This window comes from Ammodytes marinus (genome assembly GCF_949987685.1).
Source record: "Ammodytes marinus genome assembly, chromosome: 10".
NCBI classification, from domain to species: domain Eukaryota; kingdom Metazoa; phylum Chordata; class Actinopteri; order Uranoscopiformes; family Ammodytidae; genus Ammodytes; species Ammodytes marinus.
The window spans coordinates 12,144,408-12,269,060 of record NC_137214.1 but is presented as its reverse complement, the minus strand read 5'-3'; the positions used below and the strand labels follow the sequence as shown (position 1 = coordinate 12,269,060).

Below are 124,653 nucleotides of genomic sequence, written 5' to 3'. Positions count from 1 at the left end.
CCAAGATGTGTGAATCAGCAAACATTCATTTTCTCTAAAGGAAAGAGAGCAGATTTTCTGAATGGCTAGCAGACAAAAGGCCATGAGGAAATAGCCGGGGGGATGAAGAAGAAGAGGCAGAAAAGGAGAGGAAGATGGGATGAGGCGTGAGTCAGGGCCATGAGCACTGGAGATAACGGGCAGAGGGGTTTCGCTGAGTAACCAGAGGTCAACTGGTCAGTTACAGTAACACTACAACAGCACTACACATAGAGGGGAAAAAACGTGCGCGTACACACACACACGGACACATGGACACACACACACACATGGACACACACATGGACACGCACACACACATTGGTATTGGTTTCCTTAACATATCATCCACCTCTATGCTCACTTGTACCACTTTTAAAGATTCCACTCCATAGCAAGAGATATTTAACACAATCTTGGCATGAATTAGAATAGAATAATTTCCCCTTAAAAAAACAACAACGTGTTCAACATTTTGGGAAATAAGCTTATTTTTCTTTTTTTGCTGAGTGTAAGATGAGAACATCAAAACCTCAGTGGTGTGCACCTAATATGTAGCTGGAGCCAGAGGATGATTAGCTTTGGTTAGCAAAGACTGGAAACAGTGGCACACTCCAAGCTAATTGATTAACACGTAGAATCTTGTTTGTTCAAACCAGACAGGTCTAGAAATGTCAACATTTAGTTTTTACAACTTCAACCCAAGGTAGCTATGAGAATACTGTACACCAATTGGAAACCAAAAATAAGTGCACCAACTATATTCATTTTATATTCACTGATGGTTAGTCAAACTAAATATATTTTTTAAAAATACAATACAATAAGATACAATCCTGTCCCATTACATATAGTACATCCATCTGGTGTAGCCACGATGCTAATGACAGGAGAAATCCAACACCGAACTACAAAGCAAAACCTGCGTTTGAAGTTAAATGATTAGTTAGTGCTAGGGCTTTGATTACCAATAAGCCTTCTGGCCATACCAGCTACAAACAGGCGTCAGCAAACACTGAATGTGTTGATTGCCAACAACAAGAAACGGATGTTAGCTTTACATGAACCAAAACTAAACCAAAATACTTCAGTGACACAGATTGTCTTTTATTACCCTTCATGGTCTGAATGAAAAGTCCACCACACGCCACTCTTATGCCTGCAAATATGTTCTCTGAAATGCTGTCTTGAAGTTAAACTATCACAAATGACAACCTTAGGAACTAAGATGGGTCATTTTGAACCCTTTGACAATCAATCCAGCTTTATTCTTTATGTTAAACTAACTTAACTTTCTACAAAAGTGCTGCAGATCTTCTCATGTGCCTCTCAGAAATAATAACAAATAAGTCTATTTCCCAAAATGTCAAACCTTTCCTTCAAGTAACTTCACAATCTTAAACAAACACATTTTAACACATTGAGGGGGATTTTTCATAACTTGTGAAAACATGAAATCAGAAACGTTTTCCCTTTGCAACTTAACAGACGGCTTACTTTTCTTTTCCAAAACAAATCTATTGTTATGTCTTCGTAATGTGCCTTGAATGACATGTGGCGAAAGGGTTACGGATCGTATCTCTATGATATTTATTGAACAAGATGTTTATTTATTTTTTTCTCCAGTGTGAAAATACTGTATTGTAACTCAAGAGAGAATAAATATGAGCTTTTGTACAGAGCAGCGGCGGTGTTACTGGTCATTTGGGAACCCGTCGGGTGGAGGGGAGCAAAAAAAAAACAGAAATGCTTAAGTATTTTTTGTTTGCAATGGTTTGTGTTTTATAGGGATGGTTTCGAATGATTGGCACAAGGGGAGAGGAGTTTGGGGTCGGGGCGTTTTCTGGAAAACAAAGGCCGGCTCACATTCATGACAAAAAAAAATAGAGAGAGAGAGAGAGAGAGAGAGACGAGGTATGAGAGTTTTTATTTGTCTGTCCGGGTGAAAATTTACGATCTCTCTTTTTTCTACCCCTTTCATCTCTCTCTTTCCACCTCCCACGGCATCATCCCTCCTCCCACTTTGCTTTCTTTTCACATCACACCATCTCACGAAGATGTGAAGGGAAAAAAACAAAAAACATCCCTGTGACCTGTGACAGTGAGGGATTTACATGAGCAGCAAAAGGCACAGGTACAAACACACCTGGCTCTCTTGTTGTGTCTGCGTTTCAATGTCGTCGTTCTCCCTGTCTCTCCCACCGCCTCTGCCTCTTATCATCTTTTTTATTTTGCACGTCCTTCTTGCCTTTTTCACACCCACTCTTTTATCACTTCCTCACCTGTTATCTCCCTCTTTTCTCCTTCCATTCTCATTCATCTTTATTAGAACACCCACATGCTCTGTTGCAGTATAAAGGCCTACTCCTGCTCCCTTGCCCCCAGGCCAGACATTAAAGGATCAATAAGAATCCCCCTTCCATCACCCTCCGAGGTACACACCTGTGAACGACTGCGCACACCCGCCCTGTTAAACACACACACACACACACACACACACACTCACACCCCCCCCCCCCCCACACACACACACACACTCACACACACACACACACACACACACACACAACATATAGTTGCTGCCACACACTCAAGTGGGCCTTGTGCTGACAAACAAGTGCACACATGAACTTTGAAACAGCAGCATTAGTGGAGCAGGAAGTGACTTCTATGGGAGGTTGCTGCGTCATCGCTGACACATTATCAAACACAGCCACGGTTTTAGTAGGGGAAAGGGTTAATGTTGACTGAGACATTACAGATATGTATACACACACACATAAACACACACACGCACGAGAAACTGTGTTATTACATTCAGTAAGCAATGACTGAGGGGCCGCCAGTAGGCAACAAAAGCAGCTTTGTATGGGTTGTGTGTGTGTGTGTTTGTGTGTATGTGTGTGTGTTTATCTCTGTGTGAGTGTGTGTGTGTGTATTGTTTGCTGTGTGTGGGCTTGCAAGTGCAGCACGTGTGTGAATCATTATCTCTATGTGTCAGATCTCTGCCGGAATGAGGCATGTCATGCATAGCTATCTAACAGCCATCACTCACCGTCGTCCTTCTCTTTCTCTTGCTGTGTGTGTCTGTGTCTGTCAGCGAAGCATAGACAAATTACTGTAACTAATACGTAACAGGATAGCTGAGCCCCCGTTCATATGACTCAGCTGCCAAAGTGCTTTTGGATAAGAGCAGAAACTGTGAGCAACAAGGCGTTGACGCTATTGTGTCTCCCTGTCCGTCTGACCAGCAGGCCACTGATCTACGTAGAACTCATGACCTAATGAGGAGTTAATGTGCCGACCGTGTCATTGAAGAACTTTGATTTGCTCAAAATCTCTTCTCTTTCTTTTTCCTGGTTCTTTCACTCCTCACCGAGCAAACACACACGAGATTTGGAAATTCCTCTGTGTCCTTCTATGGAGGTCAAGTGCATCAAGTGGTCTCGTACATACTGTACATTAAATAAATGCAAGCTACTGACATTATCTCAAAATGTATTAAAAAAAATGTAAGCATTACTTTTTTTGTATTACAATTTCTCAGAAATGTTTCAATCAATTTGCAAATGTGGTATTATTTAATTAATTATGCGTATATTTGCACTATGTATGTAGGCTACAAGCCACATAACGTTGCATTGACAAGGCAACCATCTGGATATTGGATAAAGAGTTTAAAAAAAGAACAAATAACCAAAAATCGGAAAAAGGTTACCAGTGCTTGAAAATGTTTTTGCCTGCCGTGTCTAGCCACAAAAGACTGATGAAGAGTACTGCACCAATTTAGCATTGCAGTCCTTTAATATTGTCAGATTCACAATGGACAGTCTAAACAAAAAAGTGTGATCAGCATAACCAGAGAAAACCATTCTTCTCCCACCTACGGCACCTTCAACGCAACTCGACCAGCAACATTACATGAGGCAATTTATGAGTTTTCACACTGCTTCCCCCGGGGCAACAAAAAGCTTTATATGACTGTTGTTATGAATACATATGTAGCTACTCCCCAAGACCTGTTAGCAGACTTTGATGTGTACAATTGGTGATGCTCCCCTGAGTCCAAATGAGTGCATAGAATCCTCAAAGCTCTAAGGCTGGCATTTTCAATTCTGGATGAACTTGGATGAATGTTTCCATCCAGATGCTATGGAAAAAAAAGAATGAAAAGAAAAAGATTTTTTTTTTTGCATTTGTGACACCTCGGATTCATGCCACTGAACGGCTTTTTCTTCCAAAGTGTAATATCACAGTATGTATAGCAATCCCCCATAAAAAAAACTAAGTGTTTTCTTCCAAAGTTAAAATAATTAATAATTGATTAATCATGGCTATGATGTAAGCCTTTATTATAATAATCATTGATCTAAACAGGAGACTCACTTACCTCACCTTTTTTTTAAAGGTGGGGGAACACTCTCAGATATCATTAAGAGAAAACTTTAGAATGGGAATTAACGGTGGGAAAAAACACTATCATTTTAGAAAATGAGAACATATTAAAATGGTCAGAGAGCATTATCACGGTTTGAGTGAAAGATGAGTGAACTACTGAGGTGATGATAGTTCGGTCAATAGGCCGTGCAAAGAAGACTCCGTCGTCTATTAAATCTCATCTTTTATCCAGATAGCTTTCAACATGATTTATGTGTCACGTGGGGATTTTGGTGAGTGTGATCTCATGCTTGGAGTTGACCAATAAGAACAATCTCCTAAAATAAAAAAATAAAACTGTTTGTCTTTAAGATCCACAGATGAGCTCTTCGGGCCTTTCTCGGACCTCCTCTTCCTCCCTGTCTGTCTGTCTTTCTCTCTCTCTTTCCTCTGTTTGCTCTTTATCCTGTCACACTCTGTCTCCCAATCTTTTTTCCATATGTCTCTCTGCCTTTCCTTCACGGTGTCCTCCTCCGTATAATGCCATCCATCTCTTACCCCATTAGTAGACCCCTTTTCTTGTCATTTTGTGTCATTTTCTGCTTCATTTTCACCCCATGTGCGCCCTTTATTTTCTTTTGCTACAATCAAACCCTTTCACGCTTCTCCTAAAATTCCCTGGGCCACCCCCGCTCTTCCTCTCTCTCTTTCTTTCCCATCTGTCTATCTCCTTCTCTCGTCTTCCCCTCCGTCTCCTCTCTCTCCCTCCCTCTCTTGTTCTGCTCACCTGCAGCACATAAAAATTCCTCTTTTCTTTCTCCAGAGGATAGCTCCAGTCGCTCAGGGATTTACTGCATTCCTCTATGTTTTCTCTCTCTCTCTTTCTCTCTCTCTCCGTATCTTTCTCCCCCCCTTGTTTCACTCAGTTTTGGCAGCACTACACAGTCCTTTGGCTCGGGCCTCATCTTCTCCTTTTGTCTTTTTAACACATTTCTATCCCTCTGTGTTTTTGTCTCTCCATCTCTCCCCGTCTCTACAATGACACACACTAATCCTATACCTATCGTTTCCATGACCACACCCTAACAGCACCCACCCTGCCTGCCCCACCTGGCCTCTCCCTCCTGCTGGGTTTCTGCCATCAACGTCCCGCCCCCACTTACTTACCTACTTAGCTGGAGGGCTCAGGGCTGGGCTTTATGGTGCTTGGTGGAGGTGTGGAGCGGGGGAGCGCACCATGGGCCCCCAGGGGACTAGGATGAGATTGATTTATGAGTTAATCAATTGGTAGTCCGTGTGAGAGAGCAGCCAACCACAAAGGTGTGTGAGCTCTTTTCACGTCGCATGTCTTTGCTTGTTGACTTAGTCCCTATAAGGAAAACACCAGGAGCTGTCTGTCGATCCCCCCGTGTTGCTGCTCGGCTCCTCGACATGTTTTCAAAAAAGCAATTAGGGAGAAATACAATTTCATGAATAAAGACAAAATACAATGTAGAGAAAAAACAGGTCAGATAAAGACTACGGTAAAATTGGAAAGTGATCAAGTAAGTATAGGCCTAAGTACTTAAGACTTTATTAACACGCAAATAATGCATCTTTGCTATCGTTGCAAGGCAGATGGGCTACAACCAAATTTTTACCAAAATGTGACTTCCCCTAAGACCTTCTAATAGCCTAATATATATTGATCTCTATCTGTGCAGACATGAGAACATTGACTTATGTCTAACAAGTGCAACATTGAAGCGAAATTTTTTGATAAAATTCACAAATACAGTGCAGTGCAGTTATTCAAGCTTTTTGGACGTCTATTTTGGGGGAAAATTAGGTTGTAGCAAAAATCCATTGTTTGTGTCTTAATATCGTTTATTGATCTCTGAAGTCACTATTTCCAACATTATGGCAGTCTTGAACTGTCGAGTTTAGTTTCAACATGGTATTTCGTCGTTAGTCTCTACATTGTGTTTCTTCATTATTCTCGAAATTTCCACTTTGTTCTCGACATTTGGTCATTATGCTTAAAGTAGCCTCATTTTTTTTTCCCCAAAGCCCTAATTGTCTTCTGTACAATGGCATCAAACATATAGGCTACACAAGGTAAGTTTGGGCCTTTAAAACAAACTGACAGAAACAGTGCTGTGGCCGAAATCGCGCACTTCTATTACACTTACTTCTTTGAGTGCACTTGCGCGATACCGGAGTGTGTCAAAACGCAATGCACTGTAAGTACGTCGGTGGTGCACTCAAAACGGTCTAAAACTTGAGTGTGGAACGATGGACACTTTTCACCCTCAACGGTCGCCATCTTGCCTACGTAGTGGAAAAGGCGGGACATTCAAATCGAAATGGCGGAGGTTGAAGCAACTGTGGAGACCGAAGCGCTTTGCAAATGTAAGTAAAATCACTCATATTTGTTTTGTTTTTCCGTACAACCACAAAAATGTTTGGAAATGATGAAGCAGAAAAAAATACCACCGAAGAAGAACCTTCAAAATGCAAAGTAATTTCCGGTGGGTGCACGACGGCAGTATTGACAGTTCACTGTAGAAATGAGAACACTGAGCCTATAAGTAAGTGTACTGTAGGGATAATAAAGTGCACTCAATGTAGATTTCGGACACAACCCACGTCTTGATAACTGTCTTACTAACTGATATGGGTATTATTAAGTACGGGTCCCCAGTGTAACTGGGGATCCGTAATTATTACTCTCCACCATACTTATTCTTCTGACTTCTTCTGACTTCTGACTTCTGACTTCTTCTTATTCTGCCTCACATTTTCTAGCTGCTTCTCCTCCCACACCGTTACACGCAGACACGCCAAAATTTCACACAACGTGCGTCCCCACCCCCCGGGGTGTGCTATTATACAGTTTTTCCGAATTCCGCTAGGGGGCGCTGTAATGAAGTCCCGACTGAAAGAACTTTGAGAGGCCACGCCCCGCACGCCGTAACTCCGATTGACTTGAAATTTCTCACACAGGTGTATGTTAGGGTGCTCTACGAAAAAGCCTCTGGGACCATAAAAATTCTTCAGGGAATATTTCCCGCTAATTAGCATAAAGTGAAAAACAGCGTGTTATCCACAACTTTCTGCAATTTCACTGTATCAACACCAAATTTCTCGTGAAGCCCCGGGGGACTACAATAAACATACCCGTAAAAGATTAGTTGGACAACTTGAAAAACATGAACGCCATTGACCAAAAAGTTTACGCAGGGGCGGGGCTTAATAACACGTTGGCCATAACTCCTTAACCGTAGGTCCTATCATCATCAAACTTGCTGGGTATGTGCAGAAGTCATGTGGTAGCATGCCCCTTCGAAGCTTATCGCCATTAACCCATAGGGGGCGCCACAAATGGGCGGGGCATAATAACACGTTGGCCATAACTCCTTAACCATAGGTCCTATCATCATCAAACTTGCTGGGTATGTGCAGAAGTCATGTGGTAGCATGCCCCTTCGAAGCTTATCGCCATTAACCCATAGGGGGCGCCACAGGGCCGGGGCCTATCCACAAATTGGCCATAACTCCCTAACCGTAGGTCCTATCATCATCTGGGTATGTGAAGAAGTCATGTGGTAGCATGTCCCTCGAAGCTTATCGCGATTAACCCATAGGGGGCGCCACAGACTTTACGCAGGGGCGGGGCTTAATAACACGTTGGCCATAACTCCTTAACCATAGGTCCTATCATCATCAAACTTGCTGGGTATGTGCGGAAGTCATGTGGTAGCATGTCCATAGAAGCTTATCGCGATTAACCCATAGGGGGCGCCACAGACTTTACGCAGGGGCGGGGCTTAATAACACGTTGGCCATAACTCCTTAACCATAGGTCCTATCATCATCAAACTTGCTGGGTATGTGCGGAAGTCATGTGGTAGCATGTCCATAGAAGCTTATCGCGATTAACCCATAGGGGGCGCCACAGGGGCGGGGCCTATCCACAAATTGGCCATAACTCCTTAACCATAGGTCCTATCATCATCAAACTTGCTGGGTATGTGCAGAAGTCATGTGGTAGCGTGTCCCTCAAAGCTTATCACGATTAACCCATAGGGGGCGCCACAAAAGTCACCCGACTCCGATTGACTTGAAATTGATTACACATGTACAGCTCATGGTGCTCTGCAATATAGCCTCTCAGAATTTTTCTGTAATTTCCGCTAGGGGGCGCTATAATTAAACCCAGACTGGAGAAAGTTTGAGAGGCCACGCCCCGCACACCGTAAGTCCGATTGACTTGAAATTTCTCACACGGCTGTATGATAGGGCGCTCTACAAAAAAGCCTCTTGGACCATAAAAGTCAACCAGGAAATATTTTCGGCTAATTAGCATAAATTGAAAAACAGGGTTTTAACCACAACTTTTTCCAGTTTCACTCTATCGACACCAAATGTCTCAAGAAGCCCCGGGGGACTGTGACGCACGTCTCCGAAAAATATCAGTAGGATAGCTTGGAAAACATGGCCGCCATTGACTAAAACGTTTACGCAGGGGCGGGGCTTAATTACAAATTGGCCATAACTCGTTGACCGTAGGTCCTATCGTCGTGAAACTCGCAGGATACGTGCGGAAGACGTGCGGTGGCGTGTCCCTCTAAGCTCGTCGAGGTTAACCCAAAGGGGGCGCCACAAATGCGAAAACCGTCATTCGCCGACGCGATGTTTGCCGGGCCACGCCCCTTTCCCCCCGACTCCGATCGACTCGTCGTTTGGCGGACGCGCGCGGCTCGCGTCGCTCTACGGTAAAGCCTCTGGGACCGCGGGGGTCGGCCGTGATTTTTTCCCTTCCCCGATTCGCGCGGGGGCGGCCCGTACTTTCCAAATCTCCGCGGGATTTCTAGTTATTATTATTATTATTATTTTATAATTTTTTTTTTTGGGGCATTGTTATGCTTTATTGATAATGCAGAGAGACAGAGGTGAAATGGGGCAGAGAGGGGAGTGACATGCAAAGAACGACCGCGGGCGGGAATCGAACCCGGGTCTGCTGCTGGGCCCGGCCCGGGGGGGGACGCCCTACCAACTGAGCTAAGGGCGCCCCCAGATATGGGTAATATTGTCAAGCTTCAAGTCCAGTAAAAACCAAACAGGATTAGGCTCAGACTTCAGAGGGAGGCATGAGACTCAAATATAAAATCGCCGCATATTACATGTTGAATAGTTTAAACTCTTTGTGATTTTTTTAAAGAACAGTTCAGACTCTGTAACTTCAGAGTCAGGTGCTTCAGCTTCGGGGAAGCATCTGTTTTCATGCGGTTTGGTGTGTTTGCTGGGATTTAGCTTTTCTCTCTCTCTCCATTCGTCTCTTTCACCCTTCTTGGCTGTCTTTGCGTTTTATGAATGCCTCTGTGCTGTTCGTGTACGTGGCGAGAGTGTGATGAAAAGAGACAACAAGCAAGAGCTACTTCAGAGGAGGGAGAAGAGAGACGATAGAGAGAGCGAGAGAACCGAGCCAGACGGCAGGCAGATGATGGAGGAGACGTTTGATGGCGGCTAATAAGTCTGATAAGCTGACATGCATCCTGGCGAGAGCGCAGAGGCCCAAATTCAAAACAGGGGGGAAAGCAGCAGGACTATAGCAAAACAGAGCCAGATAAACACAATCATCCAAATAAATGCTCTATCTCTGCACCTTTCATTCTCAGAGCCCATATGCTATCCTGTGGTCATTCCAGCTAAAATCAGGAAGTTCCCAATGCGCATTTGTTTAAATAATTTTGTGACAATCTCTGTTGTAAAATGAAATGTTTGATTGATGGCTGTAGTTTTGTGTGTGAGCAAAAACGTATTTTTTTCTCCCCCCTATTCTTCTCCCCCAGGCCTTGCCTTGGGTTGGAGTCAATGAGGCATTTTACGCGTTGCTGTGTCGCAGTCCACGTTAAATGTTCGACGTGTCACGGTTTGTTATAGACTAAAATGCCTGTTTCGGACCAGCTGTCCACCCACACTAGGAGGACTTACAGTGCTCGCTGTCTCTCTATCTCTCTTTGTTTCTCACAGACACATACATGCATGCACACGCGCACACACACACATGCACACACACACGCACGCACGCACACACACACACACACACACACACACACACACACACACACACACACACACACACACACACACACACACACACACACACACCTCCATCCTGCTCTGTGACCTTACAATGGGAGAATGGTGCGAAAGGTAAATAGAAAGCTTTTAAACTGTCTGCAAGACACACAAAGACGGGAGATTATGGAAGAACTACAGACTCCCTCACACACACACACACACACACACACACACACACACACACACACACACACACACACACACTCACTCACAGCCACACACTTGTTTTTGTCACTTAGGAGACGTTACACTAACAGTCATTCCCTAGAGGCCTACCCTAATCCTAACTCTAACAACTGCATGCCACGACAACCCTACCTTCACTCAAAAAAAAACTAATGTAATGAAATTCTAGAAATTGTCTGTGCAGTCAGAGTCTGGTTAAGCTTAATTCTCTGTTTCATAGACTTCCATTGTTCAAAAGCTGAAAATCACATCAAATTTATGTTAGTCCACAGCCGAAAATAGTCAGCAACAAAGAACAATTTCTGAAGCCTCTTTATTTAAAGAATCAAATAATATATTTGTGATGAGTTTTTAAATATTTAGAGAGATTAGCTCCTTGTGGGTTTTGGTCTTTTCATGAGACTTGTAGACAATATATTTTATACATAAATTCTTCTCTTCTAACATAACTTCAACCAAAAACAATACAGTGCAATGGCATACCTTGTGGGGATCTGTACATCATTTATAACAGTACAACACAGACACACACAGATACACCAAGTAATTCATTAGCAGACCACATCATTCTCACATCCCTACCTGCACAGACACACCACACACTTCCTCAGACACACACTTGTTTTTTTCTCTTTTTTGCTTTTCCAAAAGTCTCACAAACACTGGACCCATTTTCTTTTTATTTCTCCCACAGTGCACCATTTCAAGAGTGCAGGAGGAAAGGCAGAACCAAATATGTTTCCCCGTTCCAGGCGTGGAAAGTACACAGAGCACATCTTTATACTGTCCTCCCTAAAGAAGCCCACGGTAATATGATGCTATTTCTTCATTCCGTCACGCTGTCTGAGTTGTCTTTTCTTTAATTCCTTTTTGGTCTTCAACTATTTGAGCACAATAGGACAAGACCGGACCAAAACAAACTCAAGCAAGGCATGCTTATGAAAAGGAACGGACAGGGATGAGCAAGAAAGAAAGGTTTTAGATAGAGGGTCTTGATTGAGCCTTTTTCTCTCTATCTGTCCAGACGTACGAATGAGCCAGAGCGAGCTATTAAATTCACATCCTATTTGTGAGACACCGGTTTGATGCTTGACAGAGATGTGAACTCTTCATCTCAAACCTGCAGATCCACCACACCACTATCCAGATTCCTACAGTGTGTGGTAACAAGGCGTGAGACTGTCTTTTTCTCTCACTGCTGGCAGTTTGAATCCAGAAAGGTTTCACATCTTGAATGTTTAGGGGGGAAAAAAGAGAAAAAGAAAAAGAATAATCTAACAGCTGCCATGCAACCCTGCCATTCAAGTATGTACTGCCTAGGAGCAAGAAACATTCAAAGGGATCCAGAACAAGTTGGTTTTAATCAAGCTCTTTCATGTTTTCGGGTTGGATGGTGGATTGAACAAAGATCAAATGCGCTGGTCAGTTTCGCCCCTGGGTTCCTTTGGTTCCATGTGACAGTCAGAGTTAATTCGTCGGCAAAGAGCTCGGTGGGAGCTGAAATAACGAGTGAATTAGAAAATGTTGCCCAACGTAGCCCGGGCTTGATTGACACATTCTACAATCAAATCAAAGTGCTGACAGCTGGGACTGATTTCCCTCAACTGTTGTGGTTTTGGAGACTGAGAACGCAACGAAATGGGAAAGAAAAATACAGAGAAACACAGTAAAACGGAGACAAAGGGCAACGAATGGGACTTTTTGTTTTCCCTTCTTGACGTCATCACTAGGTTATTATATGGAGGAGCTTGGGACCTATTTGTTTTTCTATTAGCCAGACTCTTGTCATTTCAGATTGGGTGATGGGATAGTAGGAAATTGAACTGTGCCACAGAGATGCTCACATATAGCTGTTTCATTGTCTACAGACAGCAGAGTCAGCAAGACAGAAATTTGATTGTTTTATCATTATTTCAACACGGATGTATGACAAGTTGTGATCAAGCTTTAAACATCATTTGGGTGAGATTTTTTTTAGATGTATTGATTTGTTTTTGTGGCCACCTCAAACTGAAAATACAACCCTGACATTTTAATACCCTGCACAGTTATTTAGTGAACATGTACTGTAAGCAAACAGTTGCCTTAGACACCCAAGACACAGAACAATAATTGCATTGATTTGAAGTTGTTTTTCTGGTCCTCATACACCCGATATTCCCTCTCCTTTCTGCTCTGTTTTTAGCCCCAACTCCTGAGGCAAATATAGGACTCGGATAGTCGTTAACTGTATCCTTTTGCCTGAATTCTGCCTGCTTCGGCTAAAGAGGACTCTATGGGAGCGGACAAAGCGGGTCAAAATGCTAACGTTGCAGGCCCCAAATACAGTATGACAAGCTGGAAGATGCTGGAACGCTCAGTAGAGCTGAGGTGAATGGAGAGTTGGAAAATTGTCTGTGGGCTCATCACTTTGAGACGACCACTTTCACATAACACATAGTCATCTGACCCATTGTCAGTATGAAAATAATGATTATAGCAGCTTTAAGGGTTCAAACAAAGGAGTTGCGCAATGTGCCACTCAACCAAGTCTGTAGACACACGTTTTGATATGTTTCTCAAAGGCCTTTCATTGTTTTACATTCAGTACACCCAAGACATCTTGGTATTTCTGTATGCTCATTCTTACTGGGAGAGCGATTCCTCCTCTGTTGTTTTCTCCTTTATTCCCCATTGAAGGGCTTCTTTCGCAGAGTTTTTCATTATCTGAACAGAGAATCTAATGGCAGATAAAGTCCGGTATTGTTTATTCTTTTGAAGCAAAATTGTAAATTGGGTCTTGGGGCTGTTTAAAACTCACTTTACTCGACTTGTGGGATGGATACATAAAGACAACCTGATGAAGAACTGTGTTTGAAGCATATACCTAGGCCCTCAAATCATACTCAATATGATACATAAAAGTTTCTCAATCACTGTTAAATTAAACCCAGCCAGTGTTGAGGCTGCGCTCTTCCTAAATCCAGGATTTGCTGTGCCATAGGGTGCTTTGATATTACAACATTTCTTCAACATTGCTGTTCTGTAACTGTTTTCTTTACCCCCCCCCCCCCCCCCCCCCTCTGCTGCACATTGAGAAAAGAACAGTAAAGGAAGATGGGAATCAGATTGCAGTGTAAAATATGACCAGTGTGAAGAATGGTGAGAAGTGGATTCTGGGTAAATCATGAACCAAAAACAAATCCACCAAGGACATGTGTTTTGCTAACCTGCGTGGGACCCATCTTTAGCTATGAACTCTCTAAAGCTCTGAGCGGAGTTTCATTAAAGTGTGCTTTTAAGTTAATGCAAGATCTTTATCATGCACCTCCACTCAGCCCAACTCAGCTCCTCTCTCTCTCTCTCTCCCTCCCTCTCTCTCTACCTTCATTTGTTATCACTTCTAATCTTCTTCCTCCTTCCACGGTTTCCCAGTGTCTCGCTCAGTCCACCCTCACACAAAGCCCCCCCGCCCCTCCCCCCCCCCCACCCCCACACACACACACACACCTTTTCTCTTTTTCCCTCCGTCGTTCTCTGTATGATTTACCCAGCCTGCTTCGAGGCACTCATTATCTACTTGAAGTTATGGAGTTCCTTAAAAGGCAGAAATCGAAGAAGGGCGAGGGGAGAAGGGGGTAATACTTGAGGCCTGACTGAGACACTATAAGACCTCCACCATTCTCTCCTCCTCCTTCAATCCTTCTTTTGTTTTGCCTTTCACTCTCATCCCTCCGTACGCAGTTTGTGTTACAACGGTATATAGCCCTTTATAGTTTTTCTTTCTCCTCTCGCCTTGCTCCCCAATTTTTTTCCCTTGCTCATCCATCATGTGCTGTCGCCGGAAGGTTATGGCGCTGTCGTGTAATTATCTCATATTTATGCGAATATGCTTGTCCTGGATTAGTGCCGCCTTCGTTTATTGCGCATTCATTCAGGGTTCCTTTGACTCCATGCTCCAAGCTTTATGTCATAATTCAAGCCAGAAGTAGACGTCTGATTGGCCCACACAGGCCCAACAGCACTGCGGGATCTCTTTGATTTCTCACCGCTTCTCTATTGTGCCTGTCATTTGCAGAAAAAAACAAACATCCAAAAAATGAAAGATGAATGTGTTAATTACATTTAAGCGCCCTCTCTTCACCTCACAGTGTACAAATGCAACATAAGCAATTTGGAGGATACGTTTTATTATTGGTTCTTTTGATACTGTGCAAACATACAGTTTCAATTTGGGGATCCACAGTGGGAGTCTAACCCCCCTAACCACAGCACGGCTGGTGCCATGCTCTGCCCATTGAGCTTCAGAGAGGGAGCGTGCGGAGAAACAGCAGGGAGGGTTAATCGCGGCCTACACTCGATTGCCCCCAAGGTCCAAAATGCCCCTTAGAAAATATATCTCAGGCCACGTTCAACCTGGGTTCCATTTTCACATCTTCTTTCAATTCTGACCAAAGTCTTATTTGGTTATAATAAATCTCTGTACATCTCTCTCTGCCAGCATGCCTGGCCGCTCTCTCTGTAAAAACAACATCATAAGTTCTGCGTTATCTGCAGTGATGGATGATAAAAATAGGTCTTCGGAACATTTGACTTGACTTTCTGTGCAGAGAAAACTATAATGCAACTGTGGTGGACATTTATCAAGAGAATAAAACTGTTTTTGGACATACCTGTTGATAGCAGCAACTGACTGATATCCTACGGCCACCATTGCCTATAGCCACGTTGTCAAGATGGTGTGCTACTGACTGGAGCACGTCACAGGCCTGTATAAGATATGAACATTGATACAAGATGTTATATTCACAATTTAAAAACAAAAGGATACTTCGCAACTTAACTAAAGGCAGGTGCGTAGGAAAGGGAAGAGTAAATCCAAAAGAAAGGTGTATTCCCGCACACTGTCTTAGTTGCAAAAATATATTTATTCTGTGACATTGTTTAGGTGCTAGACCTTCATTGGGCATGTTCGTGATTTACAATATCATTCAACATTTGTAGGGACCAAGGTTCTATTTCACTAACTAGCTTGTACACATTCATACATTTTGTTCATGTTATTGGTTCCATTTGTCAAGTTCCTGTTCACTAGGTGTTATGTGTCGCCCATATAATGAAAAGCAGGAGGTCTTAGCTGTCTCTCTTTCATGTGGTGGCCAAACCTACAGCAGTATAGACATCCCTCAGCACTTCATATGTTTACCTGTGAAACAGGCAGAGTGTAAAGGTCACTGAAAGCCTCACAGACACCAAATAAATAGGCTAAATTAGCTAAGTTATATATATATACTAGTGGTTCGTTAGAAGGTAAAACAGGGATAAAGCTCCTTTTGAATCATTTTAAATGGCTTTGTAAGAGGTCATATTTGATTGGTGTGATGGTGGCGTCGCAGCCATGTCGACAGTTTGCTTACACTTTGTTTTGTGTGAGATTCAGAAATTCACAGTTTATGATGTGATGTAATTGAATTTTGGCAACAAAGTTGTCTGGTTTAACTGCCTGTTTCGCTGTTGGAGTCGACACTCAGAAACTGTTCCAATCAAATCGCTATAGCACCAACAATTACTGCCAGTTAGCACATTTTCAAACTGACTTAAAAACAATAATGTTGGGGGTGCAATCGCAACATATAAAAAAAGTTTACTGATTATTTTTTATCAAATGAATACTCTCAAGTAAAAAGAAAATTAATTTCCTATCACATTGAATCACTTCAGAAAATGTTCCTTTGGAGTGTTGTTTTTACCTTGGCGATTATTGTCTAAATAAATGATACATTGAGCTGTTGAAATCCCCATTCTGTTTCTGCTTGCCTTCAGGATTGATGGACCGCACTTGCACAAGTAAGATGTATGAAACTTTATACATCTGAGATATTGGTCAGAATCTGTCAACCGGAGACTAATGGGTGAATATGTTCCAGGTTGAATAAAGAATGATGTGACTTTAGGATAGAGAATCAATAGAAAAACTTCCATGTCTCTGGACAAGGGGTGGAGAAAGTCCGGAACCAAGGAGATGTGTTGCAAAGATGTATTCATGCTTTGTGTTTGTTTTTTTGTGTTGTTGAGAAGAGCGCTGGATTACATTAAGGAGAGAGCTCCATGCTCCAAATGTTGCCAGGGGGCAAATAACCCCAATGGAAACTGTTTTGTTTCAGCACACAGTACTGCTTCCTAAATGATTGGCCAGTAGTTAGGGAGGTTAAATAGACTCCTATTGTAAAAAAGCAGCACCATGCTGCTTTCATGGGCCTCTGTTGCCCTCCTGTGGCGAGCAGTGAAGGGTAACTATAAGAGGTTCATGACTTCTCCTGAGCTGAGAGTGAGCACAGTTTGACCACCTGTGTGTAGTTTTGAGCCCCGAAGAATGATGTGTTAGGGTCTTCTGCTAATGGAATCATGGGATTAGATATGTTTTATGTTGCAGGTACCGTGAGACTCGCCCGCTCCCCCTGCCAACCCACCGAGCGTCCTCACATTAATGAAAATTAAGACCACATTGAGTTTGACTGTGTGTGTGTGTGTGTGTGTGTGTGTGTGTGTGTGTGTGTGTGTGTGTGTGTGTGTGTGTGTGTGTGTGTGTGTGTGTGTGTGTGTGTGTGTGTGTGTGTGTGTGTGTGTGCGTTCACTGATTGCTGTCTGGACCTAAGTAGGAACAGATTGAAGAACGATAATTAGGTCTAATAAGATGGAATTTCCTTAACTATGTCAAACAGCAGCCGCATCACCGGGCTGCTTTTAAAGGGGGCTTCAGGTCAATTGGAAACACATACACTCACACGTACACACACATGCGTACCAAAGGTAATATGAGGCCTGTGATAACTCGACCTGCCGTTATCTGCACAGTTTGAATTTACATGGGGAATGGGTCTGATACAGATTCAGTGTATGCTAATTTAAGTACATAATGAGAAACAATTTATTTCATATTCAATTTATTGTCAGTAGAATATCAATATGGCTCTCATGTATACAGTTAACATAAGGCCACAGCCGGTTAGCTTAGTTTAGCATTAGAAGAAATCTGGGTGTGAGCTATTTATCGCTTATGTTATATCTTCTAGAATCTGTACAAATACTACAATTTGCTGTTTCATGGGGGATTACTTTGTGGCAGAGTCAAGGTAAAAGGTGGAATAGGCCATACCAGAGAAAGCTTGATGATATTTGAACTGACCACCAAAACAAATAGGCAGTCGTCACCAACTACCTGTCCACCATTGTTGTTACTAATGTCACAAACGCTGCCTGTAGCTGATTGGTTGGATAAGTGTTGATGGGGCTCGCTTCAACTCCCTGTGTATACCCATTTACAGAGCCTGGGCTGTGTATAAACACCAGCCTTTTTTGTATTCATTACACACACAGTACGGACAGGTAATGGACGGTAAGTAGGCCTAGATTATCACTGATTTTGACACAACTTTTTGGGGTTAGGATCGCTGACTCAACCTTTGATGCTTAGTAAAGAAATAATCACACAAATAAGTTGTTTTAATTTTGAGTCTTTGGTTTTTGTACAGATTAATCAAACAATTGGCTATATAATTCATAGTTCATTGAGTTCATTCCTATGTTTCAGTGGGAGCAATGCTTACTGTTAGCCCTTGTTTACATGATAAGCAATGCTACATGTTTACTTACTACAACCTTATGTTTAACAGACAATAATCAGTGGGAGAAAATATTACATTGTTTAGCTCCTCTTTCCTTAAATTGTTAATGTCCTATCTTGTTCCTAAACTCTATCTTGACGGACTGTTAAACATCTGAGAAACCTTGGCCTTAACCATGAGAGAAAAGCCGTCATCAGCACACTGGTTTGAGAACCATGTCACCCCACTATCAAATGCAATCCCTCAAGCTCTCCTGAGGGACGCTGTTGATGCCTGTCAGTCTGGAAAAAATCTTCCAAAGTCATGCCAAAAGCTCCAGGGCTCCCCTGATTCCCATCCAAGTGCATGCCGTACAAATGGAGAAACCCTGAGACAATAGTGGATCTTCCAAGTCATCATCCTCCTGCCAAAATCTTTCCAACAACAAAGTATGAAAATCCAACTGAAGTAAAAAAAAAAGAAAGTGGTTTTAACATCCAGGGGGTCTGCTGCCTTCTTTTGTTCTTGGCTTTTTTGCTCTACTTTCATGAGTCCACCATCAAAAATAAACTCCAGAAACATGATATTCATGGCAGCGCACCAACACAGAAAAATGAACGCTTGGCTCTAAAGTTTGCCAAAGAGCACCTTGGTGATCCGTATGAGTAAACCTCTTGGCAAACATACATACATTGAAGCGTGATTACAAAAAGACCTGCTTTCCGTGCCAGAAAAACAAATCTTGCATGTATTTGTATTGAGACATATATATATATACTGTATTTGCTGTCAATCATGGTATAAATTGTCTTATTATTATTATTTTCCGGATTCATCAGGCTTTGATCACGTTTTTCCGTACAAATAGCTTAACCAAAATTCTGCAAATTACCTTATCAAAGCTGCAAGTTTTAAGCTAGAATTCACAAAAAAATCTTTTCAACTCTCATGGCAAGAAATTGCTGAATTCGAGTGGAACTGGTAAGATGTTTTTGACTTGTAAAAATATTTATGTCAATTTCCAAGTCATATTAAGGACAGAGAAATTCAGATTTTTGCTGAAAGCTGCAATATATCCGACTTGGCACTCTCCAATACAGAACAATAAATATAGGCTTCACATCCAAGTTGCAAACCAGCCATCAATGCGAGAAAACCCAAATTTAATTCACATGGCCAATGCACAGTATTTTCTTTCTCACGCAACCAATGTTGTCAAAGACAATTAAAACCAACTTCATTCTCTTCAGCAAGTTTCAGGTTCCTGGTCTCATGCCTGCCGCCTGACACTATGATGTTCCACCGCTGCTTTTTTTCTTCCAGCAATGGCAAGTTAACAAAATGATGTGCTGTGAAAAAAGGCCGACTTCATTCACCGAAAACCACAAACATCTCTCGGATTGAATTGAATTAATCCTGACTTTAAGAGTATAGGTCAAAGTGCCTCAGTGAGAAGAATGCTCACTCATGTGTGATGTATTTAGTTTCAAAACTCCTTTCTTAATGTAAACTATTTTTAATTTGTTGGCTCTTTTTACCCAAGAAAATGTGACTTCTAAAAGAAAAACAGCGTTTAGGATGCCATGTTGCAGAGGTTCTCAATAAGAAGTACAACTCAAAAGTTTTCATACAACTCACACATCTGTGGAGAGAAGATTGTGGTTGGAAGATTAGCATACAAAGAGAAGGATACTTGAATGACGATGAACTGAATTAATTATGTTGATTTCACAGTGTAATAAAAAGAAATTCTAAAGCTCATTCTGTCTCTCAACTACTCAAGCATACAATTTCTGAAAAACAACTTATTTTCTGGGCTGGACGAGAAAAATATTTGAAACATCCTGACAGAACTGGTTGAGATAAAGTTTTCAATGTTTTGATCACATTTTGGAATCTTGTTTATCATTGTTAGGGAATGATATGTTGGCTGGGGTTTGGCTCATGGGTTTTTGTTTTACAGATGTGTCATTTGAATGTTCTTTAGTTGCCTGTTTGGATGTTGTTTATGGTCTTTTCTTTCATTTGTTTTTATCTTTGTCCTTTGTTTTTATTTGTTTGTGTTTATGGTCTTTAACTTTTATTCTTGTGAAGGAGTCTTTAAATTTTAAGTCTGTGAAAGGTGCTTTACTAAATAAACATATTATTATTATTAGTATGAGTATCATACTAAGAGCCATAATAATATTTCTCCAATTTACATTTTATCTTATTTTATTTTAAAGCTATAGTGCTTTTTCATATGACTCAATTACATTGAAGCCATCGCCAAAAGAGTCGACACAAAGCTATTACAATGCCTTCATCTGCTCCATAATGACCTTGCGCATGGTGATACAAACAATGAGCAGTGAATTAGAGGCTTTGGTATCCAACTTCAGGATTGGATTATAAAAATGTAATGGAAACAGGATGTACAGACACACATTTATTGATCCTAACTGATAGAGATGGAAAATGTTTTATTGTCAAAACAAAAATGGCGACCACGAACATGATTATATTTCAATGAGTCGCTTTCATAATAGTTGAAAACCATCATGAATATTACTTAATAAAACAGCAACTTTTTTGACTGTCAAACAATTCAAGATGAAATTAAAAAGGTGCTTTTGGATCTACGAGGTCTTTGTGGAGGACCTGCATGAGACTGCACATGTTTGATGGTCGTCACATTCGTTTCCTGAATCACTCGTCATTATGGCTGTCTTTCCAGCAGGTGGAGCCCTCTATCAGGAGTCTAAAATGTGCAACCTTTGCTCTTTTCAATGCGGAGTATGTAATATTGAATGACTATTGAATGACTGCGCACCTCTCAAACGTATGCTTTAATATAAAGGTAAGTTATAGATGATATCAGTTTTGGCACCTGAATACATAAAGGACACAGCATACACATCACAGCGAGGACTCAAAAATGATCTTTCTGACCACAGCCTCTTGAAATATTCAGCATCTGTAACATAACCTGAGCGTCTCTGCAGCTTGGATTTCAGTTTTCACTTCTCGCTTCCAATTTTGTAGTAAGACTCGCAAACCAAAATTTGGGTAAAGGCCAGGGATGCCTGTTTGAAGATGATAAGAAATCAGCATTTATTACTGCTGAGTGTGCCAGGTTGATTGACAGAAAGACGGATATTAGAAGTACAGTATGTGCTCCTGAGACAATATCATGAGGGGAAGTGAGACTTGTTATTTCAAGAGAAGCTTTTGATCTTGTTGAATAAAGAGATAAGATGAGCCAACAGAATTGCAAATTACTGGTTAGTGGCGAAGGGCTAGGATTAAATAATATTATGCTTCTTCCTATTTCTAATAGATATGTTAAGTTAACATTTTTTTTTTTGTTTTGTTTATTAGCTTTAATTGTACTAGTTTCACATGTTTGAAATGTAGCATTCATTCATTCACACACACCCTCATTCACTCACTCACTCACTCATTGATAGATCTTACTGGAGATAAGATGTTCGGAGCCAACAGAATTGCACGTAAAGTATTGGGGATAGAAATCTTCATTTATAATGTCATAAGTGGCTTTATTTTATTTCTTCAGTGATGTATGCACTGGTTAAAACCCTTAAACAATGGTTTGTCCTTTATTTTCCGTAGGTTTTAGCTATGGTGGCAGCCAATTGTTTTCAAAACAGTCCCAAAAAAAAAAGAAAAAAAGAAAGTGGTCATCAAGTTATTGTACTAATGAATAGAGGGCTTCTACTGGGAAGGTGTTTTGTCTTTTTTTCGCCCAGCAGCTATAGACTTTTTTGTCAGGCTGTGAGGTGGGTCCAGTATCACACTGTCAACCTGAGTATGAATTGAGCTGACTTCATGCCTCTGTTCTCATTTGCCACAGTGGTTTTGCAGGTGGGGTTAAAGGGGACATTTCCAGGTGTCCACAGCTGGAGAGAGCTCACTGAAATTCCAGACGGATTATTTTATTAAGAAAGTTTTGGGGCCCAGAGTTCCTAGATTTAGCAGCTGGAAGAAATGTTTGATGACCAACTGTAAAGCTGAGAGACTGTCAGGAACCAACTCTTGACAAATTGCTATATACAGTATGTTTGAAATGGAAAACTTCCCCCTTGGACACTTCCCTGGAGAGACCAGCAGGGTGCAGATTTCCCTTTGTGGGGGTAAGCACCGTGGGAGGCTGGGATGATTGTTAGCAGGAGTAATGCCTTTTTGTATGGGAACCAGGATTACTAAAGAGCTCAGCTGTTGAGCCAAGTAAGTAATTAAGATGAAAGCTGAATGTTTGAAAACAATATAAACTAATGATCTACACTATGTTGAATACAAATTTTCAATTTAGATATGTTGTGCTTTTATTTCCAATGGAATATAGAATATACTTTATTTGTCATTGTGCAGTAGAACCATACAATGCAATTTGCCTTTGCAGCCTCAAAAAATAATGCTCACACAACACTCACACAATAAATAAAATACCTGGAAAAAAAATACAAATTTAAAAGAAAAAACATTGGCCTCAATCATTTGTGTCTTTAATGGGATATTTTGTAGGCCAGAGACCCTTTAATGTCGAATGTATCTGAAGGTGTAAAGCAAAGCAGCTGCATTGCTTAAAAGCCACTCACCTGACTCCTGTTCATTTATTTTTGTTATTTCTGTCTAGTCTCCTCTACCTTTTCATCTTGTCTCTGTCTCTTGAGGTTAATTAGCATTAGCATTGCGTCTTTTTACTGACTTTGTGTGAAAAAGTTTAAAGATACCCTGTAGAGTTTTTGACCACTAGAAGCAATGTGTTTTTATCAGTACGTCCCCATTTTATTAGGTTTTTTGTGATGCAATACACATTCCTACCAATGGTTTATGATAATAACAACAAACTTAATTTATGTAGTTCTCGAAACAAGGCGAATAAATGGATTCACACAGAAAACAAAACAGAAATAATGCAAAAAAATTGAATGTAACAAAGTGTCATCAGGTTAGAAAAAGAACATAAGTTGATCACATGAAAAAAAGATAAAAGACTAATTTCAAATCATATGTGTAGTTAGTTTTTAAACATGGTTACCCACTTCCTCCAATGCCCCAGACAACAACAGACGGAGAAGACAGAGCTAGCAAGGAAACATTGATGCTTTGGTGAGTTACACTCACTTTAAACAGAAATGTTTGTTTATTTACAAGAAAACTCCCCTGGGGCACCTATCTGCTGAATGCCATAATACAAACAAAAAATACAGTAACAAAAATATAATTTTCCTGAGTACTTTTATATAATTTATAGTCAACTGTTCAGTGATATGGGACGATTTATATTGGTAGCCATACAAGATATAAATATACGCCTGAAAATAACAAATCATTGTTGCCATGGCTGCCTTTTGTTTTGGTACACTTCTGTCACCTGTCTGATGGTGTCAAATGTCAGTAATAGTGCAGACACATTAATATTGTAGAGAAGGTAAACGTCAAGGCACTGTAGATCTACGCTTAAAAAAAAATATTGTTTGTTAGGAACAGATCAAGGGACACAAACTACAGGTCACACTGACAGTTATATTTAAATCTATTACACGTGACTTTCACTGAACAAAAGGTGTGTTAATTACTTTAAAACACACACACACACACACACACACACACACACAAAACATCCGAGCTTCTTGTGTTGGCATCACTGCAATAATTAGCTTGAGTAAGGCTTTGAACAATATTTGTTTAATGAGCTCAGACGTTTTCCCTTATCAGTTGCTGTGAAAATCAACATAGACAATGGTATATACATGTTGCACATAGTGATATATACAAATATGTATCCTAGATGTCTCTGTTCTGAAAGGACATGACCAAAGCAAGTTTTTTCTGTAATAATTGCCTTTTGAGAAATAGTATAGCTATGGCGTTATTTAACTTATTCTATGTGACTTTTTGGGGTATCCAGCCCCAGCCCCAGCCCGTACGTGAAGGGATGTTTTACTGTACTTTACTAGGTGAAGAAGGCAGCAGGGGGTGGCTTAGAACAGGGGTTCTCAACCTTCTGCAAGCTGGGCCCCCCCCAAAGCTGGGTCATTGCAGTTGGGCCCCCCCACCGACCCTGACAACCCCCCCCCCCCCCCACACACACACACACACACACACACACCACCCTACACAGATAGATAGATAGATAGATAGATAGATAGATAGATAGATAGATAGATAGATAGATAGATAGATAGATAGATAGATAGATAGATAGATAGATAGATAGATAGATAGATAGATAGATAGATAGATAGATAGATAGATAGATAGATAGATAGATAGATAGATAGATAGATAGATAGATAGATAGATAATCTATTATTGTTATTATCACAAGGGCTAGGCCAGTGGCGCACCTTTGAGTTGAACATTGGGTTTAGGGTTGGGGTCCGGAAATTTCTTATATTTTAACGTTAAATTCTGGTGCACTTTAAAAGCTAATTATGAGATTGTATCAATGAGACACTGAGGAAATGTTTTTTTTAAAAAATCTCCTTAGAAGAGAAGAAAATAGTAGCCTAAATAGAACATACACAGAATAAATTCTACAATAGGTATACCTGTTATGAAAAAGCTTCACAAGACAAAGTCTATGATCAATGGGAAACACTGCTGTCTGACAACCCAGTTCAGAGAATGTTTCAACTATTGAGTCTTGGATTTGGAAAGTGGCCAGATTTAGCTCAAAATGCTACCTGCGATTAATGTGCTGTGCAGCCTGAACGCGGAGTTGTGTGTGTCTCAGTGGCGATTCCAGGACATTTTGACTGGGGGTGGCCAAGGTGGGCCACAGAGCTAGAGTGGGGTGGCCATCGCACCCCTGAATGAATAGCATGTGATATGCTGTACAACCAATTCAAAGATGATTTATAATCCCAAATGCCCAAATCATGTTAGTATCCATTGTAATGTTTGTCAGAAAACTAAACCCCTGAAGGGGGGTCTGGGGGCATCCCCCCCAGAAGATTTTTTTGTGTTTTTAACATGTAATCTAAGCATTCTGGTGCATTCTGGCGAAGATAATAAAGGAAAAAGTCAATATTTATTTCAGTTCAGATGAATAGTAAAATTAGCAAGACAACATAACTTGCTAGCAGCCAGATGCTTAATAACTGGACAGAGGATGACAACTAGCTTTTGACCAAATATCTTGCTAAAAAAATAAACTTTTATTTATGAAATTCTGCCCTAAGAACATGTTACACTTGCTAACTACAAACTTAAATTTTTTTATTCAGATTTCAAAAATCTGCTGGGACACGTGCCCATACACATGCATGGGTGGCACGCATGTCACAAGCACACTTGTGCTGTTTTCAAGACCTTTGCTGACCAGAGACCAGTTCTAGTGGCCACAGTCCTACCATTAATTCAGTACTTGAAAATTGCAAACTGATCTCATATCAGTGGATTGGAGTGTTTGTGTGATGAACTTGGCAACTACCTATCAAAAAAAGTTAAGAAAGAAAAAAAATACACATCATCTCTGAACTACGCTACATATCAGGAAAAAAATTGAAATTACAAAAAAAAAAAAAAAAAAAAGTTTTTTTTGTTTTTTGTTTTTTTCCATCCCCCTCGCGCCCCCCCGGTAGAGTGTCCGCGCCCCCCCCGGGGGGGGCGCGCCCCACCGGTTGAGAACCACTGGCTTAGAAAGTCACCGAAAGAGGGAGGGAATTAGAAGTCAAATTAGGAGGAAAAGAAGGGGGAGTCTGTCATGAAACCAGAGGAGAGAAAAGAAGCGTGGAGCCTCACTACGAGAAAAGGAAGCAGAGGGAGGAAAACGTTTTCATTCAGGCTCTCAGTCATTGAGACTTTTTGTTAATCTTTGATCAGAGCGCCACACAAGTCTTTCCTTTCATCACTGAGAGAAGACACATACCTCAAGTGAGTTAATGGATTTTTTTAAATAAATTGTTGACTATGTCGCTTTTATGTGTTAGTAAGTGTGTATTAACTGTAGTGACGTGCGTAAAAGTGGCGGCATGAAGCGGTGGCAGTGGATACACGTGGCGTTAAGTGACAACTTTTACGTTAAAGAGGCAGTGTGTGGCTGTAGTCTGCAGCCTATTAAAGAGGGGACTATAATGTGTGACAGGGGGAGAAAAAAAGACCACAGACCAGAAAGTTTTTCAGAAAGAGAGAGGAGAAAAAACCCAGGATATGGAGTGAGTGGTTGAGCTGAAATTTTCAGAAGCGACTGAAAGTTTTGATATAATGTTATTATTGAGTGTTAAACTCTGTGATGGCATTCATGTGTAGGCTAATAATTAAGACTATAAACACAAAGGCTAGCTCGATTACACACACACACACAACACACACACACACACACACACACACACACACACACACACACACACACACACACACACACACACACACACTGAACTGTCGTTTAAATGTCATTGTTAAACCGGAAACGATGCTCGAAGTAGGCCTAGATACAAATCGAGCTTGCTGCCTTCATGCACACCCATAAAAGTCACATTTTATAGAAACCTTTAATTAATAGGCTACCAACTATACAAATTAGGCTACGTGTTAAGTGAAGAGGTTGTCTTGTTTCTAGGTCTATAGGCCTATCAAAAATGTATAAATTGGGATTAAAGGACATGTCGATAACAAAAGAAATGGTTGATGAATTATTTAAATCGATGGCGATCAATTTTCTGCTCATTCATGATTGATTAAATGTTAATTTATAAATCGGTTGTAGCACATGCCTGTTTCTGCCTCCTTCGCTGTGTCACCTGTGTTTCATGTCGCGAAAAAAAGTGGTTATTCCATTCACCACTTTTTTTCAGGTCGTCAGTGCGTGTTGAGCTCAACAATCGCGACATTTCGGACAGCACGTGAACGGTGCAGCAGACGGCTGGCCGTGCCGGTAACCAGACCCCAGGGCCTGGTGTGAGGTCATGCCCACGCGGAGACAGCTGCTGACCGGCCGGGGTTGCGGTTTTTCTTGGACTCATAGGGGGCTCCTAACAGAGGCTCCTAGGGCGAGTAGTTTATTTTCTTGGAAACTTGTGAGGATAAATAGTTTGCCCTGCGGCCCTTTATGTCCTGCAGAGGTTGATAAACACGGCTGGTCAAGGTCAGAAACATCCCCACAGGGAAAAGAAAGAGCAGGGCTGGATGGGAGCAGAAGGGCTTGAACCAAAGACACGTGATGATTTGAATGTAAAACCTCAAACTTGAAGGATAAAGCAGGATGCTACAAAGTTAAAAAAAAAAAAACTTCAAAACAATGTAACAAAACTGTAAATTGAGCTGTGCTCTGCCTATAAATATCAAAATTCTCCATGGCCTTAAAAGTGATTTGGTCATGGCAACATTGCATCAGTCAGCTGCCAGTGCTCAGGTATTTCAGGAAGTAGCTCCCTTATATGGTGTCGCTCTCAAGCGCAGACTTGACCTGCTGTCCCTCCACACATATACGCACGCGCACACACACACACACACAAACACAAACACAAACACACAAAACACACTTCACAGTGTCATGACAAGGTTTTGCATATGCCTGCAAACCCAAAAAAGACCTTTCCTTTTCATTGTTTTAGCTTGTTTGATAGTCATTACTGTGTTTGGACCTGCCCGCGTCAGAAACATTAGGACACTCCTTATTTTTCTCACAGCCTCTACCTGTTCTCAATAAATAGCTTACACTGTGCAGTTCCCTGGTGACCGCAGCCACAATGGCACAGAATAGGCGGGAAACTGAGAAGAGGAATGTGTGAAATGGATAAGTAGTGGAGGAGGAAGCAGAACATGCCCGATTGTTGTCTTGAACTTGTATGACATGTGTGTCTTAAGTTGCGTTAGTTACATGTGGTCACAAAAAAACTGTACTTGGCTGAAAACCGATACCATCTCTATTCTCCCAGACACTCGCTCTGTGTCGGTAGACCCAGTCGCTCCATCAACACATAAACAAATACTTCATAACTGTTCTGATACTACTTCTGCACTTAAACATGTGTCTGAAAATGTTAAACAGAGTCACAAAGATATCTTAAAGTGTGTGCAGTATATTTTCTTGGTCCTTTACTCAGAAAGTCGGCGTTGGTAGTTAGTTGATGGAAGAAGACACAGTTGAATGCAGATGAGGAGGTCTCAGGAACAATTCTTTTATTTACAACAAAACTCATCCTGCAGTCAAAACGAAGCCAATAAGAATTTAAAGTGTTTGTAGCCAAATAGCTAATAGAGGTACCTACATAAAACCAAAGGCTATGAAAAGTTCCTGAATCCTAAAAGACCCGACTTTTTCCAGAATTGTGGCCGGTTTTAACCGCCACTCTAAGTGAGCTGATTGGTTCTTTAGGACAGTACGCCCTGCTCCTCCTAAAACCTAATTGGTGTACCCTAACTAACTCCACCCTAATAAGTCAGGGGACATCTGGGTTGCCCTCTGGAACCCAGAGGACATCCTGAGTTTAATCATCACCTGGAGGCGATATGTCACGTTGGCCAAGAAGTCTGATTCAGCAACTTTTAAGACAATGCTGATGATGATGATGATGATGATGATGATGATGATGATGATGATGATGATGGCCAGGGTCAATAAACTACTGTTAACTCTTAGCCAGACTGTCTTTGATTAACTCACAAGACAGTCACCTTTGTGTGAAATTTGAATGATCTACAGGTCAGCCTTGAGGGTTTCCTCCTCAAGCAGCTGACATCCCTGACTTTGTCCCCTGCCAGATGAGGTTGACTGTCTTTGTCTCCTCTGTAGCAGTAGACCTTAATATAAAATGTATAGTAACATAATACACTACAGTAATCTTAGAATGTGTCATAACAAAATACACTACATGTGTTTGGTCAGACAGGGGGAACATAGGAATGGACCAATGGTGTTAAGAAAGTTATCAAGTGGTTAATGCCTGACCTAGTAGTGGCAGTTCATATTCATTAAAATAATTAAAAGGCAGGTCCACTTTACTGCACTTTTTTGAATCTTATGACAGCATCTTTGTTTTGCCTTTAGCTTGGACACATCTGCCATTGGTATGCTATCCTTAGCAATTATGTAGAATAAGAAAATGTAACCTGGACATCTAGCTAGAGGTCAGGTGCACAGAAATGTAAGGTCACCTTGGGGCTAATTTGCAGCCTAATTCATTATGATAACACCCATTAGTTACTTGCAGTCCTGATCTGTCATTTATAGACATCCCCTGATTTGCTCTGTCGTTTCTGTGTGCTGAATGGGGTGTCGGTTACAGAGAAATCCCCCCTTTTCAAACTTTCTTTACAGCACAAAGCCAGTTCACTGGGTTATGGATAATCACATTACATGGCCGGATCATGAGCACATACTCAGAGAGACAAAACTGTCCCTTCATTAGATCCTCTGTCCTTCTCCCATACAACACACACACACACACACACACACACACACACACACACACACACACACACACACACACACACACACACACAGGCAGAAGAGATGCCTTCATTAGGAGCGACTGAAAGTGTATCCTAACCCGAGGGCCTGACTCTTTCCATTTCTTTTCTGGTTTGCCGCCAAATGGAAAAGATGTTTAGACTTGGATCATTGTTTCCCACTAAGATGTTTTTTAGCTGTATGTGTGTGTGTGTGTGTGTGTGTGTGTGTGTGTGTGTGTGCGCGCGCGCAATGTTAAGATGGCCATGACTGGATTCCGGTCACAGTCGAAGGTTACATTGACCAGTGACCTGTCCTGTGTGTGTATTTGTCTGTGTGTGTGTGTGTGTGTGTAATTTCTAGGCGGTCATGACTAACCTGACTTTGTTTGTTGGGCCGCATCATCAGCTCCTGTCCTGTTTGTGCGTGTGGATGTTTAAACAAAGGCTTGTGACCCATCAGTCTCTCTGCAAATGGTTTAGTGCTGTCGAAGGATTCGAGGAATCCAAACCGTGCGCTGTGCTTTCGGATGGAAATGTCACCCTCTCTTAAAGGTGTTACCCCCCTATTTCCTCTACAAAAGCTGACAGTAGGAGTGCTCAGCATTGTTCACAATCCTGTTGGTAGCACAGTGGGAAGGTTTTTCAGAGGACAATGCAGTGCTAGGTGTCAGCCGGCACCCAAGTGAGATTTGAAAAACAATGACTGGTCACATGGGCACTGCTGGTTAGGTAAACTGAGGGGAAACATGTTCCGTCTCGAGGGACTCCATCAGGTGTCCTTTTGTAAGAGGTCTATATGGAACTCCTTACCCACAGAGCCCATAAGAAAACATGATATCATTTTATGCATCATTATTTGTGTTTTGTACCGCTTAAAATTGGAGCAAATGTGAAGGTTTTCCTTATTTTCTTCTTCAAGAAAAATAAAAATATTCTCTGGAGTTTTATGTTTTTTGTATAAAGGCTGAGTTAGGGACAGGCAAACCACCTGTGGCCTTCGCACTTTTTCAATTATCCCTTTATTGTGTTATAGTTGTTGCCACTTACTATTTACTCAAAGCCCATGTCAGTCATTTAAATGTTTTTTTCCCCCTCCCTTCACAGAGCAGCAGCGATGGCGCCCTCTCTCATCCAGGCCTACAGGAGGCGCTGGTGGATGGCGGTGACGGCGGTGATAGAGAACCTGCTGTGTTCTGCTGTGCTGCTTGGCTGGGGCTCCCTGCTCATCATGCTGAAAAGGGAAGGCTTCTACTCCCACCTGTGCACAGGTAAACATCAGCAGCTCCAACTGACACCAACGCTTGTTGTCAAAATCACTTTTCGTCCATATACACTGTACATATGATAATATCTCCTAACTATCCGCTTCATGTATGTGCACACTGAAAAAAAATCTGGCGTCAATACACAGCCTTGGCTCTGTAAACTGGTATGTAAACAAAGGCTATGTGAGCACCGTGGCTAGCGGCACGCTTGTTCACAAAGCCTATAGGCATTAACACTGAATTTCTTTTGTGGACTAACAGTACGGAGAGGTAGCGAATCTTGAGGAGAGGTTCACTGATTTTGACAAGAAAGGATTTTGACAACAAGCATTTTCCAGAAACTCTGACTGCACCTTTAACCTAGAGCAGAGCAGGCAAGCGCTTGAATGATGAGGAAGCAAGGCCAATGTGAACAGAAAACAAGGGTCTGACATTGACAATGGTTTCTACCATAGGCCCCTATTTAGACTACTTGTCGCAGTTTGTAAATAGGGGCCTTTTCAAACCAGCTGTAATAACATTTGTTTTTAGATGCACGAGATGGACCATTTTCCGAAAATTTGCTTAATGAGTGATTAGAGAAAACTCTTTATTTTTTTCCCCTCGGTCAACCCTCCACACAGAGAATGAGTCGGTGGTGGTGCATATGAACTCCTCCGGTGGTGGTGGTGAGGAGGAGGAGTGGTTGACTTGTGTGGACCAGGAGGAGATGCTGAACCTGGGCTTCACCATCGGCTCCTTCCTGCTCAGCGCGGCCACCCTGCCCCTGGGCATACTGATGGACAAGTATGGCCCACGCCCCCTTCGCCTGGTGGGAAGGTAAGGATTATATGGTATTAGTCCCAGGCACGTCACATTAGTAAAGGGGGTTGACGTGTTTCAAGTGTCCTTTTTTTTTCTTTAGCGCCAAATTTGTGCCATGCTTGATTTTAAGATACAAATGTGTCATGTGGACATTTGTGTAGGCTACTTCCCGGTACTTCTCATGTCCTCGCCTATTAGTGAGGTTACAGTTAAAGGAACGTAAAGCAGAAAGTTCACATACCCAAAGTGGGAGGAAGGGCATTGTGTGTCAGTCAAGTGTGAATCAACGAATGTAGGTGGGGCGCTAAAGTGTGTGTCTATAGTAAGGGCATTTTTCTTCTTCTTCATTGGGTGTGGACACATTCAAACACAACTGTACCCATTTTTAAACCTGTCAGCAGTATCTTCACAAACATGCAAATGAGCGGTAAAACATTAACAACCGACTACACACACACACACACACACACACTGAAGAATCTTGCCACTAAATGCATCGTAAATCTGACGAGATATATTCTTTCATCGGCATCAACAAGAACATGCTTTGACAGACGCACTCATATCTCTCACACGGGATCGCACTGTGCTTTCCTTTCCATTAATCACACAAATACTCTCGAGTAACGTTCAACAGCCCCCCTCGGTCTGACCTCTGGGTCGCTTTTTCTTTCCCTCCCTCCTGGAGAATTAGAAGTTTATCTGGAGATTAACAGGCTGTTAAACCACTAACTGTTTCAGCCAAAGACTGTGATGGTGTTCTGTGAACCACACTTTAAATGTTATCTATTGATGACAATGTTGTTTAATCAGCGCGGATGCGTCCACATCTGCCGGCTGTACTAAACAGTCTCATTTGCGGCACACTATCACTTTTTAAGGAGGCAGTTGTATGACTCAGACAATTACAACTACAAAGATTCATGAGTCACCTGCAGTGAGTCACTATGTGGTATTTCTCTAGTCAATGGCTCTGTAGGAGATTTTATAATTATTGTCTCATATGTACTAACACTATTGCATATATGCTGAAAAAGAAGATACATATAGTGTTTGCAGGAAATAAAGATGTCCTTGTGTTTTTGTTGCAGTGCCTGTTTTGGTCTGTCCTGTGCCATGATAGCCCTGTCTGCCATTGACCCTCATGGTAAGCGCATATGCTCAAGTACTTACTTAACATCTATACGATGTGATGTAATATGTGAGTGACAGCTTGAAGACAACCCCCTAAGGTCATGAATAACTTCACGAGCACATAGCCTGCTGTTTGTCTGTAAGAACTGAGGATCAGTTCATTTCACCTGTATTATGTAACAAACCGCTCACAGCTATATGACAGGAAGGACCAGGTTTAGAATATTTACTAACATGTGGTTCCATACGTATTTAATAATGCTTTGTATGGTCTTACATCAATATTTCTGTATGACTATGTACATACCTGTTTATCTGGACACAGACAATTTTAGCAGTTTACAACTGGTGTAATTAGATGGGTGTGCAAAGGTGAAGGAAAAAAATTGGCAGAATCAAACCACAAACCACAAGTGATGCTCTCAGCATTCCTCCACGATCTCAACAAATACATCTAGCTGTAAATGCAACAACCTTGACACTGTTTGTAGGGCTCTTATTGCACCAACTCCTACTTGCATTTTATAAAGGCCAAACATATGCTTCAAATGAACCGTTTAGATGTCATGTTTTAAAACACCCTGCTATTTGACAATCAGTTACATCTTCAAGTGTAGTCGCTGAACTCTGAATGAAACTCTGTTTTCGTTGCTTGTGTCTTTTTCTCTCTGCAGTTCTTTCGGCGCTCATTTTCTTGGCTCTCTCCCTGAACGGCTTCGGAGGAATCTGCCTGACTTTCACCTCGCTCACGGTGAGACACACGACCCACATAGTTGTTCTGCTCCTTCAATTAATATGGTGGTTGCTTAATTGCTCAAAACTGATGCGAGTGTAGTTGTTTTCAAACTGTCAGGAAAAGCCAGTGTCTTCCTTACAACAGGAGTGGTATCATGATGTCTTGTTTTGGGTTTCAATGGTCAACTGATCTGCTATCAGTGCACCTAAGGACACGATCACTCGACTCTGTGCCAGCTCTCGTTGCTTTGGTTGGGCGAGGACATGTCAGCCACGTGCTCAGCAGCAACATCCATATTTTGATGGCTATATTGTCTTGTCCGCAACTTCTGACACACAAGAGCTGTTCAGAACAGGTAGATGAAGAAATAAATGAGAAGGAGGGGGGAAAAAAAGAAAAGGGCTGTTTATGAGCTTTGGTCGTCGGGTGTGTCGGAGGCTGCCTTTGCTTTGCATGTGTTGTTGTGTGTGAACCCCTCTTAAAAATCATTGTCAGTATGTGTTAGAGTATATTTAAAGCCGTCTAAGTAGGACAAGGACTCCCAGGACAGAATGTGTTCTCTTGAGCTATTTCATTCTGCAGCATACTGTTAAGTTGCACTATGTAATTTCAGGGGAGGTGGGATTTGTTTACATTTGCAGAGCCTGCAGTTAGTTTACAAAACGTATTTACTGTACATGTCATTCCTAGTACTGAATAATTATATCATAAATCAAAACTAAAGTAGTTTGAGGCACCTGGAACCAACTGTAAGACTATAATATTTTTGTAAACAAAACGGTGGGCCCTGCTGCTGTCAACAACAACAACAACAACAACGGTGAAACAGTAACTTTTCAGGAAGCTTTCTAACTTCAAACAGTGTTCCAGGGATCAAATTTTCCTGTAAGTAAAGTTTGTTTATTCAGTCATGAGAATATTCCTAAGACATTTTGTACTTCTCTGACACACCCAAAGTTACACAGTGCACCTTTAAGTATTACGGATCTTTTTTTTAAAGATACTTTTTGGCATTTTTGCCTTTAATGGATAACTGTAGAATTGACAGGAAATGTTGGGAGGGAACGATTTGCAACAAAAATTGCAAGCTGGGGTCTAACCGGCGACATTGCGATAATGTGGCATGCACTGTAACCACTCGGCTACAAAGAAGCTCCTGTAGGCCCATTTAAAACTCATATTCTAGGAAAGCACTCCTACTGTAGGTTTGTGTTCCTGGAAAAGATGAGCAGAGAGGGGTCTTTGGTAGCTGAGAGCTCACAGCTGGGTCGGAGCCTCTATTTGTGTCAGCTGAGGAAACAAGTGTGTGTTGTGACTGGGAGCCGTGTTTGCTTACGCTGGCGTCAGGGCATGTGTATTTGCGTGTGATGTGTCAGCTGGTACCAGCATTATCGAGTGTGTTTTTATTGATGCCGCGGCCCCCAGTGTCCTGTGGCAAGTATTTGCGTTGTGTGCTGTGCGTTGGTACAGCGTGTGCGTGTGTGTCAACAGTGTTTCCTGTCCCAAGTCGCACATGACATTTCACAGATGGAAACTCTCCCATTTATTTCTGGGGCCAATAGCTGCCTCCGCTTGGCCACACACCCTCCCCTGGAAAGCTCGGCCCACTCACCTCTGTTTCAACAGTCAAGGCCACGTTTTATCTCGTCTCTCTTTTCTTCCCTCTCGCTTCTTTCCCTTTGTTCTTGTCATCCTAGCTCTCCCCTGTTTCTGTCCTCTGCCCAGCAGTCAGCAGAATATCATTGCGGAGCGTCCTCAACTCTGCATGACTGTGCACACGTGTGGATGTACAAATGTGTGCACATGGTTATGTACACACAGGGTGAAGAACATGAAACAGATGTTTAGATAATGAAGGTCCAAGCTGAACCGATCCTCTGATCTCTCCCACTGTATGCTGCCTGTAGCTCGGCTCTAGCAGTCTGCGCCTTCACAGTCAACTGTGCAATGTGACCAAACAGCTGACACGGGTTTATCGGAAGGAAAACATAGATTTTTCAATATTAAAATGTCTTCCACACAAGGGATGTGAGGTCAATCCGGGTCAAGGTGATTGTTTACACATAGGGTTAAAGGACAGGAAGCAATAAAAGATATCAAACTCACTCTGTACCACCAAAAACTCTAATTCTGGTAGCAATCCCAGATGGGCCAATAGAGAACAACAATGTTGGAATTTGGGGAAAAAGTTTATGAAATAGTGCACAAGACCTCTACAATATTTCCATTGTAGAGACCATTTTTAGATTAATCATTGGTTGACTGGCCATCAGGGGAAATTAACCAGCAACCGTTTTTATGACCCATGAAATGTTTAATTTTTTAAAGCAAAAAATGCCAAATATTTGATTTTCATGTCTCCAAATTGAGATTTTTCTGATTTCCCTTGTCTGACATCATGGCACATTGAAGATATTTGTGTTTTGGACTTTTGGTCTGACAAAACCAGGCATGAGATGGCGTCACCGTGAGCTAAAGGAAACTGTGACGAAAGCTTTTCAGTGTAAAGCTCATGGGGAAACAGAGGGTGGGCAATGGCATCTTAAGGGGTTTAGTTAATTATAGTGGCGAAACACTAGGTCATTTGGTTTATAGATACTGACTCATACATTTCAGTCAGTGCTCTCTCCACAAAGATACAACTTGTTGAAGTTCTTCCACAGTGGAATAATGTTGGACAAGAGGCACACACAAACGACACTGAGTTAATGTTGAAATAAGGAGGAATGAAACCATCACATGTGATTCAAGCTGCTTTATTTGCATTCCCTGGAAAGATATGTTCACGAGGGACAGTGTTAACATGCAGTGTTAACATGACATGCAGAGTCAGCCTGAGTCACACACACACACACACACACACACACACACACACACACACACACACACACACTGAAGAATCCTGGCACTAAAATATTGATTATTATTTTATCATCAACATCAACAAGAACATGTCCTGCTTTAACAGACGAGCTCATATCTCTCACAAGGGATGGCTCTGTGCTTTCTATTCCATTAATCACACAAATACTTGAGTACGTGGAACACCCCCCCCCCCTCTTCTCTTTGTCCCTGTCTGACCTCTGTGTCGTTTCTTTCTTTCCCTCCCTCCTTCGTGCTCCAATGACTGGGGTGTACCAGCTCCGACTGACCGCCACAGTGTTGTTGTTGTGTTTGAGTGAGTGACGACAGAGCACAAGGACCCTGAGACATACGCACACATGCACCCTTGATATAAACCATGTGCTTGGCAGTAATAGCTGAAAATGGATTATAAAACAACTGAACATCTGTGTTCTTCCCAGTTATTGAATAAGGAAAGAACACGTGTTCTTTTTTTGAGTCAGTTAGCCAAAGCGGGGGACATGATGCCTGATAGAGAGGGCCTGTCATATCACTTGATACAATTACATGTGGCAATCTATGATAAATTGATAAATAATAGTCTGTGTGTCACACAGCACAGTTCAGAGTAATTTAATGTAACAAAATGACATTTCTGAAGACGGCTCAAACTGCCCTTCTTGAATTCTTGTAAATGTGCAGCGTGTGCCTGTTCTATTACATTGAGGACATCCTCTGATAAATGTCCTTTTTGTTGCTGTTTTTGAATAGTTTGACACAAACTGACTGACACAGCACAGTGTGAACACAATAAATACCTGGTGTGTACGTGCGTGTGTGCATGGATGAATAGAACATACATGTATTACAAACAATGAAAGAAAGTCAAAAATATAACAGTCAAAAATACAACACAATATGAAATCTATGATTTTGCAAAGGGAAATTAAAAATATTTTTCATTAGATGATTTTTATGATTAGAACCTGTGAAGCAGACTAGATTGATTTTCCATTCAACTGTAACATTGTTAAGTTTGCTTTTCCAAAGAAAAAAATCTTTGGAAAACGTCCAAATCTTTCAACATAACGTTTTTTCTTAATTATCCTCATTATACCTGTATGAACACACCCTTGTAGAAGATCATATGAAGGCATTGAGGTGATTCACGCCTTCAAATTCTTTTCTGCGTCAGAATGGCACGTCACCAAGCATTGATGGGGTATGTTAACAGTTTACCCTATGTCATTAACCTGTGTCCATTGGCAGGAATAGAGATGGTCTGTTTGCTTTGACTGTTATGGGCGTGGGATTGCCCTTCACCATCAGTGGCTGCATCCAGGGGGCCTGTCTAACATGTGAGAACACGCCCTCCGTTAAAACGTGCTTTTGACAGTTATGAGTGCTGTCAGTCTTTCACGGGTTGACGTCGGTCTCAGCTACAGAGGGAGAGAGACAGAGACAGAGAGAGAGAGAGAGAATTGGAGAGAGATAGATAGAGACTGAGTTTATTTTAGATCTACTCAACAAAGAGAGGCCTCTGCGGGGGGAATTGGGGATGACTCTTAGACAGATGCTTTAGGTCAAAATACTAATAAAACCTCAAAAGAGAGAGTCACACAGCGTGGTTAGAAGGCCATCACAGAGGGCAGGCCTGACCACCCTCTTGACATTACACTTCTTCTCTTTGTTATATAAGTGAAGTGCAGCTGTGCCAAAGCTGTGAGGGAAGTCAGCTTTTTGAACCAATCCGCGAACACTAAGAAAGGGCGGCGAAGAAGCTGTTGCTAATCAGCTGTGGTTTAGTGTTTCCCGCTGTGACCTCCACAGAGAGAGGGGCCGCAGCTGTGGCACACCGCTGTGGGGAGATCAGTCAACCACCCCACTTTCTTTTTCTACCTTTCTTTTTCTTTCATTTACATCCCATTTGCTTTCAGATTCAGATGCCTCTCACCTTGGTTATTCCTCCCCTGTTACATTTATTCCACCTCCTCCTCCCTGCCGTGTTTGACCGCTCTTCTATAGCTGTGTCCAACTTTCACTGCTCATTAAGCGATATTAAACTAATTGGCCCCACTCTCCCTGGCACTTTACTTTGAGGTCGGTGCCAAAGTCTTACAATAGCCAAGTGAGTGAGCACAGCAGGAATGGGGGCCTGAACCCAATGGTCCCGACAAGTTACCCGGCCGAAAGCTACGTTTGTCTGTGACTTTCTGACACGAGCTGAGCCTGGTGGGCCCCCGTACGTTCACGTGGTTCTGTCCACGTCTCCCCTGTGCAGGACATGTGCTGCGTGCAAGGGCCCTGTGGGAAAAAATCTATTGTATGAGAACTGCCAGAACCAAGCTATGGGAATCCCGCCTGCTGGCACACACACACACGCACATGGGAGAACGCACACAGACACACATACACGCGCACACACACACACACACACACACACACACACACACACACACATACACACACAAACATATACACATATACGCACACACACGTTTCACATGTTCAAACACTCACTTACACAAATCTTGCTCGCACATTACTGAAAGGAAACATCAGTTGGCTAACATTTGACATAGCTTGAGTATCTTGCTTTAACGTATCATAAAAGAGATATGCAAACTCCCCTGTGGATTCAGAGGGCCTTCTCACCTTTATACCACAAATCTCTGCAGACAGATCCCAGGGGGCCACAGATTCTTAGAAGCACTAAATGAGGACGGGTGTTCTCTGAGACTCACTCAGACACTTGGGCCTCTCCCTCGAACATCCTTATGAAAGCTTACTTATTTTTGTATTTCCGTGATTACCTGCTAACCTCTTTGATGTGTCAGTTCCTCAAGTGACCCCTTTGCAACACACACACACATAGAGGTGCAAACACAAACACATACAGTACATACCTATCACAGGAAAGCACACATGTAACTTCCTATCTTCGCCTTCCATATTTACGCCTCGGCTCTAAGAATGTCCTTATGGGGTTAGAAATTCCTGGAAACAATTTTCTTGGAAGTTGTTTCCGTTGTTTCTGAACCACCAAGAATTAAATGTGTCAAATCTGTTAAAGAGTGCCACTGCATCCTTTTACGTAAAGCATGATATGACATTTTAAAAGCTTCTGAATAGTCATTTGAGTCAAAAACACAAGTCCTATGGTAATCAAAAACAGATAATAGCCGAATGAAAATATAAACTATACTTAAAGTGCATATAATCAATATTATATATTAGCAATGTCTCAAATGATTACTCCTATGTGAGAGGGCTCTCTTTAAGTAACACATCCACGGATAAATATTACTTTACTCTGCAGCTCCCATCGGCTTTGAAGCCTCTTTCATTTATTTAGGTGACCACAAACAGCATTGGCTCTATCAACGTCATAATGTGAGAATATGTAAATTTTTTTCAGACTCTTGTGCTGCCCCCAAACACTGTAAGCAATGTTTGTAGATTAGTAATCAATCACTCTGCATCGTGTGTATATATTCTCTATGAATCATCAGCATTTGGTGTCCTGGTGGCATAGTACAGTAGTTGAGATGCCTTACCCTACCATAGCACTGCATTACCACATTTTCTGTTTGTATCTTCGCTGTCAGTCATTTATATATAATAAATACATTTCTGAATCGATTGGTTTATTAATCGCTAGAAGTTTTAACACACAAGTGCCAATGCATCTGTCAGCCTGAGTGAGATCGCTGGTCTGGCGTGGAAAGGCTTACGCCACGCTCTCAGTGTTGAGGGAGAATAGTAAGCTTGTCATGCAGCACACCTAAAATCCCACCCATGTGATTTGATAATCACGATTGACCCATTTGAAACTCTAATCAAAGGTTGTGGTTGCACAATAGGTCATTGTTTTGTTAAGCTAAGCTTCTTACTACTGTAAATAGGTCGACAGAATATATGATGTGTTAGTGCCATGGTTAATGCCTGGTGCCTGCCACCTTGTCCCGTTTACCATGTGTCATGCGTGCCCCCGATGCTGAGTTCGCCGAGCCCTCTGAAGTTCAGGGAGAGCTGGCTATAGATTGACAAATCCTAAATCAAAAGAATGCCAAATGGCAAGAATAAAGGCGTTGGATATACTGTATGTCTGAGTGTAGCTTAGTCTGTGTTTGAACTGTGCTGTCAGGACCCAAATTGGGTCATGACTTTGTTTCTTGTTTCTTCAGGACGTGGAAACTAATATTTTTTTAATGAGTCTGCTCTGTGGGGACAGGGAAGTGTTACTGGGTGCAAACTGATAGGCAGCTTCAGTTCACAGTCACAGTCTGGATGTAGAGGAACTTTACCGGTCTGCTCACATGTAGTGCTGGTCTGCCCTCTGCTGGTCAAAATAACACACTGCACCTCGATAAAACTGACATTTTTGGACTTGTGGAAGCCCATACAGACAGGTCACAGACAGGCTCAATGTACTTCATTCTGCTGATGTCTAGAAGAGCATGTTTGAGTGGTGTCTGTTTGTATAATTGGTTTCTTATGTCTTTTCTCCTTTGTCCCTGCAGCTCCCCAACATGTTTGGTGCTTTCAGCTCCACCATCATGTCCCTGATGATTGGCTCCTACGCCTCCTCTGCTGTCACCTTCCCCGGAGTCAAGGTACATCTTTCATTCGTGTAATTCTTCACTAAATATACAGCTATAGTCGGGATACACAATATATTTTATGGGTCAAATCAGAGAGCATGATTGTATTTCTTAGGCAAATATCACATAATCTTTTGATGAACAAGAGGTTTTATGCTGTACGTTATGGTCTTGTGTTAACATCCCAGAAGGGTTGTGGTCAAGTTTTAACATCAAGTGGTTTTCATTGCAGCCACACGTGGGGTGTACTACGTAATGATATTGACGGGTAAGGGAGGTATGTTGAGCCTAAAGCCAGAGTCTCAAAGGTAACTCTGATTTACCATGGTAACTTTTAGGTTATGGTAAGAGTTTAGGATTGAAATCGGCTTAAAAAGTGCAATGCTTTTATTAATCAACTCCTTTTCTGAGTAATACATTGTCAACTGAGGGAACACGTTATGTCTCATAACTTCTGTATGTTAATGAACTGAAGGAAACCTTTTAAAGGTTTAGTAGAATACTTCACATACCATCACAGGAGCCTCAGGGGAACATGAGGGCGATGTCGTTAATTAAAATTATTTCACAGCTACAATGTAAACGTCAAACTAGTTAGGAATGATTTTTGTTAGATGTCACATACGGGTATTGCTGCAGGTAAACTAAAGCTGCTGCACAGTAGAATTGACATTCTTGCACAGACCTTGAAATTAATTGGTCTATTGGTATTTATAGGAGATACTATTTAATTTATATAATGTATTCTCGTTAAGTTGGCTACACACTCAGAGTGCCTTGAAAGGTCAAATAAATATATTGATTTATCAATTCTCTGAAAGCAATCTCATCTCGATTTTTGAAACAACAGTTTTGCCAATTGTTTTTTATATTCTTCATAGCTGACAACCTGTTCCTCTTGAATGATGTGAGCTAAGCAGTATGGGATCAGTCCATTTTGAAAAATACTCAAATGACGCATCATATTGCCTCTTTTCATTTGAACGAGAGCCCAGAACAAGTTGTGCTCCAAATCGCTTTGCATTCAAGCATTAAACTTTACAGGTGCACTCTCAAATATATGCATTTGTGTCTGCTGGCCGCATACACAGGCGAATATTTGCTAACATGTTCACAATAATGACTACCTCAATCAATACATTAGTATTCTGATTCTACTGTTGCCCCATGTGGTGAATAAAAAAAGAAAAAAGAATGAATGCAAGTGCTAAACATTTTAATCAAACCCCTTCCTCCCCCCTCTCTCTCTCTCTTCCTCCTAGCTGATCTACGATGCAGGCGTTTCCTTCCAGGTGATCTTGTGGACATGGACGGGTGTTGCCGGGTGTGTCTTTTTCAACTGTTTCTTCAACTGGCCCGCAGAAGGCTTCCCAACACCAGACGAGGTGGACTACAGGTCAGTGTCGCCGCACCGTCTAATGCACTTTTCTATTTTCTCAAGTAGAGTCCCAAAATTGTTGTGGAAATCAGACTTACTTCACTGCAACTTCAATGCTTGAGTGTGTATGTGTTTGTATAAAATAGTACGATCCTTACGCTGAAAGAAGACCAGAAGGGTGTTGGAGAGAGGCTGAGCCATACAAATGGAGACGTCCGACTCCCCACAGAGAAACTTCCTAATGGAACTGATGCTGGCCCTAGTAAGTCAAGACACACACACACACACACACACACACAGGCCAGCGTCTCCCTTTATTGTTGACTTGTGTCCTGGATGACTCATCATCACAGACTGCATAAGTCAACCGGATGGTAATTGAACTAATTCAAACAAAAAGTGATTATTTCTTCTCAAAGTGTTTTCTTAGATAGTTTTAGGAGCCTTAAAAACACATGAAGTCCTATAACCTTTGTGGGTTTGGGAACCACTGATTTATATCATATGCCATATGACCTGTAATGAAAAGCCTACTGACTGAATGTCCCACAGCTGTTACAGGTAAACTCTGATAAGAAATCCTAACCACCTTTCCCAAACTCCTCTTATATATGTGTATATAAAAAGTACATAAATGCCCTTGTGTTTCTCCACCTCCTCTCAGATACTGTTCCCTTCCGTCGCTCCGTGTTCTCACCTATCTTCCTGTGGAGTCTGATTACAATGGGGATGTCCCAGTTGAGGATAATCTTCTACATGGGAGCGATGAACAAGATGCTGGAGTTTATGGTCACAAAAGGCGCAGACCATCGTGAGTGTTGAACCCTCAACCACATTCCCCTGCAACAATTACTAATTATATATATATATATATATAGTATATAAATTGTGTATCGTACACAATCAAAAAAGAGTCACTGACGGAGTGGGTCTTTTGTTTTTTTTGTATTTCAGCATCAGAGGAGCTGGTGAACGAGGCGGCAGATAAAGGTGAGTAGTGTAATAATACCTGGGCCTCATATTATTTATGCTTTACATATCTTGTCTGGTGTTTTGTTTTCTTTCCTATTCATTTGATTGAACTTGTTCTCCCTTCAGTGAGTTTCTACTCGTCTATCTTTGGCACACTGCAGCTGTTGTGTCTGCTCACGTGTCCTCTGATTGGATACATCATGGATTGGAGGATGAAGGAGTGCGTTGACGAGAAGGCCGGCCCCCTGACCGCAGAGCAGAGGTAGGTGGAGTTATATGAGAAAGTTGAAAAAAATATTGATGAAATAGATCCAAATCATAAAAAAAACTTGTTCTCTAAATTCCTAGTTTTGCCTTGAATAAAGGTATGACACACACAAATGTGTGCTTTACATGGTGGCATTATAATGAGTGTAGTCCAGCAGCGTACCATTGACCATTAAAATACCTGTGTGTGTATGTGTGTGTGTGCCCCATCAGACAGACAGACGGACCCACGAGAGACCGCAAGATCCAGAAATTGACCAACGCCATGAGAGCCTTCATTCTCACCAACCTGCTGTTGTTCATTTTTGGAGTCTGCTGTCTTATAGACAACATGCCTCTACAGGTAGCGCACACGCACACACACACGTTAAGGCGAGAAAAATTAAGCAAGAAAAATATTAACACACACATACACACTCTCCAGACCCTAGACATTGACAATTGATTGATTGTGTTTCTTCTTTACTCTTCTCCTTGTCTCAGATCTTAACGTTCATCCTCCACACAATGGTCCGAGGCTTCATCCACTCCTGCTGCGGAGGCCTTTATGCTGCTGTGTGAGTGCTGTGCTGCACATTTTACATTGATTCACATCTTAGAGGAAAAATGTCTGTGGTCATCACACAAGAGTGTACGCGTCACCACAGCAAATAAATGTGCACACTATTGGTTACAACCTGTATGTCTCCCATCAGCTACCCGTCCAACCACTTCGGCACCCTGACAGGCCTTCAGTCCATGATCAGCGCTTTGTTCGCTCTGCTGCAGCAGCCACTCTTCATCGCCATGGTCGGACATTTGAAAGCAGACCCCTACTGGGTGAGGACAGACACTTATCTCCAACTCTGAGTTACCTTTGTGTCTGAATTCATGAGGGGCAAAATGAGACATTTTGAAGTGCAAAGAAAGAGTTAGCCAACAAATAAATAACACTCAGTAGCAAAGTGACTATAGTGCAAATAATAATTTTATTTGATTTACATTTTACCTGATTTCTCCTGTAGCAACACATATATCTTTTTAGTGAAATGACTTAACTATTGGAAGGCATTGACATAAAATGTGGCACAAACATTCAAATCGAATCGAATCAGTTTTATTTACCATCGCAAATAGCCATTTGGCTCAGTAGGCTTCACAGTCCATACACAGTACACTCACACCCATTCATGTCCTTCTCAGCGATGAATTGCAAATGTTTTGGTGATCCTCATGCCATTCATCTAGCGCCATCGTCAGGTCAAATCGGTTTTATGCTTTGGATTCTAACAAAACAACATGAACAACATAGGGTATATACGAGGTAGTCTGTATGTGACATCGCCTTCACTGACAGGGATTAACGACATGGCCGTGACTGTAACTTTTCACCTCTGTCGTCCCACTGTCCCTCAGATCAACCTGAGCCTGCTGATCCTCTCGTTGGGTGGCTTCCTGTTGCCAGGTTACCTGTTCTACCACCGCCATCAGCTGGTGAAGCAAAAAGAGGCCAGAGACAAGCGGGCCTCCGAGCAGGAGATGCACTCGCTCAACCACACCGAGACCAACGGTTGCAAACCTCACACCAACGGCCATGCTGCCGTGGAAGCCTAGAAGATTGTGGGAACCGTAAGATTTTATTTTTGTACGTGCCTTCAAAATGAGTACCAGCAATATACTTATCTATATATGCGTATATTGTTTTTGATATTTCCTGTGTATATTTTTTTTGGTCATTGCTGGTTCACATTTTGCTCACCATCATCCACATCACAGAGCAAATATAATCCCCTGTGTTTTGCTGTGACTCAGAGTCAGTCTTTTGGGTCCATTGTGATTTAAGGGGAGATGAAGTGTCGTTATCATTTGTTGCAGTTTTATTTATTTGGGTTTGAGTCAAAGAGCCAAATAAGTGTGATTTAAAGCCATGGATTTTCACTCAAAAGCACACGCTAAGATACAGGTACATGCACCATCCTGGTGTGGTCTGGTATGGTCAGACCGCGGGTATCACAGTTACTTGAAATACTATAAAGTAGATTTCAAAGACGCCTGATAATCGTCACAATCCTTGCTTACACCAAAGAACAGCTTAAAGATATGAGGAAAGTTATACTTTATACTTACTTACTTCTACAGTATTGTTTTAAAAGTGTGCTTGTTGAAGCAAACTTTGAATACACAGTGCTGTTTCTACTGCAATCCCCTCCTCAGTGAAAGCTATAAATATATCTGAAGTATACTTTTAAAAGTATACTCACATGTCAATGAAATTGTAAATCATCTGATACGCATGAAGTAAATCTTTTCGGTCTAGTAATCACATGGACACACATGTACAGGCACAGATAGGCTGGTTGTAGTCGAGACACCATATCTACCTCCTGTGTCCTTTTTTTGTACTGTCTCTCTGCAACCGACTCCTATTTCTGTCCATTAGTAAAAATAAATATTTACATATATTATTTTTTTCAAATACAATCAGTACAGAGTTTCTCATTGTGTATTCACATTGTCAGACCCTTGCATTTCTGGAATTGTTGATACATAGGGAAAAAAATTCATGAGGAAAGATATGACTGATATTTGTTTTTAAACATGTGACACAATGTGTGTCAACGTTACGAAACTCTTTGTACTGATTTATGCACAGTAATGAACTAGTGTGTGTGTAAAATATGTATTGAAGTGTATTTTTTATGATCTAGCTGCATTAAAAAGGGAAGCGTTTTTTTCAGTATCTGCAAATATCATTTTGTAGTGTGCTAATTATAAATGAAACCCAGATGATTAACTGTATTCTTCTTTTGCATTTTGACCTCCCGTCCTTCCCAATTTTTTTGAAGAAACAATCAAAATTGTCTTTTATTTCTTATTTTTTCTGTAAATACAAATGTCTTTATTACATATTCTGCTTGCTTAACTACACATGGGTTTGTATAGTATATTATGTCATTTTGACTGTTGGCTGAGGTGAAACTGGCCTTGGTTTTTAATGGGATTTTTACCTCTACAAAGTTTCAGCCAGCTGCAGATCAAAACATGAAAGTGCACTCTTTCAGAGCACAGTTTTGTTCTGCACCCAGCATCAGTATCATGTAGATTTATGGAATCAGTTGTGGAACTTTAATTTTGTTTTGACTCAATCCATGTAAGTGTCAATACAGCTTTAGTAGATTTTTCTTCTCTGTGTTCAGCTTTAAAATAGCCTATGTTTTATTTCAAGTATGTGCCTTTTGCGGCTTTTTGCAATAGATATATGTATGAATAATGCCTCTTGCCAAATGTCTTTCTCTGTAAACCAAAGCCATGCATAGGGACTGTGAGCTAGACGATAGCGGAGCACTTTTCCTCAGGAGCAACATAACAGGAATGCCGTACAACACAGTGCATTAGTCCTTCAGCAAACTGTAGTTTGGTGATATTGTTTGGTTTTTGTTGAGTTAGTCACGGGTGTTATATTCAGCTTGGTCACTTTAGAGGCTGTCCTACTTTGTGTCGTTGTGTATAAAGTGCATTTCAATCAGTGTCTGTGAGGTCTTCCTTACTTTCTTCTTGCCTCTGTCAAATATGTTGTAATGTTTGAAACCAATGTACCAGAGATTTCAGACAATGATCTGAATTCTGTAAGGTGCCTTTTAAGTCCCTAATAAAATAAGTGGCTGTCAGACCTAAGTTATCAAAGCTGACAAATGTGGCGTTCAAGTTAATGTGACTCCCTTGTGCCTTTGTAATTGGGTTTTTAAGTAGATGCTGCCTGATTTGTTGCTGTATTAAGTTGAATCAACACCTCTGACAGCATCTTAACAAGACATACATGTCATTGTATCTGTATTTTAAGACTATCATCTACAGTTGCTAATCGTATCATGTCTCTTTACACTTGGGGTTGCAGTGTTGGTATGTCTTGCAAAACGTGTGCCCTCTCTCCTGCCTACAATCAATATATCCATATTGTGCATTTGTTAAATAAATTTGTGAATGTGAACATATTGTCTAAATTGTATCTTTTTGCCATTTTATTTAAATGAGTTTCACAGCTATAAAGTACCTCAGCATCAGCTATGTTGGTGCAGTTTTTACACTGTGCATATATGTCTTAGAAACAGTTGTTATAACAAGGAGAAAGAGCAAAGATTAATAACCAAAGTTTATTTGATTTTGGCATTATGGTCAAAAGATATCACAACAAAATCAAAAAGAGGGTCATACATACATACAGTGCCTGCTCGGTCATTCATAACTCCACACACTCACCATCGGCTTTTTTCTGCCTTCGACACTGTTGTGTAACATTTTGTTTCCACCGTGTAGCCGCTCCTTTCACTTACACACATCATACACACCATTCACATGATCTGATTCACTCATTGAACATACTGCCAATAATACAATTATCTGTAAAACGCACACACCCATCCCCTTACAAAATGCAGTCACACACACACACACACACACACACACACACACACACACACACACACACACACCTCCTGTCTATCTGAGGCTGTTGCTGTTAGGTTGTGATCCGGGGAGGCCGGGGTGGTCAGGACTGTGGCGGTTCTGGAGCGGAGACAGAGAGCAGTACCACATTGGTTTATATACAACATATTTAACAAATATACATATCTGGAGGTTCATGGCTTCTTTTAGCAAGCAGCTTTTCATTACGCCTCACATATTCACTGTGTTGTTCGGCTGTTATTCTCAAATCTGTGACCAGCAGCTTTTTTATAAAGCAATAATAAAGCATGACCGTTGTTTCTTTTTTTTTTAAAGATAATTTTTTGGCATTTTCAATGCTTTATTGATAGTGCAGAGCGACAGAGATTAAATGGGGCAGAGAGGGGAATGACATACCGAGAAAGGGGGAGGGCTCTAACCACTACACCACAAGCGCCCCCCCTAGCGTTAACTTTCTTTAATCCCTTTTTAAGAATATAAAGTTTAGGAATAACTTTGGTGTGGCTAATGTCGAGATAAGTGTCTTGGCTGGACACCGCATGAGTCACTGTGGTCTGGACAAATTTCCTTACCTTCTTCTTTTTCTTGTCTTTCTTCTTTTTCTTGCGGTCGGGATCGTCATCCCTCTTTTTCTTCTTCTTCTTGGGATCAGAGTCTGATGGAGTTTCTGTGACGTCAACAAGAAGCGGGTCAGAGGCCTGGACACATGTTGTGTTCCTTTGCATTTGTGTACATGTACAGTTCATGTCATCATACCTTGTGGTAATGGGTCCTGTGGTCGATGGTGTTTGTGCTTATGTTTGCTCTTTTTCTTTGGAGGCTGTATGTGCATCAGTCTGCACTGTTCTGGCAGCTGGGGGAAAAAGCCGACACAAAAGTGTGTAAGTATTGAACTGAAAAGTATCATTGAGAAATGAAGCATACCCGTTTCTAGTAGATTATAATGTTCTTACTAAAGAGAATGTCCCATAATACTGGTAAACGTTTGAGTAATCAGAATAGATCTTGGTAGTGGGTGTGCAAGTGTTGTGATTGGTGAATGCAGTTAGTACCGGTCCTGTGTGTAGCCTGAAGCCTGTGAGCAGAGCACCCGTCAGTGGGCTGAATGAGTTCCCACACACTGGAGGCTTATCAATCAGAGAGCGCAACGAGCTGCCGTCCTGAGTGCCCGGACAGTCGATCATACCTGCAGCACAGAGGAGGGAGGGGGGAGAGAGAGAGAGCGAGAGAGCGAGAGAGGACAAGTTGAAATGAGGTGGAGGAAAGTGAAGTAGATCAAAATATGAGCAATGAAACAGCAAGGTGGTGAACATTAAACACACAACAATGAATATGCTGAATAAGTGTTTAGCTGTTGTCACAAATAAATAAACAATCAACAGGCATGAAGATGGTGAGGGATTAATATGAGATTTGGCAACTTAGTCCCTAAGATCTCCAAATGGCCTTACATTGAACCGCAAGTTGCTCCTGATAAGCAGGCAGCTCCCCCGCTATCTGTGTGTGTGAATGAGAACACACTTTTAAAGCACTTTGGCTGTTGTGGTAGAAAAGTGCTATATAATTGCAGTCCATTACAATTTGTGGACAGAACAATACGTTTTTGACAACCCTTTTGATAGACACAAGCTGAGATATCCCCGTTTCTAAATGCAGTGGTCCTTTCTTGTGTCTCTTGAGGAGTTTTGATTCTTTGAGATAACAGTTCAATTCCCAGAGTGGGGATGAATCACAATCTTAACCACATTTTCTTTTCAAAATAAAAAAGCATGTGCAGCTCGTGGGCTGCATTTTTTTCCTACCCATAACCTACCTGGTAACTCTGGCAGAAAGTTGCTGAGCTTCTCCTTCACCTTCTTCCCGCAGAATTTGTTGTAGGCGTGCTCCAGGTTGTAATGCGTGATGAGGTTGGTGTTGCCGGTTAATTCGTTCCCCACTAAACAAACAGGTTTACACATCAGTTTAGCTAATGCAAACAACACAAATCATGTTATGTGTAACTTATTTATACATCTATCAAATCAGATTTATTCTGAAAAAAATATCGCCCTCTGACAATTTCCACAGGATTCCTACAGCTTAGGGCAAAGAAGATTTAGGACGTTTAAAGACTTTTTTAATGACACTCAAATTAAAAATAAAGACCAATTTTACATTTTACAATAAACTGAATTAAAGAAAACAATGAAATCGATTGTGTGGGATAAGGGACAACTTAGCATAACATGTTCACGTCTTAGCATGTTAAGACTTTTGAAACATTTATCCAAGACATTTAATTCCAATTAAGTCCTTATTTTTTAATGAATAATTTCAAAGCCTTTTAAGATTTTTCAAAGGTCTGCAGGAAACCTGCTCCAATCGCAGCAAATGTTAATTAATGGATGCTCATAACTGTCATTCCAAAAGTTACATAACATTTGACTTAGTAAAACACAAAATAGTTCAAGCACAAGGAAGTCTGTTGAAAACGTTTTGGTCACAGGCATCACAACAACCAATCCTATGCTATGATAATAATAGGTGAGCGATTAGCGGCAATTAGCTTACTCAATGTTTTCAAACTGAGTGATATCAGCTCAACTCTTTCTATACAAGATAAATAACACACAAAGTACAGAGCAATAAAAACAGGTAGACAGTACCAGGAAGCTCCCGTAGTAAATAGAAAGGTTCATTCATGGCTCCGGGCTTCCGCAGAGTAGGCCCCTCATCCCCGAGCTGCGGTGGCATCTGCCCCAACATGGAGACTTGATTTTGAGGCATAGGCGGCGGAGGTTTTCCCGGTCCGAAACCAAGAGACGAAGAGCCGGGCGGTCCCTGAGCTTCATTTTGCCCGTACAGGGTTGAAAACATTTCTGTCATGTCTATCGCGAATAATACATTGATATAGAAAGAAAACAAGCCGATCTCTTGAGTCGTATTAGGCCTGCTGCTTGTGTGGCTGAGGCTCAGCACGAATCCACCCGAGAGACGACAGCTACGCGACTACTCATTTCACTTACCGTAATACCAAGCCAAAACAACACGCAAGTTACCGTAATGACTGCTGTACACTGGCCCCACACGCACACAGATACAATAACTGAGGTCGTAATCATTTTTATTACAAGCTCATTATGCGGACCTATTTTTCTTTATATGTCCATGATTTACGCCAGGTAGAGAATTTTTTATTACAATTTTCCCCAATGGCAATTCATAATGATACGTTTAAAAGTCACTATCATGAGTTAAAAAGTGACAATTACAATTACAAGATAATAAATTAATACATTTTTATTTCTTAGTTATGAATTACCATGGGGATGTTTTTACTATCAAGGCAGTTTTCATCTTTCTTTTACTGACGTAAATGGGCATTCATATTTTTTTTTAAAGATGAACAGAAATAGTAAAACATTTTAAATCAATATGTACAGTTAAAATTAGATGATACATCTGCAGGTAAAAATACTTTGAAGATCACTGTTAACAATTTTATTCCTATGATTGTATAACATTTTAATGCTAAAACATTCATACCGTTTGCTGTAAACTTTATCCCGGTAAACTTAAGAGCTCCAAAGATGTTGGCTCTACACAGAAATATGACATGTTCATGTTCACATGGTTAAAGATTCATGGAGAACAAATGGAGGAAAACTCCCTAAAACTCCGATTGCATTGCTTGATTGGATAATCTATGAATTATTACACCCGTGTCCTGTGAGAACATCTTTTGTGAAACACGTACACACAGTTGGTTTTCCAAAATTTAACACACACACTTCTTGGGCATATAAGCTTGTGTTCTTCTGTTCATTCTTTGTCTCAATCATGTAACACTTGTGATGCATGTTGATTCACTTGCTTTGCTCGCAAGTAAAACTCTACCAGACTTTGAAGATGCGTGACTCAGATGTCTTTATTGAAACACTTGGGTTTTAATACATGAGCTATTTGAATTTCACTAACAATCACCCATCAAGGAGATTGGTGGGAGAGAGAGAAGATGTCAGCCTTTCAAACTTTGTGACCGATGCCTAAAGGTAGGAGGAGGAGAAGAAAAAAAGACATGTAAAAGCTGACAACTCAAGGCAAACTTCCATTTTAAAATTATTTTGAAGACTAAAATTACAAAATGCTTTCTATGCGTTATGCATAACAACTTTGGCATACCTTAAAACGTCATCACACTTTAAGAATGTAAAAATACACATGTTGAACATGTGTTATTGATCGTTTCTCTCTCACCTTCCACTCATCAACAGCAGTTGAAATTCGCTCTTCAGTCAGAGCGATATTCTCTCTCCCGGCCTGAACCTTCTGTGCAAGGGCTGCATTCTCTGCTCGAATCTTTTTCAGCTCCAGCCGCATGTAGGCCTCCTGCTTCCGATAGTATGGCATCAAATAACTGCATAGGTCCTGCTCAGGAACCCCACTAGGTCGCCTAACAGAACAAGTTATATGGTAAAGGGTTACAAAATATTGTATTTCAATCATTCTGCAAATTGGAAATATTATAGTGGTGATATGCAGTGCAACTAAGAAAGAATGCAGTGTAAACAAGTGTTCAGACAATAAGATGTCCCTTTGTGATTAACAAAACAAAGATGGTGTAAATTATTGTTACGGTTTAGAAACTATTTGCTACACAGTTGCCCATGTCTATCCATCTTTATGCATCTACTTGCAACATTGTCATTAAAAATAAAATTATAGTGACACAAAAGTAATCCGTGTCAATTATCAATTCTGCCTCACTACAATGTGTGGTGGTGTGTTTACATACCCCCCCCCCCCCCCCCACTGGCTGTATTTGCTTTGTTTTGGTTTATTTTGTTATCTCGGGCGTTTCTATCAATCAATTGATTAGTGCACGTAGAGAGTGTAGAACCCTCAACCAATAAGATCTGGAGAGTGTTGAACCCTCAACCAATAACATTGCGAGGGCACCGTTTACAAAACAATACCAACAAATGCAACTATGTAAAATACAGCAAGAGAGGAGGACTGTGCAGATAAACACACCACCAAATAGTATAGTGAGGCAGAAGTGATCATTGAGAAGGATTATTATTATTTTTAAGTATTTTATTTATTTTTTCATTAAAATGTTGCATAGCATGCTTTTAAAGAACTGGGAAAATGCCCATGATGAGTCATTTTTAAAACTCAAATATTCTATACAACTCTGATTATTTAGTTAATAAAAACATGTTGCTTTCAGAAACACATGAAAATACATTAGGTTTCAAATGTCGGTCAGAAGGTTAAGATTTGCTATATTCTTGGTAAGAAAATTAACTTCATTTAATTGTTTAAGTGAGTGATGGTGAACAGAACAGATGGATATCAGAATCAAGATTACTGACCATGCAGGGCCTTTCTTGTTCTTGGCAGCCCTCTCCAGTTTGTCCAGCTCATTCAGTTTGAACTCTAACCGGCCCTCTTCAATCAGTTTGCTGATGTCTCCCTTAACATACAAAGACACAAAAGCATTCATTTAAACAAGTGAAAATAATGGAAGGTAGACCAGTGACTGCATACTCATAAGTAATTGCATATGTACACAAACAACAAGGCAGTAGAGCTTCCATTTGTAATTTATCTCCACACACGTTATTATTATTGTGAGGTGCACACCTGTACGGTCCTCCTCAGCTCCTCTATGAACTGCTTGTGGATGTTCTCCATCCTCTGAGGGTTCTGCTTGTACAGCGGACGAAACGTACTGGCAAACCTGTTAAAACTGGGAGGGAAAGCAGAGTCAGGTGTGGCCTTTCGCAAAAAACACCAAGGCTTTTTTCAGGTCAATCATCTAGAACTCAAATTACTAGTTGGTTCATCTATAAATTGATTTCCAGAAATATAATTAATAAAAACATGATAGCTAAGTTATTGTTCAGTCATTTATTGAGAGAAAATGCAAAACCGTTGATAGCTTCTGAGATTTGTTGCTTATTTTGTGTAACAATGTTGCAAACTGCAGTGTTCGTTTTTACACCTTTGTTTACATCACAGTTAACAGGGCCTAGACTGTGTATTAATATTGGATTTTTTTTAAGGGCACACAGTAGGCCCTATGTACAGGTAGTGGATCGTGAGGGGAATTCACTGATATTTCAAAAAAAATACTGTATTTTCGGTCAACAAACAGTAAACAAATAACTTGAAGGCTTCACTATGGGCTCAAAACTTAAGATGGGCATTTTTCTGAAATGTATATAAACTAAACAATTGACTGATAAATACTGTAAACAAATTAATGATTGAGTTGATAATGAAAACAGTAATTGGTTGCTGCCCAAAGCAAATCCTAGAGTTATGTTAAGAAACAAATCTACTTGCAGGGAAATAGGAAAATAAGGATTAATTAAAATTGGCAGGCCTTTTCAATATGTCCCACTCAAGGCACTCCCAATGTCAGAATAAACACACAGCTAATAAACAATAATGATCGTCGTATACAACACTTATGAGATCTTCTCAGTCCTTCACACAAGCTGCCATTATACAGAAATCACATTCACCAGCTACTCTTCTACTTTATCTTTGAACCTCCAGATATGTAACTCATCCCAAATGTGTGTCTCAATGCTACCTCATTATCATTATACTTTACTTTACAGCAAAGTCAGACCAAAACTACAACAAGTAGTACAGTCAAAACCGAAATTATTTAAAGTTACTTTTATGAAACCAGCAAGCTTTTTCTTGATTGAAAATGACACAGGCTTCTCCCAAAAGATAATAAGATGATGTACAAGAGGCATCATTGTTGATTTTTTTTTCAGCTTTTATTAACATTTGAACAAAAATTGGCATGTCAAATTATTCATACCCTTCTCAATAGTCAATAGAAAAGCCTTTATTGGCTATTACAGCAATCAAACGCTTCCTAATTACTGGCCAGCTTTTTGCGTCACTCCACTGGTATTTTTGCCCATTCATCTTTGGCAATGAGCTCCAACTGTTTCAGTTTGGAGGGTCTTCTTGCCATCACCCTGATCTTTAGCTCCCTCCACAGATTCTCAATTGGATTCAAGTCAGGACTCTGGCTTGGCCACTGTAAAACGTTAATGTGTTTGTCTGCTAACCATTTCTTCACCATTTTTGCTGTGTGTTTTGGGTTGTTGTCCTGCTGAAATGTCCACTGGTGCCCAAGGCCAAGTTTCTCTGCAGACTGTCTGACGTTGTTGTTGAGAATCTTGATGTATTGCTCTTTTTTCATGATGCTGTTTACTTTGATTAGGTTCCCTGGTCCATTGGCTGAAAAACACCCCCCAAAGCATTAGGTTCCCACCACCATGTTTGACAGTGGGGATGGTGTTTTTAGGGTTGAAGGCTTTGCCTTTTTTATGCCAAATGAAGGATACATCATTGTGACCAAACAATTCAATTCTGACCATCTTATCTGACCATAAAACAGAAGACCAGAAGTCTTCTGCTTTGCCCAGATGAGCATTTGCAAAGTCCAAGCGGGCTTTTGTGTGTCTTATCTGGAGAAGTGGCTTCTTCCTTGGTCTGCGGCCATGGAACCCAGCAGTGTGCAGTGTCCGTTGGATTGTCTGCCTTGAGACGTTGCCTCCAGCAGAGCCAAGATTTATCAGGGTGGCCTTGGTGGTGATCCTGGGATTCTTTTTCACCTCTCTCACTATCCTCCTGGCCAGTACAGGTGTCACTTTTGGCTTCCGATCACGTCAGTGCGGAACGTCTTGTATTTATTAATAATACTTTGCACTGTAGCACTGGAACTTGAAAACATTTAGATATGGCGTTTTAGCCCTTTCCTGACTTGTGAGCAGCCACAATGCACAGCCGCAGGTCCTCAGAGAGCTCCTTTGTCTTAGCCATAACAAACCAATTGCAGCAGAGAGCTGCTGTTTTTCACCTATTGAGTTGATTAAAACAGCTGTTCCCAATGAATCATGGTTATTAGGATGCTTTAGAACAGCTTGGACTATTTGGAATGGTATAGAACTTTGGATTTTCCCATAGACTGTGAAAAGGGTTTGTAAAGGGTATGAATAATTTTGGACATGCCACATTTTGTTCAAATGTAAATAAAAGCTGAAAAATATATATTTTTTTTCACAATGATGCCTCTTGTACGTCTTATTATCTTTTAGGAGAAGCCTGTGTCATGTCCAATCAAGAACAAGCTTGCTGGTTTCATAAAAGTAACTTTAAGTCCAAATGTGCCAGGGGTATGAATAATTTAGGTTTTGACTGTACACAGCAATGGTGACTAACAAGATATCTACATGGTGATACTATTGCAAACACGGCTTTCGCTGTCGCTTAGGGACACAATTCCACAATAAAACATCGATTATTACAGGTCATATGATTAGAGGTTACCTGGCATGGTCGACAAATTTGTCCAGGCTCTTCTGCATCACTTTGTCGAACAACTTGAACCGGTTATACCGAGCTCCCGTCTCTTCGGACGGCTTACAAACCGAACCAGGGTTTGAGGAACATTCTCCTGTAGCTTCATTAATCTGGTTTACATGTGTTTCTTTTACACATTCATTGGCTACATTCTCATTTTGTGTTGCTGCTTCGCTATCCTCCATCGTTAAAGTTACCTCTGTTTACGTTTTGCAGTACCCGCCGAACTTCATATGTCCATGGCCTAACTACGGCAAGCCACTGAGACCAAAATGAGGAAATGCGTTTAGTTCGGCGCAAGCGCAGTTCCATCCAACCCCCCACGTTCAGTTCAGTCCGTTCAGTCCAGTCAGATCCCTCCAGCTGTCATTCGTCCTCAAACCCATTCAGGTTGATAGCAGTGTCGTCCTGCCATAATGGCTCTTATCACGGGCCTCTTTGCTTTTTTGTACCACTTACCACAGATTTACAAATGGCTGCTGAAGCCATACTATGTGACCTCCGTCTTTATGACCGTCGCCTTCTTGATGGTAAGAAAGACTCCCGGTCTGTGCGAGCACTTGCCGAGCCAACGGGAGGACGGGAACCCATGCGACTTCGACTGGGTAAGCAGCAATGGTGGTGGGAAAGTGCTGCCCTTTGCTAAATATGGTTGCTAGCTGTAAGACGAATGAGATAATTTAGTCACAGAGACATCACAAAAGTGGTTTCATTGCTTTTTCTCCTTTTTTATTTATTTATTTTTACAGAGAGAAGTGGAGATTCTTATGTTTCTCAGCGCAATAGTGATGATGAAGAACAGGAGGGCGAGTAAGTCACATACATACACACACACACACACACACACACACTTCTCTATGTGTAATCCAACATGCCAGTAACCTATTTGTAAACACGGTAAACTGCCCCACAGCATTCAAACTGGCCAATACCAACCCAATGATGCACTATTCTGGAGCCACCAAGTTTTATTGGCCTATTGCGACATTTAACTCTTTAATTAAACCTCATCTTTGACCTAAACTGCATTCAGATATGTGACTGTCCCAACGTATTGCTAACAGCAAGGACACAAGGTATTTTTGACCTAATGTTTAACCTAATCTGTAACCGTTTAAAAGCCAGGTGTGAAACCCTGCATCCAGGAAGTGCTTCACTCACAATGCTGTGTTATTGTGTCAACACTGGCGTAGCAGTGTAATGTGGCTGCCCCCCTCTGACCTTGTGTTAACAGCCTGAAGGTCAATCCTCTGCAGCATTCATTGTTCCTCCTTTCTCTCTCTCTCTTTTTCCCCTCAGTCACACTGGAGCAGCACATGGGCAACTTGTTCCTGTTCAGTAAAGTGGCCAACACCATCCTCTTCTTCAGGCTGGACATTCGGCTCGGCATCCTCTTCCTATCGCTGTGTGTCGGTCAGTGGCTGCCTAATAGCCTTGAGTACAAATACAGCCCTAAGTTTGACTGAATTTGGGTCATGGGACAACTTAATTTAGTAGTGTTCCTTACAGAACAGAGGGGTAACATCACCTTTAAATCAATGAAAATGAGTATCTGGCTACAGATGCAGGCCTTTGTCAATTGTATAGCAGAGATGGATCTGTACACATTAGGCCTTGTAATAAGTTTAATTTATAGATGACAGCCTCAACAAAAAGCAAACTCATTACATATGTGGCATGATATCCGCTCTTGTTTTAACCCTTAATGTTTGTTTTATTTCACAAAAGTGTATTATTATTATTAGTATTATTGTTAGTGGAGGTGGCCCCAATTGCACAATAAAAAACCCTGAAATGCCATACAGGGCTTTATTAAAGCCAAATGTAGACTTTTAGTTTTATCCATATATTTTCTTGTAATTTCTACGGAATAGGTAGAGATAATCATAAAAAAGCTAAAAATAGGGGATATAGACATGTTTGTATATTAAGCATATTATGTTGCGTGTGCATATTAAATGCTTAGTAACACAACTTAACTTCAAGACAATACTTTTTTAGGGTTTTAGTGTGTGTTTTTCAACCAAACCTGAGATTTTCATGGCTTCGGTAAAAGTTTACATAGAGCCATTGTTTACATCCACTGGAAACCTAACATTATCTGTGTTGTGTCTCCAGCATTCGTCATGACCTGTAAGCCTCCTCTGTACATGGGCCCCGAGTACATCAAGTACTTCAGTGACAAGACCATAGACGTGAGTGTAAATTCCTGGTGATGTACACTAGCACCTCATGCCTCTTAAGTAAAACCCTTGTAACAACACAACTGGTAAGAATCACTATGGGGTAATCACTTCCAATACACTGAGGGCATGAATATTGTGCGCTTCTTGGATTGTTTTCTCTTAGTTCCTATCGATTGCACGATGCATTTATGGCACAGTACATGTATCTACACCTGTGTACCTCTGTTCTAATGTAACCTGGTGTTATTGATTTGTTAGGAGGAGCTGCAGAAAGACAGTCGTGTCACTTGGATTGTTGAATTCTACGCCAACTGGGCCGCCGACTGCCAGTCTTTCGCTCCCGTCTATGCCGACCTTTCTCTCAAGTAAGAGACAAGTTGACAAAGTTTATATATTTCTTGAATTTAGTGAGCAATGCTGAGGATGCTGTAGTACTATTTCATTAGTTCCTCCTACCCTTCTGCATTTACCGTCACTTCAATCCAACACTGGAAAGCTCAGTAGATAAAACTTCGGTATGGGAAACCACTGACTTTTATACAGGAAGCCAGGGTTTATTTCCCGGTCAGGGCGTGGCTAGTCCAGTGAGGGTCCTCCTAAGACAAGACCCTTAATGCTGCTAACCTCCAATTGTAAATCGCTTTGGATTAAAGTATGTACCAAATGACATGTAATATAATGTCATTCAGAGAGCCTTCTGGTATCAGTCGTGTTTCTCCATTATGATGTTTTGTTTTGAAAGCATTTATTCACTGGAAGATTGGCCTAATATCTTCCTGCTATGGTCCATGCTATACTTTTGTCCGAATTTCAGTTTCCTAAATTTTGATTAGACGTTTAAATCAAAACAAGTCCCTTCTCAGATGCAATGTTTCCTTCATTTATCACCATCGCATTATTGTATTGAACGGCTTTGTTTCAGTTCTGCAGAAGAATATTTAGTCAAATGCTCTCCAGAAAATGGACTACATGTTGGACATTTGAGTTTTGATCTGAGGACTAAACCTTGTACTTCTTCCCCCCACATTCTTCAGGTACAACTGTACTGGACTCCGGTTTGGGAAGGTGGACGTTGGACGCTATGGAGAGGTTGCAGAGAGGTAAGGTACTTTTCTCCGCTCTGCCTCTCCGCACGTCTTTATTGAGGTAGCAGGAGTTTGTGCTTTCCACACATTCCTTATTTTGACGCATTCTCTGAACATCCCGATGCCTTCTTTTTCTTACCAGGTACAGGGTTAGCACTTCTCCTCTGTCTAAGCAACTGCCCACATTGATGCTTTTCCAAGGAGGGAAGGAGGTGATGCGACGTCCTATGGTGGATAAAAAAGGGAGAGCTGTATCTTGGACCTTCAATGATGTAAGTCGTCTGTAACAAACATGTGGAGCATGTACTGAGCATATTTGCATTTATAAATGTTAACGTAAGGCTTCAACCCATCCCTAGGAGAACATTATCAGAGAGTTCAACCTGAACGAGCTTTTCCAAAAATCCAAGAAGATGAAGAAAGGACGTGACTTGAAAGAAGAGGAGGACAACGGCCCCCAGCCAGCAGAGGGCAGTGACGAACTTCAGCCCGAAACCAACCACCCAGAGCAGCCCACAGAGAGCAAGAAAGACAAGTGAAGAGGAGGAGTCAGAGGGGCTGCTTGAAGTCCATTCTTTACTCCTGACATCGCCATGGCTTACATTATTGCAAAAAAAAATCCAGATTATGGATTGGAGAGGGAAATAGGTTCTCACACTACTAAATGTCATCTCTACGATAAGTCTTAACTGTAGCAAACAATACCCTATTAAAAGCTAGACCATGTTTCCCTGGTCTGCCTGGGTATGAAGCACTGTGGTTTGAATGCAGCCATGCAAAAGAAATGCAATGATTTGGGGACACTTTGAGAGACCTTCGATTATTTGAGAACAAATGCCTTTTTTTAAAATGTAATGATGGATTGTGTTTTGCGTATTTTCTGCAACATTTCATTACTGCATGTACACTTTTGCTGCCTGTATTTTGCAACTAATATTTACTGACCTAACTAAAATAAAAACATATATAAATTAAACATTGTGCACAGTCAAGATTCATGACACATTTAGTGTTTTCATCAGTTTGACCTTTTATTCTGAGAAGACATCTTTTTAAAAATTCTTTATAAGGCCATTTTGGAAATGTCTTTGACAAACTTGTTACAGATATTTGTGAAACTCGTTCCATTCATCACAGCCCACAATAGTGATATTTTATCTCACATAGAAGAATACCTACTATACTCACTTAAGTTTCAGATTGATCAGTGGCCAGCATACTCGGCCAGAGCAGGAAGGGAAAGTAACACAGGTTCTCTTTATCTCTGCACGACGGCTGCTTGTGCCATTAGTGATGCTTCTTTTTCTTGTTACAACCCACACGTGAACCAGGTGGACATTTGACAGTATTCTCACAAGTATGCACGCCAGTGAAGCATTCAGCACGACAAACAAAAATCACATGCACACCAAAGACATAGCCTGGGAGAGTTGAAAACTCGCAACACAGTCGGTTTGGGTTTAAGGATGATATTTGTGTGCTTCAAAGCGTTAACCTTCCCCCTAAAGACGTGCTTCATTCAGCCAGCTCTAACATTCTACTGCAAACACAGCTGTGGGCTTCCACAAAAAAACTAAAATAAATAAAACTTTTACTGTAATGCCCAATCCTGAATAACAAAAACTTACACACACACATATCCCTTGCTCTAATTATTCCTTTTTAAACAGTTATTGGCTGTATGTGTGTGCATGTACCATTAAAAGGTTCAGTTCACTTTTTTTTTTTAAATAAAGCCGATCAAAAAAATCTATTCTGCTTTACAGTTTTGTTTCTCAGAAAAGTGTAAAAAAATAAGAACCGATAGAAAAAAATTAAAATGCGCTTGCTTCACTATTAATGTTCTCAAGGCCAAAATAAAAAAGTAAAATCATCAACACAGTCTCCAATTGCGAAACTGCCCCTCCTTAAAAATCTATTCAGTGGCATATAGCATTTACAATTTCATTTGTAGCGTTTTTGTTTCATAAAAAATAATCACACTTAGCCTTTTCTCAAAAAAGAAGAAAGAAATATCTGGTAGAGAGTCGTTTAAAACTGTGTCCAAAACTACAAGTTTGTCTTGTTTGTTGAAATAAATAAGCCCTTCCCTCGCTGCCCGCTATTTGGCTGGCCATCTGTTAAAGGTATTAGGTTCCCGCTCGCTTCATGACTGACAGACAAAATACTACAGAAAGGAAGAAAGAATGACAACAAAGACTTACAATGACCTTAAAGCTACAAATAGATTTTGCATAATGTTTCTAGCATAAACATTACAAGCGTACATTCCACAAAGATACTTGTGCTGCAATTGTGATTCTGAATTTCTTTGTGGCTTTCAAGAAACCAAGCACAATTATTTGCCACTTCAGCTGTCCACCAAAGGATCATCATTCTCTTTGGACGATGTCACTTCCAGCAAGAGCTCCCGAGTGGCTGATGCAGCCATTTAATATAAAACAGGCAACTGATTTGAAATCGCTTTCATGAATAATTATACACAGTACATCTGCCACCCTTATCAATAGTCAACTTCAATACCTGACAATTTGACCCAATAATAATCTAAGATTTTTTTTTTACATTTATATAAAACAAGATTTAAAAAGAAAAAGAAAAAAAGATTTATAAAACCGAAATGATACTGTGTTTATAGGTTGGACTCTTCCCCTCCACGACTCATCATCGCTAAACTGGTTGTGTGGTCCGTTCAGTGGAGAAGACGACGTTTCTATTGGTCAACAGTCCAAAAACCTCCCTCCTAAAACTCTACGTCTACTGGATAAAAGGCCATTCCTTTCCTCAAGTTTGTCAGACACCGTGGTCAATGCTCGGCGTGCTTATGTACCAAAGTAAAACAGCAAATCATTGAACAGCTGTGCATGTTCTATAGACAACTGTACCCAGCCGTGATGATACAGTCACATCAGTCTATGACTCACAAAGTGGCAAAATGGAGAGGAAATTATCCTGTGTCCCCTTTTACTTTGTTCAAATCTGAAAGGCGAGCAGGGACGAGAGGCCAGTGGCGTAGAGAAGATAACAAAGTGTCTACCAAAAATGCCGTCCTCTTTAGTCTGTTGCAGCGGAAAACTGTCATTTGTCAGAGGCCCGCAGTCTTGAATAATACCCAGCTCAGGTAAGTGGAAGTAGTCCAGGAACTCCCCCCCTTCGTCGTCGTCCTCCTCTTCTTCTTCCTCCTTGTGATAGACCATGAAGGATGTCTGTCACTTAAACAGATATCTCGTAAGTGGTTCCTCCGACGCCTGTCACCTTCTTCACCCCGCCCCCTGGTTTGGTTGTGGTGTGATTAGCCAAGACTGGGCGAGAGGTGAATCTGATTGGACAGCCATCGGAAAGGGGAGAGGAGAAGTGGGGGGGGGGGCACATTAGGGATGGGCAAAAAGGATAAATAGATGTGGAGGTGAGTGGTTCTTTTCCAAATATAACAACAAACAAGCACAAAGTGAAAAAATATGTGTCTACTATTGATGTTGTAAGGCATTTGGTAACAACACTTTGTGATTAAGAAAAGGACAAAGACAGAAATGGGTACAGAACAGAGGTAAACCGCAGCATGCTTTCCTAGAGTTAAACACATACACTTGCATGCTTTTAAAAATAATGCACAAACATTCCACCAACTACACTAACAGAACTCCCATACACTCGACCTACTGTTAAACACTAAATGAGCAAAGACTGGCTGTAAACCGTGAAAGAGGAAAAGGAAGACTCACACAGATCAGGGAGGTAGAGGAGGGCTAACACAAACCAGGGAGGAAGAAGAAGAGGATTAGGAGGAAAAGGAGGAGGAAGAGCAGCAGGCTGACGAATAGGCAATAGATTACTACTCACTGTGGAGCCTGTTGCCCTCCTCCAGCACCTCCGCCTCCCAGCACAGAGCCTCCTGGTGCGGGCCGAGGCTTGTACTGAGGCCCTGCCTCCCCAGTGTAAGACTGGGACTTGTTGAGGGACAGGCCTCGAGGCGGTGGGGAGACGGGGGGCTCTAGTGAGCGAGCCCCAGGGGAGGAGGACGAGGAGGAAGGGTTACGAGGGGCTCGGGATGAGTAGTTGTGGTTGAGATGGAGCAGGTGCTGGATCTCATGAGGCCCAGGGGAGGAGAGAGGGGGCGGGCTGACGGCACGCAGGTAGGCTCTGTGGGGGGAGGAGAAAGTGGCAGAGCCCTGGAGCAGCTGCCCCTCCCTCTGCTGGGCAAACTGAGCTGAGAGGAAGGGCGACGTGTAGCCCTGCAGCGGGCTACCGGGTGACACCACCGGAGGCTGGTTTGTTATAGTCGTTGAAGGAAACGGAGCATGGGGCTTCTGTGGCGACAGCTCATGGGCGGCTGACTCAAACTCTGGGCTCTCGGACGGTGTCAGCAGGCTGTCATAGGACAGGCTGCCGTTCCGAGGCGTCTGATTGGCCAGGCTTTTGTAGCTAGTGTCTGTGGTGCCTTCTGATTGGACAGTGGCGAGCGGGTTATGTGCCGTGTGTGCTGAGCGCATGCTGGAGGAGCGGGAGCCGCCAGTGGACAGTACTAGAGAGGATGGGTAGGAGGTGTAGGAGCGCCCAGTCAAGGAGTAACCTGACATGCCCCCTGCCAACGCCCCAGCAGGGCCTCCAGGGCCCTCACCCCTCTCCACTCCCCCTCTGCGCGCCCCTACACCTCCTCCCACCACCGTGGCCCCATCCAGGCTGCTCGGCTCCGAACGGTAGCTGGCCTGGCGACTGGACTGGAGGATGGAGGTAGACGGAGAGTCAAGACTCTCCCCGCGGATCATCTGAGGAGAAGAGAGAAAAGATAGGGAGGGGAAGTGTGATGAAGATGATGGTGTGATTAAAGAGGGAGATGGAGTGAAAATCATCATGTTAACTGAGGAATAGACAGAACACAACAGTTTCTCTACAGATTTTAACAGGGGGAAAAAAGTGGTGGGGAGAAACTGGATGCTTGACGGTGCTCTACTCCATCACACTACTGGATTGGAAACATTGACTGGCTTGAACAAGCACTGTTGCACTGCATGTCAAAGACTGTGTGTATCGACACATAAATGGAAATACAAATACATACAGTACATGAACTACACATTCCAGTCAATGAAGTCTACAGGGGAAGAATAGATCCACTCAAACACACAGAGACAGCCAAAGGGATAAACACACACACACAGATGACACTAGCTGAAACTTACTGATCGACCGCTGGCCACTGAACGATCAATTTAAAGTAAAAACAAAAAAGAGGGGCATGGTATTAACCACAAAATAAATCAGAAGGGGCAGGGCATATGAGCCACCAGACCATTAGTTTCAGTCATTTATGGAATATTGTTTGTGTCTTTCACTTCTTGTGTAATAACGTTTGCCTTATACCTTGTGTCTTACAAATGCTAAAATAAACTTGCTTTCTAATTAACAAAAACGTTTTGTGTATTTAAAACAATATATTTAGTCAGGCAAAGACATGCGGTTAGCTTCACTCTATGTTAATGGTGCCTCTTATACTCTTAATTTACACAGCATCTTCATAATGTGAATAGTTTATATTAAATACCTTGAGGTCTGTGACAGTATAAATTGACTTGTACCTTGTTGGGGTGTGTGAGGGCAACGTGGTTCCTTCCTGGGCTGTTGAAGGCTGGTCGGTACTTGTACATTGATGGCGTAGGTGGAGCATCAGTCAACAAGCTGCTCTCTGAGTGGCACAGAATCCAAAAGTGACATTAGAAATATGTGCATTTGTGATAAGAAAACAACAATAATTCATCCATTTACACAAGAGGTAAAACCAGTTTCAATTATTCATCTTTGGGGGTGTGTCTCACCCTCTGTATCAGCCCGGGGCAGGCCGGGGTAACGAAGCTCCGGCTTTGGAGGCGGTGGAGGCTCTGCATCAGCTGACTGGCTTTCCATCGGATCTAGACTGCTCTTGGACTGGAAAAAACACATAAAAGAGTCAATGTAAGCAGACATCCTGATGAGGCTGCCTGGCATAGCATAAGAAAAAAAAACTTTGCTGATATACAATTCAACATAATCCATCATCATTGGCCAATCAAATTTGTGCTAATGGACATGGCAGGTTGACTTTGTAACTTGAGTCGTATAGCTCTATTGGTAAACTTGCCATTGTTTGCAACAGAGGACAAAATAATTGCTGCCATAATAACAATATAAAGAGCCTGTTTCATTAACCATTGTTCAATGTTTTGGCATCTAATAAACATTCAAACTTACAGATGTCCTAATAATATTTTAGTATAAACTCTAAACGTTAAGTGTGATCACCGAGGCAGTTGCCAACACTTGGGCTTTTGGGAAATAGGTTAACACTCTTATCTCCTGTCCAGGTTTCCGTTTGTTACAAGTTGTTCAGACTCACAGCACACCTGTGTAACTCTGCATCGGAAATTACTCCTTGCCTGCTGTAATTATGTCTTCATCACCTGACCCAGCCTGATACATTAATAATATACTCTCAACCTGACCAATGGACTTAGATATGCTTCCAGCGGGCTGCTTGGCAGCACAGGCCAAATGTGGAGGAGTACACAACAAGGGACTAAACATATAAATAAATAAAACTAAACATGTAGAGTGCACAGGCAGAAGCCCCCTCCTCCTCAGAAACACTATCACACCTCTCCAAAACTGTATATTATTACAGAAAGCACTGGATGGATGCCTTCATGAGCAAAATGTAACTGTTAACTCACTGTGTGTGTTATTCTAGTGAGCTTGGATAATTTCTCGAATAGCTGAATAGCAAAGCCCCATGTTTTATTATTTTGGTGCAAGATAACTTTCTGTTATTTTGACGGTTTAATTTTTTTTGTTATAAAACAATATGGAGAAGAGGAGCCGTACTTTCATGTATATCAACTGTATAATGTAAAAAATTACAAACTGTGCCATTATCCACTCCAGTAGCTGGCTGCAACACCAATATAGTCAGCCGCTGAGTTGCATGACAAGAAAACCAATGAATGCACGCGGTCTATTTAAGGAAATACTTGTTGTTCTTCAGTGTATCAGTTAAAAAGAGGGCCATGGAATTCATTAAAAACACAGAAACTCTAACAAACATATGCAACTATTTTCTGTATTCCAACTGTGTGTACAACAGCAATGTAGACAGTCAAGCAGACTTCATTTCTGGAAAAAACATAACAATGTCTGTGAAGTTCCTACATCCAAGCCTACAGGTTTGGTTTAGTATCACTCACCCTGGTGCTGTGTCGGTCATTCTGGATGCCGTTGTCCAAGACCTTGGCTTCTAGCTGGGCCTCAGTGAGAGGCGGTCTAAGAAACGGTGGATGTACTTCCATCGCCTGAGGGCTCCGGCCCACATATCTGTGATACGGATGCGTATATACATTTAAATCACAAGTTGACTTATACAAGTATTTAACAAAAGGTTAAGCAGTGTGTTGCTATATTGAAGAAATACTTTTATATTTAGAAGACACTCACACAGAAGGCATGCACTCACATATTCCACAAACTAAACAGACAAGTGAAAATGATAAAAGAGGAGGGTGGAAAAATGAAAGGGAGCGATGGAAAGAAGAAGGCAGTGGAAAGAGAATAATTGTGGCGTGTTAAAAGAGGGGAGTTAAGAGATGAGTACAGAGAAGAGAGGATGGCTGACCTGGGGGCCAGGGAGCTGCAGAGCACATGTGAAATGTTCCTCCTGCAGCCGTTGGTGAAAGGGTTAACGCCTCCCCGAAACTTTCCAGTCACCTACAGTGAGAGAAACACGGGATGGGGAGAGAAACACTTTACAACTCACATGGAACCCAGCAATAATGATTAAACTTTTTGGGGAAATATATCTGAATGACTTCAGTGATGAAGGATGTGATGCACACACAAGCAGCATTCACACGTACCTGTTCATTTGTGGTTCTACCACGGGCCACTAGCACCATGTGGAAACCAGTCAGGCCGGCGACCGGGACAAAAAACAGACCAGCCACACACATTACAGCCATACTGGGAGGAGAGGGTCAAGGAGGCTACAACAAACGTAGCAAAGGAAACAAAAACACGTTTATTTGTGATTGCAGTGAGCCAAGTGAAGGATACGTAACAGCAGCATGTGGCGTGTCCAGTTGCTGGCGATGGTGCAGGACAAACACCAACCCAAAGCCAAACACGTTGATGATGTGGGTGGTGAGTGACAGCAGGAAGAGGAAGAAATAGCGATAATTCCTCCGACCAATGCAGTTGTTCACCCAGGGACAGTGGTGGTCAAAATCCTGAGAGAGAACACATGGGAAAAAGGACAAGACGTTGCAATCTTGAGTGACAACCAACAACACATTGCTTTCACCCTCCCACGCTAACACATAGAAAACTAAGTATAGGACGGATGTGGGTTGAACAGTCAAGATGCACAGGAGGTCTTTAAAGCTGTGGAATAAGGTCTTGCTATTAAAACCTAAAAACACATTACAAACACACATGTATATGTAAATATCTATATAGGAATGTAGTGCCAACTCATGTAAGCAATGTCCAAATGTGCATCCGAGACGGTTGACTTAAATACATACATTATTAAATATATGTATTTTAATAATAACAAAGCCAAGACTTTGTTGTAATTAATAAGTGACAAATAAAGATACAGTAATATTAGGAAAATGTTAAAACGTGCCTGTATACTGTAAATCACAAACCATAACCATTTGCAACCATATTCCCACAATAATTTTCACTAACATACAGCAAGCTCATGATACAACGTGTGTGTGTGTGTGTGTGTGTGTACCTCCACACAGTTGTCGCAGACTGAGCAGTGAGAGCAGCGCGGCGGGCGGTAGAAGCGGCAGGTTGAGCACCACTTCATGCGCACTTGGATGCCTTTGATCTCCACTGTCTTGTAGAGGGGAGCGCGGAAATCATCCTCTTTATCCTCATCCTCCTCCGCTGAAGACAACAGAAGCACACACTGTGATACTGCACTGACTGACTCACTACTCAAATCACGTGGTCTCCCTGCATTCGGGTTCACTTTTAAAGGATTTTATTTGTACGGGACAGCTTATTAAAGTTACTAATCACTGAGGCAAATAGTTTGCATTACAACACTGTTCACGTGTGTTTACCTCTGGGAAAGACTCCAGGGTCCATGAAAGTGGCCATGCAGAAGTTAGCGAGGGTGAAGAGGAAGATCACAGCAATGTAGATGGGAATGACAAGGGAGAAGTATTCTGACAACCATGGGCACCTGGACAGTGAAGAAAAGTACTCAAATGTAATTACTGTTTGACATGTCATTGCCATAAACAAATAGTTTTCAAAACACATTTTCTTGGTCTATTTAAGACAGAAAAATCAGCAAGTAGTTACTTCACAAAAAGGGCCGGAACCCCTACAACTTCTGGCATAACACTGATGGAGAAAAATGAAGCAAGTAAAAACATGTTTATAATAAATGGCTTAAGAGTGTATGTCCGTGTTCAGCAGCAGCAACAACAAATGCCTGTGTTTGATGATGCAATAAAGTGAAGACAGAACTCCAGTAAATTATGTAGGCCAAATTCGTCAAATAAAGAACCTGTCAAAAAAGGACAAAGCTATTTAGACACGCACATACCCGCATGTCATGAGACCGCCTCTTCTCACAAGGGATAATTACAAAGAAAAGATGGCCAATGCAATTCAGTTGGTCCAATACTAAATGCTTTACAAGGAAATGACATGCAGTGATTTTGTTGGATGGGATTGTAGGTTGTGTTGAGTTACATTGTGATGTGTTCAAATGCTGGTCAGTAGAATTAAGTATTGGACGAAGGTTATTTCACCCAATCTTCATTTGTTCAATGTAATCGTGTCAAATTTTGTGTTGGGGGAGAAACTATAAAAGGTTACCTGATGGCAAAACCATGTAGCTCTTGGGGAATGTTTAAAAATGTATCAAAAAATTGGATACCGCCAAACTCTACTTCACGGCCTTGTACAGCGACTGCTGATGAGCCGCTGTACAAGGCAATTTACCCCCGAACAGCTTCAGTGGCCAGAAATAGAAGACTGATTGTAAATGGGATGCTCACAGGTGTGACCGTGAGGAATTGTGTGAATACAAGTGTTGCTGAAGAAAGGGCCTGTTTGCTCAGCAAACTTTTCCCAAAACACTGAAGGTTAAACAAAAACAGGACAATCAAATAAAATAAACATAGGGATATCTACACAGCAAACACAAATACAAACAATGTCTGTGTGTACATACATACAGCAGGCAATGACACCATGTTTGTATCATGTGCAAGTGTGTGTTGGCATGCATACGAGCGAGATAAGTAAAGAGCTACTTACGTGAAGCAGAAGAAGAGGGTGGTGGATCCGACAAGGAAAGTGGTTGCAGCCGACACAGGGACATATCGGCTGGGTCGAAATGGACGGGGAGGAGCAGAAGCAGGGACGCCTACTCCTCCCCCAACCCCCCCACCACTGAAGCCCGGCATCAGAGACAGAAAGACAGGGAAGGAAGACAGAGACAGGGGGAGAGATCTACAGACTACCTACTGTAAAGGCTGCTTTACAGCTCAACATGGAGAGAATGGGGTTAGTTTAAGAGGAGGGGCCATGACTATAGACTGGAAAAGAAAACCAACACTATGCAAAGCAGCAAGTGCGCAGAAACATGAATGATTTCCTGTGTCCAAACACTAAATGTCTCCCGGCACTAATAGAGTCACTCAAAAACAGATACTTTATTTATTTAGCAATATACAACTCTACTTGCAAGTGAACCAGCAGGTTGTCAAGGTTTAATGTGTCTGCATAATTTTGATAAAGCCTTATAAAAGCAAAACTACAAGAGCAATGTGATACAAAAATATGTGTAGGTAATTCATAAATATTTTGTATGGCTTTAATGTAACTGTATTTGGTGCAACAGTATAAATAAATCTAATCTTAAACTACTCCAGTGCAAACTTAACACATATGTTGCATTTACACAGAAGCGGAGACAACTTAAAGAAGAGCAATGTAGGTTTGTTTCCTCTCCCGAAACTCAGTGTTTACGGTAAAGCTCTTCACTGTGCTCGAGTTCTGATTATGCCTCCCGGAGAAAATTAATATAAAAAAAAAAAGACAAGAAAATGAAAGAGGTAGTGGGTGGATAGCCGACTGGCCGAGAGCAGAAGCACATAGAGAAGAACAGGCAGAGGATTGAGCGCAGCAGCTGCTTATGACTTCTGTGATTGTCCCGAGAGGGTTTATTTAGGCACTGGGTGGGTGGAAGAAACCGAGGATGGCGGCAGGAGGGACACTTCCAGCGTTTCAAACGTAGATCAGCAGGGGAAAAAACATCAAACAAAACAAATTCACTTTAGACCGGTTTCGGGAAGATGCTTAACAGCATACAAAAGTCCAGCTGGAATATTTTTTTTTTTTTAAATTGTAAAAAAAAAAAATTGCAGAAGAAAAAAAGTTTTTAAATGATATCCAGCCTCGCCTTTACAAGTAAAATAGCTCAAATAGCCAAGCAGAGTCCCCTGTATCTTTTGAGACCCCTGCCTTTAGTCTTTGTGTCTGTATGGGGATAAAATCAACTCATTCCATAAAGAAACCCTGTGTATGTCAGCGAGGTGTCACCGCACTTGGCCGGGTCTGGGTGTAGAGACCTCTCCCACTGCCGAATTCTCTGCAAGTAGACCTCCTTTCCCATTGTGCATCTCTTAAATAAAGCCATGTGCAGCAGTGGTATTATGGAGTCTGAATCATTGTTGTCCTATTTTCTCTTCTTTCACCCACTGGCTCTGTGAGGATACTGTAGAAAGAAAACAAAAAACAAACACAAAACACTGTAAGTGGACAGATACAATTGGAAAGAATTACAGCAAAAGAACAAATAGTCTTGGTGAGAACGTCCCCCCCAATACTCAGTCCTCCTCACTTAAACCCAGTCCAATCAATCTGTCTCTCTGCACTGTAAATAAAAAACCTTGAAAAATGCACAAAAAAATACTAATAAACTTTTGAATATCAAATACTTTGAGACACTTTTATTTATAAAGGTAAATCAAAAACATTTTTGACAGTGGATAATAAAAATGCATTTAAAAAACTAATGGTCCCACTGTGGTTTCGTATTCTTTTTGTTCTTTTACTTTTTCAGACTTAACAATTCCTCAGGAAAATACTTTGCAACAAGGTAAATTGCTAACATGCACAATGTTGGCCAAACATGAAGCAAGCTACTATATAAATAGGAATGTAATTGTCCATGTTTTGTTTTTTTTGCAGGTTTAAACTTTGCCTTCAAAAGTTGATTTCCCTGTTGGGCTACAGAGCAGACTTATCAGGGAGAAGCAAAGGTTTGGCTCTGATTTCACAACAATCAGATTGACTAACAGAATTCTCAACGTCCTATAAAGTTTGCGTTGGCACTGTGCGCGTACACATCTCTCACCATTACTCATAAAAAGTTGTTCAACCGCCTCCATGCCCTTAGGGGGTCAAATGAAACACCTCCCACTGACTGCATATACAAAACACCAGGGAGACGGCGAGGTGTGACGAGGATGGCCTCCTTTGACTGGCACACACACACACACACACACACACACACACACACACACACACACACACACACACACACACACACACACACACACACACACACACACACACACACACACTGAAAACGGACCCGGGGTAACGGTGTAATCCGAGACACACCCCTCCTCTTAAATAATCAGTACCAACGAACACGGATCTGTGGCCTAGGCGGTGTGTCGGTGTGCCTGTTGTTAATCATCTCATCCGCCCCACAACAACAAACAACAACCCCCCACCCCCTCTTCTGCCGACCATAATGGTTGTTAATCCTAAAATCTCCGTGTCGAGCTTTGTCTGTCATGTCACTGCAACAACCTGCACCCCGCAGGCTAACAAAGTGAAGTGGCCGGTGGGGCCGATTCAATCATTTCCCGAGAGAAAGGTGACACGCTGATTGATAGTCGCTAGCTGATGGGCTTGATTAAATCTATACCATGCAAATTACTTATCTTCATCATGAATCATACGTTGAAACAGACCAAGCCTTTAACAACAGGCCAAGGCACAGCTAGGATTCAGTCAAGACAACCACCACTATGAACCTCTTTAAGATACAATACTTTTAACAACTAGGGAACACACGCTTTTCTGTTTCAGTTATGTTTAATAAGGTCCAATGTGAGATTTAAACGCGACACACACTTATTAATCAGCTAGCTCTTCCCTAGCCTCGAAAGTTTTTTTTGCGACACTTGCTCGGTCCTTTACCACAGCTAGAAGAGTTAGCTAACGTTACCTGGCTACACCCGCGGAGGGGACTTTCATTGACGGCCGGCGAGAAATCTATAGCCATATTCAGCTAAACAGTCGTCACGGAGAGCAGGTTAAACGAGCAGCACGTACCTAGTATCAAACATGCGAGCTGTCTCGCCTGTAGGGTGTGGGTCGTTGCGGTGTTCCTTGAGTTAGCCTCTAGCAAACCAGTTAGCTCGCCCAGCTAGGCCGACGTCGGAATCCCGGAACTGGCCCGTCGTCCCTCAGGTGGGACGAGCAGCCAATCAGAGAGCGAGGGGGTGTGGTCTCTGGAAACAGTATAAACACCCTGCAGTATTATGATGTACTGTAGGCTTACTTATTTTCTATTAGGGAAAATAACTGTTGTGATCCGCATACATTTTTATAACAAAATAAATGTAAACGACTACATCCTTATATAACATACAACTATTAACCATGCAGGAAATGTAAAGATAACATTCCCTAAAATTACTCATTTGGAACTATGAGGAAGAACATATCTCATTTCACAAGATTCAAGATCTTTATTGTCTTGTGCACAAAAGTCAACAATGCACCAACAAGATTGGGAACTGCTAGTGTAAAGGCAGCCTTAAAGGAGTTAATCATTTAAAATTGGCCATATACATTGATATTTATTTAAATTTTTATAATTTTTTCTTTGGAAAACAATGTCAAATTTGAATATATTTTCAGTAGTAGCAATGGTCCTGTGTAAAAGGTATTACAATGTTGACTGAAGTGGTTGACCTATTTTTAATAATTCACATGTTCCTAAAAAGACAAAGATCTGTGAGGTTAAGTGTCGATAACAATAGGGGAAAGGCCATTTTTATAAAGAGGGTATAAATCAATATAGATATAATATTTCTACAAGTTTTCTAACCAGTATATTCAGCCTATTAAAACTCACCAATAAGAAGACAGTGAAAGTTCTTCCTCCACTGCATCCTTTCTTTCAGCAGACACTTGAATGGAGGGGATACATTTTGAATGTAATACTACTGTCATTAACATTATAATATCTTATGAAAAACAGAAATACGATATATATATTTTGTAGAAATCTTATTGACGTGATTCACTACAACAGCAGGTGGGCCCTGTAGAATATTTGATGAACACCACTGCACCGGGTGTTTACAGAACACACAAGAGCTCTTATTGTAGTTTCCTTAAACAGTTACTGCCATACTGGTACTGTACGTCAGTTAGGATATGGCCTTCAGTGTAGTGTCCTTTACCCCATGTCTTGGTTAACACTACAGGACAGAACAGAGAAGAAGGGGCATGTCTCTCACTTCTCACAAACATTCTTAAAATGTTTGCATTGTATGATAACTCATTGTGAAAATACTTTGCAAAATGTACTGTATTTCTTGCCATGGAATTTTAAAATGTTCCCCCCAATCTTGATTAAGTTGTAATAAATACAGACACACAAATGTTTTCATAGCCAGTCCATCAGGGACGAGACATATGGAAACAGTCCATATACAGCTAGGAAAATATGACGATCATGAAATAGAAGTATTACAAAACACAGAACTTTTTATATTTAAACATTTATTACAAGAGAAAAAACTAAAACATTATGAAACAGATTATCAAGAGAATAATCCTGCATTTTAAAAAAACATTCCCCTGCCACAAATTGCCCAAACATCTGTACAGTGTTGTCTATAAAATCGGGTAGAATTTACAGCAGCTACCAATGTCAGTGCTTGAACCTTTTTCTCATTTGTCCTCTGTAGTTCCTGCAAAGCACAAACAAGAGAAAAAGGAAACAAAATACAGCTCTGCAGGGACACAACATTCTTCTTAACAGAACTTATCCCTAACATGATCCCCGCTTTTTCTGGCGAGCAAATACTCTTCCCTGATGCTTTACTTCATTTACTGTCCATAAAGCGAATGTCCATGATAAGCAGAGTGTGTCTTGGCAGTGGTCTGGGTGCTGGGGACAACACTTTCATCACCTGTAATTGTGTGTCCACATTAGTCACCACAATAAAGCCACACACAGGGCTCTCCACTATCCCCTTCCTAGCCACCTCATCTCCATCCTCGGCACTGCTCACGCTCAGCACATGATACGTGAGGTCTCTCCCCGGTGTTACGGGCACCAGCTTCAGCTGCGTGTCATCCTGAGACATTCCCAGTGGCAAGCACGAGTCTGGGATGGATGGTGCGCCGATCTTGTAGATGCGGACGTCTGAGAAACGCACTTCAAAGGAAAAAGGGTAGAAGGACACCCCACGGAAGCCGTAGAAATACTCGCGGATCTTCTCGTCCCGGGCATCCCGCCGGCACTCTTTGGAGCGCTCCACCACCCCCCCGGACTTTGGTAGGAGCACAACCCGCACAAAGTGAGGGAGGTCACGTTTGAGTTCGTTGTAGAGCCTCTCGTGATCCAGCACCAGCACCACATCCACCTCGAAGGCAGAGGCGCAGTGGACCAGAGCCTGGTATCCAGAGCCCTTCACCCAGCCGCAGGTGTTGATGATACACCCTCCCACACTAGCCTTCCTGTTCACCTCACAGCGCTGGGAGAACACTTCAGCCAGGTTTGACGTCAGCTACACGCAGGTCACGAGGGAAGAACAGATGAAAGGGAGCAGAGACAAACAAAAGAACTGTAAAGTTTGGCGGTGTGCTTTTGGTTGGATACTGTTATGTTACGAACGTCAATAATCTTTCTTTCCTCACCTTATTGTAAAGTTTTATGTTGGTCCCCGGGGTAGTGGAGCCAAAGTGGTAGACCAAAGGAGCCTGGACTGAGAAACCTTCCTCCACGTCTGCTGGACGCTCAATGCACAGTGCCGACACTGTCCCAGGTACAGACACCTGAGAAGCAAAAATGACTTTACTCTTACTATTGAGATTTCCCTTGTGCCCCCTTCGTTATTTTTACTGCTGATAAAACAGAGCACAATTAGAAACCTGTTTGTTTTCCAGAATGTACTGTAAATGTGTGGGCATGCTTTGCTCTAAATCTTAAACATCTTTCTTGTTCGAATTGAGATAAATCATAACTATACTATAAAAAAGATTTGGTTGTTTCATTTGTATTCAAGATGAGTCTGCATGCATGAAAAGATGCAAAATATTAAAAGAGTCAGCAGGTGGTATTCCTTTAATTTCCATATTCTGGATTCTATATTTATTATTCAAACTCCATTTCATCTTACCCCACTCTGTCCGACATCCAGTTCAACCAGCGTTGGTCTTCGGCCGACCCTTACAGCATAGCTTAATAGCAGCCGGCAAACTGTTGACTTCCCCACATCTGTTGGTCCCACCATCATCACCTGAGGGAAGACGCATTGGTCAATGTCAATGCAAAATGCACTTTGTAAGACCTGACAAGTTTTCACATGAAGGCCCCTTAAAATGGTAATTTTTCAGACCTACCCTTGGCCCCCGCTCATTGTCCCTCTCTGCTTGTTTCCTCATCTGTTCTAGGGCAGCGTGTGTGTTCAGGTAGAGAAGCATGGGAGTATCCTTGGAGACATAAGCCACCTGTGGTAATGAAGGAGAAATGCTGATGATTTGAGCCTCCCATTCATCAAATGTCTAAATCACAATCGCCACAATGGGTTAAATATCATATTATCTGTGAGTTGAATCATCAACTAAGCCAAATATGATCCCACAGATTTTTTTTTCAAATATGCATACATAGACCCTTCCTCTGGGTGCTTACCTCTGGCTTCCCAAAAAGATTCACACTGCACCCTTGCCAGGTGAAAACTGCGATCTTGGAGCCTGGTCCGAATGTGTACTTCTTGTTGCGGTTCAGCTCAGAACCAAACACCTCGGCCATCCCCGTGAGGAGCTCCAGGTCAACTTGCTCTGCCGCCTCTCCCGACTCCACCTCAAACCGCAGCTCAGTCTCCTTCTCCAGGTCGAACCTGGTGCTGGCCTTCCCAGACACTGAAGCATCTTCGCTCACCTTTTCCTCACCCTCTGTTGACATGACTGACAAGAAGAATTCTACGTTACAAACACACTTGAGAGACAATAGTAGAATATTGAAAAATAAAGGTTACATGCATAATACAGGTCTACAACACAACAATATAAGGTGACACAATGTCTGTTACTGCCATACATTAGGGGGATGCGATTGAAGATTACAAAATAAATACGACATCCACATATATATTGCAGATAGAAGTTCCTGAGGGGTAAGAAAGAGAGTAGCCCAAGCTTGTGCCAATAATGCAACAATATCAGAGAGAGGCATCATCTGGGTCAAATAAGATTAGATTGCTCTTTTGTATTTGGCATTTGAAAGTTTTTTCAAAGAAATTAAGGTGTTTAATTAATTACCCACACCTAAAACATATATATAAAGCATTTAATAAATGGCATTAGGTACTTTTATTCCTGAGAAGTAACTCAACACTCTCAACCTTTCTGTGGTTTAACAGAAAGCTATGCTCATCTGCACCAGAGGCAGTCCAGTTTTCAGGGTTCCTACAGCTTAACGTAGCACGCTTGAAGACTTTCGTTTAATATTTCTATCCATTCAAAATACACAATTAAAATCTGATATGCTTGACTTAAATTATGCATTTGGAAAGCATTTTAAAAATACCAATAAAGAAGACCTTATTTTTTTTAGATCAATGAACTCGGTGCCTTTGAATACTTTCTAAGGATCTGTAATAACCCAAAAGTCCTGGGCTAAGCGTTAGCTATAGCTGAGAGATTTATTTTACGGATTTTCATACACATTTACCAATGGATGAGCACACACTGTAAGGAAATAACTTCTCACAAATTAAACATTTAGGGAAAGAGCAGCTTGCCGTTAGCATGCCGTATGACAACTAAAGCTTTACAAATTTGATCAGCAAAGGCGGAATGGCAGCCTATCAATGCTCCAAATATCAGCACGCAACTCCAACAATGTCATATAAACGTCTACGGGTCGATTATTATTTAATGTGTAGTACTTACGGACTAATTTTGAGCCTTATTGTAGAATAAAAATAAGTTTCGGTTACAAGCACCAGAGAAACCGCCGTTGCTACTAGTCGCGCAAAGATGAGGTCACATCCATAGCAACCAATCGTGTTCCACGTGCGTTTCCGACCGAACCCCCTGGCAACATGGCAACAGTATTTTATCCTTCCTTTTTTGTTATACATTTTAAAGTTGTATTGATATGTAAAGTGAGTTGTCCCTTTTTGCATTCATCATTGTATTATGAGAAATATTACCTATGTTACTTTACAAGAAATTTAAGGTTGGAGCATATATTTTGATCAATAACCTACTTTTGATAGACACCCAATATGGTCACAAGTGTAATATTAAGGCTTTGAATTCCATTTCACCGACCAAAAGGAAGACGTTTTATTAGCAGTGCATCTTTCATTATTCCCAAATGTATTAAGAGCTGAAACAAAAGTAGATATGTACTAGAAGCTTTATTTTAAGTTATTTGAATATATTCATGATTGTGTCAATCCGATGCATCACAGCAAAAACATTTTCTTTGGGCTATTCATTGCTGAGATTAAATATATAAAACCATGTTCATTTGCTTTGAGAATTATAATAAAAAAAAAACACTCACACAATAATTAAGAAACTCAAGTCTTTATTTACCAAAAAAACAATATAAAAGCACAGGGAAATTGAGGAAACACTTGTAATAAAAAAGATAAGCCGGTGGTATATCAGAGAAATATAAAGGCTCTAAATTGTCTAGATGTGCCACTAGGTGTCACCATGAATCCAGGATATGAGAGCTGCTGGAGCTTCTATCATCAGAGGAGGGACTGAGAACATCCCATTAGTCACTCCTCATCATTCTGCCTCCATGGATCACATCTCCTGAACTCTCAGCTGCATGTAAGACAAGAATTTCTGTATTAAACATTGGTAGCCCTAGTAGTTACCCATGAGGCTACTGGTCTCACCCAGCAGTACAGTCATGACTGAGATGATTAACACAGATTGCATGCATTTTATTCGATCATGAGCCCACACAATTGCAGGAATTAGCATTTGACCATGTAAGCAAACTCTGGGCCGCATTTCAACTTGTACAGGGGTAAACCCCATTTAGCCTGTGACTAAAAAGAAGACTTTAGTTAGCTTTAGTCTGGTGGCTGAAGGATGACACTGTGCTATAAGCACAGGTATTCAGTTCTTCCCATGGCAGGTGACTCATAAAATGCAAAGATAAGAGCCAAGATTATGTTACGACACATGGTGCTGGGGAGAAAAAAAGTAAATTATGTAAGGGAACAGTGACAGGATTTCTGCAGGTTTCAACAAGTAAAAATTGAGAGCATTATGAACACAATTTAAGACCCATTATGATCATACTAAAATGCTGTAAGAATAAAAACGTGCCCTCAAATTCTTTTTATAATTTCTATTTTTTACAGTTTAAAATACACTGTTTATAATATGTACTTATCATAATGCACTATCACTGTCAGTATCCTGCACAGTGCACACATGCAAATGCATATACTACATAATCCACGGTTATCCATTCTATATTTATTTCACTTTGCACTATTTGTATAGTTTACAACTTACAGAAATGTTTAGCTTGTATAAAATAAATCTTATTTATGGTGAAAAAAAATGTAGTATTGAAATGTTAACACTTTCATATTTAATGAAAGTGTTCTTATGAAAACGTTCCTTGTCATGCATACCAATATATCTTACACTTAAAAAAAGAAATCTCATAATTTCCAGCATGAGGTCTGTATGGACTGTGAATCCATGTTTGGTTGCCTCATGTGACATTTAGTTTAAAGGCAGCACCCATTTACCTTTAGCTCATTTTACCTGTAATATTTACTCTGATCATGCAACCATTGTTTCCTTGTATATCTAGCATTGACTGTATAATATGATATTATATAATTCTGTCTGACAGCTTTAAAATTACAAACCTTCAGTGGCAGTCTACTCGGCCTTCAGAGCCTCCTTTAGTTCAGCAACTATAACATCAGGTGGAGGAAACTTCAGCCTGGCTGGCGGACCCCTCTTTATTCCAGTCCACAGGGATGTTTCTTTAAGGACGAAGACGGGAAGAAGGGAACAGAGTCATTTGTAGGAACAATAGAGAAGATGAGAAATGATATTCATGACGAGTTACAAAAGCATCGGGAGGAAAGCAGAAACATTGAATGGTTACAAGACCATTTAAGATATTGATATTCAACTATATATCTAGGGGGCAAAGTGATATATTGGACATGGGCTGTTGTAAAAGGTTGTTCACCAGAAATGATATCTAGGACCTTCAAGGATCACAACCTGGGTGGACAACCTGGTCAACTACCTGCTGGAAAGCTACAGCGGGCCGAAATAGAAAATCTTAACCATGGTTTAATGTGAGGGTAAAACATTATCTTTTTAACTTATAGATATCATCTTGAAACTTTGCCAGTTGATTACTGGCATTAAAACAATGATTTTTTGTATTGAAGTTTTTTTTCAAAAATGTTTGAACATATATGCAAATGTAGCATATTTCACAAATTATGCACAAATTAGCATATCTTTAAAAACCAAAAATCTAGATATTAGCTAAAGCTAGAGTTGAAATCTTTATTGCATTTTGACTTTATATAAGTGTGTTAAGTTTCTACATAAACTTCCTCTGTGAGAAATGGTGTGACAATTCTGGTTTGATAGTGTATAAATACACGTGATTTGATAGTTTTTTTTCATTACTATGACCCAGAAATCTCAAATTCTAAATCACTTATATCAACTAAACTTTCCATAATCATTCTTAGCACTATTCTGTAGGTTTTGACGAAGGATTTTTTCACATGTTGTTCATAGTCTGATTTATGAGACATTTTCTTCTTCAAAACATGCCGTAATGCATTTTTAAGACCTTTACATAGTATTTTTTTATTTATTAAATTAAAAAAGGCTGTGTAACAAATCCTTGTTTAATAACATTCAGAATAGTGCTAAGAATGATTATAGAAAGTTTAGTTGATGTAAGTGATTTAGAAGTTGAGATTTTTGGGTCAGAGTAATGAAAAAACTATCAAATCATGTCAATCTAACCACTATCAAACCAGAATTGTCACACCATTTCTCACAGAGGAAGTTTGTTATGTAGAAACGTAACACACTTATATAATATCAAAATGCAATAAAGATTTCAACTCTGGCTTTATCCAATATCTAAATTTTTGTTTTTTCAAGATGTGGAAATTTGTGAAATATGCCAAATTTGCATATATATTCAAAAAAAATTAACAAAAACTTCAATACAAAAAATCATTGTTTTAATGCCAGTAATCAACTGGCAAAGTTTTTTTTTTACCCTCGCATTAAACCATGGTTCAGATTTTCTATTTCGGCCCCCTGTAGCTTTCCAGCAGGTAGTTGACCAGGTTGTCCACCCAGGTTGTGATCCTTGAAGGTCCTAGATATCATTTCTGGTGAACAACCTTTTACAACAGCCCATGTCTGTTTTCCAAAAAAAGAAGGTTTTGCCCCCTGGGTAATACTAACGGATCTAACACAGGGCACATATAATGCCCGATGAGACCTGGGAGTCTCACGTGTTAGCACACGTCTTATCCTGGTAAACGTTGCCTCATGTTGACTGTTGGAGCAGGGTTTAATGAGGCAGAAGAGACATTCACTCTTGAGTACAAGTTTTGGCAAGCCTTTAGCTCCTTCACCTACTCAGTAAACGTCTCAGATTTACAGCTGAAGTGAAACTTTTTGAACGTGAAGATGAAAGCAAAGGATCAACGAGGTACAAACTGTTCCTAAGTAAAGATTAAAATAAATGAATAATACTAACTGAGGCATGTTACGGGTAAAAAAAAGGTGTAAATCTCCAAATACAATTGACTGAGAATTATATTCTCTAGTTCTTCTTGGATTTCCTCCTCACCTTTCCCTCCATCCAACAGAGTGATCTCAAAGCTTTTCTTGCGAGGTTTCTCAGGGTTGAGGACCACCGTCAGGCCAGGGTGGGCAGCCAGGAGGGCAGATTTCACCTCACTGGCATGACGCCCGTACACGTATCAGCTCTTACTGCCAGAAAAATGAAGAATCAATCATCAGTTGTCTTCGGTTATCCACAAGTGTGGCTGCATATGACAAAGCTATTAGGTACATTTGCACACAGTGCTGCCTTTTAATACAACTTTGAGGTACTTTACCAGTTTATTCAGAATAAAATGTTAAGCAGAAAAACAAAAACATTAGCTATAAACAGAGACAAAAGGCGTTATTGCATGAGTTCCCCACTCTTGCTGCAAGAAAACACTTATTTTTACTTGACATGAAGAGCTTTCTTAAATTTAAGTAAATAAGTAGGCTACTTAGTACTTATTCCACTACAGGATGTAATGGGATAGCTCCAAGTTGCTCACCAGTGTTCAATAACGACCCTTTGGCTCTCCTCTCCATCATCTCTGTTCTTCTTCTCCTTCACGGATGTTTCCTCGTCCTCTGGCTGAACCTCCGCTTTGCGCTTCCTGCGTCCAGGGGCTGTTTTCAAAGTTAAATGGCAGTCACCAAGTTAGTTTAGCCGACATTGAACAGTTGTCTGAAGTATGTTTTCTCACCCCCCCTCAATTCAGTTTGGGTGCTGTGCCTCAGTGTTAGCTGAGACGTTAACCGATATTACAGTTTTTCTCAGTCGCTTTGGTGCTTTTCTCACATCACTATTAACATTTGCACAGCAGTTAGTGCATTTCTCAAAATAATTTGTGCAAACTGCAAAACCTAGTGGATAATCTGCAAAAGTATGTCACTTGCTAAAAATGGATAGTCTATTCCTCAAAAGCAAGTATTCATATCAATGAAACTGCCAGTGTCATCAAAATGAGAAGTCTTGACACCATCGTTTATGAACAAGATAGTCAAATGGCTTGGTCATGTTTTCATTATGACAGTTTATTCTATCAGTGTTTTCCAATGCAAAAGAAAGGTCAGAACTCGGTGACACTACCTGAAAATGCTCAAGACAGCACTATACACTACTTGTACAGCCATTTGAAAACTACAGTAAAGTTACACATTGCTGTAGTTAGGGGAGTAAGTGAGTACAAGACAATGAATACGTATGTTTCACATTTTTACTGTATGCTCTTTGCAATTCTACAGCATTGTGCAAAAGAAAAATACACTTCAGTCACTTATTTAGAACAAACATTAAAAAACACCCTTTTGGTAGAGCTGTGCACAAATGTGAACAATATAACAGGACATATTGTAACTGAACATATACAGGTAAATCATTCTGGCACATCCAGACGTTCCTGTCTGTCTGGCACACATATCTACATCACAACGGATATTATCCCTTGCAATGCAGCGAGGAAAGTATCTATGATAAAGAAAAGGTATAAAATTTGCTTGACAGAATTTGATAACTAGTTCAACACTTTTGTATGTAATGACTCAAGCAATAAAATGAAGACTATTAGTTTTATTGGGAACGACTATTCGGCGTCCATAAGTATAGTTCATTTTGACTGACATGACATAAGCAAATGACAATGTTATAAAACAGCAGATAATTGTATGAAAGCAACTGATACATGTCCAAAAGCATTTGCAATTTGTTCAGAGGAAGGAGAAATTGCTACTATGATGTGCTCAAATGACTAAATGTTGCGGAGGTTGAACTAATAGTTGTGAGAATTTTCATTCTGATCTGAGAAAAGCACCAAAGCGACTGAGAAAAACTGTAACTAGCCTGTAGCGAAATAAACAAGATGTGACACTCTACACCTGTATGTTAACAGGACGAGATACATCACATCCAAATAATGTTGCTAAATAACATAATTATATTTATTCTAGTATGAAACAACACACCCACCTCCTTTGGACGGCATTTCTGTTATCAAACCTTCGCGTGTTGAACACGTTATACTGGTCTTCTTCTCTTAGTTTGCGGCCCTAGACGTCCAGTTTAATGGTGCACTACCGCCACCTTGTGCTCCAAAGTGTGGAGCAGATGCTAGACTTATTACTAATCTAAATTAATTTACAACAGACACACACGTTTTAAAATGTTATAAATAATATATATTATATATTATTATTATATGTATATATATTTTTGTTTTGTTTTAATTACTGTTAGGCCTATTAATTTAAATAGTGTTTCAATATATATATATATATATATATATATATATATATATATATATATATATATATATATATATATATATATTATATATATATATATATTATATATATATATATATTATATATATATATTATATATATATATATTATATATATATATATATATATATATATATATATTATTATATATAATAAATTCAATATTGTGTTACCAAAAACTCCATAGACCATCACCAAATCCCTGCAGCTCATCCATCATTTCATAAAAAAATAACTGTATCCCAGAACATTAGCAGTACCCTGGCCTGTGCTCTCACTGATAGCACACTATTTGTCCTCAAACTGAGAGCAGGGTTGATTGTACAGTCAGCTGCAGCTAGGAAAGACTTGTGGTAGGAGTGTGTTTGCACCTTCATCTGGGTTTTACCTGTGATGAGCTGAATGTGATTCTTCTGGCACCCATCTGAAAAGCCTTGTGGTCTCTTTTGAGGAGACAACTGCAGTCATCAGCTGATGCAACTGGACTTGTTGCCCAACTTCAAGGAGCTTATTACACATCATGGACATGGACTCCCTCGAAGGTATCAGTATTTCTGCAGGTTACAACAAGTTAAAATTAAGAACATTAAGAACACAATTTGAGACCCATTTTATGATCCTACTAAAATTGCGTAAGACTATGAATCAAAATTGGGGTCCCTGCCTTACTTGCAAAGTTAATTCATGATGAGGTTTATTCTAGGTTTTGTACTTTATTTTCACAAAAACACATTGAAGACAAAACTGGAATTAAAACAACTTCATAATAGTAATAAGCTTCTTCATCCAAACAATGTTAAAGACCTGTCAAAATCATATTTATTAATTGATTTTAACTGGGCCTGGATTTAAAATGTTAAGGAATCGAGTTTACCTGTATTCTACACCATGCACTATTTACAAAACACATTTGGCGATTCTTGTAAAAGCTAATAATAAGCAACAATAAAGACGTACTAATTTAATTATAAAAAGATAAGTCACATATCAAACAAAGGGAAAGAAAACCTTCAGGTTTCTGGGAACCACAGTATCCCAGGACTTTACATTGTCATCCAAAATAAGACTTCATTGATTCATTAAAAAGGCCAGCAGAGGATGCATCACCTCAGGAAGCCAATGATAGTTCTACACTGCAATAATGTAGTCTGTTCCTGCAAATGCGTCTATGCTTGGTTTGGATTAGCCACCAAACAGGACATGAAAAGACTACTATGGACTGTCAAGTCGACTGCATGAAAATATTACTTTTACCAACTTGCCCTTATTATGAATTCTATGTGTGCAGATGAAACAAGGGCAGGCAAGAAAACATTCTTTGAAGTCCCTTTCAGTCAATAATCTCCTTTTTAAAGCCACCCGATATGGTCACAAGTGTAATATTGAGGCTTTGAATGCCATTCCAGCGACCAAAAGAGGATGAAATATGATTTATTATCAGTGCATATTTCATTATTCCCAAATGTATTAAGAGCTGAAAAAAGAGCTGAAACAAAATTAGATATGAACTAGAAGCTTTAATTTCAGTTATTTGAATATATTCATGGTTGTGTCAATCCGATCGGAGCAAAAACACAGCAAAAATATGTATTTGGATTATTCATTGCTGAGATTACAGATATCAAACACCATGTGCAACTGCTTTGAGAATTATAATACAAAATAAAATAAAACACTCACATAATAATTAAGAAACAAAAGTCTTTATTTACCAAAAAAACAGATATAAAAGCACAGGGAAATTGAGGAAACACTTGTAATACAAAAGATAAGCAGGTGGTATATCAGAGAAATGTAAAGGCTCTAAGAAGCGCCACTAGGTGTCACCATGAATCCAGGATATGAGAGCTGCTGGAGCTTCTATCATCAGAGGAGGGACTGAGAACATCCCATTAGTCACTCCTCATCATTCTGCCTCCATGGATCACATCTCCTGAACTCTCAGCTGCATGTAAGACAAGACAAGACAAATTTCTGTATTAAACATTGGTAGCCCTAGTAGTTACCCATGAGGCTACTGGTCTCACCCAGCAGTACAGTCATGACTTGAGATGAATAACACGGATTGCATGCATTTGATTAAAACATGAGCCCACACAATTGCAGGAATTGGCATTTGACCATGTGTTACGGCTCCCGCCTTGTTTTCTCCTCCCTCCTCTTGCCTCCTTCACATTCTCTCTCTCAGGTGTTCTGGGGCCTGATTGGGGGCAGGTGCTCCCAATCATGCAGAGCTTAAAGGCGTGGCCTGGGCGGCTGGCTCACTGGCTGTGTCTTGATTCAGGGGTTGCGGTCTTGGAACCGGCCTCGTAGGCTGCATTTGAAGACCGATTGCGTCATAGCGGCGCGCAAAGGCTGTCCCATTTGCAAGGCTCCTTGCAAGGCTCCTCATATGCGGTCGTGAAATGCAGCCTTCGTTTCACGGTTTTGAAGCAGTTTTGAAGGCTGCATCAGATGTATCCTTCGTGGCCCAACATATCCCAAGATTCATTGCGTTTTTTTCAGAGATTGCATAAAATAAAATAAAAAATAACAAAACAGCAACGTGTTGCTCCATCTTCTTAACTTTTATCTTCCTTTCTTTTTTTCTTGTACTTTTTTTTCTTTTCGTCTGGTAGACAACTTATTTTTCTTTTTTCCTCCGCTGACAGGGCTGTCTCCGTTGGCAGCAATCAGGGTTGCTAGGCAGCACAGGAGCGGCGAGTCGTCACGCAAGGTAACGGCTTGTTACGTAAACCGGAAATGCTCGTAAACGGAGACCTGCGGAGACCGTCTCGTTTAACAAGGCTCGTTGGCCTTAAAACCGGCCTTAAAACCGGCCTTCATAGGCTATAGCCTTCATAGACCGCGAGACTGCGTCCTACCAAGTGCGTGGTCTCTGAATCAAGACACAGCCACTCTCTCTGCCTGCCTGACTGGACGGTGTGCTGCTGACCTGCTGCTGCTTGATTGTGGTTTCTTTAGTTTATGGTTGGTTTACTTATGGGGGGCTGCTAGGTTGTATTATTTTACTTTGCTCGTAGTTTAGAGGGGCCGGGGTTATAGTTTAGTTGGAGGAAGGCCTGGGCAATACTGTGGTCCAACTGTGCCTCCCCAGGTCTTCCTCCCGTTTACCCTTTTTCTTTTGCAGCCTCCTGCTCGAGTTGTGTTGTGGGTTTGTTTTCTAATAAATCACCTTATTACTTGGATTCTTGGTTCTGTCTGGGTTACTTTTAATGTTTACTGGCCGGCTGAAAGAGCCTGGGATGGCCGGCCGTAACACCATGTACGCAAACTCTGGGCCAAAAAGAAGACTTTTGTTATGAAATAAGATCGACTGACAAGCGGTTCAAGTCTTCTCTTGGCAGGTGACTCATAAAAAGCAAAAATAAGATCCAAGATTATCTTACGACACATGGTGCTGGGGAGAAAAAAAAGTCAAGGGAACAGTGACAGGATTTCTGCAGGTTTCAACAAGATACAATTAAGATCATTATGAACACAATTTGAGACCCAATTATGATCATACTAAAATGACGTAAGAATATGAAAGAAAATTGGGGTCTTGCAAAGTAGATCAATTTAGTATGCGGTTTATGGTAGGTTTTGTACTCTAGTTACAGCGTGATCAATACACATTATCCCCAAAACACATTGCAAAGCAAGACTGAAACTAAAGCAACTTCATAGAAGTACATTTAAATATTTAATGTAATTGTAGAACCTTCAAACCCTGGATACAACATTTTCTATATCCCCTCTGCTGGGCGCAACATAACAATCACAAGTATCAGATAAAGAACAGTTTCTGCCCACAGGCCACCACTCTGAGGTAAACTAACACAGTGAATTTTTCGTAAGCGATGACCAATGCCTCTGCTATTGGTTGCAGGGGGAACTGTCAAGTGTAAATTAATCCAATGTATTACAACACACCTGCTGCTGATGTAAATAGGCTATAGCCTTAATGCTATTCATTTAGGCTACCTCCAGGGCAGCAATGCATTTCACACATGATTGCTTGAGAGAAAATAAAAAAAATAATAAATCGGCAAAAAAACGGCCGAAGCAGATAATTCCGAAATATGCAATAATCGGCCGATAAATCAGTCGGGCCCTATAATATAATTAATTCTGACAGCTTTAAAATGACAAACCTTCAGTGGCAGTCTACTCGGCCTTCAGAGCCTCCTTTAGTTCAGCAACTATAACATCAGGTGGAGGAAACTTCAGCTTGCGTGGCGGTCCCTTCTTTATTCCAGTCCACAGAGATGTTTCTTTAGGGAAGGGGATGGTAGGGAGGTGACAGAGTCATTTGAAGGAAGAATAAAGAAGATTAGCAATGATATTCAAGACGAGTTACAAAAACATTGGGAGGAAAGCAGATAAATTGAACGGTTACAAGACCACTTATATTGATATTCAACTTGAGTAACGCATCTAACACAGGGCACATACAGTATAATGCCCAATGAGACCTGGGAGTCTTGGCAGGTGATGTGAAGAATGAAAGCAAAGGATCAACGAGGTAAAAACTGTTCTTAAGTGAAGATTAAAATAAATGAATAATACTAACTGAGGCATGTTACGGGTAAAAAAAAGGTGTAAGTCTCCAAATACAATTGATTGAGAATTATATTCTCTAGTTCTTCTTGGATTTCCTCCTCACCTTTCCCTCCATCCAACAGAGTGATCTCAAAGCTGTTCCTGCGAGGTTTCTCAGGGTTGAGGACCACCGTCAGGCCAGGGTGGGCAGCCAGGAGGGCAGATTTCACCTCACTGGCATGACGCCCGTACACTCGTCAGCTCTTACTGCCAGAAAAATAAAGGATCAACCATCATTTTACTTCCACAAGAGTGTGGCACCATGTGATGAAGCTATTACGTACATTTGCTCACAGTGCTGCCTTTTAGTACAACTTTGAAGTACTTTGCCAGTTTTTACATTTTAGAAGAAAATGTTAGGCAAAATAACAAATACAATAGCTATAAACAGAGGCAAGAGGCTTTATTGAATGAGGTCTCCACTAGGGTTGCTGAAATTTCCCGAAATGGCCCCTTTTCAAATCCCGGGATTTCAGAGCTCCTCACGGGATTTCCCGGGATTTCCCGTTGAAACCATTATTGCCCTTTAATACTACTTTAATGGGACTAAATCAATGCCAATAGATAAATAAATGCAGCAGAACAAGGCTATATTACATCACGTTTTATTTCTACTTAAATAACATGAAGAAAAGCCATTCAAATTAGGCAAAATATTTTCCAGAAGTTAAATAGGCCTATTGAAAACGGTGTTTTTATGAAGAAAATACGAAAAATGTTTCACAGAGGTTCAATATCAAAACATGGCCAAAAAACGGTGTTTGGCGAACAAATGTATTTCAAACAATCTATTTTTATTTCTATGAACGAAATCAGTTTAAATTGAATATTTTCCAAAGGATAGGCAAATAACAAAAAATGCACTACCGATTGCTCTTAACGTGTGAAATAAGACATGACAGAACTAACAGCCTATTCAAACTGACACGCTAAGCAAGATTACTTTCCAGCTTTCCTTTCATGAAGTGTGACTTCAAGAAACACTGCTCAGCCTGTTTCTGAGCTTTGTCACGAACTGACCGCACACCGAGAACGCTCTTTCTTCCACGGACGTCGGCTGTATGGTGGAAAGTGCAGAGTAGAGCTGCTGCAGGTGTTTGGGTCGCTCTTTGGTTGCCTCGAAGAGCGCAAACTCGTTTGAAATTATTTTGTGGAGGTCATTCCCATACCTCTGGTCTGGCTCGGGACATTGCATGCAGTCATTAGCCTCGTTCGACTTGGAGCCATCTTGCTCAGACCTGCGCAACTATGAAGCCCGTCTTGCTGAGCGCACAACAAAAATGCTGTGCGCTCAGCAAGCCGAGCGTCATAATTGCGCAGGTCTGAGCAAGACGGCGACATCTCTAACGAGGCTAATGACTGCCTGCTGCAGATGTGCAGTAAGGCTCTGGGTCATCGTCTGCTCGCTTGGCTCTGGCTGATACGCATATTCTTGGGTATCATCAGACTCTTCCTCGGACACAGCACTTTCAGTATTGTAGAGGCGCTGGTATTTCGTATGCCTGCCTGTCTAAAAAATACATTTCACACAAAATATTGTGTAGCCTTTGTTTTATTCATTTTAGCTTATTAAAAAAAATATCCCCCCTCAAAAAAAAACGAAAAAAAAAAAAAAAAACGGGAGGACGGGTCCCGCGGCCAATTTCCGGTACTCCCGGACTGACTCATTTCACGGGAATCCCGAAATCCCGGGACCCGTCCAGCAACCCTAGTCTCCACTATGATGCAGGATAACACTTGTGCTTTCTTAAATTCAAGTAGATGAGTGCTTATTCCACTACAGGGTAATGTGATAGTACCAAATTACCCACCAGTGTTCAATAACGACCCTTTGGCTCTCCTCTCCATCATCTCTGTTCTTCTCCTCCTCCACGGATGTTTCCTCCTCCTCTGCCAGAACCTCCGCTTTGCGCTTCCTGCGTCCAGGGGCTGTTTTTAAGGTTAAAGGGCGGCTAGCGAGTTAGCTTAGCCGACATACCCCATGGAACAGTTGTCTGATGTAAATATGTTATCATATAACCCCCCCCCCCCCCCCCCACACACACACACACACACACACACACACACACACACACACACACACACACACACACACACACACACACACACACACACACACACACACACACACACACACACACACACACACACACACACACCTTGGATGCTGTGCCTCACTGTATAGCTGAGACGCTAGCCGATGTTAACTGGCCTGCAGCGAACTAAACCAGACGTGACAACCTCTGTAACGAGTGGTACAACACACACTACAATGCATTTTGACAGGACATCGCATCCAGGTAAAGCTGCTAAATAACTATTTATATTTATTCTTTGAAGCCGCACACCCACCTGCTTTAGACGCCATTTCTGTTATCAAACCTTCGCGCGTCTGTCGAACACTGGTCTTCTTCTCTTAGTTTGCGGCGCTTGACGTCCAGCTTACTGGTGCACTACCGCCACCTTGTGCTCCAAAGTGTGGAGCAGATAATAGACTTATTACATCTAAATTAAATTATTAAGACAAACACACACACACACACACACACCATTTAAAAAATATATTTTTATTATTTTGTTGTTTTATTATTACTGGGCCTATTATTAATGTATTTATTTCACCGTCACCCTTTTCAATATTGTGTTACATAAACTCTGTAGATCCCCCGATCACCAAGTCCCTGCAGCTCATCCATCATTTCATAAAACTAGAACTGTAAGAGCTTTAGCAGGACCCTGGCCAGCCTCTCTCACCCATACTTAGTAATCCTTAAATGAAATCCTGCAACACTATTTGTCCTCAAACTGAGAGCAGGGTTGATTGTACAGTCAGCTGCAGCTATGAAGGACTTGTGGTAGGAGTGTGTTTGCACCTTCAGAATTCCACCTCCAGCACCTGGGTTTTACCTGTGATGAGCTGAATGTGATTCTTCTGGCACCCATCTGAAAAGCCTTGTGCTCCCTGTGGTCTCTTTTGAGGAGACAACTGCAGTCATCAGAGAACTGATGCAACTGGACTTCTTGCCCAACTTCAAGGGGCTTATTACACATCATTGACATGGAGGGCAGGTATTTCCAGTCCCTAACTGAAGTCTTTTCACTCTCTGACCTTTTTACAGCCTTGTTGGCCCCTATTGCTGGTAGGTCCTGCGCAAGATCCAGGATCCCAAGGGACCTCTTCTTTAGCGTTCCTCCCTGACAGAGAACTCGCCTCTGTTCCAGCCCATGCCTCTTGGCTCCAATTGATTCTCTTCATTGTCCCACCACTGGGTCAGAAGCGTTTTCTTTAAAATTAGTGTTCAAAGCAGACCTGGTCACCTAAAAAACGCAGCTAAGAATAATGGAATAGGACTGATTTTATTTTGTGGGTTTTTCTTTCTCAACTTGGCAATAAGAGGGATGTCCACAGGTGGCACTGGAGGTGAAATTATTGGATGAAAACAAGACGGACAAAAACAAAAGCATTGATTTTTTTTCAATGAAGAACAAAAATCATATGTCAGAAAATGATCAAACACAGTCTAAATTCTGAGCACAAACCGTGCCAACTAACAATCTGGCAAACAAAGCAAAGTCTTTGGTTCTGGGGAGAGAAAAGTTGTAGGGGTTAAGACTGTGGCGTAATTTAACTCAACACGGTAAAGAGTTGAGGTTTTGATGGTGTCGCAGGCCTTTCTTACTTATTTGATAGATATATCTGGGAAACACTATGGCATGCTAAATTGCGCGGACCAGTGTGCTCGGCATCTTACTTCTTAAGGTGTATTCACACCAAAAGTGATGCTCGTGATGGAGGCAATGACAATCAGCATATTTACAAAGCAAACCACTGGTTTAGGCGCAATGAGGTGTTCAGCCAAACCATATTGAGCAATAACTACGCAGATTTAATTTTTTTTCTCTTTCTGTGGTGCTGTCGTTAGGGCTCGTGACGGAGTGGTTGTTTGTAGAGTCTTGTGGAGTAATAATAATTCACAAAAAGCATGAAAAGAGGAAAACTTATTTGTAAAAACTATAACCTTCTGTGTGCTTCCCCAGATAATTTTAAAAAGGCAGCCACTGGACTAATTTTAACATACCGGTAATTGGATTGAGGACTAAACAAAATGCTTCATGTAAGGTAAGAGATTTGGAAGTTTTCAAGTAACCACTTTTGGACGACAGATGACATGTCAGGACCTCCTACAGGCAGCATCATGGGAGTAAGACCATATTTAGCCTGCGAGTGTGGTGACCCTGAACAAACAGTCGAGCATATCATGACCACCTGCCCCCTAGACAGACCACCATCGGAAGCCAGCCTCTTCGACCTGGGACCAGAAACAAGGGCATGGCTACAGGACACTGAGTTGGACCTCTGATGATGTTACACGAAAGAAGAAGAAGACTATATTTTAGCCTCATATGTGCGTCATCCCATTCAGTTAAATATACTTTGAGATCAATTCCCTTCTGGAAATTCTGACTAAAGATCTTTTTGCAAACAGTGGGACAGATGAATGCAGGCCCCTTTATCGGCTAATCATTTGCATAATCCTTAGACATTAGGGATGGCTGAAAGAAAGCATACAAAACAAACAGGTTGACGGTGAGAGAAAACCCTGCGGAGCAACAGACAGAATGTGTTTGAATACCGCAAATTCAAGAGCAAATATGGTGTTACCGGAATGACAATACCGAATCCCCATGTCCCCCACCGTGGAACTGGCAGCTATATTTTTGGGCACACTAATGAATTGTATAAAGGACGTCACAATCTGCATCAATGCCAACAATGGGCTATACAAACTTTCAGAGTGAGGCGGTGTGGCTGACTCACAAATGATCATGGAACAACATTCTTTTTGTTCTCTTGTTAGCAACAAACTCAAGGCCCACACTTCATCATTTTGACGCTGTCACTCTTACTCTTACCATATGATTCAATCTTTCACTCAATGTGGACCGGACACAAAGCTGCACCAAATCTTCATTGTTTCTTATGATCCTAAACTGAGTTATTTAATCTGCTACTGTGTATTTTTAGCTGTGTGCGCAAACCGTTGGAGGAGCAGACAGACTGTGGCACAGATGTGCCCTGTCTTCACCCTGCTCTCCTCTATCTGAGTCAACACCGGATGCACAGATCTCATGAACGCACAAAGATATTTCTGTGTACACACAACCAAGCAGAGGAGCAACAGCATAGAGCATATTTGATTCATAAATTCAGAATTCATATCTTGATTATTTAAAGCTCTCTTGATAGCTTGTGAAAATCCTGCCGTGCTTTTGCCTTTAATTGTAAATCTGTTAGACACAAGATCCCTGCAGTCTTAAATATGGGAGTTAAATGAAGTAATCATAAATAATTAGTTCAAACAAGTTCAATTAATTTGAAATATTAGATTCAATAAACAATTGTTCAGTTAGACTTGCTCAGTTACAGTGCCTCAGTTGGAAGAGTCAGTTCTTACTTTGCTACACAGTCCCTTACTAGCAGTAAAGTATCAACTGTACTACAGTTTCTGCAGGAACCACTGCAGGAGAGTTTGATAATATAAGGTTGTCACATATAATTATAGAACCCGTACACAATGTCATTTTAAAACGTAAACTGCACATATACTGGAAATTCCTATTTTTATCAATTTTAAGTTGACCTCATTTTTGTATTCATAAAATATGTGCATTGGCATTAGATTAATTATGAAAGATGTGTTGTTTCCAGGCATTTATTGTATGATGGTTTTGAGTATGTGCTCATTTACTCAAGTACAACACTACATTTAAAGACTGTTCTACCGTTAGCCTACTTGTTCTTTCATTGAGCATTTCCATTTTTATGCATCTTTGTGTGTTTCTGACACTACATTTAAAAAGAGGAATATTGTACTTTTTACAACTATGATTAATAGTTTCTATTCAGCTTTAGACTTGACAGATACCCTTTCTTCTCACAATAATACCCCTTTCTGGTTGGGGTCTCCAGTCAGATAAAAATAGTTCGAACTTTAATCAAAAGTAATGTCCCCTCTGAACGTATTACATAATTACATTTAACAAATTGTTCAAATGTTCCAATATTTCATGAACCTGATTAAATAAACGATCAATATGAGATAGAAGTCTAAAACATGAAGACGCATTTTTTGGTGACAGAACTTATTTCCCCTTCCATTAATCCCCTATGACCCCTCACCTTGTGACGCTTTGTTGCAGCCTGGACCCACAGGTTGGGAGTCAGTGAACAACAATAATATCTGTTTGCAGATCATTAGTGTTAACAAATGAATAACATGGGTGCTGCAAATGCTTATGTTCTTTTACTTAAGTATAATTTTAAAGAAAGGACTTTTACACGTATAAATTAAATGTTTTACTTTGTTGTATTGCAACTTTAACTGAGATCAAAGTACTAATGCCACAACATTGTGTATTGAAAGATTCCATGGTAGCTACAATTTGGTTAATTTTTATGTTTTTGGCGTACTTGAAGAATAACATTAACCTCTGGGGTTTGAATCTCCAGCTTTAAAAGCAGCATGAAATGATACCCCATGAGTTCAAATCAATCTATTTTTTTTCACCTAAAGTAGTGCTTTTTGGCATTTTGTAAATACTTTAAAAGTTTCCTGCTGATGCCCTGTTGGTAGCATTATCCAGTGACACACACAGCAGCAAAGGACTTTGTTTTTCTCAGTGTAAACTCAGTTCATAGTCTCACTGTTTAGGTGAAAATAGCCTGTGTTTCCTCAAGATGATTTGTTCAGATAGTGAGCGGAACATTTCATCTCTTTGTTTTGCCTGGGTCTCTATCCTTACTCTTCGGTTTGGTGAGTTATCATGAGCAGAGGTTCACTGCCCCCGAGGCTCATGTTCACATGCTGGACAAAGGGAGCTGGTCAGTGCAATGGTGCTGCAAATGATGGTCATCAAATATGGATATCTCTTTGAATGCATTGTTACTGTTGGCATGAATGTATTCTCTTGTATAATGTTAAAAAAAGACAATGTTGATATTCTGTTATTTCATGGTAAACATCTGACATGCTGTGGCAGTGAATTAATACATTTTATGGCCCTAAAAGTCTCTTTCAGTCTCTTCCTTTCCCTCCTGTCTTGACGTCAGGTTGTGAATTGGCTCATCTCCTGCAAACTGGACACGTGTCACTGCAAACGTCAGTGAACACGCCAATGGCTCACAAAGGAAAGACGTCAACACATATGCGCCAACACAGAGGCTTGGCCAAGACGTGCAAAGCCAACGGGTGGGAGACTGTGTGACAGGCAGCAAGAGAGAGAAGCGCCGGAGTGATATGGGGTACAAAGGCTGAGTGACAGCAAATTGAATGCATAACACATGAAAGAAAGAAAAGTAAAGAAAAAGAAGGGTAGAGAGTTAAAGGGATATGAGTGGGCATAATGCGTTATAACCTCACACATCATCAAAGTCTGAAGACTTCAAAGAGGTTTTCTCTGCTAATGGCCTGGTTGGGTGTTTGCACTGAACAGTAATAGTGCCCCATGCTGATCACCCAGGCAGCTGTTTACTGGCATAGAGGGCAAGCGCCTATACAATTCCGCCATGACATAGCAAGTAACTTGGAAGTATGGTAAGGGCAATCACATTTTATTGATCACAATTAAAGTTTTTGATGTGTATTTCTTGATGGTCCACCCTGATTTTTTTTACATGATTGAGCTGCTTCCAAAGTGATGATTAAGTTAAGTTAAAGGTGAAGTAAGGCGATTTATTTATGTTAATACAAGTGTTTAATTACTCTTTATTCATACAATGATCACTTATATAGTGTGCGCGTATAGCGCGTTTCATAAAGCCGATCTCTCAGTCACCCGCTCTGCATATAATCGGCAAATAAACTTTTCGGTGATCCCACTACTAATAACCAATCAGAAGAGAGAACGCTACAAACCGTCACCCGTTTCACTGCGGGTGCACGCGCAGAGCAACAGATGGGTGAATGTGTATGCCTACAATGGTGGAGCAGGTAAAAATCCTTCCCAATGTCTGTTTTGATGGTTTTTATAATGTTTTATCCCAATTACTTATCTGAGATGATGGTAGATAACTTGCTGCTTGAAGAAATACACCTGTTGTAAAGAGAGCTCAAATGTGGTTAAAGTTTAACTGACAATATGTAGAGCAGAGGAAATAAACATTTCTAAATGAAAGGTGAGAAAGAAGTAAGGTGTGAAAGTGATATTTTGAGAACTGGCAAATGAAAGGCCACTCACCCAAAATTCTATAAACTTTATAATTTGTGTGTGTGTGTGTGTGTGTGTGTGTGTGTGTGTGTGTGTGTGTGTGTGTGTGTGTGTGTGTGTGTGTGTGAGTTTGCACGTGTATGTGTCTTTGCACTTGCAAACACATGCATGAGTGTATGCATCACCATCAGAGCTAATCTGTTGAGGGGGTGGGCTGATTTCAGGACACATCACATTTTCCATCCCCATTCTGCCCCTTCCCTGAATCATACCCCCCCCCCCCACCCCCCTCCTACACACACACACTCTCACACACACACACAAACACACACCTCAACAACTCATTATGCCATCTCTCTGTATATGGTCCTATATAAAGCTGCCTTCTGCGCATGGTGAGAAAAGTGACGCAAGGGGGGCGAGGAGTGAACGCAGCAAGTCCGATGATCATCACCAAACACAGTCACATGGATTTCTTACAAGTGTTGCTCATGTACACAGACACACAGACACAGACACACACACACACACAGACACACACACACACACACACACACACACACACACACACACACACACACACACACACACACACACACACACACACACACACACACACACAATATAAAAAAAATTATATTTTCAAACTTTTTCCTTACTGTTGACTTATTTGCACAAGGATGTAAATGTAAAAATACAAGACTACACTCTCATGATACTGAACCCATTCATAATTCATTTATTTAACTGTGCTTTTAGAGTAAAAAAGTTTTCCTCAGTGGGCAGTTGATTAAAGACTAGGTGAATGAATTGCTGCAACAAAAGACTGTCATCACCTTATTAATGCTTTGATACCCAAACTAAATGTATCACTTAGTCAATGTTTCCAATATGTATTAACTTGTCGGTGCTTATGTGCAAGCTCACTCACTTTTTCCCATTTGTTGTATCCCTCTGTGGATAGCATAGCAGCATCAATTGACAAAAAATGCAATTCTGATTTGATTATTTCTTTATTTTGTATAAAGCAAAAACACTTTCTGAGCACTTTTTCTATGGAAAAATACAGATATACAGTGTCACAGTATCCTTCATGTTCTATGCAGAAATTCACAGTCATAGTTCAGGTTGGTTGTTTTGGAATTATTAACATATGTGGTTGACAAGGACCATATGGCCCCCAGTGAAAAATGCAGATCCCAATCAGGTTTGACTGGCAGTGTTTTGAACTGATTACTGAAATACCCATTCCATTTTCCAAAAACACACAGTGGAGTTGGAAGGGTTATCTAATAAAAATTTACATTGAAAAGGCAAGAGGTGGTTTTACATTTAGTGGATTGTCTTTGTGGTCAGTTTATGATGTGTAATGACAGGAAAATAGCAGATACACAGATTCTCATGTTGTGTACAGTTTTGAAACAGTTTTTTGTCCATGAGACATGCAAGTTTATCTATATAAAGGTCATTTATCAACAGTCAACAAGAGTTTAATATAACACAAATCCTCATACTGTACACACACACACACACACACACACACACACACACACACACACACACACAGTCACGTCGACGGAGACCAATGGCAGGTCTTCAAGGCTGTGTAGGATTTAGCCTTGGTGTTGTTTTTACCTTGTTGTTTGTAATATTGGACATCTAGACTAACAGACACACAGACATACACGTAGAAAAGACAGGCACATACACAGGCACTCATTTTAAGAAGAGACCTAATCAAAACTGGTCTTTCGTTATTGGTTGGTAGATAATGATCAGAATCGGGAGCACAAAGACTTGCTTTTTTGTTTTTTTTATCTGTTTTCTGCTAGAACAACAGTGAACCCTGATAATTAAATCTTGTAAAAAATCTTTAGTTTTCTCTTGGCAATGGAAAGGCCTCGGTTGTCTAAGAGATGAAGAGACTAGAACACAAGGGGCGAAAAATCATATTTCATTTCTTTGCTTTCCATCTACAATAAACAGTAGGTATCTCTTATATCACCACAAGCTCTCGTTTGCCTAGAAGTTCTAAATTATAGTAAAAATCCAGCTAGTCTAAAATACAGAGCAGTGTACGATGAGTGTACACTATGTACAGTGATGATGTATGATATGTACAAGTGTGGGTGGCAGTTTGCAGGCAAACTCTTCGATCACACACGATTTTGAATCTGAAGGAGAGAGCAGAATCGCTCCTGGCAGCAGATGTAATATAACTTTTCCTCTGCCCTCGGACGAATAACCAAAGCTCACTCTGCTCACATTGTACCAGATTGTCGTTCCTCTTCTCCCATGCCTCTCATTATTTGTGTTAATCAACAGCTTTCGCCTATGTCTGGTAGAACTAAACAAGCTGTCTTTAATCACCACTTTTCACAATGAAATAAATACATTCAAGTGGGAAATTGTTAGCTGTGATTGGATGATAAGCCCTAGCTGATATAAAAAAGAGCTGCAGACAAGTTACAACGCCTGCGTTGTTTACAGCTGTGGTATTTAAAAACGAATCACCTGGAGAAGCCATCAGCTCTCTGTGTGTTGCATCTATCATTTCCTAAAGTGGTTGTAGGTTACTTGCCTTTGTGATGTCACCATCAGAGTCACTTTCTTCGATGGGATCCCTGCTTTTTAAAACCTGTACCAATGAGCAGCACCTACTTCAACATTGAAATCCTGTCCTGCTTCAACTGATCTCTTGAAAGCGCGTCCCTATACTGCCTCACCTGTTTCCTGTGTCAGTGTAGCACCTGCAAACAGGAGGCGACTGAAAGGAATCAAGACCCATATTTGTGTTAAGAGCTGGAAAAAGCAGTGGGTGAGGGAATCAGAAGAGAAAAGAAAGGGTGTGTGAAGGAGAGACACGTTCAGCCGAAAAGAAAGTGGAGGGAGAACGTGACTAGGGATAGGGAGAGGAGGTGGAGGAGAGTCGGGGTGCTGGGTAAAGAAGAGGAGGAGGGATTGTCATAGCCCGGGGGGCACTCCAGCTCAAAGCAGCGGACGGAGGCGTCTTCGTTGCCGTAGTTGGCCCAGTACTCTTCCTGGTCCAGCTTGGGTAGCGCCGCCTCGTCCTCAGACAGTTCATACTTGGAGGAGAAGCTTTCGGCCTTGGGGGTTTTGGGAGGCTTGACAGCGGAGAAAGGGAAGCCCTTCACCGTCTCTGAGCTCTTCTGGTACAGGCTCTTAGATGAAGACGCGGGCTTGTTCTTGGAGAACCACCAGCGGGTCTTGGTGCTGAAGGTGGTGGTGGTGGACCCGGCCAGAGAACCGGGGTCGGGCACGGGGCACAGGGCGAAGTCCATCTCCCGGAGAAACCTGAGGTCCTGGCCGCGCCGTTGGGTCGGGGATGTGCACAGGAGGTCAGAGGAGGAGATGCGCGCCTTGCGGAACCACTCCCACAGGGGCTGGGCCTCGCAGCCACAGGACCAGGGGTTGTTGTTGAGGCGGAGGAACTGGATGCCCTGGGTGTCGCTCATGGCCTGGCCCGGCAGCTCGGCCAGGGAGTTGTTGAACAGGTAGAGGATGGTGAGGCGGCCCAGGTCACGGAAAGCCCGGCGGTTGACCTGCCTGATGCGGTTGTCGTGGAGAAGGAGGCGGTCCAAGTTGACCAGGCCTCTGAACGCATTCTCAGACAGGGCACGGATGCGGTTTCCATGCATGAAGAGATGGGTGAGATTAACCAGATCTGAGAACAGGTCGTCCTGAAGAAAATGAAGTTGGTTGTCCTAAAGCAAAGTCAAAACAAAAGAAGATTTAGTGCCATGGAACAGTGCAAAATCAATAAAGCTTAAAGAATTTTGTTTTTCTGTAAGCACGATACTACCTCTTAATAAAAGCAATAGAGTGATATAAGAATGAACCCAACTGCACATGGAACTTGCCTGTAGCCTTGTTCTTCTTTTTTTCTATCCACTGGTAATATTAGCCTCTATCTTATCTCAAGTAGTTATGTTTGATCATTTTTTTTTTACAAACGCCTTGCAGCTAAAACTGCTGCTGACAGGAAATGTGTGGGCACATGCCTTTTGTGTATTACGCACTCATTTATGTGGACATGTGGGGATTTGGCAGTCACTCGCTAAATCTGATCATTATTTATAATAAATTCACTGCAATCAAAGTTTTTTCTACTTATAATTACGGCTTTAAACTGTCCCTACACAGTGTACAAGCGTCTTCATGTGTGTGGGTGTGCAGCTTGCAACTTGGCAATTGTAAAGTGACCAATGTGTCCATGAAGAAGATCTGCAACACAAATATGTGTTCCTGCAAGCATCACATGAACATATTAGTGCACAGCTATCAGATATGTGTGTGTGTGTGACTGTGTCTGTGTATGTGTATGTGTGTGTATATGTGTATCTATGTGTGTCTGTGTCTGTGTCTGTGTGTGGCCATGCTGGCTTTACCTGCAGATAGAGGAACTGCAGACTGTACAGCTTGTGGAAGAGGTCATGGGGGAGAGTAGCCAGCTTGCAGCGATGCATGTGCAGGCTCTGCAGTCTCTCCAGGCCCCTGAAGGCTCCACCTTCCAGACGCTGCAGCGGGTTATCGCCCAGATCCAGCTCCTCCAGCTCCCTGAGGTTACTGAAGGCTCCGGCCTCGATCCACGTGATGTTGTTCCCATACAGCCAAAGCACCTGCACAGCATGAAGTGAAAATAATTGGATGAGAGAGAGGGCGCATTAAAGGACTGAATATTTCTGTTTAATTCAACACATGCAACAGTAAAACAACAACACCCACACTCAACCATTTTTTTTTACCTGCGTTTCAAAGCCAAAGGAGTCTGCACGAAGCTCTGTGATGCGGTTGTTCTGCAGGAAAACCCGCTGTGAGTCATACGGCACACCGGCGGGCACTATGGTGAGGTTCTGGGACTGGCAGCTGACCGTCATGGGCGTGGGGTAACACACACACAGCCTGGGGCATGCTGACACCCCGCCCGGCTTCACCACTACCAGCCATAGAATCAGCCACAGGGTTAGTCCACCTGGAGAAGGACACAGAGACACAGGACATTATTTATCTCTCAAATTAAGGTCAGCTTAGCATTCAAAAGGGTCATTGTTGGAAGTTAGTCCTGGTTTGGAAAAGGTGCCTGTGTGTGTGTGTGTGTGTGTGTGTGTGTGTGTGTGTGTGTGTGTGTGTGTGTGTGTGCGTGCAAGCGTGGCAGAAAAAGAAAGAGAGGATCAATTCAGCTTTTGGCCCCAGCCTTTCAGTCAGTCAAACCTATTGTTCTTGTCAGTGATTGTTTTTACCACTGCTGTGCTCTCACCCATGACTTGTTGAATGCCCCCGGAACTTTGTGGTTCATATATAATTCACCAGCTAACATTACAAAAATTATTCAACCATTCATATTCACCTGATCACATTACATACAGTAGGTCTCAGTGGCTGTCGTGACAAGGTTGCATAACTCTGGATTTCAGCAATTAAGAATAGATGCATCAAATCAAACACACAAAAATCTACTATAAAGACCTTTTAAGAGACACAAAACGGGAAGCATGCGTGCCTCTCTGCATTACATTAACCCGGTTTCCTAGTTCTCAGGCTATCAAATGGATGTTTCCATTGAGAGGTTTGCCATGCATGCGGAGGGCACGCGTAAAAAACGGCAACCAGACCCGGATCGGTTTTGGTTCTTATCAATACTGCAACATCTTCTTGGCACGGCTCGGATAACGGCGCACAAAGGGAGCCTATAGCCACCACGGGAAAAATACGTGCATGAAATAATAATGACGTTCCCATTCATCAACTGTGTGCAAGATTTTCCAAGGGCTCACCTCTCGACCCCATTTACACGTTGGACCATTAGCTGGGCTGGACGCCGAGGAAGAAATGGAGCTTTTAGGTGGAATAAGACACCTTTCTAGAGTCTTCCTAAGTCTTATTTACCCCAAAGTCGTCACGAGACGGGGAGTAGAGGTCAGCATCATAAGCGTATTAGTCATGTCTACATCTCCCCGTGCGTAAAGGAGATATGAGACTAGATCGGGAAGTTTATGTCAAATTTAGAGACCAACTCTGATCAAGTTTTGCAAATGACCGTTTATGTACAAAACGATATCATATACCGTGCATTCATATTCAAATTTGATTTGCCCTATAGAGCTTCACTACCAAATCTGTGCGCTAAAATGCTCCACTCTGTATCCATCTATATACAGCCTTCTAAATTAAAAACAACGAAATTGAAAAAGACGATTTAAGTTTAAATGTATGCTGAATAATGTGGACATATTGGTATGCTTTTACGCACTGCCCTTTTTTTGGACTATGGGCAGTGCGTAGAAGCTTAAATCCATAAATGTTTTCCATGGTATGAATAACATGGAAATATTAGTGTGATTTTAAAGTTTGAAATGTGATCGTTCCACGCTCTTTCAACTCTTAAGAATTGTGTAAATGTCAACCAAATCACAGAAATGCATTTACAAAATCAAAAACATTCAAAGTGCAGGTATACTCACTCTTGAAGTTGTGGGCGCTGAAGCTCCTCACCGTCCGACGGGTCTCCATCTCGAACCTAAGCCCAAAGCGAGTTAGCCTGCGCGGCGAAGAGGTGCCTGCTTGCTGCTATCTCTGCTAAAGGTTTAGCTCTGGTGACCGAGTCGCTGCGGCTTGAAGCAGTGACGTGAAGGAGTACCGGGAAGCTTTTTATACACGCGGCTCCAGGTCTTCGCCCACAACCGTGGTGGGCAGCGGAGGATCCTCACTACGTCAGCCCAGGAGGAGGGGGGAGAGTCACCGGAGGAAAGGACAATAATGGCATTGGTAGGGCGGGGTCTGCAACTGTATGGTTGTTAATGATTATGATGAGGTACTTAAAATCACCACAACACACATCTTTTACATTTTTTGTAAAAATGTTCGAATTTCTTTAGGAACATCAGCACAATATCCCAAATGTTGAACTTTTTTAAAGATACCCTGATTTTACTTTTATTTTGATAAGGCAACTTGTCACTCTTCACTAAGTTGGGATGGAGGTTGTTGGTGACAACACACAAAGAGGTCAGAATATTTGCCTCCTGGTTATTCAAAGGGTTTGTGTGGCTCCATTGTGGCACGCACATGTGCTCGCAAGAGGTGTTGAGGAGGACAAAAGGTGGGAAAAATAATAGGCTATGGCATTGAACCAAAAAAATCATGTGTTTCATTTAGTGTGGGCCAGTTTGGAAAGAAGCCAAGGTCCGCCAACGATTCAAAACAGCAGATGAACATGAAGCAAGGGAAACGAAGCGGTGGTGTGAAAATAATCACATGCAGCATATGGACGTAGGACATAAGGAGATATGTTATGCCACTGACAATCAGTGGGGACAATACATTCCACTTAATGGTGTCACAAACAAATACTCCTATTTAAAGGTCACATATTATGGTCATTTTCAGGTTCTACCAGAAACGTTGGGCTTCTATTAGAAACTGATTGGTGTAGTGTCCAAGAAAACTTTATACTGTATTTCTCACAGTGCCATTGCTTAATCTCCTTTGTTCAGCCTCTCTCTGGAATGCTTTGTTTTAGAACCTTCAGCTATGCTAAATCCAACTGCCAGTTAGATCCAGGGTTATCTGGCGGTGTGCTTATCACTGGTGGATGTAATGCTAAGTTACGTTGGTGTAGAGGGGACGTGTCTTCTCTCCTTATGACATCACAAGGTGAGACAAATCTGACTGGGGTTTTTGAATACAGCCAGGTTTTGAGAAAGGTGGAGGCGGGGGTGGGTTGTTTTTTCTCATTATTTGGGAGTCTCTTATCACACTGGGTAACGATATTGGCCGCGTTTCCCAGATTCGATCGTTCTTTGGGACCAAAGAAGGGTCGAAAGAAGGGTTCGCCTAAGAAGGAGCGCTAAGATACGGGTGTTTCCCAGATGGCTTCTTAAGTCCCTTCTTTGGAGAAGCCGTAAGATGAAGCGAAAGAAGCTCTTTAGTGGGAGCTGTCCACCGCGGTGGTGCTGAAACTGAATAAATCGATGCAAGGCGAATCGATCGCCCACCTCTTTATCGGCGCATAAGTCACACACAGCGCCCCGTGGTCTCACCCGCACAGGTGGAATTAGGCTACGCATGTATCGTGTGTGAGGGGGAGTGTGTCGGTGCGGGTGTGTGTGGCAACAAGTGTATCAAAGTAGTAATCAAGCCCATTAGCGCATAATACCCCGTGGATATAGGCACACACATGTGATGTGAGAATGGAAGAAAGCGGCAGCAAAAGAAACAAGCGGGCACTGTCGTTTACCGCGGAGGAGATGGGCGTCTTAGTGGACGAGGTCTGGCAGCACCGGGCTGTTTTATTGGGGGGAACAAGGGGCAAAAAGAACAGGCAGGCCATAGCCGAAAAGATGTCCCCCTCCAGCCCATGTGGCCTGCGTGACTGGCGTGCTGTGAGGAAGAAGTGGCAGGAATTCCAGAACCAAACAAAAAGGAAGAGTGAGAAGGTTTCACTAATCAATCTCCCTTCGTTGCAGATGATGCAGACGCCCAGTAAAGACAGCGCGGAGTAACCCCTCCCCCTTATGGTTTCAATAAACAATTTTTAATTTATCTAAGTGTGACGTGTGCGTATTGTGCGCCCTTTCAACAGCATTCCAGTGCCAGACTTTCAGGTAAAGCACCCGGACACTGCAGCAATAATCATAGTGTGCAGGACGTTACATGTAGCCTACATCTGCTGGTTCTGTTTATTTATTTTAGCCTTCAGGCCTGAGAGTTGATGTGGTGGTTGTGGGTTTATGGTTTAGTGCTCAGTGCTTGGTGACTGGTGGTGAAGACGTAGGGGCTGGGGTTGGTGGACCTCAGAAAAGGTTGATATGTTCCTAAAAACGCAGTGCAGCCAGGGGCTGCATCTCCGGGCTGAAGGCAACATTGCAGCGGGTTGCTCTGGATGTGTGGAGACACCAGAGTGATCAGCCGTTGGATCTCCGCACTGGGAAGCCGGTACTTTGCCTGGACGGCCCGGTCTGATAGCACGTCCAGTGGGGAGAAGTGCCGACGCACGTATGCATTTATGTAAACCGTCTGGCTTCGCGCACGGCGAGGCTGTTGGTTCGCAGCGAGAAGGTGTTGTATTGCAGCCATGTTTTCTCACACGCGCGGACTTTGGCAACGCCTTTAGCAGGTGGAGCCGCTCTGAATGAGGTTCAGCTGAGTTCAATTAAATCTGTTTATTTGATATCTGTGAAATGCCACAGGGTTGTTGATGTTTTTTTTTGTGTGTGGAAAACGTAAACGTCTAATTCATTAAAACATTTTTTTTCTCTACTATTAGTCTATGTTTCTTGCGCCAGTGGTCCGCATTGAGCATTGTTTTATTATTTCGAAAAGTGGAGGAAATAAATTTCCCTGACGCAGCATGATCACTGACGATTTGGACGCTAAGAAGGTTGAAAGAGGGGGTCTGCTTCGTCTTACAGTTCCGTCTTAGTGAAAGAGCTACTTTCGCTAAGAACAAATCTGGGAAACACATTCTTCTTTCACAGCGTTCTTAAGAGCGCTCCAAAGAAGTACTTAGCCCAAAGAGGCTCTTAACGAATCTGGGAAACGCGGCCATTAATGTTGAAACCCATGAAAAAGTAGCCTACATTTTGCATAATAGGTGACCTTTTAGAAATGGAATTAAAGAGGATTTAAAGGGGAAGTAAGCGATTTATTTATGTTAATATAAGTGTTAAATCGCTCTATATTAATCGGTAAATAAACTTTTTGGGGATCCCGAAACTGATATCCAATCACAAGAGAGAACGCTACAAACCGGCACCCGTCTCACTGCCGGTGCACGGGCAGAGCGACAGATGGGTGAATGTTTATGTGCCTACAATGGCGGAGCAGGTAAAAATCCTTCCCAATGTCTGTTTTGATGGTTTTTATCATGTTTTATCACACTTACTTATCTGATATGATGCTAGATAACTCGCTGCTTGAAGACCGCAGTGCATTAATGTGGTGACGTGGGGACGAAGGAGGGGACTGCTAACTGCAGTCAGTCAGTGCGGTTACATGGCACAACTAGATTGGATTATCACATATATCGAACAAGACACTCGAACGGACCGTGTCACTTGTCTGAGTATACATGGCCTTTCAGAAATCGGATAAATGTCCGATGCATGGCTGTCTCCACTATGCTAGGTGGCGCTGTAGCCCTTTCAACCATGCTTTCAACAAGTGGTTTTAGAGCCACGTCCGCTTCTCTTCCGTCAATAACCCATGGTGTAGCCTATCACGCGCAGGCACACAAGCACAGAACGAGAAGTCCGATATGCGAAATCCGATCCCTGTATACATGCAGAGAGAAAGCCGACAATGAACGAATTATCTAGGTGTTCTTATCCGACTTCTCTTGTCCGTTATTGTGCCGATTTGTGTCCGAAGTAGATCGGATAAAGGTGTTTACATGAATAAGTCCTGTTGAGGTCTTATTCGTTTAGTTATCCGATTATAAGTCTGCATGTAAACGCACTGAGTGACGGGAAGTTAGCTAAACTGACCATTCCGCTTACTGAACCTCTAACTGTAAACGTAATGATCAGAAGTAACATGGCCTTGCAGGTTGTGACTGGGGATGCTATGAACTCGCGGACACTGAAGGTGAACCCCATGGTTGAATAACTCACAGTAACAGTTTATGCTGGAGAGGGTGCAGTGCCGTGGGTGGGTGGGATGGGACATGGAGGTCTTCTGCACGTGAAATAAACAGGGTCGGGGCACGGGTGGGCCGGGTTTAGTCACTGTACTGAGTCCTCCCTTCACGACACAGGTCAAGGCCAGGTCCACCATGATGCACATCATCTGTTCCCAAGTGAACACACACTCACCAATCAACCTGCTCCATGGAAGGTCATCTGCAACTCCAAGCTGTGAGCGCAGCACGGGGCATGAAGCTGTGGGTCTGCAATAACACTGTGTCTTGGCTGCGGTGTATTATAATTGGGGAGGGCAGACAGCTCACTGATCATGCATCAGATTCCATTGGGGGCTGTGGGACAGAGAAGGTCGGGCATGTGTGTTCATGTATTCACACTGTTCTTGGCCTCGGGAGAAGTGGAGGAGGCAACCAGCTCATCAAACAGACTACTGTCTGTGTGTGTGTGTGTGTGTGTGTGTGTGTGTGTGTGTGTGTGTGTGTGTGTGTGTGTGTGTGTGTGTGTGTGTGTGTGTGTGTGTGTGTGTGTGTGTGTGTGTGTGTGATTGTTGCAATCATGACCCATCAGCAGGAAGAAAATCCACACATGTATGCGCATTACCATACACACACATAGGCTACACATCTCCCCTCCCAGATCCCCTGCCATACATACTCTCACTAGCCTGCTGTGTCAAAGTGAATCACGGGCACACTGGCATTTGAACTTGTGTAAACACAGCATGCTCTAAAGATCTGTCCTAATTCTAAAAAAAAAAAAAAAAAAGTGTGGCTGACTCCTCCATAACCCCCCCCCCCCTCCTCTCTCTCTCACACACACACGCACGCACGCACACACACACACGCACACACACACACACACACACACACACACACACACACACACACACACACACACACACACACACACACACACAAATCACCAAGGATTTTCTATATTCAGACACTGGACACTTTTGCTTTACCTGAAATGTGGCTGCATGGTAAGACTCAATGTTTGCTTGTCATTCTGTGGATGTTTTCCACATTCTTCAAATCGGAGCAATTAGATGTGTGGTAGACATGTGATGATTCACTACAAAATGTGGGTGTCATTAGGGACCGTAAAGGTCTAACAAGACTTTGCTAACAAAACAGTGAATCATTTGATATTTAGTTGCAGAAGAAAAGCTTCTATGTGTAAAGTTCATATTTGCAAACAGAACGCCTGTTCAGGTTCTTAAAGGCCTCATTAGTTTTGTTTAATGTGACGTGGGTGTCTGAACTCATTGTTTCTTATATTTTTTTAGTGGAGTGGAACTGCGTAACCTTTCTTTTTTCATCCTGGGACGGGTAAAAGTTGAAAATTTCTAAAAAACATATATTTTTTTGTGAGTGTATACATGTGCTGTAAGGGGGGGTTAACATACACTATACAGTCAAGATACGTAGACATCAAAACATTACATCCATATGTTAGTGTTGAAAATCTTCAATCTCATATTTTATAATAAACTGGCATTTATAAGTTGCTACAACAATCTCCACTTCTCTTGAAAGACCTGCCATAATATGTTGGAGTCTTGCTTAGTTCTATTTGAGTGTAACGCCTAGACAGTATGCCAGTGAGGCGGCATGCACAACACCAGGGGCCTCATTTATAACGGTGTGCGTAGAAACCATCCTAAAACATTGCGTCCGCACAAAGCCAAAAATGTGCTGCGCAAACAATTATTGGTAACACTTTACAATAAGGGTACATTAATTAATGGTTAGTTAATGCTTAGTAACGGTTAACTAACCATTAGTTAACCATTAACTAATGTGTGTAGTACACATTTACTAATGGTGTTCATGTTAACTGAGGTATTAATTAATACATTATTTAATGTTTATAAATATCCTATATTAACCTTAGTTAATACATTAATTAAGCATAAACCAAAAGTTTATTAATATAATAATAAGCATTAATTAACTTTTAACAAATGTAATTTTTGTAACATTACTTAAGCATAATTAACCATTTATTAATGCTCTTTGTGACCCTTATTGTAAAGTGGGAACAATTTATCCATTAAGTGACACTTAATAAATGCACATCAGTGCTGCATAGGCATTACTGAAGTATAATTAACCTTAATAGGCATTACTTAATTGTAATTAACCATTTATTAATGGACTTTGTGACCCTTATTGTAAAGTGGGAACCATTTCTCATGAATTAACACTTAATAAAGGCATACTAGTGCTGATTGAGCAAACAAAACGAAATTAATGGTGAGTTAACTAAGGTGTTAGTGAGATGATATAGTTGTGTGTATGTAAGAATACTGTGAAATATATTAGCAACGCAGCCTCCCGCTAGCATATCAACGTTAGCATTAGCGTCGCAGCTAGCTCACTTCTATATGAGCAGCGTTAGCATGAGGCTTGCACTGGTTAGCTTCACAGGTAACTTTTAGCAGTAAATGTAGCGGTGGCTAAATAAAGTGTGTGTTCATGGACACCAAACAGTATGAATAATGATAGCATTATTCCATATTCAAAGTGCATGTTTCTATTTCATGCTAAAATGAGCTAAAACGGAGCATGTATTGTGTAGAAACATGTCATAGAGATTACATGTTTTTGAATGAAAAAGTAGTGTCCACTTGTCCAGTGAGAATTTTATTTGATTAAGGTACCAAAGATATTTCAGTTATATTTCAGTAATAATAATACAGACTGTGGAACCATGCTATGCTATAATGATTTAGATAAAGCAAACATAAATGCATTTGAACTGTTAACTATTATTTATCATTATTTTCATTTTTTTTTCCATACATCAACTGGGTGATTAGACAAGATTCTTGGATTCCAGCTGCTTCATTTGGAGACGAGCACCGCAGGTCTGGAGTGGCCAGCAAACCCAAGAACTGGATATAAAGAGAGCGAGATATTATAAATGAGGGTCACCCCTCAACTGATCTTTCAAGTATAAATAAAGGTTAAATGATATACATGTGTGCTCATTGAAATAACAGTGATCAATATTTAGTTTTATCTTCAGTCCATGATTAAAAATGGAACTGTTACGTTCTTAGCGTATTTTATTTTTGTTTATGTTGCAACAATGATATACACTTCAAGGAAGAGAGTAGAAAATAAATATATTTTACATTTACCTGTTAAACCTAACTGCTGAGTCAGTGTGTCTTGTTTCACCATGCTGTTAGTAATCCATTTCCTCCTGTTTGTTCCTTTCAGAGAAAATCGTTAAACTGGATATAATTTGTTGAAGAAACTATTTTGGAGTTCTTTGACGGTATTCTTGTCAAATGTGAGAGCCGTGTTTCCAAATAAAACTAAAGATTCTAAATAAAATAAAATGTTCTTTCTTTTTTAAATTGTGACTGAATTGTGTTGATAACAGATTGTTGTCATGAATTGATTTCCAGTTGGGAATATTTTAGTATTTTCAGTATGTTTAATATTGTTATTATAGAGAATGTACACGGGTCACAAAGAGCATTGTTGATTGAAGGATTGTACCTAGGTAATCCTTATTCAGCACTATTTTGCATTTATTAAGTGTAACAAGTGATAAATGGTTCCCACTTTACAATAAGGGTCACAAATACTATTAAGAAATGGTTAATTATGTTTAAGTGATGCTCAATCAGCACTAGTATGCCTTTATTAAGTGTTAATTCATGAGAAATGGTTCCCACTTTACAATAAGGGTCACAAAGTCCATTAATAAATGGTTAATTACAGTTAAGTAATGCCTATTAAGGTTAATTATACTTCAGTAATGCCTATGCAGCACTGATGTGCATTTAGTAAGTGTCACTTAATGGATAAATTGTTCCCACTTTACAATAAGGGTCACAGAGAGCATTAATAAATGGTTAATTATGCTTAGGTAATGTTACAAAAATGTGTTAAAAGTTAATTAATGCTTATTATTATATTAATCAACTTTTGGTTCATGCTTAATTAATGTATTAACTAAGGTTAATATAGGATATTTATAAACATTAAATATGAACACCATTAGTAAATGTGTACTACACACATTAGTTAATGGTTAACTAATGGTTAGTTAACCCTTATTAAGCATTAACTAACCATTAATTAATGTACCCTTATTGTAAAGTGTTACCCAATTATTCAGATTTATAAAGCTGTGCGGCGCACAGTTGCACGCAATCTTCCCTTTATAAATGCCCACTTGCGGTGAATTGTGCGGACGATCTCCTCCCCGTGTCCTCCCAGTTCTATCCCACAATCTACCATACTTGGTCAATGCTCGACAGCTCCTGAATATGGTGACGCTCTTAATAAGCACGGCATTTTGACTGACACGAGGAGAAAAGGGAGGCAACCGGCCGCAAAGAAAGCGACTGGGAAGGAAGAAAGCCTGTGATGTGCATGTGCTGCAGTTTCTGGCACACAAACAAACATACACACGCGCTCGCGCATTTATCACGTATCATGATTGGCCTAGTCAGTAATCTTTGTAAAGCAGTTTCACCCAACTTTGTACTGTATGAAATATCACGTATTAGCGTACCAAGTAGCCTACTGCATGTAGGCCTATAAAATGTGTTGTGAGAAGTGAAATAATGCTTTGTAGTTTATTCCAGAGCATTGTTTCCCTCACGTGAGATCCACACATTTCCAACAACGTCATCTTTTAATTAAAACTTCCAGGGTGAATTGCTATAGGAAAGAGATGCATATAATAATGAAATATACAGTTTTAAATACATTTGCTGGCTTTAACTTTGTAAAAAACTTCTTTGACACACCGCCTAAAATATAGACTTGCTCTTGAAGTATATGGGCTTGTTTCCATTCAAAAAGGTGCAGTTTGGAAGATAAATGAATCGACTCAAGTACAGTTGAGGAGGTCAGGAACAATTCTTTATTTGAACAAAAAGCTCAACTGCGGTCAAGATTAGGGTTGTGGCCAGAACCCTGTGCCAATCAAAAAGTACTAAGTATCTGATTAAAGGATGAAGAGCTCCCAAAAAAACTGTCTTTCTCCCCTCCTGCAGCAGTATTTAAACCCCAAAATGGGACAAACTGATTGGTCAAACATTCTTCCTGAAATCGGCCCTTACTCATCCTATTGGTGAGCCTTAATTGGCTCCTCCCGAGTATCCTATTACCTAAATTATCTGCCAAAAGCTACCTACATTAATCTTATGGCTCCTCATTGTCTGGCTGTTTTCCTTCCCTACGTATGGGTTCTGGGGCTCTATCCTTATGGGACTACGGCCTTTTGTCAGTTTCTCACGACTTGGTGTGTACTCAGTTAGATATCTGTATCCTGTTTTGCATCCATAGCTTCCTATGGAAAAGTAGCCTACGATGTACGACTCCCTGACCTTACTGTGAGACACACACACTCCAGTTAATGTTGAGAGAGGTAAAAAGGGCCTGTTCAGTTATGTACAACAGAAGATTTTGACATTTGATTAAACATTATTTCTTAGTTAAACAATTACCTTTAGAATAAGTCATAAGGGCGGATACAACACTCTCCCGCTGGCCAGGTTGCAACGACACACCTCCCGACGTATATTATTATAGAGTAGCGCTATAAGATTCAATTAAAAGATATAACCAACACATGTAGAGACCTACTTGATAAGTAAATCAACCAACATCATAACTGAATGCAATATACTACAGTGGCCTATATTCGCAACTATAGATAGGCTCATACATATAGGCCTAATTGATTACATATATTGGGTGTCAAGCATTTCACAGTAATATGTGTGTTTTTCTGATGACTGAGCTTCATTTCATGGTGTTGCCATTGAGGGTCGCTGATTCCCCGAGTCAGGAAAACCTTGCGTGAGCTCTACGCATGGTCGAAAGTTGGCGTAGGAATACGCACACTTCTCCGCAAAGAATTTCTTTATAGATACCAACGTTTTGCCACCGCACATTTTACCGCCATTTCTGCCTGTATACGCAAGGTTTTTGTGCGCAGCAAGCTTTATAAATGAGGCCCCAGGACTCAGACACTGTAACAGCTAAATGGAACTAATCCATCAGTCATTTTATTATTGACTCTTGTCAAAATGTCTTCTATGAAAAAGGTCTGTTTAAAATATTACGTATTCTTTTGCATTAAGATTTTCCTCGATGTGAAAAAAGCAGTGATGGATAAAGGTTTCAGACCTTTACATGAGCTAAGTAACAATGTAAAATCAAACAAACCCTTCATAGGTTCAAATCCTGCAGTAATCATTTTAAGAAAATGTGCAAAACAATGGGTAGGAAAATGGACTCAAATAATCAAAAGTAAAACTATCCATTTTGCCCCTCCAAGTGTTGCATTATTATAGTGTGTTAGGGGTTTATTCAAGGACTTTCTTACTGGTAAGGTGCAGGTTGGTGTGCCACCTGCAGACAGGGACATGGGCAGGAAGACAAAATCAAACTTGGTCAACTACACTGGGGGAAAATTAAGGAAAACAACCAGGCTGAGGACACTGGGAAAAACGTACACAATTAATCAGGGGGAAAAAGCAGTGGATCTGACAAAACATGAAAGAATGAGTCCAGTTAGTGAAAGGCTGATGAACGATTTAGGTGAGCTGATAGGAAAAGTCTGAGGGCATCTGGTGGATGGATGGGATATTGCAATTGAGGGAGGGCTGGAAACACGGAAGTGTGGCTGGAGATGGATGGACAGGGAGACAAGCCATGACAATTGTGTAGTTTATAAGACATATTTTATAGGATCTTGTGCTTTGTCTGTACAATCATCCTTTGAAAAAGACAGAAACTTAAGCTGTCTAACATACATTGTGGTTTTAAAAAGTGCAATGTCCCTTGTGAAATATAGTAAGTAGTATGAAAATACCTTTTGTATGGTACCAAAAAAGTGCAGCACTGGGGAAAATGTACTGAATGTCTTCCTTACACTGACACAAACCATGCCAAAGGGCCCCAGACCAAAAGTGTATTCAAGCAATAGTTTTCGACAAATGTTTCGCAACGTTTTGTTGACACATAAGAGAAACATCAAAGTCACTGTGTTCATTTCATAGACAGTAGTTCGGTGTGCTAAGGTGAGTCGACAGGGCCAAAACAGAGATGGACCCACAGCAGATGGAAAACAACACAGTAAGCCGTGAAAATGTGGCTTTTACATTTCACCTCCTGTTGCTCTAATTAAGGAGAGCAGCCATGATTGAGCTGGCAAATTGTAAGATTATAACACATACGTAAATTAGTCATAAAGACATCCTCTGGTCTGCAACAGATGCAGTCAAAAAACGCACATCATTAATAGACTGGTTTATTTTTATCCTTCACTCCCACCACCTTCACTCCAATTTCTGTCATATGCATATGCAAGTCTGTAGAGATACACAGGATCTGATCATCAATGACGCATATGCAAGGGAGGTGACCTGTCACTCATCAGATGCACATGGTCCCTGCACACACTCTCTCTCTCTCTTTCTATCTCTGTCTCACACACACACACACACACACACACACACACACACACACACACACACACACACACACACACACACACACACACACACACACACACACACACACACACACACACACACACACACACACACACACACACACACACACACACACACGCACACACACACACACACAACGATGTGACAGCTCCAGCTAGTTTTTCTGGGCTCACTGTGTCGTCGCACCAAAGCTGTACTTGAGGACTTGAGAGAGGCTGTTGTGGGGGAGTGTCCCTGTTATTTCAGGTTTTAACCCTGTCAGAGATTATTTCCCCCCATGTGAAATCTCTTCACCACTTACATGTCTGGGCACACACAAACTGCCTAGTGTGACTGGATAGGCTGTCCTCTCAGGCTGCTGCTGTTATGACACAGGTCTTCTAGACTTAGAAGAATATCTTTCCTAAAAGCAGCCGAGCCAGAGATACCATCTTTTTAATTTCACACATTCTCATTCCTTGTCAACACCTGGCACCTACAATGGCCACAGTCCGACTCCACAGTCAAAAGTTTGGCCTGACATTTTGTTGTGCTGATGTAGCCTCGAGCAGAGATAAGGAGCAGGCTACTCACTTATTTTTTACTTTAGAACCACATCTTTTTTTCAACCTTGCAGTCTGCAAACTCAACCAACCTACAACTGTTTTCACATATGTGTGCACAATTATTAGGCAAGGTTGAGGATTAATTGTATTATAGAACAACTACAGTGCTCTCGGTCAATCCCAAATGTTAATGAACCTAAACCTGAATGTTTACGAAAGTAAAAGTGAGGTTTTTTTTCTTTTTTACGAGAGTATGCAGAATTATTATGCAACTAAATGGAAAAACGAAAATTTTCCCATCTCACTTGTTTATTTTCATCTGTCAAAGTGAGAATAATAAAACAACTCAAAATGTACAAATAAAAATTTCCGACATGTCAAAAAAAAAATCAGTGACCAATATTAGCCACCCTTCTTTTCAATAACTGTCACAAGCCTTCCATTCATGGAGTCTGTCCGTTTCTTGATCTGTTGACGATCAACTTTTTGTGCAACAGCAACCACAGCCTCCCAGACACTGTTCCGAGAGGTGTACTGATTTCCTTCACTGTAAATATCCCATTTAAACAGGGCCCACAGGTTCTCAATAGGGTTTAAGTCAGGTGAGGAAGGGGGTCATGTTATTATTTTTTCATTCTTAAGGTCTTCACTGGCTAGCCATGCAATTGAGTACTTCGATTCATGTGATGGAGCATTGTCCTGCATAAAAATCATGGGTTGCGTTCCGAATCGCATACTTTCTACTATATAGTATGTAGAAAAAAGATTTAGGATGTCCCGATTCTTGTGGCCAGATTTAGGATGGTTAGAATACCCGGATGGTCTACTTCATGCGGCCAAGATTGTTAGTGTTGAAAAGTGCATCCTATTTGGGCGATTCTGACCCACAATCCAGTGCGCACGTGAAGTGACGTAACATCGACGAAGCCTATAGGTCCATGTTATGAAAACAAACGGGGATGCGACGGATATAAAAGCAAGAGGCAAGATCAAGGCGCAATGTTATGATGAAATAAGAGAGAAAAGTATGTCCCAATAGTATGTCTACTGCATCCTAACTAGATTCTTTTTATCGTCGGATGTAGTATGTTGAATAGAAAAAAGAAAGAGTATGCGATTCGGAACGCAACCATGGTCTTCTTGAAAGATGCAGACTTTTTCCTGTACCACTGCTTGAAGAAAGTATCTTCTAGAAACTGGCAGTAGGTTTGGGAGTTGATTTTGAGGCCATCTTCAACCCGAAAAGGTCCAACTAGCTCATCTTTAATAATACCAGCCCATACCAGTATCCCACCTCCACCTTGCTGGCTTCTGAGTCGAAGTGGAGCTCTGTGTCCGTTACTGATCCAGCCACGGGCCCATCCATCTGGTCCATCAAGAGTCACTCTCATCTCATCAGTCCATAAAACCTTTGAAAAATCTCTCTTCAGATATTTTTTGGCCCAGTCTTGACGTTTCAACTTGTGTGTTTTGTTCAGTGGTGGTCGGGTTTCAGCCTTCCTTACCTTGGCCATGTCTCTAAGCACTGAACACCTTGTACTTCTGAGCACTCCGGGTAGGTTGCAGTTCTGGAATATGGCAGAACTGGAGGATAATGGGTTCCTGGTAGCTTCACATTTGATTCGTCTCAAATCTTTGGCAGTTAATTTGCGTCTTTTTTTCTCAATACGTTTCTTGCGACCTTGTTGGCTTTTTGCAACAAAACGTTTGATGGTTCTGTGGTCACGCCCCAATATCTTAGCAATTTCAAGAGTGCTGTATCCCTCTGAAAGACTTTTTACAATTTTTGACTTTTCAGAGTCCGTTAAATCTCTTTTTTGGCCCATTTTGCCTGAGAAAGAGAAACTGCCTAATAATTATGCACACCTTGATATAGAGTGTTGATCTCCTTAGGCCACACCTTAACTCATTACACAAATACACATCACCTGGTATGCTTAAATCCAATAAGCACTTAGGTTTATACAGCTTGAAGTTGGGAAATATGCATACAAATTATGATATGGCCAAAATCCTCACTTGTCTAATAATTGTGCACACAGTGTATGTGGCAGTATTGCCCCAGACCTGTAAAATGTGTAAAATTGAAAACAAACAGAAGTCGGTTGGATATAGCCTTCGATCAGTTGTATTCTGTTTAGCCTGATGCATCTTTTTTGATTTTGTCCATAAAGGTAGAGTTATGAACTGTACATTAGCATTCAAATTTTAATACCTTAGACTTCTTAAAATAGTTACATCAACAATTTGCCGATGAACTTCCATTCATTTTGGTGGACATGCAAAGAGACAGAATAATGACAAATGACTGCAGAGATATTTTGATTCAAAGCAACTCAGTAGTATCTTTTAAAAGAGCCGCTGTGTGTCTGGTAAATGCCCCTGTCTTTCATGCTCCAGAAGCACAGTTTGAAATGCATGCTTTGTCATCTCGTAACCCTGGTGACATAACCAGGGCTATTTAGCTGCTTTTAGAGCCACAAGAGACATTACACAACTGATTCCCCGTACTGAGAACTACTCCTACTGACGTGTGAACGGATCTCGGGAAAAAGAAAAGGGGAAATTCAGTAAATATCATATTGACTTTTATTCGAATATAGTGCGTTCAACATATATCTCCCAGAAGTTGTTTCATTAATGGTTTTTTTTTATGTCTGCTTGCTGCATTACAATTTGCATTTCCCATGCCATACCTGTATATAATAATAGGCTGCAAGTAAACATTTTCTTCACAGTAGTTGAAAACAGAAACAATTATTTTGGCAAAAGTAAAGATCAAAAGTATTTTTGGCCTTAAAGTTCACCTAAAAAAGATGCATCGATTTATTTTGCAACACAGCAAAGAGTTATTGCATATTTATGGAAACATTTCATCAACATTCCCATCATTTAAAGGTGCAGTGTGTAATATGACATCATCAAGAAAGTTCTACAAAGTTCTAGAATGCAACGCTCTCTGGGTAACCCCAACCCTTTCGAATAATAACAGAAGCTACAGTGGCCTTCAAGGACAAGAACAATTCTAAATTTTAAACAATGCACCTGATGACATTCCAACTATGACACTTTCAAGATGGTGGCACTAGGCCTTGGTCCAAAATATGCAGAAATATGGACATATATGAGACCCTTTCTAAGGGAAAAATAAATAATTCAAATCATTTTTTCAGCTATTATGCACTAAATTAAATGTTCTTATGGATATTATAATTACATACTTTCTACAAAATCTGCTAGGAAATAAAACCCAAAATTCTACACACTGCAGGTTTAAGAAAGAACAAACAAGCCAACCTAGAAAATAAACATAGGCCTACTGGTACAAATGAATGACTACATTTCCCTTTATAATACACATTGTTACTTATGGCACATTTCCCAGAATCCTTCATAACACATAATACTTAATGTTTGGCACAACAGTGATATAGGTAGGAACAGCTCAACTATAGGAGGCCAGCAGGTGGCAGTGCTGTGTCACCCCCTCTGTTCAATGAAGCTGAATAAACTCACAGGTTGAAGCAATAATTGCATATGTATTATGTTAGAGTGCAAACAGGACCTTTGTCCAGACACATTCCCTGACCTGTCCAATTAAAACAAAAACATACTGATATTTGTGATTCAGACTCCCATTGTCCCTCATGCTGTCACAACAGTCAACATTGTCACATGTTATATACAGTATAAGAGAGAGATATCTTGAGGAGGTCCAAACTGATTAAAAAAATTATTCTGCAATCTTTTCAGCTTTTTACAATAAGGTGCTTCATTTGTTGGTACTATGAAACCACCATAAGCACATCTATACAAAACAAATGTCAAAGATACATATGTAAAATGATTAGATTGAATAAAACAAGAAATACAAGATATGTCACAGTCATGGAAAGTTATAGCAGCCGGCGCGAGGAATTCTAACTGTAAACAAAACCAGCCAACAGTTGCTGAAGTTGGGTTTCACTCCAACACAAGCACATATTGCAGCAGTAGAATTGAAAATGAATTGATTGATAGAGCACCATTCACCTCAGAAACTAAAGAAGTAACAGTGATTGTGTATTTTAAGTGCGAGTCGTCGCTTTTGTTTTACAGACTTTAAGAGGAGGCACTGCTCTGGGCTCGCTTGGACACAAGAGTTCGACAGTGCAGGTAGACAGAGAGGGGATGGATGAAGGCCAGCAGGCTGAGCAGCGTCAGAAAGATGTTCACCTGTGTGCACAGGAGAGGAGAGAGTTCATATAGTTAAAGGCAGTGAAAACGCACACAATAAGGCAGCATAAAAGACCAGAGTAGGTAGGTTGGAATCACACTTGGATCCATTATATATCATGAACTCACGTATAAAGGGTCTCCATTCAAAGGTCCATTCACCAGGGCAAAGCAGGGATACTGCAGCAAAGAGACCACTGCAGACAGAGCCATGACCAGGCCGTACAGCTTACCAAAGTGGCATGATGGGAAACTACAGACCCACACACACACACACACACACACACACACACACACACACACACACACACACACACACACACACACACACACACGTGATGAAATTTAAAACATATTTAGGCAACACTTTACCCACTTCTCATTCCAACACAGTATTAAGGCATTATTTACAACAAATTATTATTTGGTAATAAGCAGATATAATATTTTTAAATGTTTATTCATCTGCAACCATTCTTACTCATATAAAGACATGTTGTGTATAATTAACTGTGTTGAATTATATTGTCTTACCTGTTCGGCAGCAGCCAGTTATGGATACTTTACATACAATATCACATTCACACAAAAACACGTGTTATTTTTGTCAATGTACAATCCCTTTCGCATTTAAAGCTATAGTGGGTAGCTTTTCATAGATACATGTCAGTTACACTCAAGCCTTTGCCAATGAGTTGAAACAAAGTTGTTTAAGGTCGCATTCACACCAGCTTTGCAAGTGAACTGGAGCGGTTCATCACTGGTGTGAACCCCATCCGCACCAAGGTTAGTATTTACACATCATTTCACCGTCTATTGCAGAATGTCTTTCATTAAACACATATGTTATTGAGTTATTTTGCGCACGTTGTCACAGCATACACTCATTATGAACCGCCGCTAAAGTCAGCTCACATTGAATAGGTTGGTGGAGGAAAGTAGCGGTGCCCTAATAGACTACAATATGGCCTCCACTTTATACTGCCAATCATCACAGTAAAAGGAAAAAAACTGTACGAGAACACCAAGCGCCCTTTGTCATGACTGTTGAAAGCTTTATTGCCTTGCACTTTCTCACAGAAAGTATGTAGAGTGCCTTGTGTCATAAAAAACATACGTAAGTGTAAAGTTTAAAGAAGAAGGTGTGAAGATGTGTTTGCAGGTTGGATACTCACGCCACACTGATGAAGGCAGCGTTGCCGCCGTAGAGGAAAGACCGGTTGATCACTTGCAGGACGAAGGTGAGGTACTGAAGGGGCAGAAACGGTGTGGAGGCACACACTGAGAACAGCACGCACTGCAGCGCCGTCAGGGAGAGAGAAAGCACCGACGCCCGCAGGTCTGCCTCCTGTTCACTTTCTCCTATAGAGGAAAACACACACACACACATGTTGTGATCAAAACAATCTGCACAGAGGTTCAAACTAAACGATTGCACCAAGAATAACTACAGTAACACACCGTCTACCAGAGAGCAAGTACAAATAAGAAGCAGTGAGGATCAAGTCAGGCCACTGGTGTGTAAGGCGTGTGCTAAATTTTTCTAATTTCAATATAAGTATGAAATAATGCACAAAGAGTCAGGAGTCAGATTTCATCATCCGCAGAGACTTTAGTTGAAACTTGCAAGTTGAGTCAGTTATCATGTACACACATGTAGCATAACAGAGAAATTACTAAAGTCAGAGAGGGATGTTACAACTTTTATACCCATACTGGCACGCATTTGTCTGACCAGGTGCTGATGACCTGGTCATCTGAGTTTCTGGAAAATATGGGGGATGAGTTTTAATTACACTGATAATAAAATGATTCGAGTGCAAGAAGTACTCGTCCTTGAACATATGTGTGTGTTCGCATCTTGCTTCCCAGTATCTGTGTGCCAAAATTCCTTACGAGGCAGTTAGAGTAAAACATGTTTACCACAGTGTTGTACACCAGAGTTCAATGTGAGGTGAATAGAATGACTAGCATTAATATGTTATACAATCATAGAGAAATAGATTTCGTCAACAGCGTGCACATCTCCTAGTATCTCTCATTAGACGTATCTAGTGTGCAACACTCACGTATAACTTTTGACTTTGAATTTGTGTAGATTAACTCTATGAGAAGGTTGGCACCACTTTCAAATTCAGCATGTTCTACGAATACTTTGTTGATGGCTAATACATTTTTTATTTATGCTTTATAAATCAGTATTACACCATCAATAAGGATGCCCTTTGCTGTGCCAATTCCCTTTGGCTGTGGTTTATTTTTCCTCACCTGAAAACTGGATGGCACATAACTTGTGTCATGAGTAAAAAAGAAATGAAAAGAAAAGAAAAAAACAAACCAACATGCTAATCACTATAATTCCTTTACTTGATTTTACCAGGCTACTTCGTCACCTGCAGCTAAACCCCTTCATCAGTCCTTCAGTTCTGATATCGCTTGGTCAACGCTTGATTAATTAAATTAAAAGAGAACTAAAAAAAAATAAAAAAACAAGCTATGAAAGAGGAGAATAAATATGAGCCATTGGAATTTTTCAACTCCAAAGTTATTTCACAAATGGCTTATTACCAGTCTAAAAAGTATTATTTAAAGCACACCCTGAGGGGACATTGATAGCTTGGGTGCCGTCTGTTGGGTTCCCCACTAGTCATGATAAGTGTTAGTATGTCACCTGCAGCACGGGGTTTGCCTTTGTGTCTGTCCATGATGAGGCCGTTCCAGGGAGCACACAGCACGCCGAACAGCTGCGTAATAGCGAAGGCATTGATGTACTGGCTCACTGCAGGGAGACAAAATAACACTGAAGGACTCCAAAAACAGTTCAACAAGTCTGCCAGAATATGAGATTTATCGTTTCAAATCCCCCCGGTGCCCATGTTAAACTCAGACGTTTGAAGATTTTTGGAAAGTGTATTCTCGTTGGTATATGACTACAGGCATGTTGCTTTAGTTGAAGTGTTCATGGCACATACTACCTTGCTAAGGGATAGGTTCATGTAAGTTGACAGTTTGCAAAAGCTTCTGTCTTTTCTGCCAGAGCAACATGATGTTGTGTCTGTGTGTGTTTACCCAGTGAAGGCTCTCCCTCCGTCAGCCGCTGCAGCATGGGATTGAGGTTGCCGATGAAGAGGTAATGTCTAAGCTGCATCACGGACAACCAGACCAGGTGCCACAGAAAGAACCTGGACAGGAAACACTCACGGAAACTCTTCTCTGAAAGAGACAAGGTGAGACCATGCAGAATGAGAGTGAAGACCAAACAAAACAAAGTGAATAAAAATGAAGAAAAAATTTACTTAATTATTTTTATATTTTGCAATGTAGTAATATGTGCCATGGTTAAAAACACCAACCCTGTTTCACAGAGATGTCCTTTTCCAGTGGTGTTTCCTGGATTGTACTGGGAGTGTTCTCTGTTGTCTGCTCCGAGCTCACAGACTCTGACTTCCCACAGGTTATCCTGAAAAAGGATTATGGTCAGAGTGGGACAGCCACTGACTAAGAGCAAATTTACTTCAATAATTTTAAAGTTGTAATCTGTAAGATTTGTAAGAATTAGGTTGTCTCTAGCGGCAGCATTGGCGGTAAAATGAAAATGCAGGCACGCCTCTGGACCAGCTCAATGACAAGCTCAACCTGTGCATATTCAATGCTGCGTTCCATTGTACTCGGAAGAAAACGGAACTTCTAACATTCTGCACACAGTGTGCAGAATTACCTTTTCATCAATTTAGAAAATGTAGGACCTGCACTGGAAGTGACAGAGAACTCTGATGTTTATCCAGAATTCATACAACCGCAGTTATATGCGTACATCTCGTTCTATTTCATTCTTACTGACTGCCAGAGGCGGTGCTTTAAGTAATGGATGACTTATACCAGAAAGGCCACAAGGAGTACACACCAAATGCTTTAAGCCGTTGACAACCAACACCACAGGATGGAGAATAGCAACATTTACTCTGTAAAACCGAGCAAAGGTGCATGATGAAGACCAGGTAGCAGAGGTGCAAATATCCTGTAGAGGAGCCCCCTTCAAGGCAGCCATGATGTAGACGGGTTCTTAACCGAACCCCCTCTGGCGGTCAGTGAGAATGAAATAGAACTTACAGATTACAACTTTAAACAAAGAGATACATTCTTGTTTTATTTACTTTTAAGGGACACACATCAGAAAATAAACAGCATCTATCACATTTGATGCATCTCTTAAGCACGTAAAGGTGTTGTCTTACCCATAGGTGTAGCCTTCAGGCAGCGGGTAGGGGATTGATTTTCTGGGTAGCAGGAAGAAAGTCCTGAGCAAGTGGATGGCAGTGCAGGCGGAAATAAAGAGGAAAGAGGCGCGGAGAGGGATGCCGGATTCGTATAACAACTACAGGACAAAACAAGAGGAGGGTGGAAAAGCATGAGGTGAGGGTGGAAATATATCTAATTAATTGTATTTTGCTAGAGCAGCATGTGAATGTTTCTCACCTTGATGACGAAGAACAGTGCTGAGGAAGAGTCGAAGGCCCCGTTGTAGAGAGTTATAATGGTGGAACGGCGTGAGCCAAACAGGTTTCCTACCTTGAGGAAAAATATTTGAATTGATTAACCCAGATGCCTTCAACTGTCTGTGTGTCTGTGGGGCTTCTATATAAGGTGCAGATTCATCTAAATAGAATGCTTTGGTACCTGCATGTTG

The 124,653-nt window shown here is 41.2% G+C and overlaps 10 protein-coding genes across 11 annotated transcripts in view; 2 read left to right on the top strand and 8 right to left on the bottom strand.

Annotated features, from left to right (window-relative positions):
- Positions 1-26,045: 26,045 nt before the first annotated feature.
- slc43a1a (solute carrier family 43 member 1a) lies at positions 26,046-47,630 on the top strand. Its single transcript, XM_080035898.1, has 15 exons — positions 26,046-26,174; positions 30,798-30,961; positions 31,582-31,777; positions 32,854-32,909; positions 33,571-33,647; positions 41,000-41,092; positions 42,343-42,476; positions 42,605-42,720; positions 43,123-43,269; positions 43,413-43,448; positions 43,557-43,692; positions 43,911-44,040; positions 44,181-44,254; positions 44,393-44,516; positions 45,093-47,630. The coding sequence occupies exons 2-15, from the start codon at positions 30,808-30,810 to the stop codon at positions 45,288-45,290; spliced, it is 1,671 nt and encodes a 556-aa protein (XP_079892024.1). The 5' UTR covers positions 26,046-26,174; positions 30,798-30,807; the 3' UTR covers positions 45,291-47,630.
- Positions 47,631-47,808: 178 nt separating this feature from the next.
- med19a (mediator complex subunit 19a) lies at positions 47,809-51,092 on the bottom strand. The gene is made up of 6 exons (XM_080036188.1): positions 50,786-51,092; positions 49,954-50,076; positions 49,193-49,326; positions 48,897-48,993; positions 48,713-48,807; positions 47,809-48,239 (listed from the first exon to the last, which is right to left on the bottom strand). Exons 1-6 carry the CDS (start codon positions 51,003-51,005, stop codon positions 48,174-48,176), a joined length of 735 nt encoding a protein of 244 aa, XP_079892314.1. The 5' UTR covers positions 51,006-51,092; the 3' UTR covers positions 47,809-48,173.
- Positions 51,093-52,030: 938 nt separating this feature from the next.
- On the bottom strand, positions 52,031-56,745 carry pmf1 (polyamine modulated factor 1). The gene is made up of 5 exons (XM_080035223.1): positions 56,487-56,745; positions 53,769-53,874; positions 53,498-53,598; positions 52,377-52,572; positions 52,031-52,165 (listed from the first exon to the last, which is right to left on the bottom strand). The coding sequence occupies exons 1-5, from the start codon at positions 56,702-56,704 to the stop codon at positions 52,100-52,102; spliced, it is 687 nt and encodes a 228-aa protein (XP_079891349.1). The 5' UTR covers positions 56,705-56,745; the 3' UTR covers positions 52,031-52,099.
- A 104-nt stretch (positions 56,746-56,849) lies between these two features.
- Positions 56,850-60,332, top strand: tmx2a (thioredoxin-related transmembrane protein 2a). Its single transcript, XM_080035055.1, has 8 exons — positions 56,850-57,124; positions 57,269-57,329; positions 57,819-57,932; positions 58,638-58,714; positions 58,964-59,070; positions 59,740-59,805; positions 59,933-60,062; positions 60,150-60,332. Exons 1-8 carry the CDS (start codon positions 56,936-56,938, stop codon positions 60,327-60,329), a joined length of 924 nt encoding a protein of 307 aa, XP_079891181.1. The 5' UTR covers positions 56,850-56,935; the 3' UTR covers positions 60,330-60,332.
- Positions 60,333-62,967: 2,635 nt separating this feature from the next.
- On the bottom strand, positions 62,968-73,306 carry zdhhc5b (zDHHC palmitoyltransferase 5b). Of its 2 annotated transcripts, none has more exons than XM_080035053.1 (12): positions 73,198-73,306; positions 70,102-71,563; positions 68,892-69,013; positions 68,555-68,712; positions 67,867-68,039; positions 67,671-67,773; positions 67,430-67,521; positions 67,005-67,131; positions 65,604-65,712; positions 65,367-65,473; positions 63,631-64,556; positions 62,968-63,109 (listed from the first exon to the last, which is right to left on the bottom strand). In XM_080035053.1, the coding sequence occupies exons 2-12, from the start codon at positions 70,248-70,250 to the stop codon at positions 63,004-63,006; spliced, it is 2,172 nt and encodes a 723-aa protein (XP_079891179.1). In that variant the 5' UTR covers positions 70,251-71,563; positions 73,198-73,306; the 3' UTR covers positions 62,968-63,003. The 2 variants fall into 2 exon arrangements, with proteins under 2 accessions (XP_079891179.1, XP_079891180.1); XM_080035054.1 differs by having other exon boundaries at positions 73,091-73,218.
- Positions 73,307-74,651: 1,345 nt separating this feature from the next.
- clp1 (cleavage factor polyribonucleotide kinase subunit 1) lies at positions 74,652-78,140 on the bottom strand. Its single transcript, XM_080035270.1, has 6 exons — positions 78,061-78,140; positions 76,799-77,073; positions 76,507-76,614; positions 76,284-76,403; positions 75,802-75,939; positions 74,652-75,671 (listed from the first exon to the last, which is right to left on the bottom strand). The coding sequence occupies exons 2-6, from the start codon at positions 77,069-77,071 to the stop codon at positions 74,985-74,987; spliced, it is 1,326 nt and encodes a 441-aa protein (XP_079891396.1). The 5' UTR covers positions 77,072-77,073; positions 78,061-78,140; the 3' UTR covers positions 74,652-74,984.
- Positions 78,141-78,695: 555 nt separating this feature from the next.
- On the bottom strand, positions 78,696-84,003 carry LOC307256764 (selenoprotein H-like). The gene is made up of 5 exons (XM_080035856.1): positions 83,945-84,003; positions 82,488-82,605; positions 82,004-82,146; positions 80,025-80,144; positions 78,696-78,954 (listed from the first exon to the last, which is right to left on the bottom strand). Exons 1-4 carry the CDS (start codon positions 83,958-83,960, stop codon positions 80,038-80,040), a joined length of 384 nt encoding a protein of 127 aa, XP_079891982.1. The 5' UTR covers positions 83,961-84,003; the 3' UTR covers positions 78,696-78,954; positions 80,025-80,037.
- Positions 84,004-85,945: 1,942 nt separating this feature from the next.
- LOC307256818 (selenoprotein H-like) lies at positions 85,946-91,210 on the bottom strand (the record flags this gene model as incomplete). The annotated part of the gene is made up of 5 exons (XM_080035922.1): positions 85,946-86,203; positions 88,395-88,514; positions 88,907-89,049; positions 90,654-90,771; positions 91,195-91,210. The coding sequence occupies 4 exons, from the start codon at positions 91,208-91,210 to the stop codon at positions 88,408-88,410; spliced, it is 384 nt and encodes a 127-aa protein (XP_079892048.1). The 3' UTR covers positions 85,946-86,203; positions 88,395-88,407.
- An 8,707-nt stretch (positions 91,211-99,917) lies between these two features.
- LOC307256241 (reticulon-4 receptor-like 2) lies at positions 99,918-103,581 on the bottom strand (the record flags this gene model as incomplete). Its single annotated transcript, XM_080035145.1, has 4 exons — positions 99,918-100,775; positions 101,460-101,690; positions 101,817-102,043; positions 103,533-103,581. The coding sequence occupies 4 exons, from the start codon at positions 103,579-103,581 to the stop codon at positions 99,918-99,920; spliced, it is 1,365 nt and encodes a 454-aa protein (XP_079891271.1).
- A 14,762-nt stretch (positions 103,582-118,343) lies between these two features.
- Positions 118,344-124,653, bottom strand: part of slc43a3b (solute carrier family 43 member 3b) — a 13,355-nt gene continuing 7,045 nt past the window's right edge. Inside the window, exons 5-13 of the mRNA XM_080035870.1 lie at positions 124,644-124,653; positions 124,443-124,535; positions 124,202-124,341; positions 123,320-123,426; positions 123,036-123,179; positions 122,638-122,745; positions 121,142-121,328; positions 120,096-120,219; positions 118,344-119,966 (exon numbers count right to left, since the gene is read on the bottom strand). The exon at positions 124,644-124,653 is cut by the window's right edge and continues 67 nt beyond it. Coding sequence (XP_079891996.1) covers positions 119,853-119,966; positions 120,096-120,219; positions 121,142-121,328; positions 122,638-122,745; positions 123,036-123,179; positions 123,320-123,426; positions 124,202-124,341; positions 124,443-124,535; positions 124,644-124,653 — 1,027 coding nt within the window. The 3' untranslated portion in view covers positions 118,344-119,852. The remainder of the gene's footprint in view (positions 119,967-120,095; positions 120,220-121,141; positions 121,329-122,637; positions 122,746-123,035; positions 123,180-123,319; positions 123,427-124,201; positions 124,342-124,442; positions 124,536-124,643) is intronic.

Coding starts and splice junctions, on each gene's coding strand:
- slc43a1a (XM_080035898.1), top strand. CDS start 30,808: ATGGCGCCCTCTCTCATCCAGGCCTACAGGAGGCGCTGGTGGATGGCG. Junction 32,910..33,570: donor GTCTGCCATTGACCCTCATG/GTAAGCGCATAT, acceptor TTCTCTCTGCAG/TTCTTTCGGCGCTCATTTTC. Junction 33,648..40,999: donor TGACTTTCACCTCGCTCACG/GTGAGACACACG, acceptor TTGTCCCTGCAG/CTCCCCAACATGTTTGGTGC.
- med19a (XM_080036188.1), bottom strand. CDS start 51,005: ATGACAGAAATGTTTTCAACCCTGTACGGGCAAAATGAAGCTCAGGGA. Junction 49,327..49,953: donor CTTTCTGCCAGAGTTACCAG/GTAGGTTATGGG, acceptor TCTGTGCTGCAG/GTATGATCGACTGTCCGGGC. Junction 48,240..48,712: donor AAGACAAGAAAAAGAAGAAG/GTAAGGAAATTT, acceptor TCTCCGCTCCAG/AACCGCCACAGTCCTGACCA.
- pmf1 (XM_080035223.1), bottom strand. CDS start 56,704: ATGGAGGATAGCGAAGCAGCAACACAAAATGAGAATGTAGCCAATGAA. Junction 53,875..56,486: donor AAATTTGTCGACCATGCCAG/GTAACCTCTAAT, acceptor TTTCCCTCCCAG/TTTTAACAGGTTTGCCAGTA. Junction 52,166..52,376: donor CTGCTGTTGATGAGTGGAAG/GTGAGAGAGAAA, acceptor TCCTACCTTTAG/GCATCGGTCACAAAGTTTGA.
- tmx2a (XM_080035055.1), top strand. CDS start 56,936: ATGGCTCTTATCACGGGCCTCTTTGCTTTTTTGTACCACTTACCACAG. Junction 57,125..57,268: donor ACCCATGCGACTTCGACTGG/GTAAGCAGCAAT, acceptor TTATTTTTACAG/AGAGAAGTGGAGATTCTTAT. Junction 57,330..57,818: donor GATGAAGAACAGGAGGGCGA/GTAAGTCACATA, acceptor TTTTCCCCTCAG/TCACACTGGAGCAGCACATG.
- zdhhc5b (XM_080035053.1), bottom strand. CDS start 70,250: ATGCCGGGCTTCAGTGGTGGGGGGGTTGGGGGAGGAGTAGGCGTCCCT. Junction 65,474..65,603: donor GCCCCGGGCTGATACAGAGG/GTGAGACACACC, acceptor TGTGCCACTCAG/AGAGCAGCTTGTTGACTGAT. Junction 63,110..63,630: donor GGAGGGCAACAGGCTCCACA/GTGAGTAGTAAT, acceptor CTGTCCAATCAG/ATTCACCTCTCGCCCAGTCT.
- clp1 (XM_080035270.1), bottom strand. CDS start 77,071: ATGTCAACAGAGGGTGAGGAAAAGGTGAGCGAAGATGCTTCAGTGTCT. Junction 76,615..76,798: donor ATCTTTTTGGGAAGCCAGAG/GTAAGCACCCAG, acceptor TCATTACCACAG/GTGGCTTATGTCTCCAAGGA. Junction 75,672..75,801: donor ACATAAAACTTTACAATAAG/GTGAGGAAAGAA, acceptor ACCTGCGTGTAG/CTGACGTCAAACCTGGCTGA.